Source organism: Magnolia sinica, chromosome 19, assembly GCF_029962835.1.
Source record: "Magnolia sinica isolate HGM2019 chromosome 19, MsV1, whole genome shotgun sequence".
NCBI classification, from domain to species: domain Eukaryota; kingdom Viridiplantae; phylum Streptophyta; class Magnoliopsida; order Magnoliales; family Magnoliaceae; genus Magnolia; species Magnolia sinica.
In genome coordinates, this window is record NC_080591.1 from 40454031 (window position 1) to 40598209 (window position 144179).

The following is a 144179-nucleotide window of genomic DNA, read 5'->3' on the forward strand; positions in this document are numbered from 1 at the left end:
TGACCGCGTCTTTACCGTAACATGATTGGTAGTCTATTATATTTAATTGCTAGCAGACCTGATATTTCTTTCAGCGTAGGCGTTTGTGCTAGATTTAATCTAACCCTAAAGAATCTCATCTGGCTGCGGTTAAAAGACTAATAAGATATGTTTCCAGCACTATAAATTTGGGTTTATGGTATCCTCATGATACGTCTTTACAAATTATTAGATATACTGATATTGATTGGGCAAGTAATGTGGATGATAGAAAATCCACAAGTGGTGGATGCTTCTACATTGGGAATTGTCTTATTTCCTGGATGAGCAAGAAGTAAAACTCAGTATCATTATCCACTACAGAAGCTGAGTATATTGCGTCAGGAAATGCATGCATGCAATTGATGTGGATGAAACGTATGTTAGGAGACTATGGTATTGATCAAGATACCATGAATTTATACTGCGACAAAACCAGTGCCATCAATATATCTAAAAATCCCTTTCAACATTCTCGAACCAAGCACATTGATATTCGATATCATTATATCTGGGAATTAGTTGAAAACAAGACTATCATGCTTGAGTATATCAATACTGAAAAATAGCTTGTAGACATTTTGACAAAACCACTGGATAGTGTTAGATTCTTTAATTTGAAAAATGATATTGGATTATGTTGTATCTCTTAAATATTCATCCGTTATTGCAATTTATTTTTTTTGTCTTTTATTTTGCATTATAAGGATAATTAAATTAAATCACTTTTTTTAAAAAAAAATTTGGCCAGCCCATAGCTGACTGACTGGTTCAACCAGCCAAGCACTGCACTCGGGCTAGCCAAACTGGGTGCGATTTGGGTTAAATAGGGGATTTTTTCTTCAAAACCCTCATTTCCCTTCATCTTCCTAGGCTCAACAATGCTTCTTTCGGGTAACCCATCATCCTAAACTCTTAGTAAGTGGATTTTTTGTGATTTTCTTCTAGATTTAAGTTCCTATTTGAGATTTATTTGAGATTCCATCATTTTATTTAAATCTAGAGCTTTCTTTTTTGGTAGCTTTTGTTGAAAAATATGATCTAGACAAACCCATATATTTCTTAGTGATTTCTTTTTACTTTTTAGTCATTTTCTTCTATGAAACATCGAACTAAGCGTACCGTTCGACGTCCTTAGTCAGGTTCCTTATCCCACTCTACTACTCGGGTTGTGCACACCATTTGCACATCGGAGGATGACCCGGAGAATGTACGAGATTTCCATACTCGGAGTATAATCATTGAGTGCATTGTGAATGTCAATCACATTGCTAGATTTGGTCTTTTTGAAATTCTCTCCGAGATAAGATGGGAGAAAATTTTTGATTGGGGTGGACCTACTTACCAGTCAATTGCTCAAGGGATGTATGCATCCATTAGTGACATCTCTTCTGATGCATTAACATTTTCTATTCAAATTTTGGAAGATAGTGTAACCATTATACCATCCATCATATCGTCTATTATAGGCATTTATATGGCAGAAGATGGAATTCTTATTCCGACTCTTTTTGAAGATATGTATTCTTTGGAAAGAAATTCCATCACTCATGTGTTATGTGGTTTTAATGACAATGCGTACTAGTAACTCTCTCCCCACTTACAATCTTCTTCCAAATACTGTGTTCTTCATCGCATCTTCACTTCTAACGTTTATCTAAGGGTCGGGAATAAGACTGATCTTACTTCCTACATGATGCGCATTATTTACTCTGTTATTTTCAATATTCGCATTTGTCTTCCATCCTTGACATCATACTTGATTATTCAGTATCGTCTCCATCCTCGTCTTGGGTCCATTCCATTTACATTCCTTATGACTTCCATTGCTTTGCGATACAATGTCTAAATTCCTGCGATTGAAGCACCAGAGTCCGAGCTTCCTTTCGGCAATGCAAACTTAAACATGATGACGCTTGAATTGAGACCTAAGTAGCGACGTGATCAGGAAGCAGTTCCTGAAGGAGATGTCAACATGGATGACATCTTTGCTGATTTGGAAGAATCTGATGATACAAACGATTCAGACTTCTAGCCTTCGCAATTCTCTAAGAGGTTGGAGAGATTAGAGAAGATGGTGGAAGATTTGCATGTTTCACAGGATTCATTACTTCAAAATCAGAAACAAAAAATGAAGTACATGAAAAAGTACTTTCATCACTTTAGTAGGAGTTTGAAGATTAATGATCCTGATATGCTTGCACCGTCCTCTTCTAACTCTGGTTGATTAGACTTTTCTTATGGTCTGTAATAACTTTAATTCTCTCTTTTGGATTATTTGAACTAAGATGATAACTCTTTCCTTACATACATCTGGATGATATTTAATATGTTTTATGTTGTGTGTTATTATCCCTAATTATCTACTTGAATGCTTCATTTATTTTTGTTCTTCCTTTGTCAACTTTTGACAAAAAGGGAGAGAAAAGATATAGATAATATATGGATATGATAATGAGCACATCTCTCTCACATTGAATAACATATGAGCACCTACACTTGAAATTACGGTAAAGACAGCTTTAGTAGAAGTAGGAATAGGTCAAAGTGTCCTAGAGAGGGGTGAATAGGAATTTATAAAATTTTATGACAGTTTAAAATCCTATCATCATTATCTTAATCTAATATAACAATTTATCAAGATATCTTTAACTTAACTCTAATGGCTTTCAAGCCAAATAGAGGATCCAATCAAAAGACTATTCAATATCTAAACAATATATAAATTTAGTCTATGATGGATTGAATGAGTGACTGTGTGTGGAATGTGATACTTATCAGTTCTAAGTAATCATGTCATCATGCATCATGTGAACATTCAAAGTAAACACAGAAAAGTAAAGTGCAAATAATAATCCCAAACACAGTCATTTATAGTGGTTCGGCTACTTGCTTACTCCACTCCCGGCGGACGCACTCAACCCTTAAGTATACCAGATTTCACTAATAGAGGTTTCAAATCAGGTTCACCTCAAACCAGTACAACCTAAATAAGGCTGACTCTAGAACCTATACAAGGTTCCTAACATGTCTCCACGAGATACAAATGTATACCTCACACATGAGCAATGATCAACACACAGCACCCAGGTTTTATGCTCTACACACGAGCAAAGGATCCATACAAGGAACCTAGGGTTTTAAGCCACACAGGCTAAGGATCCACGCAAGGAACCTAGAGTTTAGCCCTACACAAGAGCAAAGGTCAACACACAACACCTAGGTTTTAGGCCACACAGGCTAAGGACCTACACTAAGGACTTAAGTTTATGCTCACCAAGAACATGGGTCAACACACAGCACCCACCGTATTCTCCTGTCGGAGGCCTCCTATGAGGACTTAAAAGGGGTGAGAATCACCTGTGACCCAATCCTACACAAAGGAATGATCAGCAGGGTCTCTGGACTCTATTGACTTACAGATAAGTAGATGAGCCCCATTAAAAACGTTGATGAAGATCTCCTCCTTTAATGACGAAGAATCTTCAGCTCCCTTGATCCGTAACCCTTATGATGCTCCAATGTAAGGCGACGGGTTAGGTCAAGGATATGTTGAAATCCTACTCTATTAAATGTTTTCCTATTTTAGAGACGAAGTGATTCCAAGCATTCAAGCATTCAAGGTATCCCAACTCAATGATTTGCCATTAAGGTAGTAAGCTGGATGATCCTTGAATGCAGAAGGTCATTCCCCAATCCACTCTATTTAATATCAATGATGAGGATGGATTGGAGGATGAACTCCTATGAGAAAAAGAGCTTAGGGTAAATAGTATGTAGGACTCTCTCAAGGCTCTCTCTATTTTTCTCACTGCAGCAACTAATAGCAAGTTTTCCTTAAATAGGCAAAGAGATCCAACGGTAATAGTATAGTCAGATTTTTTATTGAGTTCGATATCATCGATCCATCATCAATATCATCGAACATATACTTTCAAAGACATCGAGGAACAGATCGATGACATGAACTCTTTTGACAATCACAGTTAAATCTCTTATACACAGCTCAATCATATCGAACATGCTTCGATGTCATTGGATTTCGAACTCCGATTTCATCGAACCATGGTTCAATTTCTGGATAATGAAAAATAAGAGCAGGTTAAGAATGAGACAGCTGGCTTCGATATTATCGATCCTCCCACGATGTCATCGGATTTCAAATGTCGATGATATCGATACCTGGTTCGATTCATCGATCTTTTATAGAAGATTTTCCTATAAGATTGCTGGACATTCCATTGTCCAAATTCGATGATAATGACCTAGATTCGATATAATTGATATTTTAATATTGATATTATCGAGGGAGTCTCGATTCCTCGAATCATTTAAAGAGGATTTACGTGAAAGCTTGTTGGACAGTTTGGTCCGAATTCGATTACATCGAAGATCCATCGATATCATCGGAGATTGCATTCCAAGGATATCGAGGCTCTCTTCGAGTCATCGATAAATATGTAATTTTCCTTAGTAGCTTGCTAGACACAAACAGACTAGAATTTGATTATATCGAACCGTCTTGATGATCTCGAAATTTGAATGTCGATGATATCAATTGTTCCATCGATTCATCGATAATTTTGTTTAGAGATCAAGTTGGTTGTTGGACACAAGTGGTCCTCAATTCGATGATATCGATTACATGTTGAGGACATCGATAACTGGTGTCCAATCTCATCGAGGTTATCTCGATATATCGATGAAAACTGAAAACTTAGAGATTTTCCTGATTTTGCAAAATAGTTTTCATACTTTAGCCCTATGTTGTTCTAGCCATTTTTAAGGGTTTTACATTCTTGGGTGTTTTGGGACATGGGATGTGAGGCTAAGTTTACCTTTGAAGAGTTTGGGTCACACATCCTGTTGAGGCAGATGCTTGAAAGATCTTCCTATGAGGCTTACTTGACTTGCTGACTCAACACTCATGCTAATTAACAAACCAGGGCACTTTCAACACTTGTATGCATAAATTCTATGGAATTATATTTGTTTGCAACATGTGATATATGTGACGTAGGGGGAGTTTCCTATGCATGATCTAAGGGGGAGTAATAAGATCCAAGATATCTCTTATGATACTCAAATGCTCCTTTGAATCATTGATTGTATGTAAAGTATGTGTTATTGAGATGTTATAATATGTTATGATGAATTGTACGTTTGTATGAGTGAATTTTGTCGCGAAATTGACAAAGGGGGAGATTGTAAGTGCTTATACTCAAGCACAACTTATTTTGTCAAATTTCATGGTCCTGAAAGGATTGCAAGCTCTCATGAAGACACTCTTCGACAACTCATGAAGATACATTATCGACTTGGTCAAGCGTCTCAGGGAAGACTCAACATCTCAACTCACGAAAGTATACGGTTCGAAGATCGGAATACTCCGTATGAGTCAACCATCAGGTGGTATAACCTTAAATTGACCTTAGGTTAGATGTATTTCACATACGCATTATAATAATCATCTTTTATGTAAAAGTACACTCAAGTTAGGCCAGCCTGACATTTGGTTCAGCCAACCTAATTACCTTCAACTAACCCTACATGATTTAGGCAAATATACAGATCATAGAAGATTTTCCGCAACATGTTTGGCCAACCCGACCTTGGGTTCGACTAACTAAACATAACCATTCGGCCAACCTAGACTTGTTCGGTCAAGTTTCCAGTAATGATAAGAATTTGAATTTCAAGCATATTGGGCCAGCCGAACTGGAGGTTCGGCCAGCCGAATTTGGGCTTGGGCTAGCTAAATTTTTGAAAGATACTATCCTACGAAATTCGAGTGTCATTGGAATGAAATCGTTGGAATCCAGCTAGCCGAACCGACACTCAGGCGAGTCGAATTTCCAAAATCTATGACTATAAATAAAGGGCTTCTCTCATTCATTTATACAACGGAAGTTAGTGAGAAAATCCATCTTTTTAAGAGAGAAAGCCAGGCCCCTTTTAAACTTTTTTAGCGTAATTCTAATCTTTTGTTTTAGCTTATTTCATTCTCTTTCTCAAGATGCTTTAACTGTCTTTATTAGAGTAATCCAAACCTTACTTGAGATCAAGAGAATTGAATTTGTAGCACTTAGGGTTTTTGTTTCATATTGAATACTTTATACATTCCTATATTCTTTTGGGTTGAACTCATACATGACTTCATCTATATCCCAAGAAGAAGATCACTGCATTCAAGCTACAGCTACGACTTCAACTCGCCAATCGAAGATAAGTACAGTCTTTATATTCATTTCTGTTTAGGTTTTTCTGACATAGCCTGGAAATCTCAGCGGGTTTGTTTATGGTGATCCTATGAAAATCACAAAGTGTGTTTTGTTGTAATAGCCCATGAAAATTATAATAATTGTATCAGGTTGTTAAGGTGACCCTAGGAAAACCTTGAGATAATGAAAGAAAAAATTACGAGTGTAGTAATTTTGGGAGTGAAGTAGGTTGCATTTATGCACCAAACTTGTCACACCCCAAATCCGGGGACAGACAGCTTCCGTAATGCGATGAATCCGGCACTCAACTTCCACACACCAAGTCCCGAGTTCGGCGCACCACAAGGAAGATTTTTTATTGAATTTTTTTTAATAATAATACCTGATCATAATGATCCGTAATCACAATACAAAGTAACAACCTCTATTATAAATCTTGATGGTTACAAGTACAATGGCTTTCCAAAAGGTACACAACGTCAATATTGCTAAATCACAAAATAGATACAACAAATCGAGAAAGCGATGTCCTCCAAGCTACTCCTGCCCTAATAAAAATGGGAAATAGGAGGCTTAGGCAAAAAGCCTAGTGAGTACACTCGTGTGTGCGTAGTGTACAAGCATGTAGTAAAAATCAAATATTAGAGTACACAAGCTGAAGCACAGTGACTAAGTAATGCTACATAAAGCCAAGAGGATAGGATGCAATGCAAGTGATGATATGCAAAGGTATGTTGGATGTATGCAGGCATGTAAATCCTCCTTTAAAAGTCCACATCACAATACAATTATCATCACTAGGAATCACCGGGGCCAAGTTTCCAGAACAAGTCCGAAACTTGTTGAATAAAGGCCTCGCATACCTGCCCTGTCAGTGGGGGGCTTATAGCCATGTCAATACCTACCCGGCATGCTGATAGTGGACCCATTTTGGGGGTTCATTAAACCCAACCACATTCGCTCCAACTCTTCAGCTAGGCGTGGCCGAATCTCTTCTCACCCGACCACGTCGACAGGAATCAGGCACACAATAGTCTTCGGCACTAGGTGACCCATGACATCCGTCCCAGTCTTGCCGATGAGGCTCGAGGGTACCACTCGAGGTTTAGGAAATTTCACCGAGGGGTCTGGGACCCAGTATAAGAAACTCAAATTTCCGATGCCCACAAATATTAATCACAATGTCGTTGTCATAGTCTCATCAATATAACCACGATGTTTCTATGTTGTTCATCCATCTCATGAGGATGCTATGCAAAATGCAATGATAATCCACAAGCACACTATGCAATATAATTGCACTCAAGCAATGTTATGCATGTAAGCCACATATGCATACGAGGCAACCCTAAAACCAATTGAGCTCCTCTACCAACCACACCTCTGATCTGCAATCCACCCTCATCGTGGAAAGGATATACATGTAATATCAGCATCGGCATAAACATAAATTAAATGTAACATCAAGTAAGCTTTGGGGACTTCAACTTAGGGACTGTGCCCAATATATTTGCTTAGGGACTTCAACCCAGGGACTGTGCCTGATGTATTCACTTAGGGACTTCCACCCAAGGATTGTGCCCTCGGTCTCTCGGACTAGACAACATTCGCACATACTCCATCATGTGCACCCCGCACCAACATCCTCTACCATATACTCCATCATGTGCACCCCACACCAACATCCTCTACCACATGCATATGATCTCCATATGATCAAACTATGCACACCATGTACTCTTCATCCATGATGCATGTACATGTATGCATGTGTGCATATGCAATATGCACAAATATCATTAGACGAATCAAAAATGATCACAATACCAACATGGCAAAATAATGGTATAATGTGCACTCTCCCTCATGATCATGGGACTATGCGAGTGTCCACACTTCTGCGTCACAAGTGTTCACCAACCACACAATAGCACAACTACGATCAATCCATCACTCGGCACCAATCACATGGTCGAAACCTTATACAGTGTCACCACAACAGACTGTATATCAAACATGTGCAAGGAATGAGCACATACCATAACATGTATCAAATCCACATATAAAGATCTATAGCTATTCGAAAGCTAGTTTGTATCACCAACATACTCATTCACGGTTAAGAGTTACGTGGTTCACCTCATCAGTTCCGTAGGAAGTGGGTACATAAGTGTCACGTCATCATACGGCGCTAGGTGCACTGTCTATGACTCGAGGTGATACATAAGGTAGTCCACTTAGTCCTTACGTCCAATTGAACACCATTCAAGCATATAAACATAAATTAGCATTACCATACAATACAATCATCACATCTAACCATATACGCATCATCATCACCACAAGTATCACATTACACAATTACCGTACATGTGCCCGCACCACATTCTAATTCGCTTTCAATCCAACCTCTCAACAAGTCTATCTATCATCCCAAGTGGACTAAGGCCCAGTTCATTGCCACACTTGAATGAGCTAGTTAGTGGGTCACTACATCCTAACCTTTTGACTTGTTTGGTGGTCCATTTGATTACCACAAATGGTTCATTCAAGGACTCAATCATAATTCATTCACAAGGTCCAAATACAACTTGGCATACACACATCACAAGGAGTATCTCATGCACTTACCAAGAAGCCAAAATATAGGCCCAATATGCACTTCTCATGGAGTCTTACATTCTTAGTAAGAAGAAGTAACTTATGGGCCCGATAGGTTTACCGCTAATGGGCTCACAAGGGATCCACTCAAGGTGGGCTTTAAGGCTAATAGGCCCACCACTCTAATGTCATTGTGAACATATTAGTGGAGTCCACAAATCAAGCCCAATACTATTAATAAGATGGGTCCAACAATCAATTTGACACACGTCCTAAGTTCACATACCCAAGAGGTTGCACCATCGGCATAGTTCACAAGTCTGGAGTGACCACACAATTCTCATATGCCCACATGGTCCTATGGCCATTCCATTATCAGAAGTCCATATGGTTGAGTGGCCACACAAATGTCACTCTACTTGCCATGATAAAGGATTTAAGGTCAGATGGTTACTTATTTTTACTATACCATAGCTTGCATAATGGGGCAACCACTTTATTAAACTTTCACATGGTCGGGCGGTAAGTACCACAATTTCACATAGTTTAGCATGTATATGATTACTATCATGATCTAGTGTCAACATTTCAAAATATCCAAACATAATTGAACAAGCATAATCCTACACACGAATACAAGGCTACACTAATTACGCTAAGTCTTAGGCAACAACCGCCTCACACGTCACATGGCTAATAATCTTGATTTAGTACACATGATGAATGGACCAAGGGCCACATTTAATCACATCACATATAGTTTAGTGGTCCCCACTTCCACCTTATTAACGAGCATAATATTAGGTCCATAATTATGTCATGCTATACCAAATTGATGTCCACTTTATCATCAAGTTGTACATCATAATTCACATGACTTAGAAAATCCACATGTACAATTTGATTGTATATGGTTCGAATTGCCATGCCTATGCTTATAAGCATGTGGTTGAGTAGTTGGATGGCCATCAATGCTACTTGATTTTAGACGGTTAGGTGGCCTTGTGTGCATTTCACATTCATACAGTAAGATGACTACATATACTCCACCATTGCCTATGATTAGGTGGCCATACATACATCAAATACCCATATGATTAATGGGCCAAATAGGTATATCACACCCTCACACCACTAGAGTCTACATATTTGTTATAATTGAACATGTTTAAGGATTTAAACACAAGTCACACGATCCTATTGCTTGGGGCCGCACTCCAGTCAAAGTGCCAAGTGGTCAAGGGCTATCCACTCGTTATATAATTATCTAATCTAGGGCAGCAACCCAATCCCACACAATTTTGGTCTGACCGCACACACAACACAATTTTACATGATTCAAGATAGCATACATTCAACACATGAAGATCACAAACTCTTGCCGAAGAGGCCCAATGGTTGACCCAAACAAGGCTACCACTGATGGGCCGACATGGTGTTCACTCAAAATGGGCCTTAACGTTCTTGGGCTCACACACCAATGGAATTCACAATGAGTCCTATGCGGTGGAGTCCATGGGGATTTCCTATGAGGTTGAGTTGTGTGTGACTCACCTTAGGTTAGGATCCACTCCAACAATCCGGTAAAGTTGATGGATGGTATGGGTATACATTACATCATTAATGTGGGCCTTAGGAAAATTTTAGTTATAAGAGTTCGTTCCTTACTGTTTCAGGTGGTACGGCCTAGGTGGACTTTGGATCAACCTGATTTTTTTGAAACTATACCATGCAATGGGCTGTTCAAAGGATGATGTACGGACTCAATAAATCAGATACATCGTGGTAGACCCATAGGGAGTCTTTAATGGTAAATATTCAATTTCTACTATTCGTGTGGTGCAACCTACCTAAAATTCGGATCAGCTTGATTTTTGAGCTCATGTACTAAAATGTTCTATGAAAGACAATGTACTATGCAGATCTGATGCAGACATCAAGTGGGTTGTCAGGCCTGTATTCTAGTACCATTCTATTTCTTAGGATCCCTCGATCCTTCCCGTCAAATTTCGAAGACCCGCGACCTGTAGATAACATTTGCGAGAGACCCTGAGTCGCATCCTGTAAACCCGAGTCGACTCAACCTGAGACCTATGCCATTGCGACCGCACCGTTGCCATAGTTCCAACGCCGTGTCTCGTGCGCCAATCCGACACTTAGATTGAGAGATCCAGCCCGTGCATTATCCCGGCCATTAATCGCTTGTTACGGGACCTGAAGTGTCCAAGTAGATTCTCTAGCAACCAATCATGATGATGACATCACCCTAGTCTACCTAGGCTAGGATGACATCACCCTAGATCTGGCCTCCCATGCTTCTTACAAGTTATGATTGCTAGCCCCATGCCTCTTACATCTCATGATGGCAAGCAAGTCATGCCTTCTTTCACTCTCATGATTACCTCCCTACATCTCTCTCCCTCCCATTCTCTCTCACTTTCTCCATTACTAGAGCTTGGACGTCCCACCTTGGAGAGCCAAAACCCATCTCCATTTTCAGCCACTTTCTAGCTTGATCTCTCCAAATCCAACCATCCCAAACTCATCTCAACCATTAAAACCTTTCATTTGGAGCAATAAAACCTAAGGGTGGAAGAAGAAGAAGGAGATTTGAGGTGGGTGCTTCTCTAGGGTTAGTTTTGATGCTTTCTTACCTAGATCTTTGATTTTCTTGTATGGGGGCATGTAGGACCCACCAATCAATGGTGGAGATCCTACTTGATCTCTTAGGTGTGGCCAATGACCCACCCTTGTTGCATGCATGATCTATGATGTGGCCATTCTCCATGGACCGCATCATGATGATTTATTTGAATCCATGGCTTTGATGGGTCATCTAGACCCTAATTTCATGGTGGGGATGGCATCCCCACCTCAGAATTTTTTTGATGTAGGGCCCATGCATGCATGGAGCCCATGATGTACGATTTGGATTTGTTTGAAGGGACTCATAGTGGCAGAGACCCCTCCCATGGCTGATCTTCCTCTCTCTCTCTCTCTCTCTCTCTCTCTCTCTTTTTGTGATGATGTGTGTGGCCCACCTGATGATGAATGAAACATCCAGACCATCCATCTAGTGGGACCTACCCACCTTGCTGCCCACCATCCAGCAGCCTTGCTGCCTGATTTTTTTGGGTCGGCCTGGCTATACTGTATTTATTATTCCATTCATTCTAAATACAAGCTGTTAAAACGAGCGAATCCAGTGCCTTCCCATGTGTTGTGGGTCTACACCCGGGCCGAATCCAAACAATAGAGGTAATGGACCCGAATAAACTGTACCGAGCCTAGAGTTAGGCATAGGACAAGTCGACTCGACAGACTCAACTTGTCTGACTCATTCATACCTGACTAGATCTGAACCAAGTGGGTGAGTCAACCCGAATCGAGTGTGTGAGTCGATCCGAACTGAGTAGAATTCACTCAATCCGAACTCAAACTGAGTTGAGTCCGGGTCACCTATTGACTCGACTCGACTCAACCCGAAATTTGACTCAGTTTTGACTCAACTTGATTTGAAACCCGACTCGACTCAGGTTCAGGTACTATATATATATTAAAAAAAACAAAAAAAAAAACTAATATAACTTACCTACCCGTCGCTCGCACCTGACCTGAGTCACTGACCTCTCTCCCTCTCTCCTCCTCTCCTGAGTCTAGCAACCACCCACCATTACCTGGCCACCCTCTCTCTCTCTCTCTCTCTCTCTCTCTCTCTCTCTCTCTCTCTCTCCACTCCCTACATCTCCTGCATGACACATGGCCCTGACTGTTTGTTTGTCCCAACTCGATAACTACCATAGCGTGGCCGCTTATATCAACTCAGGCAGCAACTCTTTTACACCCACTTGGCTAACTGTCTAATCAAGGTAATTTTAAATTTTCTATAGTTCTATTTTGATGATTTTCATCTATTCATCTCTAATTTAGGGTTTTTGTGAAATTAGGATCCGGTAGGGATGAATGTCTAAATTGAAATGGGTCGGCTATGTCTGGTCTGGCTGTGATGTGTATGGGTTGGCTTGGGTGTGGCGCGGTTCTGTGTAGTGCATTCGAACTGCCTCGGGTGCGATGGGGCTCGGTGTGGTACGTTCAAGCTGGCTAGCTCGAGTTAAGCCACTTCCAAATTCTAAACCCTAAACCCAAATCCAAATACCTAAACCCTAAACCCTATACCATAAACATATATCCTAAACCCTAATCCTTAAACCCTAAACAGCTAAACCTGAACCTAAACTTAAATCCTTATTCCCCTAACCCCTTGTTGCTTAGCTTATTATTGTGCATTAGACATTTAGCCTATTGTGATTTATTTCTTGTGAATTAGACAATTAGTGGTTTATATTTTTGAATTATGTATTACATTGCTTATTGCTTAGCTTATTATTGTGCATTAGACAATAAGCCTAATGTGATCTATTTTTCTAAATTAGACAATTAGTTGCACATTTGAAGATTTCTATGTGACTAAGAATAGATATGGTATGTTTTTAGTTGCATAGGAATCGCTCAAATTGTCCCATTTTGAATAGTTTAAGGTTAGATAACTAGTATGCATTCATATAACGTATATTAAATCCTCATGCCTGTTCTGCGCTCCATCTCTCCACTTATCTTTGGATATGTTTCTTCCTTTTTATTTCTCATATCAAATATCTTTGCATTGCTTAGATATTTGGTATGAGAATAAAATGAAAGATTAACTTATCTGAAGATACATATGGAGATGTTGTTGGAATTTTGACGTGGCGTTTAAATGAGAATATAAAAATATTATAATCTATCCAACCTTAGATGAGTGACTAATTTAGGATTTAGTATATACTTTTAAAGTATCATGGTGCTAGGCTAATTTAATATCTTTCAATTAGTAAATGACTAGTAAGGAAATTCCCAATACCCCTACTGGTTTGTCAGTCACTTCACTGATGATATTAAATAAAGGATTAGGTCTATAATAAAGGATTACACTATATAAGATAAAGATGTGCCCATTGAGATTAATATATCTCAAAGTTCAGTAAAAGGAGAACAAAAGATTGATAATATGAGAATATTTTAAGAAATAACCTTAAAGAACGACATGGTAAAGATACAATGCAAGTATTGCAGGGCTTAATATGCTAAACAAGTAGACGGGTCAACCACAACTCCGGAAAAACACCTATTAAAGTGTCATAAAAAAGTGAGAAGCCGGACCCCAGGCCAACATACACTTTTATTTACCCAATATGTGGTAGATCCATTACAAGGTACCTTGTCCACCTATAAGTATAACATGAACCATGTGAATGAGTTGACAGTCAGATTTATTATTATAGATTAAAATCCATTTTAGATGGCCAAGAGTCCATCTTTTGTCAAATTAATCAAAGGCCTTAACCCCGGATACGATAAGGTCTCCCATATGACAATAAAGAGAGTGTGCATGAGGATATATGCGAGCAAGAATGTCAAGTTGAAAAGACAGTTGGCATCGATTTCCCAAATCATCCTGTTATCAGATCTGTGGATGACATCCAATCAACGAAAGAGGTATATGTCGCCAACTACCCGCTACGTTAATGTCGAATAGAGGTTATACAAAAAAGTTATAAACTTTCATTATCTTGTGCCTCTTCACCACTGGTTTGATAATTTCAAGTTGCACCTATAAATGCCTTGTGGAGTGGGGGCATTAAGAAGAAATTCTCCTTGATAACTTTACACAATGCATTTGCAAACGATGGTATGATAATGATTTTACGGAACCAGTTTAGGGCCACCGATTACTTGTATTTCGATGAGAAATTATTTCTTGTTAGGTATTGTGCCCACATCCGAAACTTGATCGTGCAAGATGGACTTAAAACAATTGAGCCAATGATCGAGAACATAAGAGAGTGTGTGAAGTATATGTGTGAGTCACCTTTACAATTAAATACATGAAATAAGATTGTGAAACAGTTAAATTTGTCATCTAAGAGAACAATGAAACTAAATGTCATGACATGTTGAAATTTATCTTACGAAATGTTGAATTCATCTTATGAAATGTTGAATTCAGCGATAGCTTTCAGATATGCATTATCTTACTATGTGAAGTGTGATAGTGCATATCAGTGGTTGCCTTTTGATGATGATTAGACAATAATTAAAGTAGTTCATAATTTCTTTCATTTTTTTGACACAACGAAGATATTTTCAGGAAGTAAGTATCCAACAATAAATATATTTCTGCCAAAATTTTAGAAAGTAGAGGATGTCTTGCACAAAAGCTATAGTGGACCAAACTTTTTACAAATAATGATTATAGGCATGTAGTTTAAGTTTGATAAGTATTGGTTTCAGTACAATTTAGTAATAGTCGTTGCAGTTGTTTTTTATATCCTTAATACAAGATGTTCATGGTTATATTCATTGTTAAAATGTTATATGGTGAGAAGATTGATAAGATTCATGATGCAATCGGAGATCTGTATAATTTATGAGTATAAACTTTGGAGGTCGTAAAAGACAATACCGTAGGTCATACTCCTCAAGTGTTGCTACACAACAAAACACGATTGACGACTTCATGTCTATCATGGTAAAAGTTGAAACCCAAACACAAACAACTCAAACATAACTCGATGTTCTAGAATTTGATGTTTTGATGCTTTAGACTGGTGGAAGTCGAAAACTCGTGAATCACAGTACCTTGTACTCTTGTTAATGACATGAGACAAATTGTCAATTCCAATTTCAATTGTGGCATCAGAATCTGCTTTTAACATGGGGAGTAGGGTCGTGACCAAGTATCGAAGCTCACACTTGAATCATTTGAAGTGCTCATTTGTACACATGATTGGTTGCATCCGATCTGGAGAAAAGGCAGCTCTTTTGATGAGGAGTTTAAGGAATAGGACAGTGAGAAGTAGGATGAGATAGCACCTGCAACAATTGCATGAAGTATGGTGATATTGTACCTTCTATTTCCCTTGCATTTGCTTATAATAATTTAACAATTATTATTTGTTGACTTGAATTGTCATTTGATGGGTGGATGGATATTTTCTATACTTATCAACTTATGTATTTTATAATATATATATATATATATATATATATATTAAATATTTCGCATATTTCATTTATACTTTTAAATGACTTAATGTTATTCAAGTCTTATATGGTTGGCTGGGTACGTTGGTTTATCTTCATTCATTAATTATTTATGTTGTCTTAACCTAACCAAATATTATTTCTTTTAAAATTCACACACTATATATGTTGTTGGAAGATGACCCATCGATAGATATTTGAGAATATGGAGCCCAATTATACTTCTATGAAGGAAAGATAAAGTTGTAAAGCAAGTTGTGTGGAAAATAACTTGTAAATAAAATAAATCGGTTAAAAATACATTTGGTTTATCGGGGAGGAGACGTTGCCCCATATAGTAAAGCTCCTCCAAAAGTCTAAGAATTATTTCGCGCCATTCTCGACTCAAATACAAAGGTTTCCACTCCTTCCCCTACAATCGATATAACCAACCATGTAAGATATAGAAGTGGGCCTATTATAAATGAAGAAAGGCCAAGCAGAGGAAGAGCCGCCACACTTAGAGATGAATAATGTAAACAATTAAGGGAACAAGAAGAACAAGATTAGAGGTGTACACGAGTTGAATCGAGTCGAGCTTGGCACAACTCAACTTGGCTCGGCCACTTGCTGACCATAGCTTGAACTCGGCTTGGCTTGGTCCTCTAGCTTGACTGGCCAGCTCGACTCGGTTTGGTCAACAGTTCGAGCCGAGTTCGAGCCAAGATCGAGCCTTTGCGGCATTTTCTCAAACACATGAGTGCATCTTCAAATTCTTATGAAATGTAAAACAACAACATCAGTTTACAAGTATTTCATCATACACTCAATAGGCAACATAAAATCAAGATAAAGGGCATTTGTTTCATATCCATACCTTCCCCGCCACCAATCGCCACTTAGTTGAGTCACTTCATCAAACACTTACTGAGCAACATCAATATAAAAATAACTGAGTCACTGAATTGGTTCGATCTGAGTTCAATTCGAGTTGGGGTTCGATCTGAGTCGAGTCGAGTCGAGCTCGGGTAAGTTCGAACTCGGCTTGAAATTTTTTCGAGCTCAAAATTTTAGTTTGACTCGGCTCAAACTCAGTTTCGAACCGAGCCGAATCGAGCCTTTTCGAGTCGAGTCTAGCGAGCTAATTGAGCTAACTCGGTTCGTGTACATCTCTAAACAAGATAGTAAAGAATTCATAAAATAAAGTATGTAATTGTCATTTGGGACCAAACAGCATCCACCCCCTCTAAGACAACATGACGCCGAAGGATGCACTGGTATGGGATATAAGCCAGGCGATAAATCATCAAAGTTTATTAAAAGTCTCGCTGCATTTTATAGGTGGTTGGGAATCCCGTACAAATTGAATTATAATAGAGGTTGAAAAAACTTGTTAAATCTATGAATGGGGACGATGGAAAGACATCTCCACCATTCGTTTCAGAAGAGATAAACAACAATCTTTCAGACACCTCCGACTCGGACTCAGGCTAGAGTTATCTCACAATCCAAGTTGTAAAAAGAGATCCAAAATGATGATTTTGGTCTACTAAGTGTGATGGCTATTCCTCTGCTTGACCCTTCTTCATTTACGATAGGCCCACTTTTATATCTTCTATGCCTAGTTGTATTGGTTGTATGGGAAGGAGTTGAAGCCTTTGTATTTAAGTCGAAAATGACTCAACATAAATCTTTGACTTCTAGAGGAGCTTTGCTATATGGGCCAGCGTCTCCTCCTCATTAATCCAAATGTAATACAAATTGTTTTCCACCCAACTTATATTGGAACTTTATCTTTCCATCCTAGTAATAGACTTTGGTTCTATAATCTCAAATATCTGCCAATGGATCATTTTCCAATAACATATGTGTAAGTGTGAATTTTGAAAGAAATAATATTTGGTTAGGTTGAGATAACATAAATAATTAAGGAATGAAGATAAACAAACGCAACCAGCCAATCATATGAGATTTAAGGAATGAAGGATGTGGTTATTATTATAGACCGTGTTACTCGGGTTACACGTCACAAACACATTTATCATACAGAGTATATTGAATGAATGAATGGTTTGTATGTATAACTTCATCCGAACATACTTTTAAATTTTGACAATGTTTTATTCAATTTGTTTGTTTTTTTCTTTTTACAAATTACTTTTAACAATATTTATCATGAACAACTCAACTCAAGTTCAGTACCAAATGGGGATACAAATATGAAAAAAGTCAACTTGACCCAACTTGGTAATGATTCGACTCGACTGAGTCCATGTGACTGGATCGAACTCGGTTTGGGTTGCAGGCCAGATTCAGACTCGGTCCGGGTTGGCTAGATCCGGACTTGGATTGGGCCAGTGCTGGACTCGGTACCGAGTCGGGTCGAGTTCAGGTCAGATCGATTTCAAATTGGGGTCGGATGTCGACTCGACTCGGATGCCCAGCTCCCGAGCCAAAGGAAGTATAAGGAGCTAGGTCATCCAGCTTCCGTCTTATGTTTTAAAAACACTTGAGAGAGAGAGAGAGAGAGAGATGGATTTTGACGAGTACGATTATCTGGAGAAAACCGTTGAACAGAGCGCCGAAGTCCAGCGCAAGCCGGCTTCGGAGAAGATAGACGGAAGCGAAAAGCCACACAAAAGCTATAGGCATCATCAACATCATCATCGCCATCGCTACGATGATGATGAAGGCAAAGGCAATGGATCTTTAGCTGATAGCAGGAGCACCAAAAGGTTGAGGCCTGTGGAAGCGCACAACGGGGAAATGAAAGAGAGGGACGATAGGGCGAAGGAGCGACCTGCCAAGGATCACCGCCACAGGAGCGGTAGAGATGCAGAGAGAGATTACGACAAGGACAGGGACCGAGGTGGAGAAAGAGATAAGGATAGAGAGAGGGACAGAGAGAGGGAGAGGGAGAGATCCCGAAGAAGCAGCAGCCGCTCGAGAAGGCATGAGAGGGATGTCGAGAGAGAAACAGAGAGGGGAAGGAGTAGTAGAGATAGGGAGGCAAAAGATAGAGATAGGGAAGCAAGAGATAGAGAACGAGAACATGAGAACGAGATCAGGGACAGAGATGTCAGGTATTCTTCTTTCTTCTTTCATCTTTGGCTTTTTTTTTTTTTTGGGCAAAATCCCTAGCGGCATTTGATGCATTTTGAAGTGCTTTTCAAAAAAAAAAAGAAAGTGTCATAGGGTTTTGTAGATGCAATTCTCTTTCGATTGGGCCCTGTTCTGTCAATGTGGATTTTATAGTTGTATTAGAAGAAGCTACTACCATTGATATTCTGCTCTGGATAACAATACCATTTATAGTGCCTTATGACTGAAAAGATCAATTTCCTCTTTCTTCCTTAAGTCAGGCGTCTTTGACTCAAATTTTTTTTTTTTCTTCTTCCATGGATTGGGTTTTGATAGTGGTGCAATCGTATCCCACCCACATGTGCGCAAGAAAACCTGATTTCTTTTCTTTGAGACTACTTTCTCTTTTTCGTTGTATCTATGTTAGGAATCCAATGCAAACTCCAAAGCAAACTCCGAAGAGTATGCAAACAAGCAAAGATAAGTAAACAAGATTGTGGGGAAGAACACTAAGAATCCTCTAGCTAAGTGCTAGAGATCACAAGACCCCCCTTCCAAATCCTCTTCTAAATTAAAGAAACAATAAAGAAATTCTATTCAAATCATCATAATAATGCATTACAACTCCATAACATAGCTTTATATAGACTCAAACCAAGTAGAGAAGCCCTACTAACAGAAAATGACCAAAATGCCCTTGAATCCTGTCACTATCGCATGGGTCTATATAAATGGGCGATAACTTACTCAAATGGAGTAAAAATTGTATGATATTGGGCTTGTTTGAAAGCTAACTCAATGGCCTATCAAACAGGGCCAATTTTATAGAATTCAAACATAATCTGGGACCCCAAAAGTAGCCCACCAAAAAAAGTGATGAAAATACAAAAAAAGAAGAAAAATTATTCAATACTTAATCAAACCCTTATAACTGACTAAAACATATAAATCCTAAAAATATGATGACCATCCATTGACCCTCTAAACCCCACAATATAATCTAACCATTGATCCCATCAAATTAATCATCAGACTATGGATTTGGTCCATATCATCAATCGGGACAATTTGAATATTGGATTCTTAAATTCTTGATCTATATAAGCTTGCATGGCCATTTAGTTGTATCAATTCCACCCGTCTTTGAAACAAACTCATCATCGAGTTTAAATTGGTAGTCTTAGTCTCATGAGAAGATTCTCGCTAGTAGCCAAGGTATTTTGTAATGGTAAGTGGCTGTAACATTTACCACCATTACGTTTATGATACGGGCCGTAACAGTCGTAACAACCTTAACGACCTTGTAATGGCTGTTACAGTCTATCTTATATTGAAAAGAATTCGAAAAACCTGTATCTGCCCTATAACAGACTGTTATGGGGTCGTTACAGCCTTTACGAGGAGTAATAGGCCGTTATGAGTAATTTTTTCCATAACCGCTATTATGACTGTTACAACCCTGTGACGTGTTATGGTTATTGCCATTTTCTTTATGTAACGGGCTAACGGCCTTTGCGGCTCCACAATGATTGTTATGGCACACCATGTTTGTAACGGATCTTCTTAGTCTTCGTTGGCAGTTGATGGTGGGGACTTACACGCATGCTGGGGAGCTTGTGCATAATACGGTGTTGAAATATGTGCCATTTTTTTCTTTCGGTTTTTGTTGGTCTTTCATGTTCTAGATTCCGATTGTAGCCCCTTTGTCACAGTCGATTTTCGATATGTGGGCCTTAATTGACATGGAGATGGCAACATGGTAATTGTGACACTATCCATCTTTTTGACCATCAAATCGTCCATACTTGTTTATCCTTCAATCTCCTCTTCTTTGTCATTCGATGGTTGATCATTCATTTTCATTGGCGCTTCCTTTGGTCGAGCTGTCGATCCGTCACCAGGTGTATACATGGACCCATCGAGCAAGCCGACAATGGATTCCTCTTTAGTCGCCTTACTTGCTTCAAACATGTTGTTCTTAAGAATTCCAGAGACAAGGGATTGAAGTCCAAAGCGCTTTTCTTGTTCATCCAAGGGCTCGAAGCAAGCAAGCTCTTATCGCCTCCTTGAGTTACTTGAATTCTTTTCCAATATCTTCCTTGAATGCTCTAATCTCCTTTTTTGGTTCTCATCGGTTCTCCCGTGTCTCTTGAACATTCTTAGCCGTTGCCTGTTGCCCATTGCTGACATTTCCATGCGATATGATGCTTTTGAATAACCGACACGTAGCTGTCATTGTTCATAACATCGGGAGGGGTGTTGAAAGGAATCACTATAAGGCACATTTGATGATGGGTATGACTCAGGGTGTTATGAAGGACAATAGATTATCGAAGTAAATCGGATGAGAATAACACGATAGATATTGACAGGCAAGGGAGTCTGAATAGGGATAATCATATGAGGCATATGGATGTCTTCCTATCCATGACATCTCTACGAGAAAACATGAAATAACATAAGTTGATCTTTGGGCCCGACTTCTAGATCTAAGGGTTTTGGGGGCTTGGGATGGGTTTTGGGGGAAGGAAAAAAGGGTAAGGGAATTGATGGGTCAGAATTGGATTAGGATTTGGTAGGGTTGGAAATGGGTACGTATGGTTGAGGTTTTATTTATTTATTTTTTTCAAATTTTAATTTTTTAATATTGGGTAGGTACACTTAGGGTTCGAAGGGTTTGGGAAAAAGGGAAAAGGTATAGTTTTGTGTTTGAATGGTTTGGGAAAGGGGAAAAGGTACAATTAGGGTTTGATGATTTGAGAAAGGGAAACGGAAAGGAAAAGAAAAGAAAATAGAAGAGATTAAGAAAGAAAGGGACGGATGAAAGGGAAGGATTTAGATGAGGAAATTACCATTTGTTATTTTCCCAAAGAAAGAACTTGCTTTAATACCAAATAATGCAAACCCCAAAGAGGATGCAAATGATCAAAGATAGATAAACAAGATCGTAGGGAAGAACCCTAACAATCCTCTAGCCGAGTGCTAGAGATTTCAAAACCCCCTTCCAAATTCTCTTCCAAAGTAAGGAAACAACAAAGGAGTTCTATTCAAATAATCATAATAATGCATTACACCTCTATAACATAGCTTTCTATAGATTTAAACCAGTAGAGAATCCCTAATAGTGGAAAATGACCAAAATGTCATTGAATCCCATCATTATCATATGAGCCTTATATAAATGGGTCATAACTCACTCAAATGGAGTCAAAATCACATGATCTTGGGCTTGTTTGAAAGCTAACTTAATGCATTATAAAAAAGGGACCAATTTCATATGATCATATCATTAAGACATCATATGGTATCTCAAAATGGCCCATCAAAAAAGTGATGAAAGTACGAAAGAAAGGAAAAAATATTCAATACTTAATCAAACCCTAATAACTAACTAAAATAAATAAATCCTACGAATATAAAGACCACCCATTGACCCTCTCTGCCCCACAATAAAATCTAACCGTTGATCCCATCGAATTGATTGTCAAACCATGAATTTGGTTCATATCATCAATGAAGACAATTCGAACCGTTGGATTTTTAAAAAATCTTGACCAATAAGCTTGTGCCATTTGGTTGCATCAAAATCTATCTCTACAATAGGAAGCATATGTTATTAGGTTTTCTTGTTTATAGGTTTCTTATTTTAGAGTCCTTGGCTAGTGAAGAATTCTATTTTTAGATCCTCATGATTGTGCTAGGAATTTTCTCAAGAAGGAAACCTTGTAAGTCTCTCTTAAAAATATGGTGTAGGCCATATGAAATTATACAATTGAGTGATATTCTTCTTTGAGCAAAATTTCTTTGTTTTCAGGGGGTGAGTCGAGCTTGCTCATCTCTGGTGTGAACTTTCAATTTGCTATGTCAAATTTCATAGCAGTTAGCATATTTCTTGATCTAGTTGCATTATTCTGCTATTAGAGCCAGGTTCTTCTATTGGGAAAGTTTTCCCCTTTTCTTTTGTCTATTTTCTCGCCCTTCTTTTCCGCCCAAAATCTATCTCAAGCTCCTTCCTTTATTAGTCTACCTTAACTTTCCAACTAGCCCCTGAAATCAGCCACTATCTCAGCCCTTCACCACAAATCTAATGCAACCAGGATATGTTTGTCCAACAGCCTCTCCATCTCACCCCATTAAATCTAATCCTGAAACATCCCATAACTGTCCCAAATTTCAACAAAAATCTGGCCCAAATTTCATCCAAAACCTGTCCCAAAATTAAGCCAAATTCCGTCTTAGATTTCTTCCCAAAATCTCTCCAAGCCTAGCCTTAACACTCATCCTATCCTCTTTACCTCTCCTTGATCTTTTCCTCTACTTAGTTTCCTTTTTTGTTCCCCTTTCTTCCTTTCCCTAAATCTTGTCCCAAAATTAAGCCAAATTTTGTCTTGGATTTCTTCTCAAAATATCTCCAAGCCTACCCTTAACACTCATCCTATCCTCTTTACCTCTCCTTGATCTTTTCCTCTACTTAGTTTCCTTTTTTGTTCCCCTTTCTTTCTTTCCCCAAAACCCTACCTAAACCCATTTTTGCAAATTGTGCCTAATTCTGTCGTTATATGTGCACTATAAGCGGGATAACTTATAATCCTTAGATGGCTATTGAACCCCAAGATGAGTCTGTATCAACCTTTGAATAAGTGGTCAATTTGATCACTAAACAGTTGGACGATATGAAGGCACTTTTCACGATCAAAATTCGGAGTAGATACTCTGGAAGGACGAGTTAATTTTATTGGAGAAGAAAGAAGGGGAGTCAATTTGGACTGTTAAACATCTTTTGGAGTTTCTAAGGGAAACCTAGAATTCAAAAATGTTTACCCAAGGCAGCTTGGCTGAAATAATGGTTGTTATGGGGATGAGTACGAACTAGGCTATAGGATCCAACAACATTGTTACATGCAACCAATAATAAAAGCACCAAACCACCGTCAATGGGGTCATCCAAATTATTCGGAAGGCGGGCAATATGTTCACATTGCGGATTCTACTAAGTATGTCAAGATTGAGTTCTGGAATACGAAGGTAATATAAATGCCAATATTTTTTTAATAATTGGCTATAGTTAATGTAGCAATATTTTCATTGGTATGAAGTGGAAGTCATTTTGTTGCCTTGAAACTTAAGGGCGTCGCCTAAGATTGGTGGTACGTGGTTGAAGAACACTTGCAACACGGAGGCTTTCCTATTGCAGACAATTGGGAGGAATTAAAGGTGGGATTAAAATATAGGTTTCTGCTACTGGATTATGAAACGACATTCTTCCTAGAGCTACTCACATTACGATAAGGTAATTTGATTGTGGAGGAATACACACAACATTATTATCAATTGGTGATTCATTGTCACTTGATAGAGATGGCCAAGCAACAAGTGGCATGTTATTGCAATGAGGTACAATCCGACCTTTAAAGAGAATTGGTGACCTTAAACAGTGTGGGTGAAACATATTTGATGGCAAGTTGGTAGCAAGATGCGGTAGCCTTTAAGCCGGGAAGAATACACTCTCCCAATCTACTATAATGAATTTGTACGTTTTGTATCTTCTCTTGCCATCGATTTCTACTCTTGCACGTTTCATTCCTTTAGGTAATGCTTCATCCACGTTGTTTGGTTGAACAATTATCATTTCTCTTTGAAGGTTGAATCATATCCCATTGTAATAACACGCCACTTGTTGCTTTGCTGTCTCTATTAGATAACCAACGGATTGCCAAGTCATAATAATTTTGTGTCTATTCCATCACAGTTAGATTGTTTTACTGTAGTGTGAGGAGCTCCTAGAAGGGGGTTGTTTCATAATCCAGCGGCATAAATCTCTGCTTTAATCTCACCTTCATTTCCTCCCAATTGCTTTCAATTGGAACATTGCAGTGCTGTACATCTTTTTCAACAGCGTACCACCAATCTTGGGCCACACCCATAAGTTTCAGAGCAACAAAACATAGCTTGATGGCTTCTTCCATTTCATACAAATGGTACCGTTCCATTTACTATAGATAGTCGTTGAAAAATCTTGAGATCCAGATTACTATTGTACTTCGGAATCTCAATCCTGACATCCTTGGCGAAATCTGCAACGTGAACATATTGCCCTTCTTCCAAAGTACTTTTGATAGTCTTGTTGAATGTGGTCCAATGCTCTTTTATATATATATATATATCATTGTAACGACTATCATTTCGGCCATGCTGCCTTGGGTAAACATTTTTGGATTGTAGGTCTCCCTCAGGGCGTCCAGAAGATGTTTGAAGGTCTAGATTGATTCCCTTTCTTGCTTCTTCAACAATATTAACCCTTCATTTTAGAGTATATACTCTGATCGTGAAATGAGCCTCCATATCATCCAACCGTTTAATGATTAAATTGACCACTTGTTGCAAGGACGGTGTAGTCTCATTTAGAGGTTTAGTACTCATCCAAGGATTGTAAGTTGTCCTGCTTATAGTGCACATATGACAACAGATCCGGGCACAATTTGCAAAAGTAGTTTTGGGTGGGGTTTTTGAGTAAGGATGAAATGAGAAATAGGAAGAGAGTAAGTTTTGTTGAAGGGGGGAAGGAGTTTTTAATTTTTTATTTTTTTATTTTTAATATTTTTTTTAAAGTGGGTACGAACTAGGGTTAGAGGGGTCTTGGTCGGATTATGGAAATGAAGGGAAAAGGGAGAGGGTATGGTTAGTGTTTGATGGGTTTTTGGTAAAGTTTGGTGGGTTTGAGGGGAAGGGAAGGAAATAAAAGGAAGGGAAGATGGGAGATTGGGAAAAAGGGAAAGAGGAGGGACGGATTGAGATGTCTTTATGTTAGTTTCCCAAGGAGAAAAATTGCTTTGATACTAGAATAATGCAACAAGGAAAAAGGGAATGAAAGGGGAATCACCCAAGGAAAATTCAAAGGGAATGAAAGGGCTGATTGTAATAAGAAAAAGAAAAATGGTTGTGACAAGATCCACAACCCTCTAGTTAAAAACTAGAGATCACTCATCCACTTTAAGCCCGCTCTCTATTCCTCAACTAATATCATCCATCAAGAAAAGAGGAAACCCTATTTTTGTTTATTCATAAAGCCAAAAGATCCTTCATGTGTCTAAAAGGATGTGCCTTAAATAGGTTTATAAGAGAAAACCCTAACTAAAGAGGAAAAGACTAAAATACCCCCTCTTGCTTAAGTCAGGTTACTTTGGTCTTCTCAAATGTAATTTGGGTTTTGCTGGATTTAGTCCCTTCTCTGTTGGTTTTGTGGGATGAGGGTGGAGTGGGTAAAAGAAGGGAGGTGGTTTGGCACTTGGCTGCAATGGCTACCCTGTGGGCTTGTATGGGGGGAGCGAAATAGGAGGTGTTTTGAGAAAGTGTCCGCAACAGTGGATCATACCTTCTGGATAGCATTAACTTGGGTTACCGATTGGGCGTCGGGCTTGAAGGATTTGGATCCTTGTATTATTGTAGCCCTTTTGGGCCTTTAATTCCTTTCTTCTTTTTGTAGTGGCTTTGTATTTTTTCCCGCTTTTTCAGCGGTTTTCTAATAAATTTTTGTTCTCTCTAAAAAAAAAAAAGGCAGCAAAAAAGAAAAAGAAAAAAAGAAGACTAAAATAAAATCATAAAGACTGACATGTCACACATGTGACTATGGCTCACATGTGGGGTCCACATTCTAATTTGTGATCAAGTGTTTTCGCTTGTGACCTCTTGCGTGGTTTTGGTTGCATCAGGGCTGTTATGCTTGCTTATCATAGCCATTGCCTATTTCTCTCGCGTGACTTGAACTTTCAATGTCGTACGTCAATTTCATTGCAATTAGTTTCTTTCTTGATCTAGTTGCATTAGATAGCCGCCATTCTTTTTCTTTTTCTTCTTTTTTCTTTCTTTCTTTTCCTTTTGATTGGTAAGCTGGGCTTGAACCAGAGACCTCAATGCTGAAGCATGTCCTGTCTTCCATTGAGCTATGGGTTGAACCCAGGACTGTTCTTTTTTCGGTTTCCATTTTCACCTCCGGAGTTTTAAAAAAATAATCAACTAAGGAGAGTGGCATTATATGCAAACACAATATGATGATGGTTGATTAAGGAGGGATCAATTCTCAAATGCATAACAGTGGGGACTGCAGTTTTTTTTTTTGGAAAGATACTCTATAGTATGGTTACCTATTTTACCAACCATCATAATAAGTATATCGGTTTGTGCATTTTTTAAAGCCAAGATATGACAGATCTTGTCGGTAATTTTAGCAAGCCTTTACCTCTCAAAAAAGAAAAAGAAAAAGAAAAAGCAAGCCTTTACAAGAAAAGAAGCAGAAAAAGAGATTAGGAGAAGCCTTCTCATGGCTGGTGGGAAGATAGTTGAGATGTGGTCTATATGATTATCATAGTGAGAAGATAGTTGGAAGCATTCTTTTGTGTACTTGACAGTATGGCCTCCTTGTCTGCTTGATTGAAGAAAATGAAATAGAAGGAAATTTCTTCATACAATGTAATCTTTTGATTTCCTTCCTGCACCCATTACATCCGGAGTTGCTCCAACATTTTTTTTGAACAGTTGAAGGTGATCCGACATTCTGACGCATTCCTTTAAACTCGATTGCCACCAAGGTATTCTGTAATGGTAATGGTGGCTGTGATGTCCACGGCCATTACCGTTACGTTATGGGCCGTAATGGCCGTTACAACCTTTTTAGTTTTGTTTTTGAAAAAGTAACGCAAATTCTCTTCCCCCCTCTTCTGGACAATACTTTTCAATTACGTCGGGGGGACTGGAAGATGACGGAGGATGAATTGGATTGGTACAGGGATATGCTGGAACGAGTGGGTAGTGGGTCTTTCTTTTGGAGCTGGAGACGATGATGTTCATGCTTTTATCCAATTTATTGAAGAGAGAGGCAATCAAAAGCTCAAGGAAATTCAACTGCAGAGGTCTAGAGGACCCAATCGAAGTATCCCAGGGTCTGGAGAGAACTTCTTAGTGCTCTGTCAATTACAATTCTGCAAACAAGTTCAGTGATGGTAAGAAGAATAGGGGAGCTCGTTTTGGTTTCCAATGAACGTCCTCAATTGGAATGCAAGGGGCTGGAGAGCCATTATAAAATAAACCAAGTAAAAGAGTTATGTAGAAAATACAAAATTCAAATCCTTTCTCTTTAAGAGACAAAAGTAGAGGATTTTGATGATTAAATTCTTGACTCTATTTGGGGGATTAAGAACTAGGGTTGGTTAGCCTTGAATGTAGAAGGACCGTCAGGGGGTGTAGTGTTGGCCTAGAATAACGATATTTGGTGCTTGGAAGGCAGTTTTCTTGGGTCTTTTTCAGTCTCGTCAGTGTTCAGGGAAATATCGTTGCAATTCAAAGATGGCTTGTTTCAGCAGTGTATTGGCCATGTATCCCAAATTGCAGAGATCACCTTTGGGTAGAGTTGAATAAGGTGAGAGCTAAATTTAATATTCCTTGGTGTGTTCGGGGAGATTTCAATGTAATCAGATTTGTCTATGAGAAATTGAATGGCGGCCGGGTTACCATAAGTATGGGAGGGTTTGAGGAGTGGGTTAGTCAAAATGAAATGGTTGATATTCCAATGGTTGGTGCCAAGTACACTTGGTCCAATGGGAGGGATGTCTCGATTTTGGCAAGATTAGATAGATTCTTGTTACTAGTCGACTGGATTGACAAATTCCCTATGGTGACATCGTGTGGTTTACCTAGAACAATATTATGTCACAGGCCTATATTATTGAAAGTAGAGGAGAGTGGGGGACCCAAACCTTTTCGTTTTGAGTTAGCATGGCTGGAAGTTAAGGAGTTCACTAATCTAGTTGAAAATTGGTGGTGGTCTTTCATTGTTTCAGGTTCGGCTTGTTCTCGTTTGTCTCTAAAACTCAAGCTTTTGAAAGCCAAATTGATTGGTTGGAAAAACGATTTCCTTAGTAAGAGGATGGAAAAAGCAGAAAGTTTGATTTGTGAATTAAATGAGTTAGATGCCAAAGAAGAGGGGGATGATCTTTCTTCAGAAGAAAGGAATCGTCACTGAAGAAGAAGAGATTATGTAGGGGTAGAGATTGAGGGTGATCTGGGTCAAGGATATAAGAACACTAGTTTTTTTTTTTTTTCCCGCAGCATCGCCAGTGCAAGGGCAAGGAATAATTGGATTAGCAGTCTAGTGGCAGACGGTCGGCGAATAGAAGAGAAGGATGAGGTTTGTTCGTCGATTATGCATTACTATTTTGACTTATTATCTTCCAAGGGGTGGAGGAGACCTTTGTTGGACAATTTCCCTTTCCAATGCTTATCATTTGTAGATAAGGATTCTCTTGAAAAAGCCGTGTCAGAAGAAGAAATCAAAAGTGCTATTCATTCCTTGGGAAGAGACAATGCTCTGGGCCTAGACAGCTTTCCTACGACTCTTTATCAAGTTTTTTGGGACCTGCTTAAGTTGGACGAGGTGGAATTTGTCCAAGAGTTTTATGACACTAGTAGGTTACCCAAAGGGATGGGGGTAACATTTATTGTTATCATTTCTAAGATAGGAACGTAGACACTTACAAACTATTGCTCTATCAGTTTGATCAACAACCCTTAAAAGATTCAGGCCAAGATCTTTACATCTCTAGATTCAGATTGGTTCTCCTCTCTGTAATATTTGAGAACTAGGGAGCTTTTGTGGCTGACAGACAAGTTTTTGATAGTGCTTTACTAGCCCATGAGTGTATAGATTCGTGGCATAGAGAAGGCAAGCAAAGTGTGGTTTGCAAATTAGATATCAAGAAGGCTTATGACCATGTGAACTGGTGTTTCCTCGAATATATGTTGAAAGGATTAGGGTGTGGCCCCAAATGGATCAAATGGATGTAAGCATGTGTATCGTCGACATGTTTTTTAGTGTTGGTCAACGGTTCTCCAAAGGGTTTCTTTAAAGCTTCATGAGGCCGTAGGTAAGGGGACCTACTCTCTCCTTTTCTATTCGTAGTAGTAGCGGAAGGCCTAAGTAGAATGTTAGCAAAAGGTTAAGAGGCAGTTCATATTTCTGGATTTCATAGTGCTTAAGACGGGGACCAAATATATCATTTACAATATGCAGATGACATGCTATTGTTCTGCGATGCAGATGCTTCTATGGTGGAAAATGTTAGGAAGATCTTGGGTTGCTTTGAAGAGGTAGTTAGGGTTAAAAATCAATGTTAGAAAAAGCGAGATGTTGGGCATTGGGATGCCCAAGGAAGAAGTATCTATCTATGCAAACATCTTCGGATGCAGTTCTGGTGCTTTCTCTTCTACATATTTGGGCCTCCTGCTTTGTTTGAGAGGAAATTATCAAAGTGGAAGAACCATCACTTGTTTATGGAGGATCGCATAACCATTATCAAAGTGGCTCTTTCTAATCTTCCTATCTATTTTACATTATTATACAAGTGCCCGAAGTCTGTATTGGATAGACTAGAAAAGTTGAGATGCGATTGATGAGGACATCCGAGCACCAATTAGAGTATACCAGAGGAGGAGGAGAGCTCCCGTTTATTTATGGCTAGGTGATGCATACATGGGGCCTCGTGGGCCCAATTCGAGTGCCTAGCCCGTTGTAGATACCACATGCATGATCATGCATTTCTGAAGGCCTCACACGGGGAAGATGCATGTGGATTACTTAATTGGACCATTTAAACTATTGTATTTCGACCATAGACCATTTCGACCATTGGATCATCATCATTGGCCATCTTGATCGTGGACCCCATGGGCCACGAAATAGTTTAGTTTATTTAGTTTATTTATACGTTTGTTATTTTTTTGGTTTAGCTTATATTTTGCTAAGTTTAGGGAGTTAGGAACAAATTTTATTTTATTGAGCGTCTTTATGTGAAACTTTTTATTTGAGAGCGTCTTTTTGTAAAAAGTCTTTCTTGGGACTATAAAAGGCTTGGACGTCGAGCCTTAGCCCATTATTGAACGTTTTGAATTAAAAAAAAATCTCTTGCTTTGAGATAGAAAATCTCTTGTGAATTGAGATTGATGGTGTGATGCCAATGTGTTAATGTGTGAAGCCTAATCTATCCTCTTTGTTTCTCTTTGAAAGGATATTTCTCTCTTATCTTTCTCATCTTCTTCTCAAATCCTTCTTTTCTTCTACTTTTCTTCTCCAAACCCTAAATCATTAACTCTTTCATTCTAAACCTAAACCCACTGCTCCGAACCCAACTTTTCTTATTCCTCACTCCACCAAATCCAATCCAACCCATCACCATCAACCCCTACATGTACGTACTACCCGTTCGTACTAGTCAGTTCGTACAGACGGTTCTCTTTGTTTTTTCCCCCTTTCTTCAATCCATCTTCATATCCCTTAAATCCTAGCCTAAAACCTTAATCCTCAATTCCCTATGAAATCCTAATCCCCTATTTCTTATAAAATCCTAATTTCACAAATCCTTCCCAAGCCTTATTTCCTTTCAAATCCCTAACCTTACATACTTAAACCTTGACCCTAGATTCTCATATCCCTAACCCTAAAGATACCAAATCAGCTCCTTTGAATCAGGCCTAAGCCTATGCTAAAGTGGAAGTTCTACCTTCCATTGATCCTTTGAAATTTATGTTTTATATGACTTAGTTTATTATGGGATTGTGATTTAGCTTGAAATTTGAATTGTATTGTTTATTTGATTACTTAGATTTGTGGTCGGTTAGTATATTTTATGCTTTGAATTGCTTTTTAATCCATTTATAATTTCCTTGCATCATATTTAGTCTAGATTCCACGTCCTGCATCAAATTTTGTTATCAAGGACTAGGTTTAGCATAGGGTTTAGTGAGTTCATTGCATTTAGAGTTTAGGGTTTTCGTATTGCTGCATTTAGGGTTAGCAGGTTTTTCCATCTTCATCACATTGTGTTTAGGGAATTTAGTTGTCAGTCCTTCCCAATTAGCGTGCCCAGTTTATGCCCACCCGTAGTGGGCGTGGTTTTGGTTTACACCGCACAATGAATTCAGAATAGCTGCTGAGGCTATCAATGCCATCAATAACCGTCTCGTGGTCATCAATGCCAATAATAGAACCACCAGTAACCAACTGGCAGCCCCAAGAAATGAAACCAATACTTGCATGACCCAGTTGGAAAACTCCCTTCATGAAAACTCTGACGACGGGGAAGATGGCCAATCTCAAGCGGGAGATCAAGTTAGAGGAAACCAAATTAGAGGATGTGGAAGAGGTCATGGCCGAGGTAATGGCCATGGTGGGGTGCATACCCAACCACCTCGTGGAGAGTATTTAGACTACCACGATCATGATGATCAAATAATGAAGAACGTGAAGATTGAGGCCTCAAACTATGATGATCGTTTGGACCCCAAGGCCTTCCTCGATTGGCTTGCGGACATTGGCCATTATTTTGACTGATACGATATGTCCGATCACCATCGGGCAAGGTTCATGAAGATGGAGTTGGTGGGCCAAACCAAGTTGTTTTGAACAAATGTCTAGCAGAAGATGGAGAAGTTTGGGACTCGGTCTCACTGTGGGCTGAGATAAAAGAGATCTTGAAGGAAAATACATCTCTCTCTTGCTGCTAGAGGCTTTCGGATCAGTGACAATCCTTTTGTCAAGGATCAATGCTCATGGCTGACTATATTACCAAGTTTGATGAATACATGATGCGTTGTAGCATCGAGGACCCTTTAATGACCCTTTCTTGTTTTAGGATGGGCCTCCGACCCGAGATTTAACGTGAGCTCATTCCTCATGACATTAGCACCCTAGAGCATGCTTATCAAGTGGTGCAAGAACTTGAGCGGTATTTGAAACCGCAATTCATGAGGCAATTCAACTCTCGTGAATCTAACGTCAAGGTCACTCCCCAGGGAGCTAAGCCTAGTCTTCAAAGTCAATACAAAGCCCCAACTGATATTCAACCTAACAATAGGGATGTGAGGGACAAAGGCCTAGTTAGTACCGGTTCGAGGGGAAGTGAGCATATGCGGTGTTACAATTGTCAAGGATATGATCATTTCACATACCAATGCCCTACGAAAGAGCGAGGTAAGATCTTCGTAATTGGCGAGTTTAAGGAAGATGCGAATGATCAAAGTGATTGCGAAGAAGAAGAATATCAGCTCGAAATCAGTGCTAGTGATGAAGAAGTTGAAGGAGTTGAGACCGTGCTACATGCAGCTATCAGATGTGCCTTAGCCCAGGTTAAAGAGAGCGATGATTGGCACAGGAATTCAATTTTCCATACTTACGTTAAGGCCATGTTTGTTTTCCAATTCACTTGGATAAATATCGATAAATAGGTAATAATTACTTACTAAGGTAATTCTCACACAATTTTTGATGCTGACGTTTGCGGGTTCCTTTTTTAACACTAACATCGAGGAATGTGTGAATTTCATGTGGGGCCGACTGTGATGTATGTGGCTTATCCACGCTGTCCATTTGTTTTGTGGGCTGATTTTATGGCATGAGCCCAAAATTGAGACAGATCCAAAGGTCAAGTGGACCACACCACACTAAACAGTGGGTTGAACACCTACCGTTAAAAACCTTTTACGACCACGATTTCCTATGGCGTGGGCCACTTGAGCTTCAGATCTGCCTCATTTTTTAGCTTCTTTCCTAAAATGTTATGGTAAAATAGATGCACGGCGTGGATATGTTACAAACATCATAGTGGGGCCCACGGATGGATGTCGATCCTTTTTAATTGGCTTTTGCAAGGAGAAAAGTAGCATGTATTTATATCCTCCATCAAACAACTAGCATTTGCAATAATTACTCATCTATGTCCTTTTACATGCATTTACATACACTTATAGCAAAACAAACACTCCCCAAGTGTGATGACAAAAAATGCAAGGTGATAATTGATAGTGGTTTTTGCACCAATGTGGTCTCCGTTAGCACTGTAAATTGTTTGGGTTTGAAACCCTTTCGTCATCCTTGACCTTATCGAGTTTCATGGGTTGATGCATCATCGATATTGGTTTCTCAGTGATGTCTTATTTCCATTCAGTTTGCTTCCTACGAAGACACATTGTTGTGTGATATTTTGCCTATGGATGTAGGCCACATCATTTTGGGCAGACCTTAGATGTATGACCATGATGTGACACTATTTGGCCACTCGAATATGTGTCCATTTATCTATGAAGGTAAGAGAATAAAGTTATATCCCCTTCCACCCAAGAGCACCCCAGATAAGGAAGAGGACATCAAGAAGGGTTATCTTAAAGATGCAAGGAAGTCCCAATCTAAGTCTTTCCACATAAAAATAGCCATAGAGTTTGAAAGGGAGACTAAAGTTGATTCGATGGTGTATGCCCTTGTGGCAAGAGGTCACACCCAAGGTTAGTGTAGAGTTGTCACTTGAAGTGATTCCGATGTTGAAGGAGTTTAGAGATGTTTTCCCTGAGGACCTACCGAATGAGCTTCCACCCATTCAGGATATTCAACATGCCATTGATCTTGTCCTAAGATTGACTCTATTAAACCTTCCTCACTACTGAATGAACAACATGGAGCATGCGAAATTGAAGAGGCAAGTTGATGAGCTTCTTAGAAAATGGTTCATTCAGGAGAGCTTAAGTCCATGTGCCATGCCAGTCCTCCTCATGCCTAAGAAAGCATTTGACGCATGTACGTGGACAGTCAGGCCATCAACAAGATCACGATCAAATATCGGTTTCCTGTACTGCGTCTTGACGACATGTTGGATATGATGACCAGTGCCACAAAATTTCCAAGATCAACCTCAAAAGCGGGTATCATCAGATATGTATTCGTCCAGGAGATGAATGGAATACACCTTGGCACATGATAAGTACGAGACTTCAATTCTCGTTGGCATTTAATTCTCAAACTGATGGTCAAACAGAAGTGGTCAATCGAAGCTAAAGGAAACCTATCGCGATGTCTTATGGGTGACAATTCTAGGACCTGGGATTCAGTTCTACCCACCGCAGAGTTTGCATATAATAGTTCCGTCAATAGGTTGATAGGTATGGGTCCTTTTGAGATAGTACATGGTTACAAGCCTAGGAGACCTATAAATCTTATTCCCATGTTAGTCTCCCATAGACCTTTAGAGTCCACATATGCATTCGCACGCCATATCCATGATTTGGTTAATGAGATTAGAAAACAGATTAATTGAGTAACGAAAAGTACAAGATATTTGTTGACTCTCATTATAGGTTTTAAGAATTTCAAGTAGGTGACTATGATGGTTCATATAAGGGCCATAACGGTTTCCGCAAGGGGGCATTAGGAAATTACAAGCATGTAATGTTGGTCCTGTAAGATATTGAGAAAATTGGGCTCTAACGCGTATACTGTAGAACTTCCACCTGATATGGGTATTAGCTCTACATTCAATGTGGAAGATCTTATATCCTTTAAGGGCCCAACAACTTCACCCTCTAGCCCTTGTTTCGACCCTCACATTGACCCAGATAGCTTTCCTGACCTGTCCCACGAACCATGGCCTTTGCCAGATCCTTCTTCCCAACCTTTGCCTTCTCTACCATCCATACCCAATGAAAGAGAAAAGATTGAAGATGTTTTGGTTGAGCAAGTGGTTTTCACCAGACATGGAGGTTTCCAGAAGTATCTTATCAAGTGGAAGAACATGCCAGAGTTAGACTGCACGTGGATTACAGAGGCAAAGCTTCAAAGGTTAGATCCGAATCTCCTCAAGCATTACCGCAACTTTATTTCGCTAGAGGCGAACTCTTCTCAGTCGAGCACAAATGTAAGGATCACAAACAAGCAACTTGCTAACTTTTTTAACTGTCCATTTATATGGTCGTCCATCGGACGGTTTGGATAATTCTTTTGGTGTGATTTTAGTGATGTAGCCGATCATTGGATTATTTCGAAGTATCATTAACATAACACGTGTGGCAGACATGTGCACGGCGGCACCTTTGTTTACACGTGCGACTCTCTAAGGGGGCTCAAAAAGGCATTTTACCCCCATTTACTTCCATTTATACATGCGATTTCATTTACATGCACATTTACTCCCATTTCATTACATTTACTCACGTCCACACACACCTCAATTACCATTTACCTTCATTTACTCCCAATTACACCCATTTACCTCCATTTACTCCTATCCAAGGTATTCCGTATCGGTATCGGTTGGCATAACGGTGCCAACCGATACGGATACAGATACGGGGGCGTAACGGTGCAAAATTATTTTTTTTTGCCAAAAAAATATGAAAAAATATGGATTAAATTCGGAATATTCTAAGTATTCCAAATATGCATTCATTTATAATTTGGAACATGTTTATGGTGGTGTAACGGTCCACTCTTTGGTGAGAATGCTATATCGGGCTGTCTGATGGATTTATGAACCGGAAAACCTGGAATTAACTGCAAACCTTTTATATTTAGTTTTCTAACTATATATATATAATGAATGTAATACCAAAACATCTTATATTTTCAAGTTTTCCTTTTATTTATTATGCTAGTGCATTGCATACTTTGTGACTCACATACATTTCAATTCAATATATAGATTTAGGGACTTTTGTATCCTATTATATAATTCATATACCCAGTGTTGGAAATATTGGTATCGCACAATATATCGCACCCTTGGGATACAGATACATATCAGTTATCGCACGGGATATATCGTTTATATCGCGTAATTTATCGCACTTTTTGGGAAACATTGGGAAAATGTTTGAATTTTTCAATGAAACTTCAGGGATTATTAAAAATGACCTTAATACACACTTTTAAATCATAAAATCTCAAAAAAAAGTACACATAATAGGTTTCCTTTGTATAGGGTCCTAAGTTATGCACCGTCTGATTGAACTAAAACAACTATATTCAAATATATTGCATAACATTTATAAATGCATCAAGACTCCATCTGTTTTGACACCTTAATTTACTGCACCATACCAAAAAAAAGCATATCCAATTATCAAGTGGACCATGCCATAGGAAACAATATTGATTGAAGGCCCTACCATTAAAACCTTCTTAGGGCTCACCTTAGTGTTTTCATAGTGTTTATTTACCATCCAATCTGCTATAAGTTCACATAATCTTGGATGAAAGGAAAAACAAATATCAGATTGATCCAGAACTTTTGTGTCCCTTTAATAGTCAATCACAACTTTTTTCCTTTGGTATGGTCCACCTGATAATTAGATGTGCTTCGTTTTTTGGATAATAAACAAATGATTTGGGAAAACGGATGAACGACATGGATGCATAATACATACATTAAGGTGGGCCCCGCAGCCGCACCGTCTTAGGTGAGTATTGGGTCTCACCTTGTCCGCTCTTCTTGACTTTGATATCTATACTTTTTGATAAGTATTGGCTCAAAAAATGAGGCAGATTGTGTGGGCCCCACGCACTGTATCCATGCCGTCCATTCATTTTTTTTGGATCATTTTAAACCCTGAGAAAAAAATGAGGCAGATCTAGAGATCAAGTGGACCACATCAGAGGATGTACGTAATATGGTGGTACCCTGACTGTGGGGCCAACTCGACGTAATATGGTGTATATACACCGTCAATTCATGTTGGCATATTATTTTAGGGAATGGGCCAAAAAATAGGCAAATACAAAAATGAGGTGGACCACACCACACGAAAAAGTGGTCATTGAATGGCCACCGTTAAAAAAAATTTAGGGGCTACAAAAGTTTTGGATCAAGCTAATATTTATGTTTTCCCTTCATTTAGGTCTGTCAGACCTTATGAATAGACTAGATGACAAATAAACATTACAATGGGCCCTACGAAAGCTTCAACGGTGGATATCATTGCCACCACGACTTCTTGTCATGTGGTCCACTTGAGCCTTATATTTAACTACATTTTAGCCTTATACCCTAAAATGACCTATCAAAATGGATGGACGGTGTGGATAAAACACATACATCATGGTGGGCCGTACAGAGCCTTTGATGGGACCATCTGTTCAATCCGCGCCTAACGCAAATTTCCTGCAAAAGGCTTTCGCAGGAAGTTCCTGCGCTTGGATGCTAGGTGGGGCCCACTGTGATGTTTGTGAGAAATCCACCCCGTCCATCCATTTTACGAGCTCATTTTAGGAGATGCGACAGAAAATGAGGTGCATCCAAAACTCAAGTGGGCCATACGAGAGGGAAAAATGGGGAAAGAGTTTCCTACCGTTGAAATTTTCCTGGGATCCTCCTTGATGTTTATATGTCATCCAAACCGTTTATGAGGTCATTCCCATTGGGATGAAGTGAAAACCTAAAAACTTATCCTGATTCTAAACTTATGTGGCCAAAAAAATGTTTCAACGATGGTCACTGAATCCCTACTGTTTCCTCTTGTGCAGCCCACCTGAGTTTTGGATCCACCTCATTTTCGGTCGCATGTCCTAAAATGAGCTTGCAAAACAGATGGACATGGCAGATTGCTCACAAACATCACAATGGGCCCCACCTATCATCCCAGCGCATGTACTTCATGCGCGAATATCTTTCGCATGAAATCAACTTTCGACTGTGTGATAATAAAAAAAGGCTCAGAAGCCCTATTTCAAAGCAGAGAGGGTTTCGGCCCCTAAAACCCTAATTTCTCTCCCAAATCTCCGGATTTCTCCGGATTTTTTTCGCAATATCTTCCGAAGTCAATTCCCTACAAACTTCCGAAATCAATTCCCTACGAACAACGCACTTCGATTTGAATGGCCCACTAAATGCAGCTTCCGATCAGCGCAAACTCTTCTACAGGTACGGAAATCCACATGTTGAAAGTTTCCTTTTTTTTTTTCTGATTTTTTTTGGATATTTACATACAATTAAAAAAAATTCTTGGTATCTTCCGACGGGTTTCGTATTGCCGGGTTGTGATACCGATAATATCGGCCGATAGTATCGATATTGCGAACACTGTATATACCTAACAATTTGATATCATTTTCCTCAATAGATCTTTTTTTTTTTAAAAAAAAAAATTTAAATTAAATTGGGTTAAATAGTATTGTCAATTCGGAGCTGATTAAGGGACTGTTTGATGCCCTAAACTAGCCTCAAATTAATGCAATCTATTTGCACTTATCCCACTAATGGATTGGTGGACATTTATTAGACAATGAAAAATGAAAAATATGAAATGGTCCTATTTCAAAAAACAAGTGTCTGCAAACTAATAGTGAAAATTGTTCAAACAATTTAATTTTGGGATTGTGACTTAGCAACAATGGTCCCAAAATTTAATTGGTTAATTTTGAGTTGATATATACCTCATGTATAAATTTTTAGGGCCACGTACGTGGGGTTCACTTGATTATGTATTATATATACATGTCATCCATTTGTTTTGTCAACTCATTTAAGGGTTGGAAAAAAAATAGGTAAATCCTGATCTTAGGTGGACCACTAGTGGGCCAGGCGGGCCACCTCGATATATTTGTATATCCATGCCGTCAATCCATTTTGCCAACTCATTTTAAGGCATGGTCCAAAAATTCAGGTAGATTTAAATCTTCAGTGGACCACTAGTGAGCATGTCTTTAAAAGTGGGGCCCACCCCAATGCATTTGTTGTATATCCATGTGGTCCATCCTTTTTGCCCACTTATTTCAGGGCATGGACCAAAAAATGAGGTTGATCCAAATCTTAGGTGGATCACAAAATGGGACTTAAGAAGACTTTAACAGTGGGCATTCGATCCCAACTGCGTGGTCCAATTGAGATTTTGATCCCTTCATTTCAAGGATCATGCTTTAAAATGAACTTGAAAAATTATGGATGGCATGGATTTACCATACATAAATCAAGGTGGGCCCCATCCCACGTAATAAAATTGTGAGTGTGCACTATGCAGCGTGCCCTGCAGATTAAAAAAAGAAAGAAAAGAAAACCACGTCAATCCATTCATTTTTTGTGGAAAAAGAAAAGGAGAGAGGGAAATGAAAAGAAAAGAGGGAAAGAAGAGAGATGGGACCAAACCGAGGGAGAGAGAGAGAGAGGAAGAGAGGAAGAAAGAAGAAGGGCAGCAATTGCTGCTGCAGCAGCAGTAGCAGCGCCGCAGCCCCATGATAAGGAGAAGAAGAAGAAGAAGAAGAAGAAGAAAAGGAAAAAAAAAAGGAATGTTTTTTTTTTTTTTTTTCATTTTTCTCTAGGGTTATGGACTGTAACGTTTGTTACTGTACCGTAACGGCCGTTACGAACCCAAAAAATAGAGGTGCCCCGTTTCGGAGCCGAATCGCGTAACGGTTGATGTCGTTACCGTTACGTATCGGCTGTTACGGCCGAAACGTAACCGATTTGGGATACCCTGCTCCTATCTAAACGGCCCCTTATATTATGTTGAGTTTTGGGAGTTAGGAACAAAATTTATTTTATTGAGCATCTTTATGTGAAACTTATTATCTGAGAGCGTCTTTTTGTAAAAAGTCTTTCTTGAGACTATACAAAGGCTTGGACGTCCAGCCCTAGCCCATTATTAAACGTTTTGATTTTTTTTTTTTAAAACTCTCTCGTGCTTTGAGATAGAAAATCTCTTATGAATGGAGATTGATGGTGTGATGCCAAGGTGTAAAGCCTAATATATCCTCTTTGTTTCTCTTTGAAAATGTATTCTTTCTTATCTTTTTCACCTTCTTCTCAAATCATTCTTTTCTTCTCCAAACCCAAAATCCATTTACTCTTTCCTTCTAAACCTAAACTCACTGCTCTAAACCCATCTTTTCTTATTCCTCACTCCACAAAATCCAACCCAACCCAACCCAACCCAACCCATCACCATTAGCCCCCGCCTGTTCGTACTAGCAAGTCTGTACAACTGTATGGACATGGTCGTACGACCATACAGTTAGCCTCCTCTCCATTTTTCTTCCCTTTCTTCAATCCATCTTCCTATCCCTTAAACCCTAGCTTAAAACCTTAATCTCCAATTCCCTATGAAACCCTAATCCCCTATTTCCTATAAAATCATAAATTTGCAAATCCTTCTAAAGCCTTATTTCCATTCAAATCTCTACCCTTACATACTCAAACCTTGACCCTAGATTCTCATATCCTTAACCCTAGCGAGACCAAATCAATCCCTTTGAATTAGGCTTAAGCCTATGCTAAAGTGGAAGTTATACTTTCCATTGATCCTTTGAAATTTATGTTTTATGTTAGTTTATTGTGGGATTGTGATTTAGCATGAAATCTAAATTTTATTGTTTATTTGATTTCTTAGATTTGTGGTAGGTAGTATATTTTATGCTTTGAATTGCTCTTTAATCCGTTTATAATTTCTTTACATTATATTTAGTCTATATCACGCGTCCTGTATTAGAGATTTTGTATGGCAATGGGCTAAAGAAAAGCATAAATTTCATTCACTTAAGTGGAAAGAAGTATGCAAGCCATTAGTAGGAGGTGTTGGTATCAGAGTTTTGGAGTACATGAATTTGGCTCTCTTGGGTAAGTGGCAGTGGAGATTTGCGACTGAAAGGCAAGCTGTCAAGAGCAGTTATTGCTTCCAAATATAGCATCCAAGTAGGTGGTTGTGAGGTGAAGCATTCATATTATCAGGCTTCTAGGATCAGGAAGGTCATCAACTCTGCACCTCTTTTGGTTAAACCTGGTTTGGTTTCTCACTTAGGGATGAGAACATAAAGCCATTTTTCGGAGAACCCGTGGTGTGGGTCTAGTGCATTGGTGATGGAATTCCCTTCTCTTGCTAGCTTGGCTCTTGTGAAGAATGTGTTAGTGGCCCGTGGCTTTTTCCCTAATGGTGGGAATGGGGTCTGGGGCCCTTCGTGTCATAGAGCGGAAGTCTATGCCATGTTATTGGGGTGACTCCACAATATTCACCCCTCCTTGTATTCGAAGGATTCCTTGGTTTGGGCTGGCCTCTCCCTCCAGAAAATTCACTGTTAAATCTCTATATTTGTTTCTTTGGGAATTGTTGATGCCAAGAAGGCACGAGTTCTTTCATGATTTTTGGTTCTTTCTCCTCCTAAGGTAGCAACCTTTGTGTGGTTGGCCGGAAGGAAGTGCATTCTAACCATAGATAATCTTCAGAAAAGGTCAATGATCCTCCCCAACATTTTTCTTCTATGTATGAGCGATGCAGAGTTGATTATCACTTATTTTTGCATTGCTCTTTTGTTCGTCGGATGTGGTCTCCCTTCCTTGCTAGCTCTGGTGTGGACTAGGTAATACCTGAATCAGTAGTAGAGATGCTTCATATATGGCATGGTGTCAAGCGAGAAAAGGGAAAGATTGTATTATGGTGATTGGTATGGGGAGATCGTAATAGGCAATGCTTCCTTAGCAAGAAGGTCTCGTGGGTTGTAATAGTGTGGAAATTTAAGAGGGATGTCATAGATTGGTCATTTGGGGTTAAATATATCGATGTTTCTGATGTTTCATTTATGTTTGGGATGCAATTATGAGTTTCTTTTTGGGGAGGAATTTTCCGCTTTTTTTTTTTTTTTGTTGTCTTGTTTTTTGCAAGCAGTCTTTTAATAATATAAAAAAATATCTTATAGTCCTTAAAAAAAGACATGTTTCAGCCTCCTTCTCTCTAAAAAAAATGTTTCAGCCCCATAATGGACTGATACGCCTTAAAAAAAATAAAATAAAATAACGGCCATTGTAGACAAAGGCTGTTGCAGCTGTTATGGCCCTATAACGTGTAACAGTTACCACCATTGCCATTTCGTAACCGATATGGAGTACCCTAATTGGCACCAACTTTATATGCTAATCATTATGGACTTCCATATATGTAATAAAAAATAATCTCTTCACCACAATCAACTGATCAAGGAATTCAAGAATTCCTTGATGTACAACTGCCCATTTAATTCAAGTAAATCCACTTTTACATGTTATTCTCAATCACTGCCCAACTGGAAACAAGGTATTCCAAAACGGCTACATAACAGCCGCAACGACCATTATGAGATGACTGTCACGCGTTACGGGGTCATAATGGTTGTTACAAAAAATAAACTCATAATGGTCTTGTAATGGCCGTAGCAGTTTGCTACAGGGCCGAAATAGGTTTTTCATAATACAAAAACCACAATGGTCGTTTTGGGGGTGTAACGGCCGTTACAACCCCTATTGTAATGATAACCATCATCCCACTCTGATGTTTGTGCAATTGGGCGTCAATCTCCTCGTAACTTGGGCCATCAAGTAAGAGTATTCTGCCATGGAGGGTGGAGTGGGCCATAGCTTGTGATTGGTTTATGTGGACTATGCAAACCCATTGTGCCCATGCTTCTAGTCAATTCCTATAGGATTTGGATCTCTTGATTAGGGCATCAAAGCTTTTGAAATTCCATTCTTATCAAATAATTCTTAGGACATTTCCATAAACATTGTCTTAGGGATTAGCGGCTTTGCATCCTTACTCTCCTATTTCCACCATGATTGGTCATCGGGCTTGTCGTAGAAATCTGTCCAGGTTCATTTGGATGGAATCCAACCGCACCATCGGATTTTCATATGGACACCCTAGAATCAACTAGAAGCAATTGTTGGCCCTTGATCCTGAACCATTCGGATTCCAAATAATGTAAAAAGTTCCATACCACTAAAAGAAGTGTATCTCTTGTATCCTGAAAAGAAAGCACTCTGGTACCAATTAACATAGAGAGTTCCAAACCATTAAAAAACCATGTAAAATCCCATGGAAAGAGTAACAAAAGAGAAAAAGAAAAAAGAAAAAAAAAAAAAAAGAAGAAAGAAAGGAAAAAGGAAATAGAGAATCAACGAGAGTGTTTTATTTGCAAAATCAACATAAATTCTGACCATCAGAGTGCGTCAGCTATCTATTCTTATAAACAATGGAAGGAGACACTTTTTATGTCCAGTAATATTCAATAAAAGAAAAGATAAAATGCCAGATATTTTTTTATTCCACTTGTTTTTACTTAACATATCTTAGACTTTATGAGCTTATGCATGGGGAGTAAAAGCAGTCAGAAGATGCATATTTTACTAGGACTTTCTCCTATTTTTACTCTAATTACACTTTAAAAAAAAGAAGTAGAAGAAAGAAAAAAGGAAAAAGAAAAAAGAAAAAAGAAAACTCTATTCACTTTGATAAGAATGGTGCCCACATTACTAAACAATATAGGCACAAAAGGCTTCTAAGTTTACTTGATTGATCTTTTCTCTCCAACAAAAATAGACCCAAACTACGTTTAATTCTTCTTCTTCGAGAATTTGTATGTACATATGCAATTACATTTGATTCTATCCTTCCTAAAAATAGAAGATATTTCTGAATATTCTATATTCCCAAATCCAACTCTTACTCCTAGTCCACTTGCTATTTCACAGTTGAAATCTATCTCTAAATACCTCTCATCCAATGTTTGTGACCCTTTTTAAATCACGTCATATCCCTTATACACAATAATTCTTAGTCATCAAATTTCACATGGTTGGAACTTTTCTCTTTTCTTTCCTAAAAGGTAACTTCAATTTATAATGGACAAGAGTTGGCTAGGGCGTCTCTCAGTAGGCAAGGGTTTCACGCCATTTTGGACATGCATAGGTGAAGAAACTAGCCCAGGAGAATATGATTCATCTTGCCACATGGAATATAGGAACATTGGCACGTAAGAGTGTGGAGTTAGTAGATAAAATGAAATGAAGGAGAGATAACATAGCTTGTGTTCGTTTGGATGGAGTTATGCAAGGAATTCCGAATGGAGAGGATATTAATGGGAGGAGTCTTGAATAGCTATGTAGGGAAAAAAAGCAGAGGATGTGAGAGCGTATATGGAGGATATGGTTTTGGGAGAAGGAATGAAATGGGGAATACTATCCTTGTTTTCACTATGGCATACAATCTAGCTCTAGCAAACACATTCTAAAAAGAGATCAACATTTAATAACTTTCAAAAGTGGATTGTATACAAGTCAAATGATTTGTTTCTATGCAGGAAAATAGAACGATCAATATGTGAGGATTCTAAGGTTATACTAGAGAGAGTTTGACCGTGTAATACAGGTTAATGTTTATCGATGTTTAAATTAAGAGATGAAAGAAAGGGAGTGAAATTAGTAGGTGTCCAAAAACTTGGTGGTGGAATTTAAAAGGACAAAAACCAATGTTATTCAAAAGTAAATTGATGGAAGAAGGAAAGTGGAATGTTGAAGAAGAAATAAATGTTATGTGGACTGAGATGACTAAGTGCATTAAGAAAGTGGCAAAAGATGTTTAGGAGTATCCCAAGGGGAAAAGTCCATCATTAAGGAAGCTTGGTGGTGGAATGACGTGTACAAAAAGCTATTAACGAGAAATGTTCATGTTTTGAAGCTTGGCAAGGGACTTGAAATGATGAACATTTTGAATTATATACAAATGACAAAAAGATTGCTTAGTAAGTGAGGCTAAGCTTATGGCTTATGATGATCTTTACAATAGATTGATTGGGGTCAAGAGAAGGTGGGAAAGATGTCTTTGGACTTGCAAAAATGAGAGACAGAGGAAGGGTAGAGACCTAGATTATGTTAGATGCATTAAAACTTAAGAGTGATAACCAGAGGATACTAGTAAAGGACAACAATATTAATGAAAGGTGGAGAAGTTATTTTTAGAACTTTTTAAACCATAACCACACTAAGAGCATAGGGATAGAAGTAACCATGAATTCAAATGACATTGTAGACAATAGATACTTTTGTAGGATTAGGAAGCTTTTAATGTTAAAAAAAGAAGTGAAAGAAGCTTTAAGAAAGATGGAAATAGGAAAGGCCCTTGGACCAGATGCCATATATACCAATAGAGGTTTGGAAGTGTAGGGGAAATACTGGGTTATTTTGGTTGGCTAAGTTTTTCAACTAGATTGTAAGATTGAAGAAAATGCTAGACAAATGGAGGAAAAGTAATGTTACACCTTTTTATGAGAATAAAGGGTACATACACAACTATACTAATTATCACGGGATTTAATTTGTGGGCCATACTGTGAAACATTGGTAGAGAGTGATTGAACAAAAGACTAAGGCATGAAATGGATTTATCAAGACATCAACTGATGCTATTTTCTACTAAAGACAATTGATGGAAAAATATGAGGAGAGGAGGAAGGATCTCCATGTTGTCTTTATTGACGAAGAGAAAGCATATGATAGGGTCCTGAGAGAGTTAATTTGGTGTGTGTTGGGAAAGGAAGGAGTTTGAAGAGGATATATTGATATGATGAAGGATATGTATGGGGGGAGTGTAACAAATGTGAGGACCACTAGTGGAGAGGCAAAGTGACTTCCAACTTGCACCAGGGGGCCGTCCTTGAGCCCGTACCTTTTTGCATTGGTTATGGATAAGTTAACGAGGCATTTGCAGGAAGAGATCCCATGGTGTATGTTGTTGGTAGGGAACAATTTTGATTGAATAGACATGGGAGGGTGTAAACACAAAGCTAGATTTATAGAGGGGTGCTTTAGAATCTAAAGGATTTAAATTAGTCAGACTAAAACAGAGTATAGGGAGTGCAATTTTAGTAACAATAGGAGTGAAAACAAGGAATTAGTTAAGATTGTTGACCAATAAGTTTCCCAAAATGGCCACTTTCGATACCTTGGGTTAATAATTCATGAGAATGGAGAGATTGAGAAGGATGTCGCCTATAGAATTGGAGCTGGGTGGAAGAAATGCAGGAGTTTTATGTGATTGTCGTATACCACTCAAACTGAAAGGGAAATTTTATATGATAGCTATGAGACCAGCCATGCTTTATGGGACAGAATGTTGGGCAGCAGTCAAGGAACAACATGTTCATAGGATGAGTATAGTCGAAATGAGGATGTTGAGATGGATGAGTGACAAGGTGAGGAAAGATAGAATTAAAAATGGATACATTTGAGGGAACTTGGGAGTAGCACCGATAGGTAATAAGATGAGGAAGAATAGAGTTAGATGGTTTGGTCATGTGCAAGTGCAACTGAGACGAAGATTTGCACTGGTTAGGAGTGAGTTGGTACAAGTTGAAGGTGCTCTGAAGGGGCAAGGGGAAGGCTCAAAAGGATGTGGATGGAAGTAGTAACAAAAGAATCGATGACCTATTGGTCTAACCGAAGGTATGGCTGTTGATAGAGTGGAATGGCAGAATGGGATTCATGTAGGTGACCCTGATTAATTGGGGTAAGGCTTACATGATGATGATGAAACATGCCCAGAGTAAGTTGACATTTGACAATCAACCAGGAATTTCTATTTCTCAAATGCTTTAACACCACATTTTAGAAGTCAGAAGACTAACAAATTCAACTTTCAACAGGTCAGGCAGACAGGCAACATTCATACTAAACGATGGTATGATACACCATTGAATACATGTCCAAAACTAGGGAAAAGATTCTTGTGTTTCCTGTTTTGTACTTGTTTGTGATAATTTTCCTGCAAAATTTTCAGCAAAGAAAAGACAAACGGCCAGTATGGGCTGATACGGGTCTGAGAGACCATTATTCAAAACCTTTGATCTCAGGCCTGTTGGAAAGGTAACTTGACAGGCCATCAAATGGGACCATTTCTTATCATCCCAATGTCATTTGATACTCGAAAATTGGCCAACATCGTGAGTGACAAAACCAGTTCAATGCCATACATGTTAGCCTTTGGGACCATGTTTACACTGTGAGGAAATTATTTAGGCTAATTCTGTATTTTAATTATCTCGATATTGCATTTACCTTTGTCATAATTTGTTTCCTGGATCTCTGCTCATATTTATAGCCATTTTTCTATGCAGGAAATTTAAGGAGAAAAAAGAAGCCGTGGAGCCTGAAGCTGATCCAGAAAGGGATCAGAGAACTGTTTTTGCTTACCAGGTAGAATAGCATGTACAGCCTATGTTATCACCACATCACGACCAGATGTGATATATGTTTTTCATTTCTTTCCCATCCCCCCCTTTTTTTTTTGGCCAAATTTCATTGACTTTTGATGAGGTGGTCTATGCTCACTTGGCAGATGCCTTTGAAGGCGACTGAGAAAGATGTTTATGAGTTTTTCTCAAAAGCAGGCAAGGTTAGTACGATGATGCTTTTTTTGTTATTTGTTTTTGCTTTCTTTAAGACTGTTGCACAATCATGTTTGTTTTTGTTTTTGTTTTTTTTTTTTTTTAATTATTAGTTTTAATGCATATGTTGATATTTTATGTTTCTTGGAATACAGGTATGGTACTTTATGTATTGCCATCAAACAACATATCTTCATTGCGCAGTGTTCTTCGAAGTTATTCACCACTTTTTATAGTCTCTGATAAACTAATGTTCTTGATGCATGAGACATCGTTCGAAATAGCACGAATGCATCATTGAGATACATTTGCTTCTTATTGCAGTAAATGGTCCCTGCCTTCCATGAGGCGTAGTATAATGACTTTTTTGTGGCTCAACATACTTTGTATTTGGTGAGTGTAATGATGTGCGTAAAAGTTGACTGGTGATCATATAAGCGGCCTCCCATGGGTGGTATAGTGTAGTAACCATGTCATGGATCACCCTGTAAATTGTGGCTTTCATGCATATTCTGTTTTCTGCCTGGGTAATATTTTAACAATTATATTTGTAGTTTTTCAGGTAAGGGATGTGCGGTTGATCATGGACAGGAATTCGCGGCGGTCAAAAGGAGTTGGGTATGTACCATGCTACTTAGGATAACATCTTTGTAGGTGCATTGCAGGATGGTGTTGCTCCAATTTTCTTTGATAATTTAACAAATTTTTGTAAATGTAACAGCTAAGCAGAAGAGGATTTAACAGTAAGGGCATATGGTAATGCATTTGAGTGCAAGCTGTTTCCCTTTATGCTGCATGCCAGGGCACATGATATATCCCTTGCGAAAATACTTCTATGAGGCCTTTTTTTCACTAAAAAAACATAAATTCATGGCTGTTCTCAAGTCTCTTCATTTCATCTGCCTTTTGTGCTCCCTATATGGATTGAAGGTGGTAGTTTTGAGTGCCATCGAGTTGTTTAGCCTTTAAAGCAGCTTTGGAATTTATCAATATCTTCCTGATCCTTGACATCACCCGTCTTCATTCAGCTATTTTACAGTCTCACAAACACTAGATTGGACTGATTGCATTCTCAACCCATAATACTTGAGAATGAGATATTCCTGTTTCCAAATCTTGTTGAATATCCCGATTCTGTCATTCAGATTTCCTTTTCTATTGCTTCTTGGTAATTTTTAGTAAAATTTTCCCTTTGTTTGAGTCGTCCCTTTCTGCCTAAAATTTTCCCTTGCCTGAGTCCTTTGGGCTGTGTGGAATGAGAGGAACTGTTCCTGTTTCCGCAACAAGAGTGTTTCCTCAGCTGGTGTCTTCAATAGGGTGATTTTATTGTTCAGAGTTTGGGCTCTCCATAGTTTGTTGCAGTCAGTGTTCGAAATATCGGTATCGTGTTACATATCGCATCATTGGGATATAGATACGAATCGGTTATCGCACGGGATATATCATTTGTATCAGGTAATTTATCACACTTTTTGGGGAAAATGGGAAAACATTGAGAAAATGGTTGAATTTTTCAATGAAACTTTAGGGATTATTAAAAAAGACCTTAATACACACTTTTAAATTGAATGAATAGGTGATGATCATTTAGAGTGTATGTGATGATCATTTCATCAAACACTCCCAAATACTTTGAAATTAGTCTCAATTGACAGCTGGTTGAGGGAAAATTTCGAAGAAAAAATTTAATATTTTATTATTATTAATTTTTAATTAAAAAATGATTTTTATTTTCCGAAAATTGACAAGGACTTGACAAATCAGTAGATTAGCCTCATATTTGCGAGTGCAACATTACAAGCTCCTAAATATCGATTTTTCTCCAATTTTCCCCAAAATCAGACCACATATACGCAAATTTTGAAATTAAAGTGTATGTGATGATCATTTCATCAAATACTCCGAAATACAACGAAATTAGTCTCAATTGACAGCTGGTAGAAGGAAATTTTTGGAAAAAAAAACATGAAGAACCAATGGGATATTGAAATCAAGCTCCAACTCCATGATTTTTCATGCAAAACATGAAGAACCAATAGATTTGTAACCAATTGACACTGAATAAACATAATTTCAACCAAGAAAAGGGATCAAATTTTGAAAATGGTCACTGGATCAAACATGTGGGATATATCCGCATTACCTGTGTGTTTCATATCGCACGTGTGGGATATAAGATATATCGTGGGATATATCTAGAGGTGGGCATCGAGTCGAGTCGGACCGGATTGGGTCCAACTCGACTCGGTCCAAAATTTTCAATGAACTGACCCGAACTTGATCCGATTAGGGACTGAGTCCGGGTCATCTGACTCGATCCGATCCGATGCACTGCTGGCTTGATCCTAACCGAGTTCGACTCGGTCAGGGAAACCGAATCGGATCGGATTGGGTACGGTTCGGATCGGATCAACAGCGAGCCAGGGCCGGACCACCGGCGAGCCAGTGCGGTCCACCATCGAGCTAGGGCGGGCCACCGCTCGAAAATACACAAAAAAAAATAAAATGGAACCTATCCGATGAATGGAGGAGGATGAACGGTCGGTGAAGATGGGTTGTTGCTGCTGGGTTGGGGCTGCTGAGTGGCTGGATCGAGATGGGTGGGTACGGCGTTGCTCGATTGGGTAGAGAAGAGGGGTTAGGGATTTAGGGCTTTCGTTTGGGTAGAGGGTAGTAAAAAGTAAAAAAGAAAAAGTTAAAATAGGTATATAGGACCGGACCGGATCGGATCGGATCGGATCCTGGATCGAATCGGTCCGGATTGGCCACTGACTCGAACTCGACTCGTTATACGTTCGGATCTAAGTGGGCCTACTCGATCTGACCCGATCCTGGCCTTCGGTTCGGGTTGGATCGGATCCGACCAATTCAATTGGGTCAGACTCGTTGGATTGGGTCGGATCCTGCCCAGCTCTAGATATATTGGCTGATATCGTCGATATTTAAAACATTGGTTGGGGTTTACTGATTTCTGTCTTAGGGGGGCTCTTGGGTTGTTCTAGGCTTGGGCCTGGTTGTGGTGTATTTTTTTTTCTTTTTCCCTTTCTTCTTTCCTCTTTTCTTTTCTTGTCTATTCTTTCTTCCTGTTGCTTTATTTTGTTGTTGTTTTTGTTCTCTTTTTAATAAATTATTCACCTTAAAAAAAATAAAAAATAAAAAAAATCCCTTTCTGCCAAAGCAAATCTCCAGCAAACTAGCTTAAGAGTAAAGTTCCAGTGCTGACATCACTTTTTATTTTCACAAACATGCTCAAGATACTTTGGGAACTCCTATGAGCTTTCTAACTTTGCTTTTGTCGAAATTATTTTTCTGCCTTAAGAAACTGAAAAGTATTGCCGAATCTGTAAACCACCACCTTATTCACTGTCCATTTGCTACCCAGTTGTGGAACCACATGTTCAAGCTTTTTGACATCGCTTGGGCCATGCCTAGTTCAGTTCCGATTTTTATGCGGGCCTGACATGGTGTTCATCTGACGAAAGAAAGGTCAGGAGTGTGGAGGCTGATTCTTTTAGCTGGTTTATGGAATCTGTGGACTGAACGTAATGCGAGGTGTTTCAATAACAAGAGATCCTCTCAAGTCCAGTTTTTAAGGAAGGTGTTGGGAGATGTAATCGAATGGGCTAGAATTCGCCTACAGTTACATCCGAATTTAGTCTGTTCCATGTTGGAGGGGTAGCCTCCAGGTTTTTGTATTCTTTTCCCTGGTTTTGCCAGGCTCTCTTCAATAAAATTCATTCATTATCCTTCAAAAAAAGAAAAAAAGAAAAAAGAAAAAGAAACTGAAGAGTTAATTCCACTTCATACCTCGTGGAGTCCCCTGAGTATGCTCAGTATCCTTGCTGTCCAGCTACCATTGGTGACAAGCAACATCAACAGTTCTTGATTGATATGTATGTATTTCACCCTTTCTTGATTGGGTCATCTTTTAGGCCTAGTGGCATATTTTGAGAGGCTCTTGCCTTTTCTTTCTTCTCCTTTCCTGTGGGTTCTCTTACGTAAAAATCTCTCCGAGATGACAGCCTTCACTTGGACTTTGAATGTTTGTTACTGTCTGGTAACCATGATTAGTTCACTTCTGCTGTGAATTCATTTTACATTGAAGGAATGGGTTTTTATATTTTACTACTACATTATTTTGTTATTCTGTCACTTTACTTGAGCAAATCAACTTGTCACTAAGCTACCTCATAAATTGAGGTTCTTATCATCCGAGTACCTATGTTAGTTTTCTCTAACTTCTGTTACATAAAGTAGCTTTTCTTTTTTACTAAATGATGAAAATGCTTCTTTGTACAAAATTCCAACAAAAACCCTCTTCTTTTGCAAATGTACATGGGATGGTTGTTTTGAGAGACTACTCTCAAATCTCGGTAGATACTTCAAATCATAGTATTTCACAGTAGATGGTAGGTCCCACCTATTCTAAACACTTATATCCCAATCATTTATCAAGCACTCAACCTCTGTACACGTAGATGTATCAGGACTGTTCATCCATTGTGTCCTTCCACTTCCGTGGATATGCCATAAACCCAAAATAAAAAAAAAAAACACCAACCAGATGATCCTAACCATTGTTTGGAATACTTTTTCCTGTTTAATGCTGACCATTGGTTGGATATTTCCCTAGCCATCCGTTTGTAATCCTCAACAGTCTTCTTAGTAGATAGGGCCAAACAGATGAATGGTCTGGAACTCGTGTGTGTGCACTGTGTTGTACAGGTATTGAATGCTTGATGACTAACTCAGATGAATAATGAAGTTGGCACATGTACTTGAGATTTGAGACATTCATCAGTTGAGGTCCACCATTAACGTGTCCTAGCCAAATATAGGCAGGTGACTCCACACTTGTTGAATGTGGACGGTTAGTCTTCTTCTTCTTCTTCTTTTCTTTTCTTTTTTTTTTTTTTTTTTTTTTTTTTTTAATATTTAAATTATTAGTTTAGTCAAATAGACAAGGCTTAGATGATCATGAATCCATGATGATGATGATCTTTCATTTTGTTGTTTACATGTGTGGCCCACATAACTATCAGACTTACTTGATTGTTGGGCCAAGGAATCTAGACGTTTGGATCAGCTTAATTAGGTTTGGAGGTCACTCATGTCAGCTGCATTGCCACTTAAAACAGATGTGTTCCAAAAAATTGTAGTTAACATGGCATTCGATGTCATTCTGACAACATAATGTTTTTGAAAGATTGAATGGCTCCACATTTTCCATACATGCTTGATCCACCTGATGACTGAACTAGCCTGATTTTACGCTGTGGAACAGACATGAAGAAATCCACTGATGAACAGCCTGGATCTTGTCCGCAGGTGCCACATTCATCGCATAGGCAATCCATAAATTGATAGTTCTAAAGGATGACAAAAGAAATGAATGATGGTCCAATTTCAGTGTCCAAAAATTGCTCCAATCAAACTACTAGGGTTATCCAATCACACAAAAATCGTAGTTAGTTAGGCTTAATAGTTGGGTTCAGAAAGGAGTCTAGAGTATCCTATACAATTCTTTTATTTTGGTGAGGTATAAGAGTCATGAGATTTGAGATCTATTTGAATTTGGAGACCTATCGGCTTCCATTGGCTACTTTGGGCTCCATTAGTGATAAGTTGATAGAGTCAAAATAGGTAGAATTCGGTTGAATGCAGTTTTTCTTTTCCTTTTCTTTTTGCCCCCCATTTACTCCATACCTTGGATTAGGGGATATATACATGAGATACATATGGAGTAAAAAATGTTATTATTTTTCTATGAAACATTAGAGGACTGGAGTTTTCCTTCTCCTTTTCTTAGTGACACATGCTTGATCCTCTGTGCTTGGGATTTATCAAGTTGTGGGTGATTTTTATTCTTCTTCCAAGTCTTCATCAACACTCTTCCATCCAGATCTTTCTACATTAAGAAGGTATAGAAAACTAATAGAAAGTAATGGGATGAAAAAGACCTTAATAAATGAGACACTAATGAAAAGTTGATTCAATTAAGTGCTGGGATGTAAATACCAAATTAATAAGGTAGTAATATGTGAAAATCTCTTCTAATAATCCCAATTTCTTTGTTTTCCATTTGAAGTTCTGAATGTTATTTTCCATTCATGCTTTAGAAGTCATATGTGAGCACGTGTTGGTGGCATTGCAGGTATATTGAGTTTTATGATGCAATGTCAGTGCCGATGGCAATTGCTCTTTCAGGACACCAGCTTTTTGGTCAACCTGTAATGGTTAAACCTTCAGAGGCTGAAAAGAATCTTGTTCAATCTAGTGCTTCTGTTAGTGGATCAGGTGCTCTCTCAGGGCAGGGGATTGCTAGAAAACTCTATGTTGGGAATTTACACTTCAACATGACGGAAGATCAGCTTCGGCAGGTAAAAGTGATTGGCAATTCAGGTTTGGTTTTACTCTTGATAGGCACTGTTATATTAAATATCTGTTCAATCTACATAAAGGCATGTTTGGATTGGACGAAAACTAAGGAAATGATTTTTTTTTGCGTCGATGGGACATTTCTATGTCATTTGGATGGAGAGGGTGAATTCTAGTGTTGTCAAATGTCATAAGTGATCCCATGCGACCCAGGGGTTTTGTGCGCATATGCGATCGCATAATCGCATATGCAATTGCATAGGCCCCTGAACACATTTTATTTTGTAAAAATTAAAATAAAAAAGAAAAATAAGGAAAAATAGAAATTTTTTATGAAAAAATATGTAAAATTACTACAAGTGTAGGGAATTGTTTTCTCCCTATTTCATTAATATCTTTTTATATTTATTACATCTATTAGACTATTAGGCTATAACAAATCAACTAACAATAACAAGTACTCAAATGAATAGATATACTCGAAAATGTGAAAAAAAAGGATTTTTTTTTTTTTTCGATGTAGAAATAATGAAATACATTATACAAATTAAAAATAAGAAATTCAAAATAGGTTATACCCATATGCTTTGATCCCTAATTGATAGTGGCACATTCCATCACCATTGGCATCATCATCATCATTGCCATCATTATTCATCTCTTTCGATGAATACCTCTCTTTTTTGTTGTCTCTTCATCATTAGTTCCCACTAGTTGTTCATCCACATCCAATGATTGATCATCTTCTTCTCATATCTCCTCAGTCTCGTCTTCTTCTTGGCCTTGACTGCTACTAGGCCTCGCTCATCTTCTCGACCTTTGACTTGAACTTTCTCAAGGTGCCAATTCAAATGTGGCATCTTCGCAAAAGTCCTCTCGCTCTTCATAGTTATTTGCTGGATAACTATGTCCTTTGTGAAAGTCCTCTCGTTCTTCAAGTAGAAGTCCAGAAGTTTGGATATTCTATCTTGTGCGTCCTTATTTGGAACTATTCTCTCAAAAATGTCAAGAAATACTACCATATGCACTGAGAAGAAAACAATAGGGTTAAGGATGCAGGCATCCTATTACAAAAGAGATGACATTTGGTTGCTTTGTCTTTTATCTATTACATCTACTACAGGCCTATTATGTTTTATATGATGAAAGCGTTCCATAATTTTTTGTCTAGCTCTCTCCATTGCATCGTAAATGTATCCCGTTATTGGCTTCTCATCATTGGCCACCAATCTTAACACACTAAAGGTTCTGACAATTTTAACGCCCTCAGTACTTGTGTCCAAAACGGCTGTGAAAGGATAGTTAGTTGGACTAACTTTCATTCGTCTTTCTTTGACTAGGGCCTATTATTCCAATTAGCCGACGCTACAAAGCCTCTAAGCTTGGAGTTTTTCGCTTACAACCTTTGTAGTGTTAAAAAGGCCGTTGCAAATTGGGTGATAGCGAGACAACAAATTACAACCAATGCGTTTTCTCATGCTATGTAGTAGAAGGCATTGCTTGAAGGAACAACTGAAGATGTCGATGTCGACCTCAAGGAAGCCCCACGTGTCGCCGAGGGAGAGGATCTGCCAGAGGGTCAGATACGATCCTGAACGTGGAATGATTCCGACCTTGCCATTTGTGCCTAAGCCTAAGACCCGCTTCGGGCCAACTGGCATCCTAAGCTCAAGGTTACCACACGCATAGGCGGGCATGTGCGAAGCATCTCTTGACACCACATCACCTTGAAGAGGCGCACCCGACTTGCCCTCTGCACCTACAAGACACCCAAACTCTGTAGATAGCACGGGGAGATCCACCTGTCTGCCTACCGCTTGCTCTTCCTACTGTGGACAATGCATCCCCCTGCTAACTGGTACTCCATTGGACCATTGGGGATGTGCTCCTTTGTCTCTCCTCCTATCTCTGCCGAGACATGGCTGCAGGGCCTCTTCCTAGCACTTCCTAACTTTGCCCCATTCGCACGGAACCCCCCATGATGTCTCCTTCTCAACCTTCAGCTATGTTTTGGAATCAAAAGTACCATTTTTAAATTTCAATTTTTTCTTGTATTTGGGGCCTGTTTGATTTTCCGGCTCAATTGTAATTACCATGTAAATGAGTAATAATTATTTACCTAGGTAATTACTACATCTTTCCCGATGCAGATGTGACAACTTACTTTTTTAACACTTAAATCGAGAAATTTACAAAATCATTGTGTGACTTATCCACACCGCTCATTTTCAAACAATGTGAGAAAGTAATAATTACTTATTTACCTGGATTTACCTGTATCATAAAAAATCATACAGGCCCTTAGTTGAGGGGAATGATGTTATATGCTTAAGGAAATGCATTAGTGGGATGATAGCCATTGATTGCATGAATTTGGGTGCTCCCTCAGATCGGTGGCATTATTCATCTGTTTCTGACCAAAACAGAGTTGCTGATTAGCCTGATTTGAAATATACACTACTAGAGAGACCCATTTAAGATTGGACTCCAAGTCTTGAAGAAGCACTGTAATTGAAAATTGCCCAACCTATCACTCTTTTCTCCACATCCTTGGATCTAGTGTTCCTAGTATTGTCAATATTATTGACCAACATAGTCGTTTTAAAAAAAAAATAAAAATAAAAATAAAATTATTTAACGCCCTTATCTCTATCACTGACCTTATTGATAATATTGCTGATATCTCACAATACAAAAAATGTCACAAGATTGGTCATGTTCCTTCACTATAAATGCAGAGTATTGATGAAAATATTGATATTAATGTGAGGATTGATACAACATGAATAAATACCTCCGAAATTGAAGAGAAAAATTTGGAAAACATTAAAAAAAAAAAAAAATAAATTTTGGGGGATCCCTTCCTAGGGCTATTTTGACAATTTTTGAGTTTGAAATCAAATATTGGATTTGAAGGAGAAAACAAAATCTGAGGGCAAAAGGGGGCAAAAATTCCAAGATGAAAAACAAATAAGCAAAATGCAATTTATTACACATGTTAGTGATTGTAATAGAGGTCCATGTCTATACATGATTCTCATGAATCGATATGGATTTTAGGTGAAAAAACTAAAATTTGAGTGGTGAAAATGGAGACAACTAGGGTTTTGAGGCGAAAAGTCAAATTTTATTTAATTACACTGCTTTTGTCTAACATTGCATGGTTTAGGCTGTTATAAAATGAAAGCCTATTATGTACAGTTGTTTTTTGTTATATTTTGAGTACTAAGTGTGTAAACATGTTCTTTTAACCTCTTGAAGTTTCATTGAAAATTTTCATATTTTTTCCAATGTTTCCCTTGGATGGTGATACATTCCTCGGCGTCTACAATATTATCAACACTGTTGATACATGTTTTTGTATCCCAAGTCATCGGTACATGTAACGCTAATGAATAGCGATACTTGAAACACTGCTTGGATCTCAATGACCATGATACCTCCGGCTGCGCCAACGGCATCTAAAGCCACCCACTCCTTATTCCTGCCTCCCCATAGGGAGTCCACATTCGTATCATCCGTAGGTTGAATTTTGATTTCCTGAAGTGCCACCATCTGAAACCCAGTTAGAGGGCTGATCTCTCTTATGTATTTCCCCTTCTACAGCTCCCTCCACCCCTCCGCCAAGGTATTCCATAACAGTAACAGTGCCACCATCTGCTATGGCCTTTGTCGGCTGCTGAGATAGAGTTGCTTCGCTTTCGTGATCGATAACTTAAAAGTGACTCATGAGTCGTGACACGAATGAGACTAATGAGTGTTTCTGCACGCTTCACAACTAGCTCGTGCAGCTCTATAATAGTCTCTTATACAGCGGTTGAGACAGCTGGGGAAGGTAGCTACGGCATGTCTCTATCAACTTCCTGTAAACACCTGTCTCGATGTGTCCTCTCCCAAAATCGGTGGTCTGTGGAGCATACCAATCCTCCTCCATCTTCCTTTTCACTTGTGAAGCAGCTTTCAGCCACAGGGAATAGCTGGTCTCACATCTGAGATTCCTTCCTTTCCTTCGTTTGTATCCCCACTCCTTGATTTTCCTGCAAAATCTCACAATGACAGACAATGAGACAAGTCTCTGGCACAGACAACGATTTGATCCTGCATTGGATCTAATTTCTTCTTCCTGATTTTCATCCTAGCAAAATACAGCTCTCACAACTTTCCTTATCAGGGTTAATAACGTCTTCACATGGACAAGAACCTACATCCCTGAACACATCCAGAATTCCAGGGCCAGCTCCTGGATCTGAATCCATCTCTCCTCCCAGTTGAGCATCAATCAATCTTCCTGTCGATGCAGGGAGAGGATCGGGCTATCTCTGAAAATACTTCTTGCGAAAATAATGCTCTCCATATCTGTGTTCGGCTGCAAAGATGTCTGCAGAGCCGTTCGCTTGGAAATTTGATGATAATATCTTCCTCCATCAGGCCACATCTCTGTGATAGCCAATCTCCAACATCTGAAACTGACATTTGTTCTTTTACCATGGCAATCAAACTGCACTCTGGAGCCTTCCACGAACTGTTCAAAATGTTCAGATGTACCCTCACCTGGGATCCTTCCTCTGATGCTTCCTTACAGGCCCAACGACATCTTCCAGGTGTGCATCTCCACCTTTCTTTAGGGAAATTTCCTTTTTGGTATTGATGCATCTTCTTCTTTAGCACAACATCATGGAAGGATTTTTCTCCCTACACCGTTTGCCCCAATACCCTTTTGCTTCACTACTGGAACGCTGCTACCTTCTCTTCTTTTCCACTGGCCCCCACTATTTTTGTTCTTATTCCTCAGCTTCATCACTCGATTCACTTTATCTGGCCCATACTTTACTTTTTGCACTGAAATTCTTTTGCACGAGAACCATTTTTTGTTCATCTGAGCCGCTGCTGACTCAAATTCTTCCACCTTCTCCATCCTCACAAAGGCAAACCCCCAGGTCACAGCCAAGCCCGTCACCCTGCCAATAGCCACCTTCCTCACTTTCCCATAACTCCCAATGTTCTTTGAAAATTCGTTTCTGACCACTCCAAGAAACTCTCCATTAACAGTATGGGGAGGTCCATGACCTTTGTGAGGTCCTATCATTCTCCTGACGTTAGAGCCTCTCCGGCAAGACACCAAGGTCCATTTTCCCATTTCTCCCTCAGGGTCTTGATAATAATTAGTTTCTATCATTACAATATTCATAGTTGAATAAGCCTCCTACTACATTTCTAACTAGTTACAATTAAGTTCTTAAACTATAGTACTAGACTCTGAAAAGGAATAATTTTCCTAACCTAAAATATACTAAAATGAAAAATCCCCAATGCTATTACTATTTCCCTTTCCCGTTTGCATCTCATGCAAGATCCAAGTGTGACTCTCTCTTTGGGGATTGATATCTTTGAGAAAACGATATCCTATTTCTGGGATTGATTCCTTTCTTCTTTTCTTTCTACTTTCTGTTCCACTTCTTATCTCCTCCTTTTTCATCTTTCTTTCCCTTATTTCTTCTTCCTTTTTCTTCCTTGCTTTCAGAATGGAGATTGTCTGCAGCTATGCCAGCCAACACTCTAGAAAATCACTAAGAATTCCTGAAAGTGTTGTAACAGAAATTGTGACCATTGTGCACATTTCCTATCTGCGGGAAGTGCACATTGTAGACCCAGTTTTACAGTCACATTAGTAGTTTTATGTACATGTTTTGTCCTGAGATCCCCAAATAGCTGGGACAACACTATGATGATGATGATGGAGAGGACTGTCCGAGACCTTTAAGGCTTTTAACTTTATGACATTCCATCAAAATGCTGATATTAACTAGCTGTTATTATTTATTTATTATTTTTGGAAGCTATTACTGAACTATGCATTGAACTTATTATACCAGTTGCATTTATTGTTCAGGGGACTTACCATTTTCTCTCTCTCTCTGTGCATTCTGGTACAAAATTGTGCACACTTTCTCAGGTTCTCATGCCGTTCTTATTTTATGCCTCGTGGACTGTTAACATATTCATGATGTGTATTTTTAGGTGTTTGAACCTTTCGGTCCTGTGGAACTTGTGCAACTACCACTTGATCTGGAGACTGGACAGTGCAAAGGTTTTGGGTTTGTTCAAGTGAGTTGTAATACAAGTCTATTGATTGATTATTCTAGCTGAATTTATGCTAATCTGTTGTTGTTTATTTTATTTTATTTTATTTTTTACTTTTTCTATTCATTTTTCGTTTACAGTTTGCTCAGCTTGAACATGCAAAGGCAGCTCAAAGCTTGAATGGGAAATTGGAAATTGCTGGTCGGGTCATAAAGGTAGGTGTTTTATTCTACTTCTTCTGATAGTGTTATCATCATTTGTTTTTCTGTTGCTGTTTTGCTGGAGTGTTAAGTTCACTCTTCAACGTGTTTTTGTCAATTGAAACTGTTAACACTTTCTCATATACATTCGTCCAGGTTTCAGCAGTCACAGATCATATTGGGATCCAGGACACTGGACCAAATGCTGGTGATTTTGATGATGATGATGGGGGTGGTTTGGTAAGTAAAATTATGGTAGTTCATTCAGACTTTTTGTAGATCTGTATGCTCCTTGATCACTAAAAGTTATCTCATTAATTAGTCTGTCTATCATAATGGAATTTTAGGATAGTATAATGTTTGGAGAACTTTAGGAGAAACCACTCCAGGAGCCAAGAAACTGCTAAGCAAATTGCTGTGATAAAATGGATCTCAGATGTTCATCGTTCTAGTCTTTTAATTTCTACACTTCTGATGACTTGCTGATCCTAGCCAACGATGACATCTACAAACTACTTCTGCTAGATGGATACTTGAGTAGGGGTAGGATTTTATTTGAAATGGGTCAATGTTTTGTGTGGATGAGGTGATTGGAGTTTAAGTAGGATATCACCATAGGTTGTTGAAATTATGCTAACCTTTTAATTTCTGCACTGCTAATGGTGCGCTGATCATAGCTAATGATGAGTTCAACAAAATATTCCTCTAGACACATACTTGTGTTGGGATTTTTCGAAAGACGGAAGCATAAAGTTTTGTGAATCTGGTTTTTAAACCTTTAGGATCAATTCCCATCTGGATATAATCAAAATCTTTAAACCCTAAAATAGACAGTTGAAATCATACCTTAATGTCGTGAAGTCTGAAAGTAAAATAAAAAAAATCAATGTTGTTGCTTCCCGAATCAAGGTCTCTCCCTGATCTATCCCCAATGAGAGGCTCGAAACCCACCGATTCTGCTGCAGGACACATGATTTAAAGCTAGCATGCAATGTTGAGATTATGAAAGAGTCCATAAAGTAACTCAATTAACAAAAGATGCTAACCCACCACATAATTAAGAGTAAACAATAGGAAATAAAATTTGATTTAACCTAAATCACATGCCTGCATGCTAAGAAATCACATAAATCAATGAAAATTAAGCCCGATGGAAGGATATAACTTCTGATTTAGCATAGGCACGTTCCACATGCAAGGGACCGACATGTAGGTTCTATGATTAGGGTTATAGGAATGGTGAAATCTGAAATTTGAAAAATTAGGGTTCATGGGAATTGAGGATTTTGGAATTAGGGGTTTTTAGAATTTGGGGGAAAGATGAAATTTGGGCTAAATTGGGTGAATTGGTTAAGGGGATTGATGAATTTAGGTATTGGTAGAGGGGAATTAAGGTTTTGGATGAAGGGAAGTTAGGATTTTGGGTCAATTAAGGAAATTAGAGATTTATGGTTTGGGAATTTGGGAAAATTAGGGAACTAGAGAATCTAAGGTCAGGGTTAGCGTTTATACGTAGAGTTAGGGATGAGGAATGAAAGGGTTTTGATGGGGGAAGCAAGGGAAAATCAAGGGATTGAGGGGTTGTTCGTACGGTTATCTTAGTGGCTCGCACATGTGGCCGTATGGTCACACATGTGGGTCGTTGCTTAGGATTTTGGAGTCCTCAATGGTTGATTTCAGTCGGGGCTGAAGTTGGATGATGAAAGATTAAAGAAAAAGATGATTTGGATGGTTTTAGATAGGAATGGAAGAAAAGAGATGGACTTTTTGGAAAAATACTTCTTTTTGGATATAAAGGAAGAGAAAAGGAAGATGATAAATGGAAGCTTCGCACCCCTGTTGAATGGGGAATGGAATCACACCACACCCAAGCTCCAAATCACATGGGGTATTTCTTCAAATCACATGAAGAAGAGAAAACACAACTTTTATTTTTTTTTAATAAATGGCATTAGGGCTCCACACAACCCCCTTTCTCTTTTATAGTCTCAGAAAAGACCTTTTAACAAAAGACGCTCTCAGATAAGGTTCTCAACATAAAGACTTTAATAAATTGAAAGTTGTTTCTAACTTCCTAATCTCAACACAAATATAAGCTATACCAAAAATAACGAAGCATGTAAACAATCTAAACAACTAAACTATTTCGTGGCTCATGGGAGGTTCACAATCAAGATGTCTGATGATGATGATCCAATGGTCTGATCATCGTGTCCACCCGATCCAACGGTCTGATGTGTTCATCAGGCTTTTATATGCAGCTCGTGTGCATCTTCCCAGTGTGAGGTCTTCAACATGGTTAGAAATGTGAATTGGGCCAAGTAGTCCCCATGTAATGGTCGTCTAGCCATAAGGAGATTGGCTCAACCCTCCTCCTGTATGGTGCTCGGCTGTCCTCATCAATTCCCCCAAACTAAGGAGGCCTCTGGTGAAATAAAACTGCGGTAATGCTCGAGAAGATCTAGGTCTCGTCATTAAAGCTCTGCCTTTCTGATCCATGTACTGTTTGACTTTAGCATGCCCTTTCCACTTGACGTGGTACTCCCGGTAACCTCTATGTCATGCGGAAACTGCTTCTTCATCTAAGATATCCTCTATCCCCTCTTCTCGTAGGTATGGATGATACATATGGTAAAGGTTGAGAAAATGAGTCAGGTAATGGCCATGGGTTATGGGACATGTCAAAGGCATCATCATCAAAGTTCATGTGAGGGTTAGCAGAAGGTTCATGAATTAGTACAAGATCTTCCATATTAAATGTGGAACTGATACCCATGTTAGGTAAAAGATCTATCAAGTAAGCATTTGGACCTAGTCTTTTCAAGATTTTATATGGTCCAACGTTACGGGCTTATAATTTTTTATGGTTCAACATGGAAACCTTTCTGGATGTATTCTAATCTTGAGTTCACCACCCACAACAAACTCTTTAAACCTATGGTGTGAGTCAGTAATCATTTTGTATGTTTCATTACTTATATTGATTCTTTTTCTAATCTCCACATGCAAGTCATGCATATCTCGTGTAGATGCATATGCAGAATTTGAAGGCGTATAGAACACTGACATGGGTATGCAATCTATAGGGGTCCTAGGCTCATCTACTTGTCTTTCCATATCCACTTCCTCCTTGGGACTCATTTGATCGTGACGAAGGTTTGGTAGAGTTAACACGTGAATGTCTTCCACGGGTGTAAGCTCATCCGGTATGTCCTCTGGAATAACAATACTAGACTCTTCCAATACCCGACTCACCTCAGGTGGTGTAACTCTACACTATCCTCGAGTGTAACTTCATGTGGCATCTCCATAATAACCCTAGGCGTGATCTCATTTGCCATGTAGGCATATATTGTCAAATCAATTTTAGTCTCTTTTTCAAATTGATTGACATTAACTATAGAAAGAGACTCAAGTTGGAGTTTTGTCACATCTTTAGGACCACGTTTCTTGATATCCTCCTTTTTTGGGGTGCTTTTGGGCGGGAGGCTTCAAGACAATCCCTTTGTCTTTATACAAAAACGAACATATATTGGAGCGACCGAATAATGTTGCATCCCTGTCATACAACCAATATCTGCCCAAAATGGTGTGGCCTATATCCATAGGCAAAACATCACACCACAACGCATCTGTATAGGAACCAAACTAGATGGAAATGGGACACTGCTGAGAAACTGGAATAAAAAACACAAATCCATGAGACTCGATAGGGCTGGGGATGAGGAATGACTAGCATACCTAAGCGGTCTACGATGCTAGCAAAGATCACATTGATGCAACTGCCACTGTCAATGATCACCTAGCAGTTTTTACCACCACACTTGGCATAAGTGTGGAAAATTAAATTCCTACGCCAATCAACGCTTTCTACAATCTGGCTTAAGGCGTGGCTAGCGATTGCAACTGACATGGTCTTAAGTCCTTCAATTGATCCCTGGCTTGTGATTGGACATATTCCCCAGTGTCGGAGTTCACCTGAAGGGAGGCTTCAAGTTGATTCACATGCGCATTGGTTAGTTAATTAAGTCACGGTGGTCCTATTATGCACTTCAATGGTTGTTGATAGCATTAAGGGCCTCAACAATTTATCCTAGATTCATAGTGGGATGTAGGCCAAAACCACGTCTAGAACGAGTGGACATACAAAAGTTAAGTCTTAGGGGAAAACCTAGATCCTAGGGTAATGTTACGATAAAGACAAAACCAACCTAGAGATCAAATCGGACACACTAGAGACACTAATTTGAAAATTTAGCAAGCTGTTAACCTGAAATATTATCCTTAAAATTCAGCAGGATGGCAATCTAAGAGTACTAAGCTGAAAATTCAGCAAGAGTGTAATCTGAAAATTCAGCAAGGTGACAACCTGAGATTACCACGCTGAAAATTCAGCGGTGGTATAAGTGGAAAAGCTAGCCGAAAATTCAGCAATGGGACACTCCAAACTATGAACAAAAATCAGCAATATGATCCTAGATTCCATATGCAATGTATGCTCCAGTGTTTTCAGTAGCGCTGTAGTGTAGCGAAAGCGCTACGCAGCGTACACATGTAGCGTAATTCGCTGGTAGCGTAAGCTACAGGTTATGTAGCGTAAGTTACGCTGCATGTGGCGTACGCTACATGTAGCGTAGCATAGTGTGTAGCGTGGATAGCGTAAGCTACCTGAAATCTCATTTTTTTCAAGTGTTTTTTCTATGTTAGTTAAACACCTATTTTAAAATGGTGATGACTTGTACCTATGACACATGGCACTACATTAAACTAATCTAGACCATCCAATTTGTGGTCAATATCGTAGATAGAGCACTAAGATCAATCCGGACCATCCAAATTTTGGACCATATCATGAATTTGTGATGTTTCAATAAATAAAAAAGAAGTCATACTAAGAGATGTCTAAAGGCGAAGAAAGGGATTTTGCATGGAAGTGGTTGATGATTTGGATTCGTAGTCAAGAACTCATAGAAATTATGCATTTTGTAAATTTTATCATATGTTCTATTATTTTAATTAAAAATATTAAGGATTGTGTAGCTCACGCTACACACTATAGAGAGCCAAACGCCACGCTATCCGCTACACGCTATTTAAAACACTGGTATGCTCTAATAACCCTAGATATAAGTTCTACCCTAGATGTGACTCTAACCCAAGTTCAATACAAAAATCTAATGCTAAACCTATGACTCTGATACCAAATTTGATGGAGGACGCATGATTTAATGCTAGCATACAACGTGGAGATTATGAGGAGTCCCTAGAGTAATTCAATTAACAAAAGATGCTAATCCACCATGTAATTGAGAACGTGGTTTGTTTTTATAATCCAACCCAATTGCATGGTTTATTTATTTATTTAAAATCTAGCCCATGCTCCTCCATTGAAAATTTTCACAGAGAGTAATCTTGTAATGGTTTGTTTTTATGACCCTTCCGTGTTCCCAAAATGATTTTTCTACCAATGTCTATTCGTGTTGTGATCCATTTGATGAATGGTCTAGTTTTTTATGTTTTTTTTAAAAATAAATTAAATATTTGTTGACCAAGGGGTTCAGTTCTACGGTCTAGTTCACAGTTCGGTTTGGTTCTACAAAACCCCAAACCGAGAACCAATCGAACTAACCGGTTCTTTGATTTTTGGAACCGGAACTGGATTTGGAACCGGTGCACTTTAGAACCGGACCAAACCGTGCGGTCTGGTTGTTTTTGGTCCAGTTTACCGGTTCCGTGTGCACCCCTACCTGATACGATCCATTCTATATATATATATATATATATATATATATATATATATTCAATCGAGTCTAGAACTATATCTCGATGAACAATTCTCTCATGTGCAAAGGGTGATGGCAACCAAATGCACGATGGTGGAAGATAAATCCATTACCACTCGTCATTGGTTCATATACAGGATGACCATAAAACTGATCACGAGTTGCCTTCCCCCACTGAGATGGTCATGGAGAATTTTGGGTATTTGAGAATATGGAATGTCAACTCTTCAATAGCCTATTTGGGCCGTTATGTCTATTTCATTCTTTCCCCAAAGGAAAAAAAGGTATTTTAAGTGAAAAATCTTTACTACCAGTAAAATTGTGCAGGTTTCCAATCAAATTATAGCAAGGCATATAATAAAGTGGATCACTGATGACCCTGTTTAAAAAAAAGCCACTAATGACTAAGTTCCATTCTTGAATACAATCAAATGAGTCAAATTAACTTGAAATCGCACACATAATGCCAACAACTTAAGTAGAGCTGTAGAGGTATGACTTTAGTTGAAAGAGTTCCAAGTTCTACATAAATGAGGTGGTTGGAGTTAAGCTAGGGTGTTATTGTAGGTTGTTGAAGTAAAAGTTACACATTGCAATGTTGAAAAACTGTGGCAAACCTTTTAGTTACTGGCAGATCAAATCTCTACCTTGTGTGATCTCCTTGCACACCAAATTCAAGAGCTTGTGAGTGTAAGTGAACTTTGTTCTTCTCTGTGATAATGGTTCCGATTGTCATGATTCTAATATGATTGTGGTGCTGAGTCAAATACCACAAATCATTCCTCTGGAGCTTCTCAGGTGAAATGGCTAACCTGTCTTCGTTCTTGCTATGCAGTCTTTAAATGCTCGCTCCAGAGCCATGCTCATGCAGAAATTGGATCGCACCGGTGTCGCTACAAGGTTTGCTTCTGTTACCGTCGATCTCCTCATTTGCCCTGGTATCCATCTCATAAGCTGAACCATAGTCATGTTCTGCAGTATTGCAGGGTCTCTTGGGGCACCCGTGCTTAATGGGCTAACATCAAATCCACAGGCTGTTGGTCTACCACTGAATGGGCAGGTTGCAGTACCTGCTTCAGCTCTTCCAGCACTAGCTGTCACTTCCACAGCTACTGAACCTGTTGGGGATCCGAGTGAGTGCTTACTATTGAAGAATATGTTTGATCCGAGCAGTGAGGTATGTAATATTCGTGTTTTATCTCGTGGTCTTATCAATTAGAGAAACTGAGCATCAAAGTTCTGTTACAGATGGAACCAGATTTTGATTTGGATATCAAAGAGGAAGTGCAGGAAGAATGTTCCAACTTTGGCCCAGTGAAGCATATCCATGTGGACAAGTGAGTATTTTGCTCTGATTTGATTATGCTAGTAAGTTTGAAGTAAACTACCTATGTTTGCCGTCCTGCTTTTACATGACATGTAGCCTCAGTTTTGATCTGTTTATGTCCGTCATCTAGTTAGCACAAGCTTTTCAAAATGTTATGGAACCCTTTCATGATACAAATTTCTCTTGGTTATGGAATTAGGCTGTCCAGGCCTCTATAAATGAATATATACCCGTTTAAGCTCATACTAAGCAATTCAAGCAATCACTGATTATGATTCTGTTGCCGTCAGTGGTTTAGGAGTTTTTGGCAATCTTCAAAACTTTGGTTGGTGTTATATACACACACACACACACACACGCGCGCGCGCACACACATCGAGAGCCTATGCATGTGCGCACCTTTGCACACGTGTCATGGGCGTCTAATCTGAACGGTCCATAAGATGCGGAATCCCATGAAACCTCAGGGGACGAATTTTCACCCTGATCTAAGATTCTGGTGGACCATAGCAAAGAGAAATGCAAATCAAGGGAAGAAACTGTTTTCATTTTTCATGGCCCACCAAAGTTTTGGTTCAAAGTAAAAATTGGTACCAGGGGGTTTCATCAAGTCTCTTTGTATCTTAAGTGTGAGTGTTTTCCAAAACATTAGTTTGAGGCTTAGCAGTCAAGTAAATTACAGCTTCTTTACCAAATAAATTTTGTTTTCATTTGGAATGGAATCAATTATTACTTTGTTGGGCTGTCCAACCACGAGGTATTATATAATGCTTAGGTCAAAGGGTTGACAGTATGCCTGGGTCACCATTAAAATTAAAAGAAAGTCCAGGTTTTCAGTTTGTACAAGTGGAGTTCAGTGATTTTGAAAAGAAGAAGAAGAAGAAGAAAACATTGATATTATGGAACTCACTAGGGATGGCCCGTGCACCAAAATTCTACCATATTGGAGAATTCTAGCTGTATAATATTTGGCTTTTTATTGATTGAATGACAAATCTATTATATAATGTTTGGGCCAAAGGGTTAATAGTATGTCTGGGTTAGCATTTAAAAAAATTTTCAGTTTGTACAAGTGGAGTTCAGAGATTTTGAAAAGAAGAAGAAGAAGTAGAAGAAGAAAACATTGATATTATGGAACTCACTAGGGATGGCCCCTGCACCAAAACTCTGCCATATTGGAGAATTCTAGCTGTATAATATTTGGTTTTTTATTGATTGAATGACAAATCTATTATATAATGTTTGGGCCAAAGGATTAATGGTATGTCTGGGTTAGCATTTGTAAAAAAAAGTTAGCAAGTCCAGTTTTTCAGTTTGTACAAGTTGGGCCCATGATTCATTTATCCTAAACATTGATATTGTGGGACTCACCATGGATGGCCCATGCACCAAATTATGCCATATTGGAGGATTCTAGGTGTGGAATATTTGTCCTTTTGTTGGTTGAATGACAAACATTGCTGTATCTTCTTTCTTAACTGTTTCTTTGTTGGCCACCTATTCAAACGTTTAGGACTTTTCCATCTGTGAAATTTTTGGTGTGTGTGGCCTGCACATAGTGGGTGCATAACATCAATCCTTTTGGATCACTGAACTGTGTGCTCCACTCGTACAAACTGAAAACCCAAATGATACTATAGAATCTCTCAGCCTGAGCATTGTACAATACCTTGTCTAGCAACATGCTTTTTTTTTTTTCTTTCTCTAGATATACAATATTGCAGCACACCTTCCTTTCAAAGCATTACACGTTTTCATTGTAGTCATGATTTCGTCAATGACATGACATAGCCAACTCCAAGTTCCTTGAACTACCCAGTGATGTCTTTTCCAGGAACAGTGCTGGCTACGTATATTTGCAGTTTGAAACTGTGGCCGCAGCGGCTAGTGCTCAGCGTGCAATGCATATGAGGTGGTTCGCACGTAGGTTGATCTCAGCCATATTTATGGTATTGTACTTCTGCCCCTGGACTGGATATCAAGTCTTTTTCTTTTTTTGTACCCCCCTTTCTTTCTATTGAACTGGCAGGGAGGAAAAATATTAAGAAAATAAAAGGAGAGAAACCTACTGTGCTGGATTCAAGTGGAAGATAAATCCTTGAGCGATTTGCCATGAGAGTTTGAAGAGGCTATTCGTGGCAGATCTGAGTCATCTCCAACATGCCTGACCCAAAAATCAGTCAAGTTCGCTCATCAGGTGGCTGCACATGTATGGAAAGGTGGGTGAAAATGGCCAATGGTCTACATTCAATATAGAAGTGTAGCCCAACTTGATGAGTGGATTTGCCTAATTTTGAGCTGGGCATGTTCATGTTGAGACCACCTGATGTATGGTCAGGACATGACACAGGTACCATGTTCTCACTTGTGACATGAATCACCTCTTCAATCTCATCCACACGAATTGCCTTAGATTTCTTGAACCCAGATTCCAAAATAATTATCTTTTACTTATCAAAGGTCTCCAAATTTTTGAGAAATAGGCAAGGTGACTTGGAGTAGTAGCTGACCAGGCTCCAACCAGTTACATAGTAGCCTGGGATTCCTTATCAGGGTTGACTCTGACAAAGTTCTAAGCAGCAGAACAATTACCTGAAAGTGGGAACGACTTGCATGAGCCTTCCTCAAGTCCAGTAAGTAAATTTTAGAGCACATTCCAATAATATTGTGTTTCTTGTGCAGCGGCCCCATGAATATGAAGCTAAATTTAGAGTTAGTGCCTAAACTGCAGTGTGAATTTCTTCAAACTGGCATTTGCTTGGTAAGTTTCAGATCTGCTCATTGATTTTGTGGCATACTTATACACACATCTCTACTAAATCTACAGTGCAGTATGTCGAAGAATGTACGTGTGAACCCCTACCCAATACCTTGGCATGTGCAGTAACAATGAGCATGGTTTGTCGGTGGGCATGGGCACCTCGTTGTATTCTTCTTTTGCCTGGAAACTGGGTATTGATGGTTCTCATTTAAGGTTTAGCATTTAGCCAGGAGGGTAATTTTGTGGACAAAACCGACATTTTAACTTTAAGATGGTGCTTTTGTCCAAATATTGAATGTCGTGATGACATTACTACATTTGTTTAGTGAAAATATTAAATCTCACACTTGTTTTGTTGTGTGTGTTTCTAATTATTTAACCCACTAGTTATGTGGCTTTAGAGAGACTCTAGCCATCCATTGATCTGTTGATTTGTCATTTAAAATGGTGACTCCTTTCATCTATTTTCTTCTCATAAATTTCCCTGTTCAGCCTATCTGTTCCCACATATAGGACAATCGTTATGTTTTTGGAATACTATACTAATCATTGGGACCTCTTCTCTCTCTCTCATGGAAAATCAATAGAACAAATGCTCTGAATTACCAAAAACACGAGCTCCAGTGTAAAAAAAAGTTGGAGGCCCCATGTTCCTTGCTGTTTTGACCTTTGTCCAGAGGAAGCAGCAAAAAAAAAAAAAGAGTTTATTAAGGGCCCATTTGGACACACCCTCAAAAGGGATGGATGGTTTATGCCTAAACTCCGTTGCTTTGGCAAACTTCGTTTGACTGCCCACTCAACCAAAAAAAGAAAAAAAGAAAAAAAAAGACGCTGGAAAGCTTGAGTTGACTGAATTTGTCTGTGGGAAGAACCTTTTAATTGTTATTGTATTATTTATTTATTTTTACATAAAACCTGCTTTGGGAGCTGCATTCGAATGGAGGCCTAAAAAAAGTGTGTAGGGGGGTATATCCTGCTAAGGAGCCATCCGTCAGATTGTGCCATTGGCCTTGTTCTATATGTAGTACTAGCACAAGAAAGATACGGAATAAAATGTTTTTTTTTTTTTTTTTTTTTGTAAATATAAAATAAATAACAATGGCTTTAGGCTTAAACCGGGATTCAAATGTCCAAGTGGTAAAATCAATGGGCCAGATCTATCCTTCTGACGGATAAAATTAAAATTCTGAAGAAGAGCCACGTGGACACGAGGCCGAAGCTAACCTCTCTAGCGCAAACTCCCCCACCATAACCTAATGAGATACCCAATGGTCCGTATCGTATGTGTCAGCAACATGTCAAGTGTGTGTAACAAGACGTGACATCCAGCTCAGCTCCCTCCCTCCCTCCCTCCTTAAGTAGGTGAGGCCGTTCATCCACAGTACACGTGGCCCACTTGATGAGTGTAACTGGCCACTGGGTAATCTTGACCGTAAGCTCAACCTTGCTGTATGCCATTACATGGCTGTTATCATGATGGGAGAGAATGGGGCATTATTGCACCAGTATCCATCTTCAACTGTCTCTTATCTAGTTATTAAAAAAAAAAAAACTTCGTGTGTCAGTCACAACTCTCAAGGTTCAGCCTGTGTGGTGTGGTGTGGTGCTGTACATATTTTATCATTTCAATAAAAATAAAAATAAAATAAAATAAAATATTCACGTCAAATGTATCTGAAATGAATGTCAATGGAGGAAGCAGGACTTGAGATTGTCTAAGGCATCCTTTGCAGCACGATTCTGAGCTATCTCTTTCTTGTGTCCGTACATAGCCCTTCCTACCAACTGATCATCAACAAGAACCTCAACGATTGTACTCTCTTTCCACGTGTCCTTTACGAACGTCACTCTCATCCCCTTCTTTTGACATAGCTCGTATAGCTCGCTCACCGGATGCTTCCTCAACATATCTGGGCTTATCATCGGCTCCAACAATCTCCTAAATACCTGTACATTTTATTTATTTATTTATTTTTCACTCATTCATTCATTTTCCACACATCACAACCCCCACACGCTCACCACATGGCACATGTGCAACAACTGATCCATCTGTCATGTGGATTACAAGTGTGGATGTGGGGGACTAACCAAGTTCAAGTTCGTGTATAGAGACGGACCTTCCAAACTGTGTCTATACAATAGCTGCAGTCAACGAAGACGGCTCCAAGGAGAGATTCCACAATGTCCGCGAGGAACTTTGGGACCTCTATCAATCCGTTGGAGTGTATGGGATAATCAACGATAGCTTCCTTGAAGTCTCGAATCTGGACCGTCAGTTAATGATAGAGTCAGTACAATTGTGTCTTTATATTATTATGCAATGCAATGCAATGCAATGATCACCTACAACAACCACCCGATGTAAGATGCCTACCTCTCTCTCTCTCCCCCTCTAAAACCCAGATGTACAGAAATTCTTCCTCCTGGGAAGATTTAGTTCTTCACATTATTCTATTTTCATCTATAATAGTTGAAAAGGCAGTATTTCTTCTTTACCTCAGTGCAAAGAAGGTTGTCATTTCTATTTAAAAAATAAAAATAAAAATAAAAAATTCAATGATTCCAACTAGCAGACAGACAACTTCCAAAGGAAATTCATCTGGGATTATCTACTTCAATGTAAAACATCTCTTGACCGTCCAAAGCAACGCTCAAAGATTAAATTACGAGGAAACGGGTTTGAAAGTCAGATCTTATATGTTTTAGGTAAAACTGGACTGACGAAAAAGAGAAGAGGTCGGCTTGGATATCTAAGCGGGACATGAGGTCGGCCAGTGCCGGTCATGACTAATGAGCTCCTCAATGGCTAAGGTAGAGATGTCGACTAAAACCAGCTCGGCCTCGGCACCTCTGCTCGGCCTCAGCAGGTTTGCTCGGCATTTGTAGCTCAGCTCTGCCTCAACAGGTCTACTTGGCCTCGACAACTCAGCTCGGCCTCGGTTGGTCAGCTCAGCTCGGCCAAATCAATTAGGTACGAGATTATCTCCCAGTAATGCATGACAGGAGTAACCGTCCACGACGAGATTCTTGCGTAATTGCCGGCATCCATCACTCCCTGACATCTCGTGTAATGGCTAAAACTGTGCCTGAAATTACAAACCACAGTCCTATCTTCACTATAAATAAGAGTCCCATCTACATTGGAAGGTAGATAATATCTCTCACTCGAAACCTACCCACACTATTTAGACCCAGATTCCTAGCCTGACTTTGGCATCGGAGGGTCCCCTACTCTAGCCGGGGTCTCCTTTGTCCTTCTCTTGTACAGGCTTATAGGGCTCGGAGCTCAGCGACGGTGAATTAGATTTTTGCATCAACATTTTGATGCCGTCTGTGGGAAACAGAATAAAAGACCGTTCTTGCTCAACCAAAAAACCGCAATGGCAAAAGCAAAGAAGAAAGCTCTAGCTGCCATTGCTTCAGCCAAGCGAGAGCTCTTCCAGAAGCATTTGCTGTAGCCAGCTCAGAACTTTTCTTGAGTAATTTGCTGCAACCAAGTCAGAGCTCTTCCTGAGTCATTTTCTGCAGCCAAGCGAGAGCTCTTCCTGGAGCATCTGCTGCAGCCACGTCAGAGCTCTTCCTAAAGCATTTGCTACAGATAATCGAGAGCTCTTCCTGAAACATTTGTTGTGGCCACGTCAGAGCTCTTCCTAAAGCATTTGCTGCGGCCAAGTCAGAGCTCTTCCTCGACAGCTCAGCTCAGCCTCAACAGGTTAGCTCGGCCTCAACAACTCAGCTTGACCAAGTCAGAGCATTTGCTGCGACCAAGTCAGAGCTCTTTCTCTCTTCCTGGAGCATTTGCTATGGCCAAGTCATGGCTCTTCCTCTCTTCCTAGAGCATTTGCTACGACCAAGTTAGAGCTCTTCCTAGAGCATTTGTTGCAGCCAAGTCAAAGCTCTTCCTAAAGCATTCGCTGCGACCAAGTTAGAGCTCTTCCTTAAGCATTTGCTGTGGCCAAGTTAGAGCTCTTCCTCGACAGCTCAGCTTGGCCTCGGCAGGTTAGCTTGGCCTCGGTAGCTCAGCTCAACTCGGCCTCAACAGCTTAGCTCGGCCAAGTCAGAGCTCATTCTCTCTTCATGGAGCATTTATTGCGGTCAAGTTAGAGCTCTTCCTCTCTTCCTGGAGCATTTGCTGCAGCTAAGCGAGAGCTCTTCTTGAAGCATTTGCTACAGCCACGTTAGAGCTCTTTCTGAAGCATCTGCTGGAGCCAAGATAGAGTTCTTCCAAAATTATCTTCTGCAACCATGTTAGAGCTCTTCATGAAGCATTTGCTGCGGCTAAGTCAGAGCTCTTCCTAAATCATTCGTTGCGGCCAAGTCAGAGCTCTTCCTAAAGCATTTATTGCGGCCAAGTCAGAACTCTTCCTGAAGCATTTGCTGCAGCCAACCATGTCAGGGCTCTTCCAGAAGCATCTGTTGTAGCCAAGTCAGAGTTCTTTCTGGATCATTTGTTGCGGCCAAGTTAGAGCTCTTCCTAAAGCATTCACTGTGGCCAAGTCAAAGCTCTTCCTAAAGTATTTGTTGCGGCCAAGTCAGAGCTCTTCTTGAAGCATTTGCTGCAGCTAAGTAAGAGCTCTTCCTGAAGCATCTGTTGGAGCCAAGCCAGAGCTCTTCCATAATAATCTTCTGCAGCCATGTAAGGTTAGCTCAGCCTCGGCATGACAGATCGACCTCAACAGGCCCGCTCAGCCTTAATAGATTAGCTCGGTCTCAACAGTTCAGCTTGGCCTCAACAGGCCCACTCAGTCTTAGTAGGTTAGCTAGACCTCGACATGTTAGTTCGGCCTCGGCATGTCAAGTTAGGTCAGCTTCAGCAGGCCAGCTTAGCCTTAGCAGATCAGCTCGACCTTAACAAGTTAGTTCGACCTCAGTCAGTTTAGCTCGGCCTCGGCAGCTCATCTTGGCCTCAATAGGCTCGCTTAGCCCTTGACAGGTTAGCTCAGTCTCGGCATAACAGCTCGGCCTCAACAGGCCCACTCGGCCTTGACAGATTAGCTCGGCCTCGGCATGTCAGTTCGGCCTCGGCATGATAGCTCGACCTCGGCAGGTCAGCTCGGCCTCGACAGTTCAGCATAGCCTCGACAGGCTCGCTCAGTCTTAACAGGTCAGCTCGACCTTGGTCAGCTCAGCTCGGCCTAAACAGACCCGCTCAGCCTTGACAAATTAGCTCAGCCTCGGCATGTCAGTTCGGCCTTGACAGTTCAGCTTGGCTTCATCAGGCCCGCTTAGTCTTAATAGGTTAGCTCGGCCTCGAAATGTTAGTTCAGCCTTGACATGTCAGGTCAGCTTAGCCTCAACAGGCCAGCGGGCCTCAGCAGAGTAGCTCGACCTCAACAGGTCAGTTCGACCTTGGTTAGTTCAGCTCGGTCTCAGCAGCTCAACTTGACCTCAATAGGCCCGCTCAGCCCTTGACAGGTTAGCTCGGCCTCAACAGGCCCGCTCAGTCTTAATAGATTAGCTCGGCCTCGACAGTTTAGCTTGGCCTCAACGGGCCTGCTCAGTCTTAACAGGTCAGCTCAGCGCAGCCTCAACAGGCCTGCTCAGCCTTGACAGGTTAGCACGGGTTCGGCTTGACAGCTTGGCCTCATCAGAACAGCTCGGCCTCAACAGGTCAGTTCGACCTCGGTCAGCTCAGCTCGACCCCAATAGGCCGGCTTAGCCTTGACAGGTTAGCTCGACCTTAGTCAGGTCAGCTCGGCCTCGACAGTTCAGTTTGACCTCAACAGGCCTGCTCGGTCTTAACAGGTCAGCTCGGCCTCAACAGGCCCGCTCAACCTTGACATGTTAGCTTAGCCTCGGTATGTTAGTTCGGCCTCCGCATGACAGCTCGGCCTCAACAGAGTAGCTCAACCTCAATAGTCAGTTCGACCTCGGTCAGCTCAGCTCGGCCTCAACAGGCCTGCTCAGCCTTAACAGGTTAGCTCAGCCTCAGCATGTCAGTTCGTCCTCGGCATGACAACTCGGCCTCTGCATGTCAGCTTGGCCTCAGTCAGGTCAGCTCGACCTCGACAGTTTAGCTTGGCCTCAACAGGCCCGCTCAGTCTTAACAGGTTAGTTCGACCTCGGTTAGCTCAGCTTGGCCTCAACAGGCCCGCTCAGCCTTGACAGGTTAGCTTGGTCTCGGCATGTCAGTTCGGCCTTGGCATGACAGCTCAGCCTCAGTAGATCAGCTCGACCTCAACAGGTCAGTTCAACCTTGGTTAGCTCAGCTCGGCTTCGCAGCTCAACTTGACTTCAATAGGCCCGCTCAGCCCTTGACAGGTTAGCTTGGCCTCGGCATAACAGCTCGGCCTTAACAGGCATGCTCAGCCTTGATAGATTAGCTTGGCCTCGGCATGTCAGTTCGGCCTCGACATGACAACTCAGCCTCAGTTAGGTCAGCTCGGCCTCGACAGTTCAACTTGGCTTCAACAGGCCTGCTCAGTCTTAACAGGTCAGTTCGACCTTGGTCAGCTCAGCTCGGCCTCAACAGATCCGCTTAGTCTTGACAGATTAGCTCAGCCTCGGCATGACAGCTCGGCCTCGGCAGGTCAGCCTGGCCACAGTCAGGTCAGCTCGGCCTCGACAGTTCAACTTGGCCTCAACAGGCCTGCTCAGCCTTGACAGGTTAGCTCGGCCTCGGCATGACAGCTCAGCCTCAACAGAACAACTCGGCCTCAATAGGTCAGTTCGACCTCGGTCAGCTCAGCTCGGTCCCAACAGGCCCGCTCAGCCTTGACAGGTTAGCTCAGCCTCGGCATGACAGCTCGGCTTCGGCAAGTCAACTTGACCTCAGTCAGGTCAGCTCAGCCTCGACAGTTTAGCTTGACCTCAACAGGCCCGCTCAGTCTTAACAGGTCAGCTCAGCTCGGCCTCAACAGGCCCCCTCAACCTTAACATATTAGCTCGGCCTCGGCATGTCAGTTCGGCCTCGGCATGACAGCTCGGCCTCAGCAGAGCAGCTCAACCTCAACAGGTCAGTTCGACCTCGGTCAGCTCAGCTCGGCCTCAACAGGCCCGCTCAGCCTTGACAGGTTAGCTCGGCCTCGGCATGTCAGTTCGTCCTCGGCATGACAGCTCTGCCTCTGCATGTCAGCTTGGCCTCAGTCAGGTCAGCTCGACTTCGACAGTTCAGCTTGGCCTCAACAGGCTCGCTTAGTCTTAACAGGTCCGTTCAACCTCGGTTAGCTCAGCTTGGCCTCAACAGGCCCGCTCAGCCTTGACAAGTTAGCTCGGCCTCGGCAGAGCAGCTCGACCTTAACAGGTCAGTTTAACATCGGTCAGCTCAGCTCGACCTCGGCAGCTCAGCTTGGCCTTAACAGGCCCGCTTAGCCTTGACAGGTTAGCTCGGCCTCAGCATGTCAGTTCGGCCTCGGCAGGTCAGCTCAGCCTCAGTCAGGTTAGCTGGGCCTCAACAGTTCAGCTTGGCCTTGGCAGAGCAGCTCGGCCTTAACAAGTCAACTCGGCCTCGGTCAGCTCAACTTTGTCTCAACAGGTCCACTCGGCCTCGGCAGCTCTGCTCGACCTTAGTTAACTCAACTCGATCCTGGTCGGCTCAGCTCGGCCTCGGTCAGGTTAGCTTGGCCTCGACAGCTAACCTCGACAATAAGGCTCATCGGCCGACTCCGACCTTGACATCAAATACTAAGGGACGTATCGACTAGAAGACATGGGGGACTATTATCCCGCCCATGGGATGCTAAACACATGAAGGTCTACTACTCCTGGGGACTCAACAGGTCTTTCGACCAGGAGCGCGTCGACTAACCGACCTACTCGACAAGGGTGACCTCCCTTTTTAAAAGGTAAAAAAGTCCTCTACCACTAATTCTAATATGGAAGATCTTTCCCAGATCAGGAAGACAATCTACAATGAGGATCTCTTAGTGCAAGAGAAAATAATCCTCCTTAGTAAACTGCTTGGCTCCTCATGAAGGGGTCATTGCAGCCAACCCATCTATTCAACAAAAGTAAATGACAAGATCAGCTGAGAAGGAAGAGCTCACTCCAACGCTCCTACTCGGCTAAAATGTCCGACCTCAACAAAACCAACTTACTTTCCAAGCCTGTTACGCGAGCTTAAAAGTAGGGGGCTTACTGTTATAGGTAAAAATGGATTGACTAAAGAGAAGAGGTCGGCTTGGACATCTCAGCGGGACATGAGGTCGGCCAGTGCCGGTCATGACTAATGAGCTCCTCAATGGCTAAGGTAGAGATGTCGACCAAAACCAGCTCGGCCTCGCTAGCTTAGCTCAGCCTCGGCAGGTCAGCTTGGCCTTTTTGCAGCTCAGCTTCGCCTCAATAGGTCTACTCAGCCTTGGCAGGTTAGCTCGGCCCCGACATGTTAGCTCGGCCTAGGCAACTTTAGCTCGGCCTCAGCATGTTAGCTCGGCCTCGGCTAGTCAGCTCGGCTTGACCTCAGTCAGCTCAGTTCGGCCAGATCAGTTAGGTACGAGATTCTCTCCCAGTAACACACGACAGGAGTAACCGCCCACGACATGATTCTTGCGTAAGTGCTGGCATCCATCACTCCCTAGCATCTCATGTAATGGCTGAAACTATGCTTGGAATTATGGACCACACTGTCTTATCTTCACTATAAATAAGAGTCCCATCTATATTGTAAGGTACGCAATATCTCTCACCCGAAACCTACCCACACTACTTAGACCCAGATTCCTAGCTGACTTTGGCATCAGAGGGTCCCCTGCTCTAGCTAGAGTCTCCTTTGTCCTTCTCTTGTGCAGGCTTATAGGGCTCGGAGTGAGTGCTCGGAGCTCGGCGAGGGTGAACCAGATTTTTGCATCAACATTACACATGAGGGGATGTCTCCAGCACCTCAACTAACAAGCAATCTTCAATTAAGAATGTTTGATGTGGTCGGTAGTTTACTACATAATGAATTATTACTTATTCAAGGGCTTGTGAGGTTCACCTCATGTGTGTTTGACATTCAACCTATTGCCACAATTCTACCTCATCGAAGGCCACCCTATGCAAGAATTAGGCCAATCAAATCATCACATGGACCATTGGATCAACCTGATGGTTGGGGCTTCTAATTTCATAGCAAAATGACCATGTTAGATGGTTGGATGCCATACACACAAGATTGGCCCCACATATGGATTTGTGCTACACTTTGTGTGGCCCATCGGACCATTATTAACATGTATGCATATTTATTTATTGAATTATATTGAGATTTCCAATATTTTAATATATGTGTGTGCGTGCGTGCGCGCGCGCGTGTGAATACATTATCTCATAATAATGTATTCACACAAATATTTAGACTGGCTTTTACAATGAGGTGTTACCAATATTTGTCTTTAATAGGCTTGGTTTGTTTTTTGCATAGCCCAAATCATTGTGCATGTATGTACAATAGGAGTAATGTATATTATGATGCATGCACATATGAGATATACTTCCACCATGATTTATAAGAAGATCAAGATGAGATCTCACAGAGATCAATACTATCATCAAGTTTGTACCTATTCAAGATTATCTAAGCCCATATATTGCAACAAGAATAGATCATTGGTTAATCAATTAGGTCCCACATGGTGATTGTATAAATGATGAATACTTAATTACCCATGATGTGTGAATTGAGCCACAAGTGCTATGAGACCAATTACCTACAAGTGATGGATCAATGCCAATATAATCATTGTGCAAGTATGTCAGTTTCACAGGTGACTTTTGTGTCATGATTACACTATGTTATGTAGTAAGGTCGTGATGAGGTGATGTTACTTTGGTGTGCATTCTTAAGGCCACGTACACATATTCAGCCAAATCAAAAGCATATTAGGAAAGTGGCAAAATCAAGAGAAGGTCATGTAAATGGGATAGAGAAAGATCATACATGATCGCATAGTGGTGATGATGCACATGATACTTATCTAAGGTGCCTGGTTGAATGGGCAATCAAATTTTATTACAAACTAATTTTAAAAAATTAATATGTAATATTATATTAATATATTATCATTTTTAATGAATTTTGATTGTTTAAATTTACAAAAATAAAATCCTTTTAACTTAAAATAATGATAAGCGTGCGTCATGAACATTAGATATGTACTGATGCACAGATGGAATCATAGTATTCAATTGAATGTGATAAAATCAATGTAGGATATGGTGTTGGACATTTGGATGAATTGTTTATGGTTCACTTGTAAATTTAGTACAATGTCATCTCCTAGAGAGGAATATAGTCTACTGAATCTACTTGATTGAATAATGTAGATTATATTTTCTAGTTAGGAAGGAGTGTAGTAATTTGGAGTTAATCTCTAATTGAAATTTCTTTAAAATGAAGGTTCATAAATATAGGTGTAGGATTTTGGTTTGAGACACTTCTTTCTCTCCTCTCAAACCCTAGCCTAAAAAATTTCCTTCCATTCTAGAAGTCCTAGTCCAACAAATCTAAAGATCACATAATGTGTATAATATAATGTTCTCTCTCATCTTCCCTCATAGTTGAGAATCAAAATCTTTGATAAACTTTCCTTCTTCTCTATAAATGTTTTTGTGCAATAAAAAAAAATGTGAGTTTGTCCTTCAAATGGCTATCAAAACCAAAGTGGTGCTTTTTTTTTTTTTTTCTCTTCTTTTCTTTTTTATGGATTTGTATTCTCAATTTTTTAGAAAGAAAGGGTCTCTGGGAGCACAAGACCTTTTTCCAGTGGATGTAGATTGCCTGGCGACCGAATCACCAACAATATCCCCAGTGACCCGATGTGGTGGGATTTGGTTAGGCCACGTGCCACTCCTAGAGATGGGGCCACAAAAAGCATGTTTGAAAGTTGTGGAAGTGAGTTGCCTATGCCCCTAAGCATAGGAAGTTCCTATGGCAAAAGCTACATGGGGCCACTAAGATGTCCATGAGAAATCCACCCCAATCATCAGTTTTTATAGCTTATATTAGGAGATGATTCCAAAAATGAGGCATATCCAAAACTTAAGTGGAGCACACCACAGGAAACAATGGGGATGGAATGCCAATCGTCAAAACCTTTATACATCATGGTGAGCCCTAGGATGGTTTCAATGGTAGCCATTCCCATCTCCATTGATTCATGTAGTGTGGTCCACTCAAGTTTCGGATCCACCTCATTTTTTTGGATCATGTCCTAACATGGGTTAGAGAAATTGATCTACCTGACTATTACTTGACCTAATATATCATTTGTAGTTGGGGTTGTAAGCATGTTTATGCATAAACCAAGGGTATAACATTAGGACGCTTTCTTGGAAATTCTTAGATGTCTGAAAAATGTCCCAAGGCAAGACTATTTATAGATTAAGTGGACATTCCTAGTCAAATGCTATAGCAATGCATATTGGATTGATGTAATGACGGATAAAAAGTTCACATCAAATTATTGCACATTTGTTAGAGAAAACTTAGTGACTTGGAAGAGTAAGAAGTCAATTGTGATTACAAAATCGAGAGCAGAGGCAGAATATAGGGCCATGGGCCATGCAGTTCATGAATGAGTATCGTTCGATCTCTTCTCCAAGAGCTTCCCACTATTTGGCGATAGTTTGTTAATTCTTTATTATAATAATCAAGCAGCAACACATATAAATAATCATTTAATTTTCCATGTATGGACAAAACATACCAAGGTGGATTGTCAGAGAGGATTATTTTCAAGGAAATCATCACATAACACTACTTTTGAAAGCCTAATTGATAAACATCTTCACCAAGCCCTTGCCTCGTTTTCAAAGTTTATTCATTAGTAGCAAGTTAGGCTGGATGTGTGCGTTTGTGTGTGCGCATGTGTGTGTGTGTGTGTGTGTGTGTGTGTGTGTGTGTGTGTGTGTGTACGCATGCATTTTTGTAATGAATTTATGTAATATATTTGGGCCTATGGGCCTGTGACATTTTTGTTATCTTCCAAATCCTTTAATATAAAGAGGAGAGGAGAGCTCTAGGGTTTGCTTAGGCAAATCTCTCTCTCTCTCTCTCTCTCTCTCTCCTCCCTCCATTCTTCTCTCCTTCTCGCCATCATTACTCCCTTTCTCTCTACCTTCTCCTCTTCTTCGCTTACTCATGGTAGCATGTAGACAGCACTGCTGTCTTATGACCGATTCCCCTAGTAATTGTCGAAAATGAGTAAAATCGGCCATGAAAATATTTATCCTTATAAAAGAATTGAGCATAAAATTTTTCTTTCATTTCTTGCCAATTTGTATAAAATTTGATATGAAGTTGAAATACCAAGTAACGATTACCTCAGCAAGTGAATGATCAAATAATTGTACTTTATAATACTCATTATTGACCAATTTTCCACATTGTATGATAAATCGACGTATGTGTTATATAGTCGATTGACCTGTATCTGTGGACGCTAGGAAATCAGTGCCCACGCTAATTTGGATTTATGGTGGGGGTGATCGGGCTAATTTGGATTAATGATGCAATAGACTCAGAGTCGCCACTAGCCACTTAACTCAGAATCCCGCAGTTGGCTAGAACCTGCAGAATATGTAAAAGTCAGAGAATCTGGAGACTCTCTTGCTTTAAGTTGACTCTTGATCTGCAACTTGAGATTCTGAGTAAGGGACCTCAGTTATAAAGAGGGAAGGTGTTGGCACCCTCTCTGCCCGTATGAATGTACGGTCTCTACTTTGTATGGTAAAATAGTCTTAAGGGATATGATGATAAGGTTGAAATATGACTAGGCAGATTCGAATTTCTGATGTGGCAAGGTCTGGAATTCCGGCAAGCTATAGAGCATATGTCCAAAGAATGTCTAGAGGAGTTTTTAAACAGATGTGAGGATGCTAAAATTTATTTAGATGGGACTAGGCTACCATTATCTTCTGATGTGACAGGATCCAGAGTTTTGGTAAGTCACAAATCATACATTCAATGGCAACCTAGAGAAGCAGGGGGATTAAGAAGGGAAGTAATGATGCGATTGATGAAATATAAATGCTACTGATGATTGTATGATCTTTGGCTCGCACTTGAAATAGCTTGGATGTTTGGGTGCACCATGGTTGGGAATGATCGACCCAAGTGAGATTGTAAGGCTAAGAGATGACTGGAGGAGGCTAGAGGGGGCTAAAAAGATGGGAGCTTGAGGACTCAAGCACTCCTCACTCTCACTCACTCTCTCTTACTCTCACTCTCCTTTTCTTGGTGGGGTCTTACTTGGTAGTTGGTTGGTGTGAAATGAAGAGAAGTGAGGAGTATTTATAGCTCATTGAGATGGTTTTCTGGTAATTCTAAAGACTTTGGAAGGTAAATGATGATGTGGCGGCTTGTGATTGGTGGAGGGAAGGGTAATGCCACATGATGCTCCCTTATAGGTTCATAGGCTTGGTAAATAGGATGAGTTTCGGGGTCAAATTAGTGAAAAGAGTTGACATTGGGAGAGAGCAACAGTTGTAGCTCAGAGGGGCACATCTGTTGAGGTGGGGCGGTAATCGGATTACCACCTTTGACTATTCTCGTCCGAAACTCAGCTACCTGGCCCTATGCACAGTTTTCAAGAGGGATTACCACCCGCGGTAATCCGATTACCGTCCCTGTTCAGTTGCTCCCGAAGTTTGGCCGGTGGGCTTATTTTTGGGCCCTGAGAGTGACCTAAAGCCCGTTTTGGATATTTGGCTCAAAAGTGTCTCGATTATGACTCGAAAATGGCTTAAAAAAGGATTGATTATGGATGAAGGTTTGGGCATGCTTTGTGTAAGCCCCGTATCCTAGACCGTACCGTTCCATAGGCTTCCGCGGTCTTCCCGGCCGAATTCCGGCAACCTTCGACCCTTAACCGGTATTTGCGCGCGACCTGGATTCTCGTGCCGTCAACCCGAGTCGACTCAACCCAGGACTTATACCTTAGCGACCGCATCGTCGCCGCGGTTCCGATGCCGCGACTCGCGCGCTGATGCGATGCTCTGGTCGGGAGTTGTGGGCCAGCGTTCGGTGCGAGGAAACGCCGCGCGTGCGAATCCCGAGAGAATCTCTACAAGGTGTCACATCAATCAATCAATCCCATCAATCCCATCATGTCAAGTACACATCAACTTTCACCCTTTCCCAAGCAACCCCCAAAGTCAAAAAAGCTCTTACACAACCCATGCTTTTCTTACACCTTTAGCCAAAAAAGTCCAAAAGTTCTTACACACCCATCCCTCTCTCTCCCATCCATCACTCCATCACCCATCACTCGCTCTCTCTCTCTCCCTTACAAGTCTCTCTCTCATTCAAACTCTCCCATAGCAAAAAAATGCCATACGTATGAACTTCTCCAAGCCCTCCCATGGTGAGAAATTTGCATTTGTGAGGCCCACCTTTCCTACCCCTTCATCTCTCATCTCAACCATCCATTTTTCATCTTCCTCCATCAAAGAGAAACACAAGGAGCTAAGGAAGCCAAGGGAGCAAGAAGATCAAGCGGTGGGTGCCTTGATAGGGTAGATTTTGATATTTTTAAGATGGGCCAAGTGAGGCCAACCGATCAATGGTTTGGATCTCACTTTGGACCCTAAAATGTGGCCGATGGCCCACTTGGATCGTCATGATCATTCCATGATGGGGCCATTCTCCATGGACCCCATCATGATGTTTATTTCCTTGCATGCTTAGGGTCATCTAGACCGTCTATTTTAGTGGAGAAGGGATCTCCACCGTTGGATTTCAATTCCATGGGCCCACATGTAATGGGACCCACTTGATGCATGATTTAGTGCAAGGGAGGGCCCATAGTGCCGGGGTCCCTCCATTACGCGGGTCTCACTCTCTATCTCTCTCCCTTTTATCTTATTTATTTTATTTTGTAATAATGAGGTTATGTGGCCCACTTGAATGGACCCCACCACGAGGTAGGTATTTTATCCAAACCATTTAAAAGTGGGGCCCACTTTATATGTGTAGTACCCTGCCATCCATCCCCTGGTGGCCTACCTAAGCAGGGCCCACCTCCTACGTATATGGAAAGTCCAGCGTCCAGGGACGCTGGACGTTGCTGGAAAGAAAACACAAATATCAGCTTTTTCCAAAGTCTTGGGGTGGTCCACTTATGTAGGCCCCACCTTGATGTATGTATTAAATCCACACCACCCATTCCTTTCCCAAGCCATTTTTAGGCGTTGACCCGAAAGATGGGATCAATCAGACCTTCGGGCGGGCCATAACATAGCAAATGGTAGTTTTCACCATTGAAACTTTTCCCGATTGTTTATACATTGAAATATGTCCAATATTGGACTTGTTTTGCTCGTGTTGAGCCATGGAAGCCTATTGGATGGTGTGGATCGTCAAAATATGGACCCCACCTATGAAAACCGCAAGGATATAGAAATAAAAAAAAAATAAAAAAACTGCAGCAGCAGCTGCTGCTGCTGTGTCAGTAACGCAGCAGCGCTGCCTGCGCATTCCAGCGGGCGGACGGCTTGGCCGTCGTACAGCCAATCACGGCTGTAGCTGTGGGCCCCACATTGATGTTTATTTGTCATCTAATCCATCCATACAGTGGGCCCTAACTTCAGTGGATCACTCCCCAAAAATCAGCTTGATCCAAGACTCAGGTGGCCCACACCGTAGGAAACAGTGGGATTAGACTTCTACCTTTGAAACCCTTTTGGGGTCCACAGAAGTTTTGGATTAGGGTGAGAATTGTTTTCACCCTTCAACTGGGCCCATGTGACCTTATCAGCGGGTTGGATGGCATCTAAACATTATGGTGGGCCCCACATGGAGCCCACAGTGGTGTGTGTGTTTTAAAGCCACCGTCCAGCCGGACGGTGGAGCCCACTGGGATGTGTGTGCATGCGTGTGTGGGTGGGTGCGTGCGTGTGTGTGCGCGTGCGTGTGTGGTGTGTGCGTGTGTGTTTATTTATATATATATATAATATTATATCATATATATAATATCATATGTATTATGTATATATATATATATTATATATTATATCATATTTAATATAATATTGGTGGGAGGCCCACCTCAGTTTGCTTGTGGCCTGGGGCCTGTGATTGAGGCCCACCTGGATATAGATGTAAGGCCCATGGGTCGAGGCCCATAGATGTATTAGGGGCCCATGTGTTATGACCCATTAAAAATGTTTTGGGGCCTATGAGTTTAGGCCCATTTGATGTACATATGGGGCCCAATTGGCAAGGCCCATTTGATACACATACGACCCATAAGATTAGGCCCATTTAATGCATTCTAAGGCCCACGGGTTATGGCCCATTACAATGCACATAAGGCCCATTGGTGTGGCCCATTGTTGTGGTTCACTTGATGAACATGAGGCCCATATGATACGGCCCATTTGATGTATTGAAGGCCCAATGAGTTATACCTAAGGTTCATTGCAATGTGCAGTCCCAATATGATTTATGTAATGATGTTTACGTCAGGGCTATGCCTTGGGAGCAATGGTGGTTCGACGTCCACATTGCAAATATAGTGTGGTTAAATGTCCGCATTATGACTTTCCCTAAGGCCCATTGTTAAGCTCGTACGTCTGATGTGTAGGCCGTCTAGGCCCATCTTTGTTATGATTATCATCCATCCTATATAACATGTTTAGTTCCATGATTCATGATCATATGCATCATATGTATGCTTGATATGAGAAATGACTGATCATAGCATACGCCTTCGGGCAGATTGTTTAGGGGCTCCCGTACAGGGGGTGTTGCCCTACATGAGCGCACGACACGCGCAGGATTACTGCATGACTGGATAGTGTGATTCATGCATTCACATTGTGTGATATGGTTACTGTACGCCCTAGCGACATCAGGGCCGTAGCCTCCACAGACGTATCGTGGTTGGCAGGATTGGATACCGGAAATACTGTTCTACATGGGGTGCGATAGATATCCCTGGGTGAAAGTCCCTAAACCCTTATGGTACCAGGAGGTTGCTCCAACGTCTAGACCGAGTGGATGCATGAGCGCTGAGTGCCGATTACCAGACGGTTGCGCTTTCCACTGTGTCGTGGTCGGTTGGAAGGGGGTGCGGCCTTACCCGCCCGAGAGTAGGGGGCAATGCTAGGCTGAGTCTGACCAGCTCGAGGAATGGGTCCGCTATTGACGAGCCGAGCCCGATATTGGCAGGCGGATAGTGAGGTCTTTTCCACTCACCTTATTGCGCGCGATGGGGCGGCAATCTGGCTTGGAGTGTACTAGACCCCGGTGATATTCCAGATTTGAGCCGTATTGACACGTGGACTTAGATGAGGATTTGTATGCTTGACTTGCATTTCGCATTGCATGGCCTTGGTATGGCCGACATCATTCTTTGCACCGCATGGCCTTGGTACGGCTTGTGGGATTCTTAGCATTCATCAGCATGTTCCGCATTACTCTGATACTGCATAACTACATTACCACCTTGAGCATACACTTTCACCACCCTCTAAGCTTTCTATAAGCTTATGCACGACCGTTGCGTGCAGGTGACGTTGGATCGCAGCAGCGCTGAGGCTTGGGCGCGTAGCTGATCTTTTGGAGCTTTTGGTCTATCATCATTGTATTTCCCTTATGCTCATTGTACTTGTAAAGTTTTTGATTATAGTGAAAATGTGATGGAGTTTTTGGTTGTTGTTTGTGGGTTATGCCTTTGGTTATGCTTATTACGATTCAAACTAATGTTGAAAATCCTCCTTGTAGCATCCCAGGATCGGAACCTGGCGAATGGGCGCTGGGAGCCGAGAATGGGGTTCTACGGAGGCTGTCGGCGCCGGATTCGGCGATCGGGAATTTTGTGAGCCCGGTTTCCGAGTTTGGGGCGTGACACTTTGGCTTAGGGTTTAGGGTAATGGAATGGCTCCAGTTCGGTTAGAGTTTGGATCAGGTTTGGGAAATGGCTGTGGTGTGGGGTTTATGTTCAGTTCCTAAGGATCATCCATGCCTTATCAAGTTGTTAGCCTAGGAGGGGTGTCTACAGTATCACTTGTAAATAATGTAAATTTAGGTTGATAGTTCCTCGACAATGGATATTGTTTGTCAATCGAGTCAGGATATGACTTATGATAAACTGGAGTAATAGTTTAGTCAAGAACTTAGCTTTCTACTTCTTAAATCAGTTAAGTAATTTGGTTACGCTCACAGTATTATTGTACAATAAATGGAGGTACTTCAGGGCCATCCTGATACTATTCTTCATTATATGGTTGATTTTCAGGCAAGGGTTGCCCCCCGGGCATCCCTTAATTCCTGCATTCATGAATTACATTCCTATTTTCACGCTCAAGACGTCTGAAATCTACTGGTGGCGGTGAATTTCGCATGTCGTGGATAGGAATACGTTTAGGATGTCTGAAATCTATGGGTATCAGTGAATTTTGCATATCTTAGATTGGACCAGGGATAGGAACAGGTGGTGTGTTTCGCTGTAATGGAAGTATTTGTGGCATCGGATGAACTGGTGGCACAGGTGCTCGATTTCCAATAGAACTTGCATCGACCTGCTTTTGAGGTGCAATAAGTGTTCTATCAGCCGACAAAACCACCAACCAATTCATGCTCTCGGTGTGATCGATCATCCACTTATTGAAAGCCTCAGTCTGAACTCGTGAATGCTTTACCTGAACTCACGATAGTTCTGTGATGTGTTGAACCCCCCTTTGCATATCAACCATTCTGGCTGACATAATCATAAGAGGTTCAACCCAAGATGTCGATGGTCTATCTGCAATTGGAGGAACAAGCATCGGACTAGGTGGTGGATTTCCTTACTCAGGTACTTGTCGGACATGCAACTCCTCATTAGTGGTGGCTCGTTAGCCACAATAGCGGCTGTTGAAGTATTACGACCACCCTTTCGACTCATGATTTCGAATGATTACTGGCACTAGCAAATAATACTTATGTCAACCAAGTAATTTGTATTCCCACCATGCGTGCCAAAAATGTTTGACACATAGTTTGTTTTTTGTTATGTGGGCATGCGAGAATCGATACAACAACTTGATCCAAACTGATCAACTTTAACCCTAAGCTTCAAAATAAGCAAATATTGTAAGTGCACCCACCTTTGCACACTCATTTGTCAATCACATGACTATTTGCATCTAATAGTCGGATGAGTTCTTGGTAAATGAAGATTGGCGACGCAACTGGAACTGAAGCATCAAAGCTACATTGAAGACAAAGTAATGCTTTTACAACCTTAACCTTGCATATAGATGATCCCAACCCAAATAGAAAAACTCACTTAGGTCATCAATTCAAAGCCAATTTTGAGATCACATTTTCTATCGTTTAGTCTTGGCTCTAGGTAGTTTGAAGTAGTTGAATGATTTAATGGACAATGAATTATAATAGGAAAATCTTTCCACATTCGGTAGGAAAAGGTGCCACCGAATAACACTTTTTGTATCACCGAAAGCGCTCAAAACAGTCCAACAACATTTCAAAGGTAATTCGGTACCATCGACTAGACGTTTCGGTAACATCGACTGCCACCGACAAACAAATTTCGGTGTCATCAAAATGGACCTTTTTCATCCAGCAACTTGAGGATTTAATTCGGTACTACGGATTGCTAATTCGGTACCACCGAAGCAAGTTCGATGATACCGAAGGTATCTTCGGTAGCACCGTAAACTAGCCATTTTTTATCCGTTGGAACTGTTTCTTTATAAAAGCGGCTTGTGAAAACTTGCAAAATTAGTGGATTAAGGCAACTTAGAGTCTTTAGTGCATCCCAAGTGTATCCTACCTATTATAGACTCTATCCAAACGAGTTTAATGCTTTCTTCATTGTGATTCATCACTTCTATGAGCATTCAAAGCTCCTACTAATGAAGAACATGAACTCGTTCCTTCTCTAGAGTATAAAGACCAAACCAATAGGAAAATCCTTTGTCTTTGTGATACTATAGAGCATCCATAGGTTGAATCCCTTAGGAAATCCACTCATTATCCTAGATAGGAGATTCAACCAACTCCCATAACCTTGGTCACCTTTATAGGTATATCATATGCAAGGTTTTTTTTATCGTGAAGCTGAACCAACAGAAAAATTCAAGCTAGTGATTGGGGGAATACCGAGAAGTTGATTCAAGCACGAGAGCGAGAAGATCAAGCAACCCAAGAGAAGCTATAAAAGAGGACTCAATCCGATAAGTAAGTGTCATTGTTAAGAGTCCACAGTTTAGTCTCTATCCTCGTGTAGGATTGAGGCTAAGAGTTTGCTATCAACAAACTCGATTAGGTGTCTAGTGTGGGACCTTGGCCGGTGGGCCTAAACGGAGGTGCCTTGTGTGAGACCTTGGCCGGTGGGCCTAAACGTGGGTTCTTAATGTAGGACCTTTTCTATTACGGTGAGTATAAATTGGTGTCCTTAGTGTAAGACTATAAAGGTTATTGGTGAACCTGATTTAAAACTATTGATAGTGAAATTTGGTACACTCAGGGGTGAGTGCGGTTGTTAGGAGTAGAGTAGGCACATAGCCGAACCACTATACATGCTTGTGTTTGGAATTATCATTTGTGCATCTGTTTAATCATGCTTATATATGCTTGAATGTTTATATTCTTATACATGATTGAATGAATGCTATAGATTAAGAGGAAGCACATTCCACACACAAGCTCACTATGTTATAGGGTCGTTGCTTTATTAGTATATCTTAAACTGCCTATGTGATTGGACCCTCTAACTAGCTTGGAAACCTTTAGAGTTACATTGCCTTACTGAGTTTATTTGTAAATCAATTAAGTTAGGCAATAGAAGTTTTAAACTGGTACAATCAATTGAAAAGTCTTATTCACCCCCCTCTAGGACTAATAAAACCTTTCCATACTTCTGCTACAGCGGTGTAAACCACAAATTCAATTAGTATCAGAGAGGGTTCATCTTCAAGGGTTTAACAACCTAGAGGAAGATCCTAATAAGAAGTTGAAAAAATGAATAAATGAGAAGGTCCATCTGTTTCATGACCACCTATTTTTTATGGAACCAATTATCCTTATTGGAAGTCTAGAATGTTTTATTTTCTACAATCTCTAGATCATGATGTTTGGGAAGTTGTTGAGAATGAATACGAACCACCAACTGAACAAATGGTACTTGATGACAACACAACTGTCTCCACATCAAAACCAAAAGAGAAATGGATTTCACATGACAAAGAAATGAAATCACATAAAGCTAAAGCCATGAATGCTATTTACTGTGGAGTTTTATAAGAAGTATTTAATCAAATCAGTATGTGTGAAACTTCAAAAGAAGCATGAGAATTATTGCAAACCACCCATGAAGGAACCAACACAGTAAAGAGATCAAGGTTGCAGCTGCTAACCTCCCAATTTGAAAGCATAAGAATGGAAGAGCATGAAACCTTCATGGAAATTTTCACAAAATTAAATGTCATATGCAATTCCATGGGAGAACTAGGTGAGAAAATTCCGGTACCCAAAATTTGTATGAAAATCTTAAGATCCCTACCGAAACGATTCAACTCCAAAGTCACCACAATAGAGGAATGTAGGAACATTGATGAGATGAAAGTTGAAGAGCTAGTGGGGTCACTACAAACTTTTGAGTTGCATTTCAAACCACCCACTAAATCAAAACACGGTGTCCTCAAAACCTCTAAAACAATAGCAGAGGAAGAAGAAACTGAGAATGAAGAAGATGATGAGGAAGTGGCTCTCCTGGCCAAAAGGTTCAAAAGATTCTTTAACAAGAACCGCGACAAACCTTTTAATGGGAAACAATTGGACTATAAATGCCACATAGGCAAACCTTTTAGAAAGTCCAAAGAAACCCAATGCTACAATTGCCAAAAGTATAGACATATATCAACTGAATGTCCAGCTAGGAAAATAAAAGAAAAAGACATGGCCGCCACATGAGATGACACAGATGACTCAAATTTTGAAAATAGTGAGTCCGAAAGTGATGATGACCAAAAGTTACTGAAAATACTTATGGCATTTACAGCTACTATCATTCCCAAACTAAAGAACATGAAAGAGGATAAGCATATTGAAATGAAGGATGAGAGTCAAATGAGCAGTGTATTGACTCACATCACATCATCATCTCAAAAATTCTGAATTGTGACCCCATGGGTCCACTTGAGCCATAAAGGTACATCTGAGGATCATGCCTCCTGTATAAATAGTATTGTTTACAATCAGAAACTTGTGATCTGAAGAGAAAGATAAATCAAAGAATTAACTTTTGAGATTGCCTTAAAATGTTAGATCCGAGGGTTTCCTTAGCCTCAGGGTATATTTTTTTTTAATCACAGGATTCTACCTTATATCACAACGAACTTATATACTCAATAGGAAAACCAGTTATAGCAAACTATTGTGATCAAGGATATTTTGGTAACACTGAACTTACATTCGGTGCCACCGAAATCGAGTCGCGTCAATATATTTAAATCTTGGTTTGCTCATTTCGGCTCAGTCTGTCATCTGTCCTGTTTAACTCCAAAACCAATTGGAGGGCTGTCTAAGCACAAGTCAACAAATCTAAGGTATCTTCTAAGCTTTGTTTTTGCAAAAATCTCAAACACTAGTAGTCAATTGCCTTAGAACTGTCTCTCTCTCCTAATAGGTTCTCATCTTTCCACTTTACTTTCAAGAATGGAGACATCCCAGTCTAGTGAAAGTCACTTTAAGAGGAAGCATGACACTACAGGACCATATGGAACTAGGCAAAAAACCTATGTTCCAAAAAGAGGGCGGTCCTCGAACCAAGCCCATAGACCCTTGTCTTCCTCAAACCTTAATCCTTCCAGGCACACTGCTACCAGGTTTTTGGAGAGAAAAATTGTATGTGAGAGGGATGTGGATGTGACTTGTATTGAGAAGTTTAAAGTCCAAGAAATCCTCTCTCACCGAGGATGGCTTCCAGTCCTATCCTTTAGAGGACTGGTGAATGAAAACTTGGTACGATCATTTCTGTCACAGTGCACATTATCAAGGGGCTTTGAAGTTGACTGTGATGGAAGAATAGTGAAAATTACTCCGTATCGCATATCAACCCTCCTAGGATTACCAATGTGCTCTGAACAACCCAATGACTTACAATTACCAACAAAAGCAAAAAGGGCAGTTTGGACAAAATTCCTATGTAATGGGTAGAACCTATCTTGGCATCACGGGAATGCCTTACGAGCCACAAATATGTCCCATGATTACCGGATACTCCACCTAATTTGTATCTCAAATATATATCCTAGTTTCGGTAATCATACCGAGCTCACACCATTTATGGTGGAGACCCTTTACCACATTGGAAAAGGTGAACCATTATGCTTGCCCACCTTGAAATATGATCAGATAGTTTCAGCAATTGAGTCCAATTCCATAGCAATACCTTTTGGGCACTTGTTGTGCAAATTGGCACGTCAATGTGAGTTCGGTGAGCTTGAAGGTATATCCCTGTCTACACCAAACATTAATGCGCATGGCATCAGAAAAATGAATCTCTCCTCTGCAAGTAAATCTGGTAATCCAACATTGGAAGAAGAAGAGCTTCAAGATGAACGGGATGAAACAGATGAGGCAGCACCCGATACTCATTTTCCAACCTCTGCACCTACAACCGTCCAGAATGATGTTCTTATACAAATTCTGGAGGATCAATGAAAGAAAAGGTGTATTCACTTCAACGGTCGGTGGAGCAAATTGCAGCACATTTGTCATGCCCACAAGATGATGTTGATGATGGTTCCTCTTAGAGTATTTGAGTGACAGAACTATTATTTTTTTTGTATCTTGCTATACCGAGGATTCTTAGATATTTTCAGATATTTTTTTTGGTAGCTAACTTTACACACCCTCTATAAGTAAATCAAAGGATTTTAGCCTCCATGTGTGAATCCAAGGATTAAAATTCATTTTGATGTTGCCTAGAAATGGTACTCTTCAGATCGAATAATTTAGGTATATCTGTTAAATGACTCTCTAGGACCTTATCTTCATGACAGTATAAATCTTTATTGGAAAATCCTTATATCTGTCTACTACTAAATATGCATATGTTTGGTTTGATCTTTTGATTCTACTTACATTTAATGTTATATCTGAAAATCTAAAATATCATGAGCATAATATATGCACTTTCATAAGCATAATAAAGTATTTTTATTTTTGCTTGATATTTCTGAAATATGATTACAGCACAACAATGGTTAAAGACAAGGGGAATGCTCCTACGAGAGGAGAAAATTTCTCTAGAAGAACAAATCGCTCTCAATATTCAAATCCTACTGAAATGGCTATGTGGAACAACGCTGTCCATGACAGATTGATCAGATCCCTCCTCATTGAACCATATGGGATTGATCTCTATTTAGGATCAATTGGGTGGGATAACCTACTGTATTTTGGAGGGGAGGTCCAATATGACCTCATTCATCAATTCTTGGATTCCTGTCATGACACACAGGATGACCCTCCATCAATCAACATTAATTACATGAACAAAGTCAAGGAGATCACTCCTTCAGTGCAGAGCCAACTATTGCATCTCAGAGTCACACACACTCCCCCAACTGATCGTCCTTTAAATCATCCGGGAGTTTGGGGAGAATTAACTCGATCATTGTGTGATGGCTCCACAATCCCCAAGAACAAACGAAACTTTCTCCATTCATCTCATTTAGACTTAAATATGAAAGTCATGCACAACGTTCTGAGTATAAATGCATACCCATGTGAAGTTTCAAGAAATATGACATCTCCTTTTGTTCTGAATATGTTGTATGACATCCTTCAGGGGATTGAGATCTGCCTACCCACCTTTATCCTGAAACAATTGATCCAAGTAGTCAAGGGCATTCATTGTACTAGCCTTCCTTTCTCTAGTGTTATCTACAAACTCTCTAAATTTCTTGGTTTGCCACCCACTCATGATACGGTATATTCCACCATATGCTTCACCAAGGAAACTCTAATTCAACTAAATGTGTTTATAACTACACTTGAGGGAAATCAGGAATACAGGAGTGGTGAAGAAGCTCAAGATACTTCCATGGCCACCGGCTGGGATTCTTATCGTACCCTAGTGCCTGCACCAAGTCCACTATTTGTCAGCACTGGGTGCCACCTTCGCTAGAACGATCCAATTCGTCTTCTCTTGGAAGGACAATCGAATATTGAAGTCCGCCTCCGGCAATGCGAAAATAGGCTCTCTGGTATTGAACTACGTCTTGACGCCCTTCAACATATTGGGGAACATATCACGAAGTTGCTTCTGGATTTTTTATTTTATTTTATTTTGGTATGCCCTTAAGGGCTTAACTTTTAAATTTTTGGATGATGGATGAATCTACCCATGCTTGGGGTACTAATTTTGATGAATTTATGGTGATCTCTATTCTGGTCATGTTAGATATTCCTTTTATGGTTATCTTTTCTATCTAACATATGATTTCACTGGTTATGATGATATATTTCACTGTTTAGATGATGGTCTTTATGCTTATGTCATTATATGATTTATTTGTTTTATCCCTTTACCCTATGTTTATCATCTCTATATTATTAGATTATTTCTTGGTAAATCCTTTGCCAATAACTGATAAAAAGGGGGAGAAGAAACCTACCCATCAAAACAATGTTTGTTTTCTACAGAAATTGCTTTTTCCCTTGTTACATGTTATTATTGGAAGATACTAAGGGGGAGTAGCATGATTTTGTATTTCATGTCAAGTCTTGAGTTGTAAAATTTACTTCTAGATATGTAATCGTTATTGTTTTGATATGTCATTGGTATGGACCATGACACAGTCGTAGGTTAGGTTGTTTTCGTCACATAATTGACAAAGGGGGAGATTGTAAGTGCTCCCACCTTTGCACACTTATTTGTCAATCACGTGACTAGTTGCGTCTAATAGTCAGATGAGTTCTTAGTAAATGAAGATCGGCGACGCAACTGGAACTAAAACATCATTGCTACATTGAAGACAAAGAAATGCTTCTACGACCTTGACCTTGCATATAAATGATCCCAACCCAAATAGGAAAACCCACTTAGGTCATTTATTCAAAGCCAATTCCGAGATCATATTTTCTTTCCTTTAGTCTTGGCTCTAGGTAGTTCCAAATTGTTGAATGATTTAATGGACAAAGAATTAAAATAGAAAAATCTGTCCACATTCAGTAGGAAAAGGTGCTACTGAATAGCACTTTTAGTATTACTGAAGATACCTTTGGTATCACCGAAAGTGCTTAAAACAATCCAACAACATTTAAATGGTAATTCGGTACCACTGACTGGACATTTCGATAACACCGACTGCCACTGACGAAAAGATTTCAGTGTCACCGAAATGGACCTTTTTCATCCAGTAACTTAAGGATTTAGTGCGGTACTAGTGATTGCTAATTCGGTACCACCGAATCAAGTTCGGTGATACCGAAGGTATCTTCGATAGCACCGCAAACTAGCAGTTTTCTATTCGTTGGAACTGTTTTTTTTATAAAAGCGGCTTGTGGAAACTTACAAAATTAGTGGATTATGGCAACTTAGAGTCTTTAGTGTATCGCAAGCTTATCCTACCTATTATAGACTCTATTCAAACGAGTTTCATGCTTTCTTCATTATGATTCAACACTTCTATGAGCATTCAAAGCTCTTATTAATGAAGAACATAAACTCGTGCCTTGTTTAAAGTACAAAGACCAAACCAGTAGGAAAATCCTTTGTCTTTGTAATACTCTAGAGCATCCATAGGTTGAATCCATTAGGAAATTCACTAATTATCTTAGATAGGAGATTTAACCAACTCCCATAACCTTTGTCACTTTTATAAGTATATCATATGCAAGGTTTTTTATCGTGAAACTGAACCAACAGGAAAATCCAAGCTACGCAATCAAGGGAGCACCAGGAAGCTGATTCAAGCATAAGAGCACGAAGATCAAGCAACCCATGAGAAGCTACAAAAGAGGACTCAATCCAACAAGTAAGTGTTATTGTTAAGAGTTCACAGTTTTGTCTCTATCCTCATATAGGATTGAGGCTAAGAGTTTGCTATCAACAAACTGGATTAGGTGCCTAGTGTCGGACCTTGGCCAATGGGCCTAAACGTAGGTGCCTTGTGTGAGACCTTGGCTGGTGGGCCTAAACAGAGGTGCCTTGTGTGGGACCGTAGCCGGTGAGCCTAAACATGGGTTCTTAGTATAGGATTGTTTCTCTTGCGGTGAGCATAAATTGGTGTCCTTAGTGTAGGACTGTAGAGGCTATTGGTGAACCTGATTTAAAACCATTAATAGTGAAATCCGACACACTCGGGGGTGAGTGTGGTTATCGGGAGTGGAGTAAGCACATAGCCGAACCACTATATATGCTTGTGTTTGGAATTGTCATTTGCGCATTTGTTTAATTATACTTATATATGCTTGAATATTTATATTATTATACATGATTGAATGAATGCTATATATTAAGAGGAAGCACATTCCACACACAAGCTCACTATGTTATAGGTTAGTTGCTTTATTAGTATATCTTAAACTGCCTATGTGATTCGACTCTTTAACTGGCTTGGAAGCCTTTAGAGTTACATTGCCTTACTGAGTTTATTTGTATATCAATTAAGTTAGGCAATAGAAGTTTTAAACTGGTACAATCAATTGAAAAGTCCTTTTCACCCCCCTCTAGGACTAATAGAACCATTTCATACTTCTGCTACAGCAGTGTAAACTGCAATTTCAGATTCATCCAATATGAATGTATATGAGCAGATTTGGAGAAGATCGGCCGCTTATTCAACAACTTACAAAATTTGATAATGATCAGGCAATAATCGGAGAGTGGGGTTCTTCCTCCATAGATGGGTTACTTTGTGCCTTCCATGAGAAAGGATTTTCAGAATACCATTGCAAATCAAGCAAAAGGAAAAAATCACAATCGGACACCAGGAACAATTGTAAGAATGCGTCTTTTGAAAGAACTACTTGACATTGGATAAAGAACAAATTCAGCGTATGAGTGTAGACTTGGATTACAACTAAATTTTATAGCTCAGAATTCCCGCTACTTGTTTACTGCTACTCTTGGGATAAGTTGAGATAAAGTAAATTGATAAGTTTGTTTGTTTGTTGTGTTGGATTGGTTGGATAGGTTTTTCTCCATTACATTCCTCTTCTATTAACAAATTTCTCCTGTAACTTGTTCTTCCATATCCTTCTTCATATTGCAATGGTTATAACAATTAGAAAAACATATTTGGACTCTTCTCTTCTCTAGATATTCTTTTACTGATTGTTCCTCTTCGGAACGCTTCTTATCCACTTACTTCACTTCTGTCAATCAAAGTTTTAATTTGATTGCCATCGGTTGCCTTTTATATCTAAACAACTTGACCATGCTTAGAATCTTTCCATGACCAATCACCAACAACCGCAATAATTTGCCGACTAACTGCTACTGTGAATCAATTTTATGCACACTGTAATTCGTAAAATAGCCTTCTAAATCTTTGAATATTTTTATCCATTTCCTATTCATCGTGCAATTCCAATTGCAACGCATTTTCTTAATACGAAGTTCTTATAATAGCTATAAATAGGATATAACAATGTCTACCTAGATTTAGTAATTCAACTAGGACGGTTTAATTAGATAATACTAAGAAGCCGTGGAAAAAGATTAGGTTGGGATGGGATGGGATGGGACGGCCACCTAGTTTTGACTTTACATGCATTATCCATTCATCTGATCTACCTCATCCCGATGAAAGAGTTACGTTCAGAAATCACACAGCATTTAAAAAGTCAAGTAAGGTCATGCCGCATGAATTGAGATGTTTATAGGCATAGTTTTATGGTGGCCCATCTGTGTATTGAATTAGTCTGATTTTTAAGATCAAGGATGAAGAAGAGGTGATCCACATAGTGGAAGGAGTGGATTTCATGCATGTCGATTCATTTCCTCATGTGAGAGAGAGAGAGACAGAATGGCCCTGGTACGTAGCGAGGTAGGCAAGAGATTTTGTATCAGATAATTCCATATTTTATAAGAATCGTGTGTACGCCGACTTCTTACGTGAGACGATATCGAAACAGGTTTGAGAGACGACTTTTCCAAAGATGGAAAACCACATTGAATGTCTTTTTCTAGTGGGAAAGCTGGGAATGCTATATATCCCATTCACCTTTCGTTGGGCCACTGTGTTCCTTTTTTTATTATTTTAATACCCGAATCCAAACCGTGCACCATGTACATCTGCTCATGTTCACCGTAAATAACAAAAATCAAACTAATTCAAAATCCATATGGACCATAGAACAGAGAATAATGGTGTGGCCCACCTGAGTTATTGAGTTAACTGATTTTGGGGTACTCTCACCATCCTCATGGATCTCATCCGATGACCGGATTGGATTGCATATGAACATCATGTTGGACCTAAATAATAAAAAAATTGAAAGTTTTAATGGTAGGCTTCCCCTATGCCCATTGTCAACGGTCTTGAGGTTGGTGTTGTGGGTGACGGGGGTGTGTGGGGACCATGTAGGTCGATCCTCACGGTGTGAGCCATTCCGGACTTTTTCTTGCTTCCAGAAAGATCCTCGGTTCATCCGTATCTTTTTCCCGAAAATTTAAAATACTGGTTAACCGCGCTCACGAACCGAAAATTTAAAATACTCGGGCTTTGTATGGTCCATGACACATGGGTAAGTAAAACTGACAAAGACAGAAAGATAGCAGAAAGCAGAGGACAAAGGAGTGGTACCTGTTCCTCGAGAGAGAGGACTTTGTGACGGGCGTACCGATGCAATCCGTGGTTGACTGCCACACGTGCGAGCTTCTCGGTATCAACGTTTGCCGCTCGCAAGAGCGTGAGAGGGCCTGGCGAGAGTTCCGGATACGAAGAGAAGAGCTCCTTCGTCATTAGGCAGTTGAGTACAGAATCTCCAACGAATTCCAGCCTCTCGTACGTAACCGATGGCTTTAATGGATGATAGTAGGACGGATGTGTCAGAGCTTCCTGCACCAGCCCTCTATCTTTGAACCTGTAACCTAATATCTTCTCCACTTCCTCACAAGACCACTCGTCTGTGTTTACCTCCAATACCACTACATCCTCAACTAATTTCTCTTCTACCTTCTCTTTTGTCATCCTTCTGGTACGGATCTCAGTGCGTTGCAGTAGAAACTCGTACCAGAGAGTGGCCTGTTGGATGACCTTCTCTACTACACTGGTTAACATAGTTATGAATGCTTGGAGAAGAGGAAATCCTGCAATTTCTCGAATCACACTCACACGGTCGTTCGTTGGTACAAGCTACAAGCTTTCTTTATATATCTTTTGACATATAAACCGACATATGCTAAAATACACACTCGTTACCTTATTTGAGTACACCTCTATCTTTTATTTATTTATTTCATCCATTCGTTAAAAAAAAAAAAAACACAAAAAACACTTTCCATCAATAACCTATGCGTGGTGGACGGTTCAGATTGTATATTCTAGATTGGTCTAGAACATGAGTCAATCAATGCGTGGGTCCCACTTGCCGCCTATTGATTTTAGATGAATGGTCTAGATCGACCAATGGTTTGAATCAATAATCGTGGATTGCGAGAATTTCACATTTTAAAAACACACTAGAGGGGCAATTTTGTCTTTTTCTTTCGTTTCATTGGTAGAGACCAAAGACAAGCATTGGTAGGTCATTTGAAAGTGTAGGATGGAGTAGAGATTGAAGGGCCATTATCGGTGATGGACAACAAATTGGGACAAGGAAACTGCGTGAGAATGGTATTTGATTAAAAAGTCAAGAGATTGGGGATATTAACAACGTCCAAGGAACCATTACCTGTTTAAACCCTAATCAAAATCCTTTCTTAAATGTTATCTCGTGCCAACAAGGCAAATATGAGAGACATCTGCGGCCGCCGTTAATATGGACCACGTGATTATGATAATCAGACCTCAACGGTGGGCGTTCAATCCCTACTGTTTCTTATGTGTGGCCCACCTGAATCTTGGATCTGCCAAATGAACTGGAGAAACGGATCGACTGAGTGCCCCCACAGAGCGTTTACAGTGGATTCCTGTAAAACCCGTTACAGGCACGTGGCCCAACTGTTGATTTAAGTTGTGCTTCATTCACCTGGGGCCGGAAATGTCCCAATGGACTGTCACGTTGGCACGTGTGTTGGGTGCATGTGTGAGTTGCACAAGTAATTTTTTTATTTTTATTTTTATTTTAAACTCAAGAAGGTAAAAGTAAAGGGTTGAGGAGGTCACGAGCCATGTGTTGGGTGGAGCACGAGGCTTTCGTGAGCGGTGCGTGCACCACGTATCGTGACAGAGGAACTCTGTGGGTGGCGTGCGCCCCAAGCATTCACACATACCCTGCGGGGTGGGCCCAAACATATCACTTTGGTCCACCTTAATAACTGCGTTTTCTCATTTCATAGTGTTTGGTCAATGAAGGCTCATCTGCTGCTTACTGTAACATAACACTATTCGTTACATTGCTCCTTGTAGCGATGACCCATCGATCCTATCTGTACCTCAATTCCAGCACGCGTGTTATGGTCGTCTATGCTTAAATCAAACGGATCAGATGATTCTAGGCAGATCAACAGCCTTAAAAAATGGACAGTCAGGATTTATTATTATTAATGTAATGTGAAAATAGGGGTATTGTCATGGATTCATTTATTTTTTCTGAACCAACCCATTTATCAGACAATCCTAGCCATCCCCCCCATTCATGGCTTAGAGAACGAATGGCCATAAAAGATAAGTCAAAGATAGGGAAGGATTGAACAGTATCTGATGGGGTGATTTTTTCCATGGTTGCGCGTGAAAACTGCGTGCCCCACTTAATGAACCCTCTGGATAGATGTCAAGACTAGCAAATCCGGAGCATTGGATCATTTGTCTGGGTTGGCTATTTTTCTGTGGGCGCGGCCACTGGGCTAACTTGGTCTTGGATGTAGAGACAGCTTGACCAGCTTGATTAGAGGGGGATGGAGCCGAATTCCTTGAAAATTGTCCATGTTTATTGTTTTGATTGCTTTTGTTTTATTTTGTTTTTATTTTTTTCACCTTATTACGAGGGAGTTTAAAATTTTCCATTGGCCGGGTGAAATTCCCTTTCACAAAATGGTAAGTTTAGTAGCCACATTATTTTTCTTTACTTATGACTAGAGGTGGGCATCGAGTCAAGTTAGACCGAGTTAGGGTCGAACTGACTCGATCCAGATTTGAAAAAGGCCTGACTCGAACTTGACTCGACTCGGTACTGAGTCCAGCATGCTTGACTCGATCCGAGTCCGAGTTTGGGCTGGACTGATCCGAATCGAGTCCGACCCGATCAGAAATACCAAGTCAGATCGACTTTGCACCGAGTTGGATTGGGTCGTCGGGCTAGGTGACTGGGGCAAGGCCACAAGGGCTTGGGCCCAAACACTTGACCTAATGGCTGAGCCCAAGCTTAAAAATCTAGCCTTGGGAATCAAGTCGGCATTGAGTTAGATCGAGTCGCCGGGCTGGGTTACTATGGCAAGGCGGCAAGGGCTTGGGCTTAAACACTTGACCTGAGGGTTGAGCCCAAGCTTAAAAATCTATCTTTAGGGTGTCTAGACTATGTTCAGAATACAGACATCGCTTAAAAGCACTCAAAAGAGTCTTCTTTACATTGCAACATGCAAAAAATGTGATTGTGTTCATTTTAATTTTTGCATGACTAATCACATATCACTAAACGGGAGAGGAAAAGAGAAGTGGTTGAAAAATGTAGAATATAATTTTGAATCTTTAATCATTGAAACATGACGGATCCACTAGAGTTGGGCATTGAGTCGAGTCGGACTGAGTTAGGGCTGACCTTATCTGATCCGGTTTTGAAATCAAAATTAAATAAACCATGTCTATAAAACGAATAAATTAAATAAACATTGTCAAAAATCAAAAGTAAATAAACCATGTCCACATACAAATCAATAAACTTTTCATCCATTCAATATCCTCTGTATGATGAATGCCTTTGTAGCATGTAACATGAGTAACCTTGTCCATAATAGTAACCCACTCCTCCACATTCGTATCTAGAATCATCCTTTGGTTCTCTTTCTACGGCTTGAAATGTGGAAGAAATCTAGGCCGATTCTGAGCTGGATGTGTCTAAAAGATGGTTGTTTACCTCTACTAAATCAGATGGTGGAGATGTCTTTCCATCGTCCTCATTCATAGATTCAATAAGTTTTTTTCAGACTCTTTTTATGATCTGATTTGTACGAGATCCTCAACCACCTATACAATGTTGCAAGACTTTTAAAAAACTTTGATAATTTATCTCTTGGCTTATGTCTCGTACCCATGCCTGCTTTGGCACCATGTTGTCTTGGAGGGGGCTAATGTTGTTGTCTAGTACTGTATGCCAATTCAAGCTTTGTTTTATAGCTTCTTTATAATTTTGTTCTTCTTGTTCCCTTAATAGTCTGTCTTCTTCGATCTTTACTAACTGTGGAGGTAGTTCCTCTGCTTAACCATTCTTCAATCATAATACGTTTACTTTTATATCTTCTGTAGATGGTTGTATTAGTTATAGGGAAAGGGCAGAAGAAAGTTTTTATATTTGAGTCGAGAATTGCTCGAAATAAATCTCGAATTTCTTAAGGAGCTTTGTTACTTGGGGCAGTGTCTCTTCTCCAATAAGTTAAATGTAATTTTAACCCAATTCTTTTGTTTACAAATTATTTTCCACACAACTTGCATTGAAACTTTATATTTTCATCCTGTGAGTAGAGTTGGGCTCCATAATCCCAAATATCTGCCAATGGATCATCTTCCTTCGATGACATATTTATAGGTGTGTATTTTGAAAGGAATAATATTGGGTTAGGTTAAGGCAACATAAATAATTAAGGAATTAAGATAAATAAACGTAATCAACCAACCATATGAGATTTACGTAATATTAACTAATTTAAAAGCATAAATGAAAAGAGGAAAATATATATCCACCTATCAAATATTACAATTTAAGTCCATAAATAATAACTGTTAAAATCATGTTGTAAGCAAATGTAAGAGAAATAGAAGGCAGTCTGTCATCCTACTTCATGCAATTGTTACAGGTACTGTCTCATCTTACTTCTCACTCTCCTCTTCTCCGAGCTATTCATCATCATACCCTTTCCCCCAGATTGAACGTAGCCAATCCTATGTATAAATGAGCGCTTCAACTGATTCCAATGTAAGTGAGCTTCGTTGCTTGTTTACGACCCTACTCCCCATACTAAAAGTAGATTCTGACACCACGATTAAAATTGGAATTGATAATATGTCTCTTGCCATTAATGAGAGCACAGGGTACTGTGATTAACGAGCTTTCGACTTCCATGAGTCTAAAACATCAAATTCTTTGCCTTTGTACTTTACAAGTGGCTCCTTGAGATAGTGGTCAAGTTCTGCTTGGGTTGTTTGTGTTTGAGTGTTAACTTGTGCCATGAAAGATATGAAATTGCCAATCGTGTTTCGTTGTTCATCAACACTAGAACTAGAACCCACTTCAGGAGTCGGGACAAGCCGGAGTGAGGGAGTCATTTAAGACCGTTTTTCATTATAAATTCAAGAATGAAATGCCTTAATGCACTAGCCCTAGTTAAGGGTTTCCCCCCATGACCTACGGCTGCAATATTATCTTTTACAGCGCCCAAAGTTTATATATAGAAATTGTACAAATCATCAACTGCATCATGAATCTTATCAACCTCAGTGACACTCTTCTCACTATACAATTTATTAAAGGTGAATATAACCATGAACATCTTATATCGATGATTAAGAACGACTGCAACAACTATTACCAGACTACGCTCAGACCAATACTCATCAAACTTTAACTGCATACCTATAGTCATTAATTGTAGAAAGTCTGGTCCACTATAGCTTTTGTACAAAAAATCTTTTACTCTTCAAAGTTTTGGCATAAATATATTTGTTGTTAGATACTTGCTTCTTAAAAATTTCTTTATTGTTTCGTAAAAAACTAAAAAGAACTTACGAACTGCTTCAACTCTTATCCAGTCATTATCATAAGGCAACCACTTATACGCATTATCACACTCCGCATAGTGAGAGAATGCATTATGAAAGCTATCGTTGAATTCAGTATTTCGTGAGGTGAATTCCAATGTGTCATGACATCCAACTTCATCGATCCCTGATATGACAAATTTAATTATTTCATGATCTCATTCTATGTATTTAATCATAAAGGTGACCCTGTATGTATTTCACACTCTCTCTTATATTCTCGATTGTTGAATCAATTGTTTTAAGCTCATCTTGTACAATCAAGTTGAGGATGTGAGCACAACACTTAACATGAAATATTTTTTCACCAAAATATAAGTCACCGGTGGCCCTAAATTGGTTCTGCAAATTCATTATCACGCTATCATTTGCAGAAGTGTTGTCTAAAGTTATTGAGGAGATTTTCTTCTTAATGCCCTACTCCGCAAGGCATATATAGATGTAGTTTGAAATCATCAATCCAATGTGAGGAGGTGCAAGATAATGAAAGTTTATAACTCTTTTGCAAAGCCTCCATTTGGCATCAATGTAGTGGGCTGTTAGTGACATATACCACTTTCGTTAATTGGATGTCGTCCACAAATTTGATGTCAAGATGACTTGGGAAACCAATTCCAATTAACCTTTCAACTTGACCTTCTCACTTTCATACATCTTCATGCACACTTTCTTTATTATTGTATGAGAGACCTTCTCGTATATGGGGTTAAGGCCTTTGGCTAATTCAACAAAAAGACTTTCTACCATCTAAAATGGTCTTTCATTGGCAATAATAAATATAGTCATCAACTCATTCACATGGTCTCTGTTATAATTATAGATGGACAATGTATCTTGCGATGGACCCATTAAAGATTGGGTAAATGAAAATTTATGTTGCCTTGAGGTTTGACTTCTCACTTTTTTTATGACACTTCAAAATATGTTTCTTCAGAGTTATGGTTAACCCATCTACTTGTTTAACATATTGAGCCTTGCAATACTTGCATTGTATCTTCACCGTGCTATTTTTCAAGGTTACTTTTTCAAAAATCTTCCCACACTACCGATCTTTTTTTTCCTTTTCCTGAAATTTGTGACTGTGAGGTACTAATATCAATGGACGCATTTTCATCTTCTAGACTTAATCCTTCATCATCCAAGATCATCGACGATGTAACTGACAAACCGCCGGGGGTATTGGAAATTTTTTCACCATCACCTACTAATTGAAAGATACTAAATTAAATTAGCACTCTAATGCCTTAAAAGTTTATACTAAATCCTAAATTATTCATCCATCCAAGGTTGGAAAAATTGTAATACTTTCATATTCCCATTTAAATGTCCACGTCGAAAATCCGGCAACATCTCCTCATGTCTCTCCAAATAAGTTGATCTTCAATTTCATTTCGATGCTAAATATCTAAAAAAATATGAAGATATTTGATATGAGAAATGAAAAGGAAGAAATATATCCATAGAGAAATGGGGAGATGGAGTGCAGATCAGGTATAAGTATTTAAATAGGGTATATGAAAGCATACTATATATTTAACCTTCAACTATCCAAAATGGGACAATTTAAGTAATTTTTATGCCACCAAAAATACACTACATTTATGTTTAGCCACATAGAAATCCTCAAATGGGCAACTAATTATCTAACTCACAATAATAAGCTAAGTAATGTAATCCATACATATTAAGTTAATTATCTAATGCACAATAATATGTTAAGTATTCTTAAGGGTCAAATATTGCATAGTAGACCCTAGTTATTACCTGATTTACTAACATGATACTGTTTAACGACTTATTTTAATCGTGTTTGTGTTGCAAGGTGACTTTAGGAGCTTGGATATAAAAATGGATATTAAAAGCATGAATTTAATACTTATAAATCACCAAGGTAAGGTGCAGACCCCAGAGGACCGAGATCGAAGAATCTACACGCCATAGATCCGAGAAAATCACTCCACTCACAATAAATAGGCCCGAAAATCATCCAGAATGAAAGATTGCAAGGTTCTCACCATCCGTTCGGCTCGAAACTTTATATATGGCCTAAGGACTATAAATTAATTGTAAAAATAAAATTTCAGCCATTGGATATATGTTGAAGTGGCTCAACAAACAGATCAGCCCCTTAAATCCTGATTTGGGGCCCGCCTAATATTTGGATATGCTTCAATTTTGGTTTCAACCCCTTAATGTATATGGAAAATAGTTTGGACGGAGAAGATGTCTCGAATACATCATAGTGGACCCCATACTGTGGTGCGTGTGCACTGTGTACAAGAGATCTCGCCGTGCACCACATCCACTAAGTCAGGTCAGCATGCGCTGACCCGACTTTCCTTTTCAAAACTTCGAAATCCCGTCTGCAGGAGGAACAGGGACTTGCAGTCCTTTATTGTGGGTCACCAAGCAATCTGATCCGTCCATTCAAATCAGACGAGGGCCCTGATCAATATCTGGTTGATCTTGATTTGAAACATGCCGTACAAAGGTTGTAAATGCACTAAACGGTAGAATCTTTGTCGCAAGATCAAACAGGTGGGTCGCGTCAATGGAAATTCAAAACCGACCATATCCGACCGGATTTTCGAGGAGAAACTGATGGACAGGGTGGATTTCTCTAAAAATTCCAGTTATGGGCCTCACCAATCATCAGCGCAAGAAACACGCAGGCCCTGTTATGCGGACATCCGAGAAATCTGGGCGAGCTGGTGCATTGTGCATCAAAACCGGACGTCAGGGACTTGATCCCGACTGTCCAAGATCACGGAACGAGAATCTCGACCCCGTCCAAGAAGTCGGATCGGGAAAGCAGGAAAATTCTTCGGCTTAGATTCACGTCAAACGCAACAGGTTGCGTGTGTTTTGAGTTGCGTAAAGCAGGGAGTGCGTAACGCCTTGCGCACTCCACCCCCTCTTGTGCGTAAAGCTCCATCTCCACCGATTCCTTGCTGGCTATAAAAGGAGAAGAAAGGGAGGGAGGGAGAGAGAGAGAGAGAGAGAGAGAGAGAGAGAGAGAGAGAGAGAGAGGGCAACATCTAGGTGGGGACGTGAACGTGGAGCAGAGAGAGAAAGAGGAGGAGTGGAACGGCCAGGCTAAGGGTTTTCTTCCCTTTTCTTCTTTATTTTTCTTTAATGCTTTTTAAGAATTTTAGCCTCATCATGTTGAGGATGGGCTAAACCTCTTAGCTAGAGCTAAGAGGTGAAGCTTGTAGAGCGATGGGGAGAATTTTTGTTTATGCCTTTTGATTCACATTCAAACTTAACTGAATTTGATTCTAGTTTGATTATAAGGAATGCTTTTAGTTTTTAATGGTTTATTGTGGCTTAAATTACAATAGATTTGCGATGGCTTTGAGTATTTCCTATTCCTTATTTTGATTGTGAAGATAGGAAGCCCTGTTGTTCACCATTGCTCCTTGGACATGGTTGGATGATGGAATCCTTCCTAACCTTCATATATCTCTCTGATTGGTTGTGGATTGATTTAATTCTGTTGTTTACTTTGTCTCGAGGGCATGGTTTTGTGATGGAATCCATTATAATTCTTATACCTCTCATCTCTTGAAAACTAGATCAAGGAAAGTTCAAATGTGATTTTTAATGTTATATCATCCATGTAATGCACTGAAAATCGGGGGTCGAGCAGGTACCCAACTCCCGAGTTCCAACGCATCACTTATACAACATAAATAATGATGATTTAATGTTGTCCATGTTAGTGCATAAAACATGAATGAGATTAAGCTAAATCAGCAAATCATACTCCAGGGACAGTTGAATTTACGCAAGCGGAAGACTGTGATAAGTGTATAAAATGTATAAACCATTGTAGGTCCCCAAAGTATGAATGCATTGCCAGGTCAAATAGTTACAAGTATTGTTTTAAAATACAAAATATCAAAAAGTGATGGTCCACTAAAAGTATAAGCCCTGAAGCCCCGTCAATCAGAACGGTTTATAGGAACCCGCCTGAATACTGCATATATGAGAATGCCTCCTCATCATCCTCAAAGTCTGGCTCCGCCTCGCAGGTTGCGTCATCATCTGAAACTATAACAGGGTCTGGTTAGTATTTAAAACACCGTCTCGTAATGTAGGAGTGAGTGATCAACTCAGTGGGACAATAAAGCAAAGGTTAACATGTTATCAATTCAGTCAAGCAGTAATGATAATGCAATACAACAATCAGGTCCTAAGTACTCTTATTAATGCAAGAATGATATAAAATAATGATGCATGCCCTCGCCTACACTCCCTCTGTGATCTTCATCTCACGGTCGTGGCATGTCAGTCACTTTCTTAGTGCTCTACCCAACGCCAAACAGCATATACAATGCGGTGCGTGAGCGTGATTACTAAGTTCTTATTAGGCCTTTTCATACAGTAGGATTGGAAAATTAAGGTACCTCCCTTATATCATTTTCCAAACGATGATCCATTCTAGGGTCGTCAGTCCTAGCCAGTCTCATACGATGTTGCGGTTATAGGTCGCTACAAAGGGCTCGTCACCTCGATGCATGCCTGGTTTATACTCTTGTTTACTACGGCGAGGCTCGTCACCTCAGCGCAGTCTTAGAGTATGCTCGAGGTCACTACGAATGGCTCGTCACCTAGACGTAGGCCGACAGCTCGAATACAGTGTCCCATACCACCGTATTCGGCTCACGAGTTTGGGTTGCTCACTGGTCACTACGGGGAGGCTCGTCACCCCAGCGTAGGCCGACAGCTCGACCACGGTGTCCCATACCACCATGCCCGGCTCATAAGTCTTAGCGGATCGAGGTACCAAGGTTAAAGGGATTTTCACTGGTGAGTTTGGTACCTTAGGTTCAAGCAGTAGCGTCCATACATGGTGAACATACATCGGGTTACTTGACGAGCTCGACTAGTACGAGTGCATGTCGAGCCGATCGACATGGAGTGCATAAGCACTCCGCATGGCCTAACCACTATCGACAACCCAAGTACAACTCCGATTCATAATATTAGTACAGTTCTTATGTTGAAAAATCACCGGGGTCTAGTACACTCTACGTCAGCTTGCCACCCCTATCCGAGCGCATAACTGGGTAAGTGGAAGAGACCTCACTATCCTCCTGCCAATATTGGGCACGACTCGTCGATAGCGGACTCATTCCTCAAGCTGGTTGAACTTGTAAGACCCTGTCTATTTCGTACGACTTTCTATGCTTATGTACACAATGATCGACGCCCTTAGCTAGACTTGGATTGGCTGTTCATGGTACACACCCAATTGATCGGAACCTCAAGACCCCGAATCTTATTTCATATCGACCGCCCCGTCGCCGCGATCGTGGAGGTACAACCCGTGTGTCTGTACAATACTCCGTTAGTGAGATATGCTATGAAGAATCATTAGTGTATCATGTGCGCAAGGCACCATGTACTCCATTCCACACATGTGCATAACACATGTTATACACACATGCACATGCCACACATGGGTAAGAGAATCTCTACCCATGTGTGTGATGTCACACACCCATACCCCTCCTTCTCTCATGTACACCCCAAGTCAACTCTTCTCCAGGCCACACCTCAAGCATGATGTCATCACACCATGCCATCCCATGCTCCTTTAACCCACCATTAATTACAAATCATGAATTAATTGTCATAATCTTAATCTAAGTTAACTAAGATCACATTAATTGAATTTAACCACATTTTAACAATTTCTCTACATATATCCCTTCATTCCTTAACATTTCACCATTTTTCTACACAAAGAGAGAGAGAGAGAGAGAGAGAGAGAGAGAGAGAGAGAGGTGATCTTGGTGGGCCATCAACCATCAATTCCATCCCTTCCATCCATCTCAACCATCCATCTAATTCATACACCCACCCTACTCATTCTTATTTTGTTTTTGTTGTGTTTATGTATGGTGGAGATGATGTTGATGATAATGACGTGATTAATGGTATGGATTCATAAGAGAATACATGTAAAAAGATAGTTAATAGTGGTGATGATATGATGATAATGATGTGATTAATGGTGTGGATGTATAAGAGAAAATATACAAAACTTAGATTGTCATAGGCTTTATGTGGGACCCATAAATAGTGGATCCCACTAGAATTTTGTAGGCTATATATATATATATATAGGGGGAGTGGACGCTGCTGCCAGCGTCTAGGAGATGTTGCAGCAAGCAGCATCCCTATTGCTTGAGTTCAAAGGGGCTAGGGTGTGGGTCCACAACGGGCCCCACCCATAATGTATTCATTTAATCCACGCCGATCATTCAATTTTCCAGATCATTTTAGGCGTTGAGCCAAAAAATGAAACTAATCTAAATCTTTGGTAGGCCACACCATCAAAGACATTGTTTTAATGCTAATAATCTGTTAAGGCCTGCTGTAATATTTTCGTACATCAAAACATATTAAATATTGGTCTCATTAGACCCATCATGAGCCACAAAACCCAGCAGACTGACTGGATCATCCTGATGTGGGCCCCACCTATGAAAAACCTTAAGAAAAGTAAAAAAATGCAAACAACATTAAACGCTGTTGCTGTCAGCGTCCAGATGACGCTGCAGCAAGCAGCGTCCTGCTGCTGATCCTTCTATGATCTTCATCTCACGGTCGTGGCATGTCAGTCACTTCCTCAGTGCTCTACCCAACGCCAAACAGCATATACAATGCGGTGCGTGAGCGTGATTACTAAGTTCTTATTAGGCCTTTTCATACAGTAGGATTGGAAAATTAAGGTACCTCCCTTATATCATTTTCCAAACGATGATCCATTCTAGGGTCGTCAGTCCTAGCCAGTCTCATACGATGTTGCGGTTATAGGTCGCTACAAAGGGCTCGTCACCTCGATGCATGCCTGGTTTATACTCTTGTTTACTACGGCGAGGCTCGTCACCTCAGCGCAGTCTTAGAGTATGCTCGAGGTCGCTACGAATGGCCCATCACCTATACGTGGGCCGACAGCTCGAATACAGTGATCCATACTACCGTATTCGACTCACGAGTTTAGGTTGCTCACCGGTCACTACGAGGAGGCTCATCACCCCAGCGTAGGCCGACAGCTCGATTACGGTGTCCCATACCACCATGCTCGGCTCATAAGTCTTAGCGGATCGAGGTACCAGGGTTAACGGGATTTCCACTGGTGAGTTTGGTACCTTAGGTTCAAGCAGTAGCATCCATACATGGTGAACATATATCGGGTCAATCGGGTTACTTGACGAGCTCGACTAGTACGAGTGCATGTCGAGCCGATCGACATGGAGTGCGTAAGCACTCCGCATGGCCTAACTACTATCGACAACCCAAGTACGACTCCGATTCATAATATTAGTACAGTTCTTATGCTGAAAAATCACCGGGGTCTAGTACACTCTACGTCAGCTTGCCACCCCTATCCGAGCGCATAACTGGGTAAGTGGAAGAGACCTCACTATCCTCCTGCCAATATTGGGCACGACTCGTCGATAGCGGACTCATTCCTCAAGCTGGTTGAACTTGTAAGACCCTGTCTATTTCGTACGACTTTCTATGCTTATGTACATAATGATCGACGCCCTTAGCTAGACTTGGATTGGCCGTTCATGGTACACACCCAATTGATTGGAACCTCAAGACCCCGAAACCTATTTCATATCGACCGCCCCGTCGCCGCGATCGTGGAGGTACAACCCGTGTGTCTGTACAATACTCCGTTAGTGAGATATGATATGAAGAATCATTAGTGTATCATGTGCGCAAGGCACCATGTACTCCATTCCACACATGTGCACAACACATGTTATACACACATACACATGCCACACATGGGTGAGAAAATCTCTACCCATGTGTGTGATGTCACACACCCATACCCCTCCTTCTCTCATGTACACCCCAAGTCAACTCTTCTCCATGCCACACCTCAAGCATGATGTCATCACACCATGCCATCCCATGCTCCTTTAACCCACCATTAATAACAAATCATGAATTAATTGTCATAATCCTAATCTAAGTTAACTAAGATCACATTAATTGAATTTAACCACATTTTAACAATTTCTCTACATTTATCCCTTCATTCCTTAACATTTCACCATTTTTCTACACAAAGAGAGAGAGAGAGAGAGAGAGAGAGAGAGAGAGAGAGAGAGAGAGAGAGAGAGAGAGAGGTGATCTTGGTGGGCCATCAACCATCAATTCCATCCCTTCCATCCATCTCAACCATCCATCTAATTCATACACCCACCCTACTCATTCTTATTTTATTTTTGTTGTGTTTATGTATGGTGGAGATGATGTTGATGATAATGACGTGATTAATGGTATGGATTCATAAGAGAATACATGTAAAAAGATAGTTAATAGTGGTGATGATATGATGATAATGATGTGATTAATGGTGTGGATGTATAAGAGAAAATATACAAAACTTAGATTGTCATAGGCTTCATGTGGGACCCATAAATAGTGGATCCCACTAGAATTTTGTAGGCTATATATATATATATATATATATATATATATATATATATATATATATATATATATATATATATATATATATATATATATATATATATATATATATATATATATATAGGGGAGGGGTAAACTTGTAATTTACATCCCTGTTGCTTGAGTTCAAAGGGGCTGGGGTGTGGGTCCACAATGGGCCCCACCCATAATGTATTCATTTAATCCACGCCGATCATTCAATTTTCCAGATCATTTTAGGCGTTGATCCAAAAAATGAAACTAATCTAAATCTTTGGTAGGCCACACCATCAAAGACATTGTTTTAATGCTAATAATCTGTTAAGGCCCGCTATAATATTTTCGTACGTCAAAACATATTAAATATTGGTCTCATTAGACCCATCATGAGCCACAAAACCCAGCAGACTGACTGGATCATCCTGATGTGGGCCCCACCTATGAAAAACCTTAAGAAAAGTAAAAAAAATGCAAACAACATTAAACGCTGTTGCTATCATCGTCCAGATGACGCTGCAGCAAGCAGCGTCCTGCTGCTGACACTGGAGGAAAATGGGCCCCACCACAGGCCCCACCATGATGCATGTCAAGCATCTACACCGTGCATTTGATGGGTCCCCTTTAAAAATAGGTCACCTCCAAAAATCAGCCATACATGGAATTCAAGTGGCCCACACCATCTAAAATCATGTGAAGAGCCATTGAATCAACAAGTTTTGCGGGTCTGATCATGAGGTATGCTTTATATCCAAACTATTCATCCATTTGGGGAGACATCTTAAGGCTTGAGAAGAATATATATATATATATATATATATATATATATAAAATCAAAAAATAAGACAGATCTAACTATTAAGTGGGCCCCACTATAAAAGTAGCAGGTATTGTTTGGGTCAGAAGTTTTGGACCAGTATGAAATCTTTTTTCTCCTTAATTCAGGTTTTTGTGACCTCATGAACAAATTGGATGGACAATAAATGTTATGTGGGCCCAGTGCATTGTTATCCCCACTGCTATTTGTGGTATGGTCCAGATATTCTTTGGATATGATTCATTTTTGGATAATGCTATAAAATGATCTCTAAAAAAAATAAAAATAAAAATAAAAATAAAAATAGATAAATTGTGTATATGTAATAAATACATCACTTTGGGACCCATGTAACTTTGATCTCCTTGAACCGTTCATACAACTCGGAGCTCGAGCACATAAAAATACTCGCTAGGGTCCACCTGAAATTTGGATTCATCTGAAAACTTGAGCTGACCCCCTTAACCAAGTGGGACACACATATGGATGAGCTAGATTCATGAACCACATCTCTGTGAGCCCAATAAATAATCATGAATGTTTTAATGGAGGGTAATCCTCTCAATTTTTGTGTGTGGTATGGCCCACATGTGCCACAGATTGACTTGATTTTTAGCCCTAGGCCCACTATGGATTGGTGGCCCATTAATTATGCAAATTGGATTGATATATGAATGGTCCGGATCTTTGTTAAAATTTCTATATATTGATGGTGTACAATCATGTGACCATGTAGTGCGTGGACTGGACAGCCTACAATTGATGTAAGTATGATGAATGCATAACTCCATGAGCTCCACCGCATAGAACCCATGTGAATTCCATTGATGTGTGGGCCCAAGAATGTTAAGGCCCATTTTGAGTGAATGTCATGTGGGTCCATCAGTAGCAGCCTTGTTTAGGCCAACCATTGGCCCTCTTCGGCAAGAGTTTGTAATCTACATGTATTAAATGTATGCTATATTGAATCATATGAAATTGTGTTGTGTGTATAGTCCTTCACCACTTGGTATGTGATATGCGTTGTATTATCTTGCTACCATAGATTACCTAATTATATAACGAATGCACAGCCTTTCACCATTTGACACTTTGGTTAGAGTGCAGCCCTAAGTAGTAGGATCATATGATGTGTGTTTAAGCCCATAAACGTGTTCAATTATAACAAATATGTAGACTTTAGTGGTGTGAGGATGTGATGTATTTGTTTGGCCCCTTAATCATGTAGACATGTGACGTATATAAGGTCACCTAATCATAAGCAATTGTGGAGCATATGTAGTCGTCTAACTGTATAATTGTGAAATGCACACAAGGCCAACCAATTACATGAAGCCAGGTGGCATTGGTGACCATCCAATGACATGAACACGTGCTTATGGGCATAACCATAGTCACCTACACCATGAAAATCGGGTTGTACGTGCAGATTTTCTTAGTCATGAAAATTATGATATGGGTTGGATTATACAACTTGATAATGGAGTGCCCTCAATTCGGTATCATGCAACATAAATACAACCCTTACTTTATGCTCATAGGTGAGGCAGATGCAGGGACAACTAAAGTATATTTGATGTGATGGAAGCTAGTTCCTGGCCTCTTGATCATGTGACACCGAATCTGAGTCATTCTCCGTATGAAGTATAGGGTGATCATAGTTTAAGAGTTAGTGTAACTGGGTATGATGGGTATGCTTGTGATTGTGCCCTGGATGTTTTGAGATGCGGTCACTAGACTACAATACTAATTGTATGTCCACTCAACCAAGTGAAATTATGGCATCGGCAACCTGACCATGTGGAAGCTTAATAAAGTAGTTGCACAAAGATGTATGAGATATGTAGTAAAAAAAAAATAACCATGTGACCTTAAATCCATTATTATGACAAGTAGAGTGACATTTGTGGGTCTCCTCAACCATACGGACTTCTGATAATGGAGTGACCATAAGATTATGTGGGCATACGAGAATTGTTTGATTACTCAAACTCGTGGACTATGCTGATGGTGTAACCTCTTCTGTATGTTAACTTAAGGCATGTGTTAGATTGATTATGAACCCTACCTTAATGTAAGTATTGCATATTTCACCGTTCATCTATTAGGCTAGCTAATCCTAGAATATGATTCAAAAATGACCTAGATCCGATTCCTAAATAAGTCAGACGACATGAAATAGTGTTAATTGAATGTATAAGTTTCAAACACTTGTGAACCCACTCAATGTACGTATTTTATCTGCATTGCACAATTGTTTTGCCAACCAAACAGTTCGATCATGGAGCCCGGTGTTGTGTGCCTTGTGCATCTGAATTGTTCTTCCTTGTACTACCTTAATGTATGTGAGTTACCTATACTATCTACTTGTTGGAACCCACCGTAATGTTTTTGTGTGGACCCATTTGCTTGTAGTACCATTTAGAAGTAGGACCCAGTACGTTGTTTAAGATAAACCTGCATTATCCAACCGTAACTAACTCTTATGTGAAAATTATATACCAAGTCATTCAACTTAGGGCTCACTATATCTTATGAAGTTTACATGTGCCTTCCAAATTAACTATTGTAGAACTATTACAATAATTATTTGTAAATCCAATCTACTAACAACCCACGTGAAGATGAAGTTCGCTACATTATATGAGTTTCGCCAGCACCATTCATCCTGTGGCTTATTTACTATATGTTATGTCTAAGCCTTTCATCTCATAATCACTTGGTGCATGTACTTTATGTCACCACCACTCATTAACCATAAGGCCCAGTTAGGGTATAACCATGTGATCCCAATAGAAGAAAATCATATCGGGTCAAAGCCACTAATGGAATATCTATCTTGCGAAGGATATAGTGTAACTCTTATTACAATTAATGCTTGTGATTATGATAGTTATGGATGATATTAGTGATGTTAGTAATTGTGGTTAATAGAAGCATGTGATTTAATACTTGATTAATGTTGTTCCACTCCCTAGCATACTAAATTCATCTACTTAACCATGTTGATATTGATCATACTCATGTATTATAGAATGATGGTATGTGTAAGTGTACTTCAATACATTTGTTCATGTGTAAGACATGTCCTCTTCAGTTTAGTCACATGATCATAGATTGATATGTTGATAGTGGCATATGATAATTATACATCATTTTTGCCTTAAGGGTTAAGCAGACCATAAACTCATGACATTATATGCATACCACATGCACTTGAACGTATGCCTTATCATGGTTGCTTGAATTTATGTATAATCATGACATACATGATGATCGAAATACCACAGTCATGCCGTATAACATGAGTTGGATCTTGACAATGAAATGTACATCTATGATGATGACTTGGGTTATCCCTAAAAATGAACGGGACACCGGAAGTATGGAAATAGTAGGGGATGATGTGCCCCTTGGGTTGAAAGTCCCTAAACCCCTATGCTAGCTAGGGTTACCTCACCGTCGTGCAGAGTAGATACATGGGTCATGGATTTGACTCCCACTGACGAGGTCAGGTTGAGAAGAGGTGGGTCTAACCTGCTTAAGGGTTGAGGTGCAAACAGGGACCGGTCTGACTTGCCGGCAAGGAGAAGCGCGAATGAAGTCCGCTACTAGCATGCCGGGTAGAAGTCCACCTTAGGGCGGGTATGTGAGGTCGATTACTGGTGTCTGGTGTATAGGTTTCGACCACGGTATTTTCCATGATATACAGTTGGTGAAAGTCCACCACAGGGTGGGTATGCGAGGTCGATTACTAGTGTCTGGTGCATGGTATCGACCACAGTGCTTCCCGAGATATACAATTATGATATGGTATGACAATATGATGATGATGATGATGTGATTACGGATGCGTGTAATACAGTTATGGCTGTAGTATAGGAGAAATGAAAATATGACTTGGTGATGCTGGTAGCATTGATTCGGAGTATTACTATGATGCATATGCATTGCATTGGCATTGACATCATACCTTACATACTACACGCTTTCACCATACATGATTTCTTCATGACATATTTATCTTGCTTGCATGTTGGACACAGTGCACACATGAGTGTACTCACTAGGATTTTTACCTAAGCTTCCTATTTTCTATTTTTTTAAGGGTTGGAGTAGCTTGGAAGATTTAGCTTTCTTGATGCATTGCATCTATTTTTCAATTTGCCAATGTTGACGTTATGTACCTTTTGTAAAGCATTATACTTGTAATCATGAGGATTTATAATGGAGAGTGTTGCTTGGTATTTTGATCATAGATTTTCATGCCCAGGTATTATTTTATGTGTATATATATAAAATTTCAATCAAAAATCTTCCTTATGGTGCACTGAAATCAGGACTTGGTGTATGGAAGTCGAGTGCCGGATTCAGGGCATCACGGAAGCTGTCCGTCCCTGAATTTGGGACGTGATAGAAGATGGTATCAGAGCATAAGATTTGGGATCAGTTACGAGCAAAGTCACCTGCTGGAAAACATAGAAGAACTTAAATTAGGTCTCTCATAGAGATTGATCAAGAACCTAGATGCTATTAGTACCCCTGATTTGTATGAATCTAGAAACATATATAAATCTAGGATTCCCAGTTTAAGAACCTAGTCAAAGTAGGATTCCCTAGTTGAGAACGTAGAGATTATACTTAGCACCCAGGCATGAGGGAGATATCCACGAGCAATACCTTCACTTGTGGGATGGATGATTGTATTGTATATGTATGATGGTACATATGTTTGGAATCTATGTTATGAGTTTGATAATGTGCTTGGAACTAGAAATTTCGAGAATGAAATTTTTTATTAGGAGGGTAGATTGTAAGACCTCGTCTATTCCGTACAACTTTATATACTTATGTACACAATGATCAATGCCCTTAGCTAGACCTGGATTGGCCGTTCATAGTACACACCCAACTGACCGGAAACTCAAGACCCTGAAACCTATTTCATATCGACCGCCCCGTCGCCGTGATCGTGGAGGTACAACCCGTGCATTTATACGATACTCCGTTAGTGAGATATGCCGTGAAGAATCATTAGTGTATCATGTGCGCAAGGTGCCATGTACTCCATTCCACACATGTGCACAACACATGTCATACACACATGCACATGCTACACATGGGTGAGAGAATCTCTACCCATGTGTGTGATGTCATTCACCCATACCTCTCCCTCTCTCATGTACACCTCAAGTCAACTCTTGTCCATGCCACACCTCAAGCATGATGTCATCACACCATGCCATCCCATGCTCCTTTAACCCACCATTAATTACAAATCATGAATTAATTGTCATAATCTTAATCTAAGCTAACTAAGATCACATTAATTAAATTTAACCATCTTTTAACAATTTCTCTACATATATCCCTTCATTCCTTAACATTTCACCATTTTTCTATACAAAGAGAGAGAGAGGAGTGATCTTGGTCGGCCATCAACCATCAATTCCTTCCCTTCCATCCATCTCAACCATCCATCTAATTCATACACCTACCCTACTTATTCTTATTTTATTTTTGTTGTGTTTATGTATGGTGGAGATGATGTTGATGATAATGACGTGATTAATGGTATGGATTCATAAGAGAATATATGTAAAAATATGGTTAATAGTGGTGATGATGTGATGATAATGATGTGATTAATGGTATGGATGTATAAGAGAAAATATACAAAACTTAAATTGTCATAGGCTTCATGTGGGACCCATAAATAGTGGATCCCACCAGAATTTTGTAGGCCATCCAAACCGTTCAAAGTGTTGCCCATTAGGCTAGCCACACACTCACACATACACACGTGCACACACACCACATTTAAATAAATAAATGAATTAAAAAAAATATATAGGGGGAGTGGACGCTGCTGCCAGCGTCCAGGAGACGCTGCAGTAAGCAGCGTCCCTGCTGCTTGAGTTTAAAGGGGCTGGGGTGTGGGTCCACAACGGGCCCCACCCATAATGTATGCATTTAATCCATGCCGTCCATTCAATTTCCAAGATTATTTTAGGCGTTGAGCCAAAAAATGAAACCAATCTAAATCTTTGGTAGGCCACACCATCAAAGAGATTTTTTAATGCTAATAATCTGTTAAGGCCCGTTGTAATATTTTCGTACGTCAAAACATATTAAATATTGGTCTCATTAGACCCATCACGAGCCACAAAACCCAGCAGACGGACTGGATCATTCTGATGTGGGCCCCACCTATGAAAAACCATAAGAAAAGTAAAAAAAAATGCAAACAACATTAGATGTTGTTGCTGTCAGCGTCCAGATGACGCTGCAACAAGCAGCGTCCTACTGCTGACGCTGGAAGAAAATGGGCCCCACCACAGGCCCCACCATGATGCATGTCAAGCTTCTACACCGTGCATTTGATGGGTCCCCTTTAAAAATGGGTCACCCTGAAAAAATTAGTCGTACATGGAATTCAGGTGGCCCGCACCATCTAAAATCATGTGACGACCCATTGAATCAACAAGTTTTGTAGGTCTGATCATGAGGTATGCTTTATATCCAAACTATCCATCCATTTGGGAGACGTCTTAAGGCTTGAGAAGAAAATAAAAAAAATAAAAAAAAAATAAGATGGATCTAACTATCAAGTGGGCCCCACTATAAAAGTAGCAGGAATTGAAGGTCTACCATTGGAACCCTTTTGGGTTAGAAGTTTTGGACCAATATGAAATATGTTTTTCTCCTTAATTCAGGTCTTTGTGACCTCATGAATAGATTGGATGGACAATAAACGTTATGTGGGCCCAATGCATTGTTATCCCCAGTGCTATTTGTGGTATGGTCCAGATATTCTTTGGATATGATTCATTTTTGGATAATGCTATAAAATAATCTCTAAAAAAATAAAAATAAAATAAAAATAGATGAACTGTGTATATGTAATAAATACATCACTTTGGGACCCATGTAACTTTGATCTCCTTGAACTGTTCATACAACTCGGAGCTCGTGCATATAAAAATACTTGCTAGGGTCCACCTGAAATTTGGATTCATCTGAAAACTTGGACTGACCCCCTTAACCAAGTGGGACACACATAATGGATGGGCTAGATTCATGAACCACATCTCTATAAGCCCAATAAATAATCATGAACGTTTTAATGGAGGGTAATCCTCTCAATTTTTGTGTGTGGTATGGCCCACATGTGCCATAGATTGACTTGATTTTTAGCCCCTGGCCCACCATAGATTGGTGGCCCATTAATTATGCAAATTGGATTGATATGTGAATGGTCCGGATCTTTGTTAAAATTTCTATATATTGATGGTGTACAATCATGTGACCATGTAGTGCATGGACTAGACAGCCTACAATTGATGTAAGTATGATGAATGCATAACCCCATGAGCTCCACCACATAGAACCCATATTAATTCCATTGATGTGTGGGCCCAAGAATATTAAGGCCCATTTTGAGTGAATGTCATGTGGGCCCCTTAGTAGTAGCCTTGTTTAGGCCAACCATTGGCCCTCTTCGGCAAGAGTTTGTGATCGACATGTATTAAATGTATGCTATATTGAATCATGTGAAATTGTGTTGTGTGTATAGTCCTTCACCACTTGGTATGTGATATGCGTTGTATTATTTTGCTGCCTTAGATTACCTAATTATATAACGAGTGCACCACCTTTCACCATTTGACACTTTGGTTAGAGTGCGGCCCTATGTAGCAGGATCATATGATGTGTGTTTAAGCCCATAAACGTGTTCAATTATAATAAATATGTAGACTTTAGTGGTGTGAGGATGTGATGTTTGTAGTTGGCCCCTTAATCATGTGGACATGTGACGTAAGGTCACCTAATCATATGCAATTGTGGAGTATATGTAGTCGTCTAACCATATGATTGTGAAATGCACACAAGGTTAACCAATTACATGAAGCCAGGTGGCATTGGTGACCATCCAATGACATGACCACGTGCTTATGGGCATAGCTATAGTCACCTAAACCATGAAAATCGGGTTGTACGTGCAGATTTTCTTAGTCATGAAAATTATGATATGGGTTGGATTATACAACTTGATAATGGGTGCCCCTTAATTCGGTATCATGCAACATAAATACAACCCTTACATTATGCTCATAGGTGAGGTAGATGCGGGGACCACTAAACTATATCTGATGTGATGGAAGCTAGTTCCTGGCCTCTTGATCATGTGACACCGAATTTGAGTCATTCTCTGTATGAAGTATAGGGCGATCATAGTTTAAGAGTTAGTGTAACCGGGTATGATGGGTATGCTTGTGATTGTGCCTTGGATGCTTTGAGATACGGTTACTAGACTATAATACTAATTGTATGTCCACTCAACCAAGTGAAATTATGGCATCGGCAACCTGACCATGTGGAAGCTTAATAAAGTAGTTGCACAAAGATGTATGAGATATGGTGTAGTAAAAAAAAAAGTAACCATGTGACCTTAAATCCTTTATTATGACAAGTAGAGTGACATTTGTGGGTCTCCTCAACCATACGGACTTCTGATAATGGAGTGGCCATAAGACTATGTGGGCATATGAGAATTGTTTGATTACTCAGACTCGTGGACTATGCTGATGGTGTAACCTCTTCTGTATGTGAACTTAGGGCAAGTGTCAGATTGATTACGGACCCTACCTTGATGTAAGTATTGCATATTTCACCATTCATCTATCAGGCTAGCTAATCCTAGAATATGATTCAAAAATGACCTAGATCCAATTCCTAAATAAGTCAGACGACATGAAATAGTGTTAATTAAACGTATAACTTTTAAACACTTGTGAACCCACTCAATGTATGTATTTTATCTGCACTACTCAATTGTTTTGCTAACCAAACAGTTCGATCATGGAGCCCGCTGTTGTGTGCCTTGTGCATCTGAACTGTTCTTCCTTGTACTACCTTAATGTATGTGAGTTACCTATACTATCTACTTGTTGGAACCCACCGTAATGTTTATGTGTGGACTCATCTCCTTGTAGTACCATTTGGAAGTAGGACCCAGTATGTTATATAGGACAAACCTGCATTATCCAATCGTAATTAACTCTTATGCGTATATTATATACCAAGTCATTCAACTTAGGGCTCACTATATCTTATGAAGTTTACATGTGCCTTCCAAACCATTGTAGAACTACTACAATAATTATTTGTAAATCCAATCTACTAACAACCTACATGAAGATGAAGTTCACTACATTATATGAGTTTCGCCAGCACTATTCATCTTGTGGCTCATTTACTATATGTTATGTTTAAGCCTTTCATCTCATAACCACTTGGTGTATGTACTTTGCGTCACCACCACTCATTAACCATAAGGCCCAGTTAGGGTATAACCATGTGGTCCCGATAGAAGAAAATCATATTGGGCCAAAGCCACTAATGGAATATCTATCTTGCGAAGGATATAGTGTAACTCTTATTACAATTAATGCTTGTGATTATGATAGTTATGGATGATATTAGTGATGTTAGGAATTGTGGTTAATAGAAGCATGTGATTTAATACTTGATTAATGTTGTTCCACTCCCTAGCATGCTAAATTCATCTACTTAACCATGTTGATATTGATCGTACTCATGTACTATGAAATGATGGTAGGTGTAAGTGTACTTCAATACATTTGTTCATGTGTAAGACATGTCCTCTTCAATTTAGTCAAATGATCATGAATTGATATAGTTGATAGTGGCATATAATGATTATACATCATTTTTACCTTAAAGGTTAAGCAGACCCTAAACTCATGACATTATATGCATACCACATACACTTGAACGTATGCCTTATCATGGTTGCTTGAATTTATGTATAATCATAACATACATGATGATCGAAATACCACAGTCGTGCCGTATAACATGAGTTGGATCTTAACGATGAAATGTACATCTATGATAATGACTTGGGTTATCCCTGAAAATGAACGGGACACCGGAAGTGTGGAAATAGTAGGGGATGATGTGTCCCTTGGGTTGATAGTCCCTAAACCCCTATGCTATTTAGGGTTGCCTCACCGTCGGGCTGAGTGGATAGATGGGTCATGGATTTGACTCCTACTGACGAGGTTGGGTTGAGAAGAGGTGGGTCCAACCTGCTTATGGGTTAAGGTGCAAACAGGGACCGGTCTGACTCGCCGGAGCGGAGAAGCACGAATGAAGTCTGCTACTGGCATGCCGGGTGGAAGTCCACCACAAGGCGGGTATGTGAGCTCGATTACTGGTGTCTGGTGCATAGGTGTCTACCACGGTGTTTCCCATTATAAACAGTTGGTGGAAGTCCACCACAGGGCGGGTATGCGAGGTCGATTACTAGTGTCTGGTGCATAGTATCGACCACAGTGCTTCCTGAGATATACAGTTATGATATGGTATCACAATATGATGATGATGATGTGATTACGGATGCGTGTAATACGGTTATGGCTATAGTATAAGAGAATGAAAATATGATTCGGTGATGCTGGTAGCATTGATTCGGAGTCTTACTATGATGCATATGCATTGTATTGGCATTGACATCATACCTTACGTACTACACGCCTTTCATCATACATGATTTCTTCATGGCATATTTATCTTACTTGCATGTAGGACACAGTGCACACACGAGTGTACTCACTAGGCTTTTTGCCTAAGCTTCCTATTTTCCATTTTTTAAGGGCTGAAGTAGCTTGTAAGACTTACCTTTCTCGATGCATTTTATCTATTTTTCGATTTGGTAATGTTGACGTTATGTACCTTTTGTAAAGCATTATACTTGTAATCATCTGGATTTATAATGGAGAGTCTTGCTTGGTGTTTTGATCATGGATCTTCATGCTCAGGTATTATTATATGTATATATATAAAGAATTCAGTCAAAAATCTTCCTTGTGGTTTGCTGAACTCGGGACTTAGTGTATGGAAGTCGAGTGCCAGATTCGGGGCATCACAGAAGCTGTCTCCTGATTTGAGGTGTGATAGAACTTTACCTAGATATTGCCCCCTCACTTAGGCGGGTAAGGTCACACATCTTTTTAACTGACCATGACACAGTGGGAGACGTGACCTACTGGTATACTATAAGACCCATACCCTAGTCCGTACCATTTCTTAGACTTCTGTAGTTCTCCCAGTCGAATTCCGGTGACCCACGATCTGTTATCGATAGTTGTGCGTAACCTTGAGTCATGTCCCGTATTCTAGAGTCGGATCAATCCAAAACTTGTACCCTAGCGACCGCGCCATCGACGCGGTTCCAACGCCACATATTATACGCTGAGGCGATACCTGGGCCAGAAGATGCGGGCCTGCGTTCAGTTCAAAGAAAACGTCATGTATTTGCAAACCCAAGACAATCTTTCAAATCAATCACATCACATCCCATCAATCAAGTACCACATCACATCTCATGTTAAGTACACATCACCTTTCACCCATCCCCAAGCAACCCCAAAGTCAAAGCAACCCATACATGTCAAGTACACCTTTCACTCCATCACCTTTCACCCATCCCTCTCTCCCATCACTTCTCTCCCATCTCCTCTCTCTCTCTCTCTCTCTCTCTCTCATTCTCTCTCCATTCTCAAGCAACCTCGCGAGAGGAGAAAACTCCAACGTCCAAGCTTCATGAGAGAGCTTTGTGTGGCCTACTTTCATCTTAACCGCTGAAATTATTTTTTTAGAGCTCTAGCATGCATTGGCGGAAGAAGGAAGAAGAGATCTAAAGTGGATGTTTCTATAAGCCTAGATTTTATTCTTTTAACGATGGGCCAAGTGGGGCCTACTGATTGATGGTATGGATCCCACTTTGGACCCTAAGTGTGGCCGATGGCCCACCATGAGTCTCATGATCATTCCATGATGGGGTCATTCCCCATGGACCCCATCATGATGTTTTAAATTCCTTGTATGAATAAGGCTCATCTAGACCTTGCATTTCAGTGGAGAAGGGATCTCCACCGTTGATTTTGATCGGTGGGCCCACATGTAATGGGACCCACTTGATGTATGTTGTAAAGCATGGAAGGGAGGGCCCATAGTGCCGCGGTCCCTCCATCACTCGCCTCTTTCTTTCTCTCTTTCTCTCTCTCTTTCATCTTTTTTTTGTGATGATGTGGCCGTGTGGCCCACCCGGATGGACCCCACCATGAAGTATGTATTTTATCCAAGCCATCTAGTAAGTGGGCCCACCTTATTGCCATTTTGGGGCCTGCATGACTAGTCGGTCATGCAGGCCTGGTTGAAAGAAAAACACTAATATCAGCTAGATCCTTAAGTGGGGCGGCCCAGATGCATGGACCCCACCTTGATTTATGTCTTATCCACACCATCCGGCCATTTGGTGGCCCACCTAGGCAGGGCCCACCCCCCTGGTAGCACGTCTATAGGTGGGGCCCACCTTAAATGTGTTGTATGCAAATCGTTCAGATTCCAAGGACGCTGGACGTGGCCACACAGTGAAATGTGAATTGACAGTGTGGTGTATTGACCAGCTAACAAAAAAAAATAAAAGAATAAGAATATAATAATATTATAATATATTATATTATCATATATATAATGGTGGGCCCTACGTGAGACCCACCGTGATATATGTGTTTTATGCTGGCTGCCTAGCAGTATGGGCCCCACACACATGAGGACTCCACTGTGTTGTACGAGGTGGGGACCCACCATAGTGTATGTGTTTTATCCGCACCATCCATACCACTAGACGGTGGGACCCACTTCAGATATATGTGTTTCATCCCGATGCTGTGGGACCCACCATGATGTATGTAGATATCCACAGTCGGTCCATTCTACTGGACTGGTGGGTCACACGTGTGGACCCACCTTGGGAAGCAGATTGGTTGGAGTGCCACACATCAGCTATATAGCTAGTGTACATGACATCACCAAGTTCTGTGGGTCCCACCTATTTCATCCACCCCGTCCATCTATGGGACCCACCATGATGCATGTGTTGTATCCATACCGTTCAACCATTTGAGAGATAATTTCATGGCTCGAGAGAAAGAATGAGTCAGATCTCAAGTTCAAGTGGACCCCACCATTTGCAATAATGGGGACAGTGACATCCACCGTTCAAACTTCTTACAAGCCAAAGTAGTTTCCAATCAAGTTATATTTGGTTTTCACTTCATTTATCTCTATGTTAACTTATGAATAGGTCGGATCTCAAAAATACATAATGGTAGGTCCGACTTGATGTATATGAGGCCCATTGGTGCGGCCCGTGGACGCAGTCCACTTGATGTATATGAGGCCCACTGGTGCGGCCCATGTGATATGGTCCACTTGATGTATATGGGGCCCATTGGTGCGGCCCATTGATTCGGCCCACTTGATGTATGGAGCACATGATGCGGCCCGTGGATGCGACCCACTTAATGTATATTTGAGGCCCATATATGAGGCCCAATGTGATGTATTTATGACCCATGTGATACGGCCCACAGTGATGTGTATTAGGCCCATGTGAGTGGCCCATTGCGATGCTTATTAGGCCCATGTGATGAGGTCCGACTTGATGTATGTTAGGATCATGTGAGCAATCCATTGCGATGTATATTAGACCCATGTGATGTATTCGAGGCCTATGGCCAAGGCCCAATGCGATGTATGTATGGCCCGTTACGTTGTGTGTGAATCCCTTGTATGGGCCGCTCCTTAGGAGCAATGTTGGTTAAATATCCACATTGATGGGTAATGATGGTTGAAAGTCCTCATTATGACCTTCCCTTAGGCCCTTGGTTAGGCCGATTTCCAATTCCAATTGTCGAGGCCGATTGTTGGGGCCGATTCTGATTCTGATTGTCGAGGCTAATTCCAATTGTCAAGATCGATTGTTGAGGCCGATTCTAATTTCGATTATCGAGGTCGATTCTGATTGTTGAGGCCAATTGTTGAGGCTAATTCTGATTCTGATTGTTGAGGCCAATTTTGATTCAGATTCTGATTGTTGATACCGATTGTTGAGGCCGATTATGATTCAGATTATCGAGGCCAATTCTAATTTCGATTCTGATTGTCGAGGCTGATTCCGATTGTCGAGGCCAATTATTAAGGCCGATTCTGATTTCGATTGTCGAGGTCGATTGTTGAGGCCATTTTCGATTTTGATTGTCGAGGTTGATTTCGATTATCGAGGCCGATTCCGATTATCAAGATCGATTCTGATTGTCGGGGCTAATTGTCGAGGCTGATTTCGATTGTTGAGGCCGATTGTCGAGGTCAATTATTGAGGTCAATTCCGATTGTCGAGGCTAGATATCGAGGTTGATTGTCGAGGCCCAATGTGATGGATATGCAGCCCATATTTGAGGCCCATTGTGATGTGCATTTGGCCTGTGTTTGAGGCCTAATGTGATGTATATGCGGCCCATATTTGAGGCCCGTTGTGATGTGTATTCAACCCATGTTTAAGGCCCAATGTAATGTATATGAGGCCTATGTGATGAGGCCCATTGTGATGCATTTGAGAGCCAGGCGATGGAGCCCATTGTGATGTATGTTAAGCCCATGTGAAAGGCCCATCGTGATGTGTATTATGCTCTTGAGTGAAGCCCATGGTGTTGTATATTTGGCTCTTGTGTGAGGTCATGGGTCCGCTATATGTTAGGCTTTATGTGGGCCATTCCTTGGGGGCAATGTTGGTTAAATATCCACATTGTTGAGGTCGATTGTCGATGTCAGTTATTGATACCAATTATGAGTATGTGACAGCATAGCATCATGATACATGCCCATACGCATCATCTGCATATTTGTTATGAGATATGATTGGCCATTGCATATACCGTAAGGCAGGTTGTTTATGAGACTCCCTGATAGGGGAAGTTGCCCCACATGAGCCCGCGGTACGCCCAGGTTTGATGCATGACTGGATGATATGACTCATGCATTTCACATTTTGTGATATGACCACTGTATGCCCTAGCGACATCAGGGCCATAGCCTCCATAGGCATATCGTGGATGGCCAGATGGGACATCGAAAATCTGTTCTACATGAGGTGCTATAGATATCCCTAGGTGAAAGTCCTAGAACCCTCTTAGTTTCAGAGGTCACTCCAACATCTAAAGCGAGTGGATGCATGAGCGCATGAGGGTCACATACCATTGGCTGGGTCTCCCACTGTGTCATGGTCGGTTGGAAGGGGGTAAGGCCTTACTTGCCCGAGAGGAGGGGGCAATGCTACGCCGAGTCTAACTAGCTCGAGGAATGGGTCCGCTATTGATGAGCCGGGCCCGATATTAGCAGGCAGATAGTGAGGTCTCTTTCACTCACCTTGTTGCGCGCGATGGGGCGGTAATCTAGTTTGGAGTGTAATAGACCCCGGTGATTCCCCAGAGAGGAACCATATTGATATGTGGATATTGAGTAGGAATTGTATACTTATTCATTCATTCATTCACTATACACTCGAGCTAGTGGTGCGCAACTAATTGCTACGTGTACCTTCGCAATGGCCAGGATTTCGGTTGGGGCGCGCAACTAACCTAAGATCAGGAGTTTACCACATTGAGTTTAACTATCCAAATTTAGGTATGGGACTAGTTTAGATAGAAGTCCCTTGTGGTGGACCCCGTAGCCTGCGATACTACGTACTATCATCTCAACTTCACACTTCAGCTTGGTCATTTCATTCGCATCGCATATTGCATTGCATCCTCAACACATAGCATTTAGCTTACTATGTCTCCACATTGCATAACTAATCTACATTGTTTCCTTAGTATATGATGTTGGTTTATGATATGTTTTTTTAACGCATAGCTTGGATAAGGCTAATGGTATTTATGTACTTATCAGCATGTTTTCACATTACTCCGCATTGCATAACTGATCTACATTGTTTCCTTAGTATATGATGTTGGTTTATGATATGTTTTTTTAATGCATAGCCTGGATAAGGCTAATGGTATTTATGTACTTATCAGCATGTTTTCACATTACTCTGATATCATATGATTTATGAACTTGCCAGTAATTCTGATATTGTATGATTTATGGGCTTGTCAGCATTTTTGCTTACTCTGATATTGCTTACTTGGCACTTACCTTGCGCACACACTTTCACCACCCTCTGAGCTTTCTAGAAGCTTATGCAAGATAGATGCGTGCAGGTGGCGTTAGGTCGTAGCAGCGTTGAGCTTGGAGCACGTAGCGAACTTTTGGAGCTTTGATTTTAATATATGTATTTCCCTTTCAGTACTGTATTCAAATGTTCATATTAGTGGATATGTGATGATGATGTTGCCTTTGTGATTTGGGTAAACTTGTGGTTATGCTTCTTATGAGATAAATTTACGTTGGAAAATCCTCCTTGTAGGATCCCAGGATCAGAATCTGGCGTATGTGCGCTGGGAGCCGAGAATGGGGTACTACGGAGGCTGTCGACACCGGATTCGGTGATCGAAAATTTTGTGAGCCCGGTTTCTGAGTTTGGGGCGTGACATATACGGTCCTTGTGTGTTCATGTATCCACTCGGTCTCAACGTTGAAGTCATCCTCTAGTACCATCGGGTTTAGGAATTTTCACCCAGGGACATTGATGGTGCCCCAATACTAGTAACAGTATTTTCGGTGCCTGATCCTGCTATCCACAATATGCCTGTGGAGGCCACAACCCTGATGTCGCCATGACATACAGTAATCATGTTATACAAATACGAGGTGCATGAATCACACTATCAGTCATGCAGCAATCTTGCGCGTACCGCGCGCTCATATAAGGCAACTCCACCTATCAGGGAGCCCCATAAATAATCTGCCTGAAGGCATATACTATGATTAGTCATTCCTCATATCAAGCATACATATGATGCGTATGAGCATGAATCACGCTGCGATACTAAGCATGTTATATAGTGATGAACTCTACTCATAACGAAGATGGGCCTAGACGGCCTACACACAACAAGTATGGGCCTAACAATAGGCCCTAAGGAGAGTTACAATGTGGACATTTAACCGTCATTGCTCTTGCAATGTGTGCATCAAACCATCATTGCTCCCAAGGCATGGCCCGCCATAAACTTCACTACATACATCATGGTGGAATCACCCATCGCAATGGGCCTCATATACATCACATTTGGCCTAACACAAAGGCCTTACATACATCTCATTAGGCCTTACTTATGGTCCTTATATACATCACATTGGACCTTAACCCGTGGGCCTCAAATACATTAAGTGGGCCGCATCACATGGGCCACACCAATGGGCCTTATGTACATCAAATGGGCCGCACCAATGGGCCTCATATACATCAAGTGGGCTACATCAATGGGCCGAACCAATGGGTCTCAAACACATCAAATGAGCCACATCAACGGACCGCACCAATGGGCCTCAAACACTCAATTGGGCTGCACCAATGGGCCTCATATACATCAAATGGGCCGTATCAACGGGCCACACCAATGGACCTCATATACATCAAATGGGCCATATCAATGGGTTGCACCAATGGGCTTTATATACATCATTATGGGCCTCACACAGGGGTCACGTAGACATCACATCGGGCCTCAGACGTGGGCCACAATTACATCACAATGGGCCTCCTCACATGGGCCTCAAAACACATCATAGTGAGCCTCAAACACGGGCCTTAAAACATGCCACAATGGTCCTCATATCTGGGCCTCAAATACATCATAAAGGGGCCTCTCATATGGGCCCAACATACATTTCATCAAGATGGGGGCCACACTTCAATTAGAGATCATTTTAGAGCATTTCCAAGAATGCTTCCCATCGAAAGATCATCTGGACCATACCACAAATAACAGTAGAAATAATGATTTTCACCGTTTAAATTCGCGGGGCCCACCATTTTATTTTCCATCCAACCTAATCATAAGGTCACAAAGACCTGGATTAAGAGGAAAAATAAATTTCATATAGATCCAAACTTCCATGACCCCAAAGAGGGTTTTCAATGGTGGACGTTCACTCTACACTATTTTTACGGTGTGGTCCACCTGATCATTAGATCTACTTCATTTCTGTCCCAAGCCTTAAGATGAACTTGCCATATGGATGGATGGTTTGGGTGGAACACATCCATCATGGTGGGGCTGCTGGCCGTCCAACAGATGGACGACCATGATATAACAAATACTGTAGTGGGGCCCACAGAATTTGCTAACGTCAATAACCCGCGATATAGCAGGTGTGAGGTACACCAATTAATCTGTCCAGTACGTGGGTCCCACATGGGGCCCACCACGTGTGTATATATATTTATTTAAATGACCACGTGTGTGTGTGTGTGTGTGTGTATATATATATATTTATTTATTTAAATGACTAGCGTCTAGACCACGTGTAAGGTGGACGGTGATAAAACACAGACATTAAGGTGGGCTCCACCCCCACACGTATTGCACGTGTGGGATGGGCCCCACACGAGCCAATGGACAGATGGTAGGGATATAAAACATACATCATGTGGGACTCCAGAACTTGCTGACGTTATACAGCAGCTAGAGCTACTGTGTGGGGTCCCCAACTGGATGGTTGGATGAAACGATGAATGGCATGGGATGAAACATATACATCACGTCGGGCTTCCACTTGTCCAGTTCATGGACGGTGTAGATGGTGGGACCCACAACACATGCTGATGTCACAATAGTGGGACCTACAGAGCTTAGTGGTGTCAATACACCAGCTATATAACTGGTGTGAGGTACCCAGCCAATCCATTTTCAAGGTGGGGTCCATCTCATGGACGGCGTAGATTAAGTGGGCCATACAATCATCATCATCATCATCAAGAACAAAAGGGGAGAGAGAGAGAGAGAGAGCGGTGTAGTGGAGGGACCCCGCTACTATGGACCCCTCATATGATTACAACACATAGATTAAATTGGGTCCCACCACAAGTTGGCTATTAAATTAAAAATCAACTGTGGATCACCCACCTATTGGCCTTCTTCTTTTACTCATTGAACTCCTAGGCTCCTTGGCTTCGATCTTGATGGAGGATGATTAAGTTGAGATGGTGGGGATGAGAGATTAGGTGGTACAGAAGTGGGCTACACTTGGGTTGCTTGGGAAGCTTAGACATTGGGTGCTCTCTTGGAAGTTGCTTGGAATGAGAGAGAAATAAGAGAGAGAGAGAGAGGAGTGATTTAAGGAGAGAGGGATGGGCGTGTAAGAAAAGGGATGGTTTTGGTTCAATTTTGGGTGAGAGAGGCATGGGTGGAGAGAGAAAGAGTTGACTTTGGGTAAGGCTATGTAAGAGAGGGATGGTTGCTTGTACTTGTGATAGAGTGTGTACTTGATTGATTGATTGATTGGATAGGTTGTAGAGTTTCTCTCGAAATTCGCACGCGCGGCATTTTTTCTTGAAATAAACGCGGGCCCACAACTCTTAGCCTAAGTATCGGATCGGTGTGCGAGTCACGGCGTTGGAACTGCGGCGACGGCGAAGTTGCTAGGATATAAGTTCAAGTTGAGCCAACTTAGATTTACGGGCTACAACTTAGGATTGCGTGCAAATGCCAATTTCAGGTCGATGGTCGCCGAAATCGACAAGGAGGATCGTGGGAGTCTACGGAATGATACGGACTAGGGTACAGGCCTTATATATATATATATATATATATATATATATATATATATATATATATATATATATATATATAAAATATCCGACAACCTGAGTTGAGTCGAGTTTTGAATCGGGTCGAGTCTGACCAGATCGAGTTTTGAGTCGAGTTACTGCGTAACTCAAACTCGACTCTTTTTGCTTTTGGATTGGGCTAAGCCTACTCAGTTTGGATCAACTCAGTCATTTGGTTCAGGTCAAGTTAGGTCTGACAAAGTTGGACGAGTTGAGTCCACTGAATCAAGTCATCCCGTGCCCATCTTTACTTATGACTTGTTTAGTGGACACTTAAAAATGTGTTCCCCACATTTTCCATTGGTCTATCAAAATAGTTTTCCAAAATGGTAAAACAGGGGGCTTTTTTTAATTAAATAATAATAAATATTTTATTTTTTGATTACCCATTTTATAGGGAGTCGTGAAACCCAAAGCTCTATGGGACTGATGGCAGTGTTTATTATGTGACGTCCACCCAATTCATTAAATAGGGCCCATACGTATTAGTGGGGATCGATCTCCACCATTGAGACCTTCCCGAGCCTGTTTCGAACAAGAAACAAATGCATTTGATTTGGGAGATTATCTTATTCAAATATAACAGAGAGAGTGTATCAAGGATAATCATGGTATTGTTAATATTGAGTTCGTTTACATCCTCGGGTATCCCTTGATTCTGAGATAGATTATTTAAAGTACAACAATTTGACAAAGTTCGAATAGTGAATCTAAATATCAAATCTGGCAGCACTTCAACTTGCGATTTGGTCATCTCTTTAAGAGGAATATTATGCGGATTCGATCATCTGATTTTCCCTTCTGAAGCTTGTACAAAAGAAGGACTAGAGCCTGATCATTTTGGTAGGATTTCGACTCCTATCATTACTGACTGCATGGCAGTCTAGTTGCATGGACCCGTACAAACCCTAGGCTTCTCTTCAGTCCTACCTTCAGTCTTCTCTGTAGCTCTACACCTCTTCCAAAATCTTCGATAACCTCAAATGAGAAGGGGAGGGGCGTATTTATAGACCTTCACACATGCGAACCCTTAATCTTCGTGCCATGGGACTCATCTTTCATCGGATCTATTTATTCATGAACAACATGTCTTGAAATCCTTTGCGCTGACCCGCGCAACTGATATTGCTATTTGTACAGACCCGTGCAACTGAATTGTTTGTGCGAACCCACGCAACCCCTTAAAGACACACCTTTCTTTTCATCTTTTGTTTCTCCTTTCTTTTTTTCATACTTATTTTTCAATCTTCAATCTTTCTTCTTCTTTTTATGCCTCAACAGATGCCCCCTTGATCCTTTCTTTGTTCTTTGAAATCAATGAATCAGGATCAATCACCCCTTCCATCTTTGAAATGGTTTGCGCGGCCCCACGCAACTGATGCTCGTGTACCCTGCTCGGCCTCATTTCACTATAAATACCTTAAACTTCTAATCATTCTCCACTTGCTGTGCCCATAACAAACCTTTGCCCTTCCACTTTTCTCCCGCACAACCAATTTTGTTTACGCAAACCCGCGTAACAGTAGCGCAACGGACTTTGATTGCGTAAGTCCGCGCAACTTGCGCTGCTCCTCGCAACAGACTTTGATTGCACGAGTCCACGCAACTGATACTTAGAAAATTTTCCACACTTCAATTTTTTCTTTCCTAAATATCTTTATAACTTGAACCTTTCTCATCATGGCTCGCATTAAGCGAACATATCATGTCATTGACCCTCCTACAGCACAACCTTCTCACCAAGATCTACCAAACCCATCCTCTTTTCACACCTCCAATCCTTCTCCATCCCCTAATCACCCACAACCAAAACGTATGAAGACCACTGCTCAATATCCTACTTATTTTAAGGATCCTGTGCTCCTAACCTTTAATTTCTCTGATCGCATCTCCTCACTGCCATCTCCCATCCATCGAGCGATTTCAATGGGCGACTGTGAACGACCTCCGAGACATGGTCGTGATTACGACTGGGAGGAATGGATGAAATCAACTACCCATATACCTACTGACAGCTAAAGACCTCCTGCCCGAGAAGATACACCTCCTGTATCTCGGTCGAAGAAAACTCGCCACAATAAGGCTGAGAAATTTTAAGAGAAGATAAGAGAGCATAATAAAAAGAAGCTCCCTAATTCATGGGAAATGGTCAGGGTATTCAAAGGTATCATGAAGTTCGACAACCCACATTCAGAGGGTATGATCGTCATTCCTTCAGCCTTCACTGCTACCAATCTATGCTCAACTGCCAGCCATCAGATCATATGGATAGAGAGAGACTGATGTATACTTCTTCTTGGGTGTTGAAAGAGTCGTGCATTCTTGAGGGGATCTTGGTAGCACACAAGCCGCGACAACAAATCGGCGACGTTCACCCAATGAACTTCCTTGTACCATCTCACGATCCCCACAGCTTATTCCCCACATATTTTTACGAGACAATCCAACAACGTTTTCGAGATCGTGAATCGCTATAGGGACCAGAAGAATTTCGGACCAGGGGCCTCTTGACTTCGCGCCACTACTATTAAGATTGGACAGAGGCTATCTTGACAAAACACGCAAAGATATTGGTCAAGGTTGGCTTGTATAACGCCATAGAAGTTACGTCCCAGTATTTCTATAAACAACCGACTGTGATAAAAGGTTTTCTTGACTATTGGTCTCCCACCACCAACTCTTTCCATTTGCCAGCAGGTGAGATGGGCATTACGCTTTAGGATCTTCACTGAATCGTGGGCCTTCCATTAACAGGGAAATTATATGATGAGTTTGTCCCGACCAATGAGGATTTGGCGTTCATTTCCTCACCTGACCGGAAGCCTTCCATTTCAGAAACTACTATAGAACTCTTCAAGGAAATGTTAAAATTTCCAAATGTCCACAAGATCTCTCCTTTACAGTGGCTTGTGCACTTTTCCAGGGCCCTTAGGTAATTTTGAGTCCATAAATCAACTGCTTTTTTTAAAAATTAATTGCACATTTTCTTACCCACTTTTTACTTCTCTCGCAGATTCCGCGATTGTCATTCTTGGGAGTTAACGAAGCTCCGTGCTAACATCAAAGAGCGGGCAGAGTATAGTCTATATGGAGAGCTACGACCTTCTTAGTTTATTGGCTAAGCATCGTGGTTCTTCCGAGTTCAAAATGGGCAGATGCTGTTCACCCCACGGTCTTTGCTATTGCCGGTGCTCTATCGAAAGGCAAAAAACATTCGCTTGCACCTCCAGTCTTATCCTCTATTTATAGAGCTCTCGGAGAGATAGCCACACACGTATAAAAAACCCTGCCATTTGAGCTTCTTTGACATATACTCCGTGGCATTATATCACTGGCTAGATGAGGGTCTACTTTCCTTGGAGTTTTGAACCTCCAGAGAAGGCATATGTTCATCCTTCACATCTTCCACTCTGGTTCTTTCAGCAAAGGGCCATGGCAAAAAGATCATACAGCTGGGTAGCCAACAAGATTCTGGCCGCTGATCAGATTGATTTCTTTCAATTTCACCTTTATCACTATATTGAGGATACTGACATGGTAGATATGGCGGCACTCACTACAGGGGAAAGAGCATTTTTCCTCTCCATACGATCTTGTAGCTTGCCAGGGAACAAAATTTTTGAGAGAGCCATACTATCTCAGTCGCTTCGCTTGTCAGTTTGGCTTTGACCAAACTATTCCAGATGACTGTGGGCTATGGTATGGAAATAACTACTAGGCGGTCGCGTTAATTCCACTTTCATAATCCCAAGCTGTGACCATATAGTTTAGACTTCTTATAGCTGGATGCAATGGTGGGATCACCAATCATATTTGGTCAACAATTGTTTGCCAGTAGACGGACCCATCTGGCTTCCCCCGCCAGGATGAAAGGTAGGAAGCTTGAAAACGGAATTGGCTATATTCCGGAGAAGAGTCGCACACCTTTTCATGGCCAGATTTGCAGACGAATATCTTTAGAATATTCAATCCATGAAAAGAAGGCCATCAATACCCTGGAAGGTTGGATTGCACATGGGGTTGTCACGGAATTCAAAAAAATTCCTCGTGACTTCACTAACCAGGCTGCCAATGATATTGAAGGAACATCTTCCCCTATTCCGGCAGACATTGCTACAGCTCGAGATGAACCAGCTCCTTCTTCACAACCTACTCCTCATAATTCATCTTCTCCTATGACTAGGTCTCGAACGCGCTTACAAGCTTCTCCATCTATTCCTCAAGAAGGGGGTAGCCAGGCTTCTCCATCTTCTTCAGTCCTGGTTAATAAAGATTCTTAACCAGGAAGTAGCTGAGCTTCTCCTTCCAAAGGGAAACAGGTTATGATTGAAGAAGTAGATGAAGAAGACTCAAAGGATGCAGGTTCAGCCTCTTCATCTGAAGGCACCAATTCTGCTGAGTATGAAGATGTTGAAGATGATGAAGATGATGACTTTGAGGAGGGAGAGGTTGACATCGATGGTGAGGGAGATGTCATTGCAGAAGGTACTTTTATTGACAAAGAACATCTTCCGCTAACCTCTGAAGCTCTTCCTGGTACTAATATTCCTGCAAAGACTCCTGTAATGATAGAGGAGGAAGAAGATGAGCCTCTAGATTACGGAGAATATGGATATTCACCAAGTAAGGAATTTTCTTTCTTTCTTCTTTTCTCTCATATATATATATATATATATATATATATTGCAATAGTTATCTCATTATTATTGTTATATTTTTATTTCAGGTGCTTATATTGTTAATGTTAGGATGGGCGATACTCCCCCTGCGGATCTCCCCTCAACTGCACCAGTGGTTTCACCGAGTGTCCCTTTGGTTCCTTTAATAGCACCAAAGGCGGTAGCTCGTGAAATCGTTTTTCAAGTAGAGACCACTGATTTACCAATTCTAAATACCAGGGATTCGAGTACGGAGGCCAGAACGCCTTCCTTTGCTGATATGTTAGGAGCTGGCCCTTCTTCTGTTCAGGAAATTTAACCTCCTGTTACCCATACTTCTACAACAAGTATGCATATCATTTATTTTATTGGAATTTCCACATCCTTTAGCCTTGTTATCATTATCCTTACTTCTTTTCTTCTTTATATTACAAGAACTCCTCCTCATAATGGTGTAGCAAGCTCTGAATCTGTAGCCACTACGTCTAATCTATTATCTTTTGAGAAGATTCCTACACATAAATTGCTTTTGATGAGGAATTCCATGTCAGTGATAGTTCACATTTTCAAAGATCCCGAGCAGTGGTTGGATCTAGACATTGTTATCAAAATCCTGGAAAGCGCTGCAAGGATGGCGAAGATTAATATTTCTGTCCTACATGTCTCTCTTCTCGGATTTCGTGATTTAATAATTTCTTTAGCGTTAGCAGAAAATGTCACCATCGCTCCTGAGATATTGAAATATGGAAAACAACTAGCTCTTTCTAAAGAGAAGGCTTCCCTCATCACTTCTACTATTTCTGAATTCAATTAAGAGCAATCAACTCTTCAGGAATAGTTGAAGGCTTGTGTTGACAACAGGACAATTATTCAGAATCGTATAGCTCTCTTGAAGGAGAAAATTTTGCAAATGGTGTTGAAAGATCGTACAGAAGAATCAACTATAAAGGCGATCGAAGAGAAGATGCGAATCAATATTCAATCTGCCGATGTTGAGAAATCTGAATTAATAAAAAATGAAGAGATAATCACATCCTTGGAGAGCAAGCTACCTGGGATTCCTGCTAAAGCAAAAATCATTCTTGAAGAAAAGTCAAAGCATGTCGCAGCTCAAATTCAGTTGAAGGAAGATTTATAAAAATATCTAGGAATATTAGGAATTACAGATGAGCTGTAAAGAATTCATTTTATTTGTTTTGTTTTGTGTATTATTATTTTTGTATCATGTAGCTTCTTTTGATTTTCAACATATATCAATGAAGACATAGTAATATTTTGAGATAGTTTGCCTCTTCATAAATTTCCAAATCAGAATTCATTTCAAGCATGTTCATTTATGCAATCGTCTAATATGACATTTAATGAAGAGTTGAGATAAAAATATCAACATATTATAACTGTTAGTATGGGATTTCCTATATGATTTTCTTTTGTTTTGATAGGTAGCACTAAATTTCAATTTAGTTAGATTATCACACATAGTTTAAGCTCTTGAGTAGTGGAGCAACACAGTTTTTTAGACTCTTGAGTAGTAGAGTCGGGTCTCATGTGATAGTCTCTGTAACTCTTATGAGTTCGCTGAACAATTAAGAGCTTTTTAAGGCCATTGGCTTCTCATTGCTACCCGAATGGCGATGGTGATAGGCCTTATGCGTAGTTAGCCATATAGGCTTGGCTAAGCTGCCTTAAATGATAATAAGCTACCATCGTTGTCGTGGTAGTAATAGGCGTCTTAATTGATATATCATCACTGTTGATAATGTCTTTGACGATATTCCCTATGCTCATAATAATATATGGGCTTAGTGATAATACCAATTTCAACGAGTTTCAGCAAAGCTTGTTCGATGATGACAACGATGGTTACTCTCTTTTAAGAAATCACTAATATGTAATCTTTGACGATATACTTGGAATTCCTCCTTTATTCAATTATCTAAAAAAGAATATATGAACATGACTTCATTTGACTCACTTGTCCTTGCCCCCTTTTGATATAAAAGCATTATGCCAATAATCTTTCGTATCAAAATTGTGATTATCTTTAGGGACGATACTTCTTGATGAAGTGTGCATTGACTGGTATATTGATACCCTGTTCATCTTGATCGACCACTCTGTATGCTCCATTAGAATATATTTCTTTTATGATATATGGCCCATCCCATTTAGGCTCAAATTTGCCCCCTATTTTGCGGGTCACCACTATTGGTCTTTTCAACATTAGCACCATGTCCCCTTTCTTGAAAGAGCAATATTTGACTCGTTTATCAAAGGCAACCGATATTCTTGCCTGATACAACTGTAATCACTACTGAGCTACTAGGCATTTTTCATCAAGTAGGTCTAGTTCTTCCAGCCTTATTTTTGCATTTTCATCATCTGTAATTGACTGATGCACTGCCACTCTGAGTGACTTGACTTGTGTTTCAATCGGGATGACCGCCTCCACACCGTAAACCAATGAATATGGTGTTGCTCTTATTGCTGTCCGGTGGGTAGTCCTGTATGCCCACAATGCTTCTTGCAACTTTTCGTCCCAATCACGCTTGTTTCCTATTATTGTCTTTTCAGTATCTTCACTATCGTCTTATTAAATGCCTCTACTAATCCATTGGCCGGTGGATAGTAAGGTGTTGAGAACGAGTGGTGAATACTGAATTTCTGACACAGCTTTTCCATGCCTTTATTCTTGAAAGGGGTACCATTATTAGTAACGATTTTCTTTGGGATGTCGTGGCAATATATTATCGCGTGTCGGATGAAATTGACTATATCTTTTTCTTTGACATTGCACAATGCTATTACTTTTGTCCACATAGAGAAGTAGTCTGTTGCTACCTGAATATATTGCTTCCCTTTGGATGAAGGCGGATTTATGGGACCAATAACATCAAGACCCCAAGCGGCGAAAGGCCAAGAAGCGACCGTCTGATGAAGATCTTCAGGGGGAATATGTATGACATCTCCATGGATCTGACACTTGTGGTAATGCTTCGCATAATCTATTGCGTCTTTAAATATTGTAGGCTAATAGTACCCCATACGATGTATTCGATGAAATAAATTTCGGCCAGCCTAATGTGCCCCGCATTCCCCAGAGTGAGCTTCTCATAACATCTGACCTGCTTCCTGTTCATCAAGACAACACAACAACATCCCATTGTAAGATTTTCTGTACAACACTTCACTATATATGAAGAACCTGCTCGACCTCTGTTTGATTTACTGTTTTTGTGCTAGGTCTTCCGACAAGATATCATATTTGAGGTAATCTATGAACGGCTGTCACCAATCATCTGCTGTCACTTCCAAACATGATATGGGGAGCACCTCGATGACCTCATTAATAACTTCTTAAAAAGGCAAGAACCTCTTTTCTTCTATAGTCACTTGGAGCGGACTTCGGTTTGGACAGGGCGGCTACTGCTAGATGAGCTAGAGCGTCTACCTTTGCATTTGATATCGCAGTACATGCTTGATTTCGACAAGTTAGAATTGTTCTAGTAACTGCTTGGCTTTCCGATAATATGGCAAGGGCTCTTACTTTCTTATTTCAAACTCAGACATTGGTTGATTTATAATCAACTTGGAATCTCTGAAAATCTGCAGCGTCTTTATCTTCATTTCTTAGGTGATTTCCATTCTGATGATAAGAGCTCGATATTCAGCTTCATTGTTTGTGCATGCGGTACCCAATGTGAAAGAGTAAGGTAATAAATCACCCTGAGGAGTGACGAATATTACTCTTGCCCCCACTCCTGATGCTCGAGAGGCACCATCAAAATACATCTGCCATGGATCTTGCGATTCTGCCATCATAACCTACTAATCGGGAAAATCATCACTGAGGTCTCACTATCTGTTATGGGATGCGCTGCCAAGAAATCTGCAACTACTTGTCCCTTTACTGCTTTTGTCGGCTCATAAGTAATCATATATTCCGAAAGTAATAGCATCCATTTGGCCAATCTTCCTGATAACATCGGCCTTATCATTAGAAACTTTATCGGATCTGCCCTTGAGATTAAAATTATATCATGAGAGAGGCAATAATGTCTCAATTTCTACACTGTAAATATCAACGTCAGGCATTCTTTCTCAATCAGAGAATAATTGCATTCTGCGCCTATCAGAGTTTGACTTAGATAATAAAGAGCTGTTTCTTTTCCATCTTCATTTACCTGCGCTAATAAGGCTCCTAACGAATTTTCGACCGCAGATATGTATAGGATAAGTGGCTTATCCTTTATAGGAGTTGTCAATACTAGAGGCTGTCTTAATAGTCCCTTTATTGAATTAAATGCATTCTGGCAGGCTTTGTCCCATACGAACTATGTTCCTTTCTTCATCAAATGGGAAAACGACTGACATCTCCCTACCAGATTTAAAATAAAACGGCGAATATATGCCAGTTTTCCTTGCAAGCTTTTCAATTCCTTTAATGTTTTCGGGGGTGGCATCTCTTGAATGGATTTAATTTTCCCTGGATCAATCTCAATACCCCTGTGCCTGATAACAAAACCGAGAAATTTTCCTGACGACACTCCAAAAGCACATTTAGTTGGATTCATCTTCAACTGCTTCTTTCTGAGCCGTCGAAAGACTGATGTCAAATGTTCGCAATGTTCCTAATGATTACTTGACCTTGACCACCAGATCAGCTACATAACATTCAACATGCTTGTGCATTATGTCTTGAAAGATACTTTGCATTGCCCTTTGGTACGTCGCTTCGGCATTCTTGAGACCGAACGTCATGACCTTGTAGCAGTAAATTCCTAACGAAGTTTTAAATGCTGTTGCTTCTTCATCTTTAGGAGCCATTCTAATTTAATTATAACCAACATTGCCATCCATGAAGGACATGACAGCATATTGCATCGTACTGTCCATCAGTAGTTCTATTATTGGGAGAGGAAAGTCATCCTTCGGGCAAGCCTCGTTCAGGTCTCTGAAATCAATGCACACCCTGATCTATCCGCTTTTCTTCTTTACCGGGACAATGTTCGATATCCACTAAGGATATTTGACCTCTCTGAAAAACCTGACTTTT

General features: G+C 40.3%; 2 protein-coding genes across 3 annotated transcripts; one reads left to right on the forward strand and one right to left on the reverse strand.

The window, feature by feature from the left end:
- Positions 1-18381: 18381 nt before the first annotated feature.
- Positions 18382-70841, forward strand: LOC131234422 (uncharacterized). 2 transcript variants are annotated; one of them, XM_058231281.1, is made up of 14 exons: positions 18382-18985; positions 47698-47776; positions 47919-47975; positions 48530-48585; positions 54122-54347; positions 60364-60450; positions 60567-60641; positions 60783-60866; positions 67245-67309; positions 67388-67586; positions 67658-67746; positions 69571-69685; positions 70419-70497; positions 70564-70841. In XM_058231281.1, exons 1-13 carry the CDS (start codon positions 18435-18437, stop codon positions 70458-70460), a joined length of 1725 nt encoding a protein of 574 aa, XP_058087264.1. In that variant the 5' UTR covers positions 18382-18434; the 3' UTR covers positions 70461-70497; positions 70564-70841. The 2 variants fall into 2 exon arrangements, with proteins under 2 accessions (XP_058087264.1, XP_058087263.1); XM_058231280.1 differs by having other exon boundaries at positions 18383-18985; positions 70419-70841.
- Positions 70842-72058: 1217 nt separating this feature from the next.
- Positions 72059-100736, reverse strand: LOC131234423 (ribonuclease 3-like protein 3). Its single transcript, XM_058231282.1, has 3 exons — positions 100189-100736; positions 72618-72764; positions 72059-72444 (listed from the first exon to the last, which is right to left on the reverse strand). The coding sequence occupies exons 1-3, from the start codon at positions 100663-100665 to the stop codon at positions 72184-72186; spliced, it is 885 nt and encodes a 294-aa protein (XP_058087265.1). The 5' UTR covers positions 100666-100736; the 3' UTR covers positions 72059-72183.
- Between the last annotated feature and the right edge of the window lie 43443 nt (positions 100737-144179).

Coding starts and splice junctions, on each gene's coding strand:
- LOC131234423 (XM_058231282.1), bottom strand. CDS start 100,665: ATGTTAACCAGTGTAGTAGAGAAGGTCATCCAACAGGCCACTCTCTGG. Junction 72,765..100,188: donor TCCTCTCTCTCGAGGAACAG/GTACCACTCCTT, acceptor CTGACGGTCCAG/ATTCGAGACTTCAAGGAAGC. Junction 72,445..72,617: donor GTATAGACACAGTTTGGAAG/GTCCGTCTCTAT, acceptor TAAAATGTACAG/GTATTTAGGAGATTGTTGGA.
- LOC131234422 (XM_058231281.1), top strand. CDS start 18,435: ATGGATTTTGACGAGTACGATTATCTGGAGAAAACCGTTGAACAGAGC. Junction 67,310..67,387: donor CGCACCGGTGTCGCTACAAG/GTTTGCTTCTGT, acceptor CATGTTCTGCAG/TATTGCAGGGTCTCTTGGGG. Junction 69,686..70,418: donor TGATCTCAGCCATATTTATG/GTATTGTACTTC, acceptor TTTCTTGTGCAG/CGGCCCCATGAATATGAAGC.